This window comes from Mauremys mutica, chromosome 7 (assembly GCF_020497125.1).
Source record: "Mauremys mutica isolate MM-2020 ecotype Southern chromosome 7, ASM2049712v1, whole genome shotgun sequence".
Taxonomy (NCBI): Eukaryota; Metazoa; Chordata; order Testudines; family Geoemydidae; genus Mauremys; species Mauremys mutica.
Genome location: NC_059078.1, coordinates 81129251 through 81251146, shown reverse-complemented (window position 1 = coordinate 81251146; position 121896 = coordinate 81129251). Strand labels below are relative to the sequence as shown.

General features: G+C 40.3%; 1 protein-coding gene across 8 annotated transcripts; it reads right to left on the bottom strand.

Annotated features, from left to right (window-relative positions):
- Positions 1-11821: 11821 nt before the first annotated feature.
- Positions 11822-103276, bottom strand: CABCOCO1 (ciliary associated calcium binding coiled-coil 1). Of its 8 annotated transcripts, XM_045025856.1 has the most exons (9): positions 103200-103276; positions 92391-92465; positions 69965-70074; positions 65135-65304; positions 60729-60873; positions 54562-54634; positions 16255-16380; positions 15677-15817; positions 11822-12931 (listed from the first exon to the last, which is right to left on the bottom strand). In XM_045025856.1, the coding sequence occupies exons 1-9, from the start codon at positions 103236-103238 to the stop codon at positions 12857-12859; spliced, it is 954 nt and encodes a 317-aa protein (XP_044881791.1). In that variant the 5' UTR covers positions 103239-103276; the 3' UTR covers positions 11822-12856. The 8 variants fall into 8 exon arrangements, with proteins under 8 accessions (XP_044881791.1, XP_044881796.1, XP_044881795.1 ...); XM_045025861.1 differs by lacking the exons at positions 92391-92465; positions 103200-103276 and adding an exon at positions 86985-87090 and having other exon boundaries at positions 11824-12931; XM_045025860.1 differs by lacking the exons at positions 92391-92465; positions 103200-103276 and adding an exon at positions 86950-86996 and having other exon boundaries at positions 11824-12931.
- Positions 103277-121896: the final 18620 nt, after the last annotated feature.

Genomic DNA, 121896 nt, shown 5'->3' with positions numbered 1-121896 from the left:
AGCTATGCTTACTACCTGGATTTTATTTTTCTATTCCAAAAAGATTTCCTATTTTTCACAGCAAGAGAGAAGAATTCAGATACATATTTTAATGTTAAAATTTTTATTTGAAGTAAAAGTATTTGCATGTTACACACACAGTATTAAATGAAAAGTGCCAGATGCTGGCGTCGTGCCCCTATGCAAATGACGACTGACTACACAAAGGTCAATAGTTACTGCAGATCCACATGATTCAGAATGGAGTTTGACCCACCCTTATCACAGAAAGTGTTTCCTCCACCGATAAACGTACAACTGTGTTGCTTCATGAAAAGTTCTGTGTTGAGTTTTAATAGAGGCTTTCACCATCAATAGTGTTGAGCTCAAGATAATAATAAAAGCAAAGGATAGACAGAAAGTAGATAATCTACTCTCTAATAATCTATTTATATTTATTGAAAACAGCAATTCTGATATTTAATACTTACTGCCTTCATCTTGCAAACAATGAGCCAACAAAAGTCCCATTGAAATCAGTGGCAGTTTTGAGTGGGCAGCAATTGAATAATTAGGCCTTTACTTAGCAGTGAAAAAAAATGGCCAAATTTTCCTGTCATCCGCATTACTCAAACTCTAAAATGGATTTGAAAAGTAAAGTTAATCTCATCAGCAGAATGGGAAGCAGAATTGTCAGTCTAAAGTGCAGAGAACACCATTACAATTTTTAATTGATTTTCATACAAGTGTTCCTTTCGGTATAAAATTAGCCCCTCTTCCCTCCAGGAATGGTCAATGGAAAGCATTAAACTAAGCTATCACTTCTACCAGTAGAAAAATATTTACAGTCAAAAAGCCAGAAATCAAGCTGACATCCCACCCCTGGACTCAACCAAATGCTAAATCAAATAAATGCACCTTGCACCATGCTCTGATACACACAGTGCTGAATCTGGAAAAGAGAACGTTTAGCAGAGCTGTAAAATCAGTAGAGATGGGCAATCAGGGATTTTTTTCAATGATGTTTGTAATTTAGTCGTTTCACAAAGACAGGTTCAGGTGGGCTGACTTAAAACTGCTTATCCGGTCTGGGCTTGGAGAGACATTTGCTCTCTGTGATCTGCTAAGTATTGAATTTGAAGGGATTTAATAATTCTTTATGAGTTTCTCTCCAACCTTTCCCCTCTTTTCTCTGGAAGCCTGATTAAATGAATATTATTTCTTCTTAAGTAATTTTACAGGTCATTTATCTTAGATTTATGGGTATCAATCTACTTTAGAAGGTATTAGATAGCTTTAATGTTTGACATATTCTCTAAATCATTTACTGTGCTCTCCATTTGCACTAGATGATCAGTACTCTTTTCAATATTAGATTTTATTGACAATGCACCATACAGAGTTCTATTTCATTATATTATAATGATGTAAGATAGGTGAAAGATTAGGAATTAATAAATCCAAAGGTTCACTCCTGATTGTTGACACAAAGCACAGGAATAACGTAAGTTCTTTCATATCAAAATGTTTCTCACTGATACAAAAACATGTACAGTTCTAATCCTGAGTGTATAATAGAAACTTGGAAATAGTATACTAGAATTTCTGATTTAAGATTGATGGACCAAATCCTGAAGTTCTGTTTTTACTCAGATGAAACTCATTGAATTCAATGGAAATTTTGCTTGAGTAGAGATTTTTTTTAAAACCAACACCCACCAATCAACAAAAAAAACCCTTTTCAGAATCTGGCCCCTTAATTTAAACGTCATTGACAGTCAACAAAAACGTATATAAAACATGACCATGTCTTCATATAACATTATCCAAAGGACCAGATCCTCAGTTAGGGTAAATCAGTGTTATCCATTGACTTCAATGGAAAATCTGGCCCTATATTTATATTATACATGGAAAACTGGAGTTGACTGAAAGACTGAAATTATACAGGGCCAGGTCCTGTTAATGTGAAATGGCGTATGTCCATTGAGTTTTGTAGAACTATGACTCTTTATACCAGCTGAGGCTTTTCTCCTCACAAGATATATTTTTAATACTCTTTGCTTTTGTAATGTTTTGCTGCAAATTGAAACAACCTATTGCCATTAGAGCTGCTTGAAATGTTTCAGAATATAGATTTTTGGCAATATATTTTGTTGAAACCTCAACTAAAAAAAATAACAGGGTGAATTTTTGTTTTTAATATCAAGTCAAAAAAATGTTGATGAAATGATCTTTGTGTGTGTAAGAAAAATATTCTTATTTTTCCAACCAGCTGTAGCTGATGTTACAAAATGTAGGAATTGGCATACATTTGTGTAATTGTGAGTAGTAACAACATTACAGTGGACTCACTGTTTCTCACTTTGCTAATTCAAAGAATCACTAGTTGTGACAAATGCCATGGCAGGCTCATTCAGCTATCGACCCTGATTTAGTAGCAGAGGCTCTGGTCTTGCAAGATGCCTCGTACTCTCGACTCCCACTGAAATCAATATTGGGCCCCGGGTGAGGTAGTAAAGCAATGCTGCTAGGTTGCATTATTTCAGTAAAACATTGTGCAGACAATTAGCTAACATACTATGAAATATTACAAACATCCCAAGTCCCATTTTTTCCTAGTAAATGAACAAAATGCTTCTTTTAATGCAGTACCTAGGTTATTTTGGTTTTGTTCACTCACTTGCCAAATCTGGAAAATGTACTAATTCTCTACGGGTCTCCCAATCAATAGTACAAATTCATTAACTACTGGGGGAGGGGTCAAAAGGCTTGGGAAAATTTGTTAGCATGATCCACAACGTTTATCTGTCAGAGAAAGGAATTGAGGACATTTCTTTGGAAAGCAATCAAAGGGCAAAGTTCTCTTCTCAGAGCTGCCTGGTAATTCTTGATTTAATGCTGTGCTCTCGGGAAGGCTGCAACTCTGAACAGTAGGGAGAGCGGAATAGCTGGGCTGAGGTCTGCCTAATGGATCAGATAGTAGAATTTTTTCCCATTGACGGTAGAAATGTATTATTGTTTACACAGTACCACAGGTATGTATGGCAGTTCAGAGGTGATTACAAAATAACAACCTTTGCCCCAAAGATTATAATTTAAATTAGATATAGAACAACAAGGGATGACAACAGATAAGGATAGGGCTGGGGGGAGGGGTATAATGCTGGTAAAAAAGACAAAAAAACCCCCAAAAAACAGATTCAATTTACCAGAGATGCCTAAGAAAGGATTTGTCTTACCTGCATGTTGGTATGTATCTCATGCAGAAGGTAGGTCTATAACGTGATGGATTTTTTCCTTCACCATACTTGAACAGGCATAGAAAATATCATAATGCCATATGTATTATATATGGTATTATGATATAATATATATATATATCCATGGTACATCCACATCTTGAATACTGTGTGCACTTCTGGTGCCCCATCTCAAAAAATGTATTTTAGAATTGGAAAAGGTACAGAGAAGAGCAACAAAAATGATTGGGGGAAGGCAGAGCTTCCATATGAGGGGAAATTAAAAAGATTGGGCCTGTTCAGAGGGGATATGATAGAGGCCTATAAAATTGTTAATGGTGTGGAGAAAAAGTGATATTTACCCCTTCCCATAACACAAGAACTAAGGGTCACCCAATGAAATTAATAGGCAGCAGATTTAAAACAAACACAAGGAAGTATTTCATCCAATGCAGTCAACCTGTGGAACTCGTTGCCAGGGGATGTTGTGAAGGCCAAAAATATAACTGGGTTCAAAAAAGAAATGGATAAGTTCATGGAGGATAGGTCCATCAATGGCTATTAACCAAGATGGTCAGGGATGCAACTCCATGCTCTGGGGGTCTAGTCTACACCACAGACCTAGATGGGTATAAGGACATCACTCAGGTGTGTGAAAAATCCAGTCCCCTGAGTGACAGTTATACCAACCTAACCCATGTAAACAACACTCTGTCAACAGCAGAGCTTCTGTCACTGATGTAGCTACCACCTTTTTGGGAGGTAGATTACTACGCTGATGGGAGAGCTCTCTCCAGTCAGTATAGAGCAGGGGTTCTTGAACTTTATTGCCCCATGATCCCCTTCTGACAACAAAAATTACTACATGACTCCAGGAGGGGGTGGGGGGACTGAAGCCTGAGCCCACCCAAGCCCCACCGCCCCGGGTGGGGGTGGGGTCTAAGCCAAAGCTCGAGCCCCACCACCCCCCGGGTGGGGAGGCCAAAATCGAAGCCCAAGGGCTCAGCCCCTGACAGGGGGCCTGCAGCCTGAGTCCAACTGCCGAGGGCTGAAGCCTTCGGGCTTTGGCTTCGGCCTCAGGCAATGGGGCTCGGGCTTCGGCTTCAGCCCCGGGTGGTGGGACTTGGGCTTCAGCCCCAAGCCCCAGCAAGTCTAAGCCAGCTCTGGCAACCCCATTAAAACGGGGTTGTGACCCACTTTGGGGTCCTGACCCAGTTTGAGAATCACTGGCATAAAGATTCCTCATTAAAGTGCTACAGTGGTGCAGCCGACACAGCGTTTTAGGTGCAGACCTGCCCTGGGTGTCCTAAGCCTTTAACTGCCAGATGCTGGGAGTGGACAACAGGAGATGGCTTAATTTAGGAGAAATTAAGCCTGCCAATGTTTAATTAAAGGTTCCAGAAAGGATGCATGGAAGCTCAGAATTCATGGGGTCTACTTTGTGTGCACAAGGCAGAGCAGGCTTGGATTGGTGCCCCACAACACTATAAGCGACCCAAACGAAAGCTCATTGAGTTAAAAGATAAACCTTCTCCACTCAAAGAAGAATTTAAAACTTGTAGGTTCTGTCTTGCTGGGAAAATAAAAACAGTACTCCTCAAGCCCAGAGGCTCCCGGGATAATGGAACTGGCATGGTTCTACTGCACAAAGTGTGTGCGCCTTTTGGAATTGACAGAATTCAAGGAGGCCTTACAGGGTAAGGGCATGTAAGGAGTCATGTAGCCTACTACAACCATTGAACTGTAGTAACTTATAAGGAGAAGCTCCATAGCTCCTCTGGGAGTCCTCCTTCCAACTCCTCTTCCTCCAATCTGCCCTACTACCTGGGCTGAGGGTTTGACCCTACATGTATTTTTAAGTCTTCCCCAGACTATACGTTACATATCAAGAAGTGGTTCAAAAGGAAATGTTATAGTAACTCTTGCTCTGAAGCCACCTCAGCATGGGTTTTAGATTTGTTCCTGCTTACATTAAATTCCACAATAAACAAGACATTGCCACACTCATGCCAGTATTATATGCACATTCCTTTCAGGGAGGAAAGACTTTACCTTCTAGTCTCCAACAATCTGACTGTTTACTATTCAGCACTCCGTTCACTCCACCTTGAAAGGATGTTTGTTACAACTGACATTTTTTAAATAGACTGTGTACATATGTAAAACAAATACAACTATCAGCTGGCATAGCCAACAGTGCAGGTGTAAAGCTTTACGTCAATACAAAAATATTCTTCATGGAGTTATTGTGCAAACTTTCAAACAACAGGCCACTGCTTTCAAACAACAGGCCACAGTGTGAAGAGCATACTACCCTCAAAGTTGTTTGCCCCCTGGAAATATTTCACATTCTGTTCTGAATTCAAGTGGGACTATATTAATTTATTGGGAAAATTAAATGATTCACTGAGACTATTGTTTGATTTTAACTGCCGTGTGTGTGTTGTCTGGTTACCCAGCTGCTATAATTTGAAGCTTGCTATATACAATGAATACCTGAAGAGATATCACCAAATAATCAGAAGCTAAATAACTTTCATTTTTGACTTTGCTCATTTACAAACATCAAGTGTTTCATTTGCATGTTTCATGTTCTTTGTTAGAGCTCCACTCGTTCCTCAAAAACAGGGCAAATTTGGGCATTTAGTCAAAGCAAGGAGTAGGGCAGAGCTGCTCTGCCCCAAGGGAAGTTTTAGACAGGGATTTTACTTCAAAGAGAATCGCTGCCTGAGCTGCCCCATGTACAAGGGGACTGTGCAGGTTGCAGCAGGGCTGCCCAGAGGGAGGGGCAAAGGGGGCAATTTGCCCCGGGCCCCGCAGGGGCCCCCAAGAGAACAGCAGAGGCTCCCGCCTCCGCCCCTCTCCTGGAGCCTCAGCGAATCAAGCGCCGAGTCTCCGCCGGGGCCCCTGAGCCCCGCCCCGCTCAGAGCCGCGTGGTGAGGGGGCGGGGCTGGGAGCTCCGGGCTGAGCTCAGCTCCCTCCGCTCGGCGTGGAGCTCCCAGCCCCGCCCCCTCACCACGCGGCTCTGAGCGGGACGGAGCTCAGGCCACGCCGGCCACACGCTGCGGCTGTTTCGGCGAGGCGCTGAGACTCCGGGTGAGGAGGGAGCCGAGGGTAAGAGGCTGGGGCTGGGGAGGGGGGGGGGAAGCGGGACCCGCCGCCGAAGCGCAGCCCGGTCTTCGCCGGCGGCGGGTCCTTCCGCTCCGGGGCGGAAGGACCCCCCGCTGGCGAATTACCGCTGAAGATGGAGCGGGACCCGCCGCCGAAGTTCAGCCCGGTCTTCGGCGGTAATTCGGCAGCGAGGGGCCCTTCCGTTCCGGGACCCGCCGCCGAAGTGCCCCGAAGACCTGCGGCGGGGACCCCCCCCCGCCGAATTACCACCGAAGACCGGGCTGCACTTCAGTGGCGGGTCCCGCTTCGGCGGTAATTCGGCGGCGGGAGGCTCCCGCCGCGGGTCTTCGGGGCACTTCGGCGGCGGGTCCCGGAACGGAAGGGTCCCCCGCCGCCGAAGACCCCGGGCCCCCGGAATCCTCTGGGCGGCCCTGGGTTGCAGTATCCTTTCTGGACTAATTGTGGACTCCTTGCTAATGTTGATGATCACTTAAGTGACATGAGAACCCTTCAGGTATCTCTAAATTTATGCCAGGGGACAGGCTGGGCACATAGCCAAACCAGGAACAGGGCAGTAACAAAGGTAATGCAAAGATGAGCCAAATCCATCTTTGCACCCTCACTCCTGAGCGGCCCTTTGTGTTTCTGGGCTCCAGCTAAGGATCACAGCCGTAGTGGGTAGAACAACAATAGTGGCATCAGGAGGACTTGGGTTCAGAAACAGTGGTTTCTGCAAATCGCACAGGAATGAAAGTGAAGGATCACACAGGCCACTCTGGGGTGTAATTCCAAACAACTTTTAAATGGAAACAGGCAGAAACAGAGACTCAAAGTTCTACATATCCTGCTGATTTTTCAGATTGAGAAAGTGTGACTAGACAGCTAAAAGAGCATAAATAATTTCTGAAAATCGCAACACAAATGGCTAATATATTTAGGAGTGTTTGTAGGCAACCTCAATACACAATTAGTACAACCTGTGACCAAAAAACCCCAAGGCCTTATGCAATGAAAAAAATATATTACACTTGGGGTAAAAGTCAGCAGTGTGGGTGCACTTGGAAAAACCTGCCATAGCACACACAACTTGGGGCTCAACTGTACAGCTGTGCTTATCTGTCTGCTCTGCATCAACATATGCTGATTATGTGGGCATAATGGGTGTGTGGATTTTTTGCAGGTACACTTACGTCCATTTGGGGAAATTTTAATTTCACATCTGTGAAAAGTGGCTTATAAGTAACTATTCTGAAAATGTAGCCAACAATTTTAAAGAGGAAACCTAATCATTTGATGCATTCCAAATTCAAGTGCAGTCTTGGTGCAGAGGGACAGAAGGATGATTCAATGAGAGAAGCTGATCAAGATATTAATAGATGAAAGAAACCATTCTCTGTCTCCTTCTCCCACTCTACCTTTTCTAAGCTCAGTCTTCCTTTCCTTCACATTGCTCCTTGCTTAACCTTCCATGTTTGCTTAACCTTCGGTGTCTTCCCACACTAAGGCTATGTCATCACTGCAAAACAGATGTTTTTTTAAACAGCAGGATAACTAATGCATATGAGCTATCCTACTGTAAAATCCTACTGGAGATAAGCACTTATTTTTGCCACAAGGCAGCCAGGCAAGGCACCTAGCTACCTTACAGTAAAACTCCAGGTGCCTTCTTGTTGCCAGTAGGATTTTATAGGGTAGCTAAGTATTAAACAAAGACTGTGAATGGCTAGCCAACAACAAAAGCAGTTTCCCTTCCCTTGGTGTTCACATCTCAACTGCTAGGAGAGGGCCACATCCTCCCTGATTGAACTAATCTCGTTATCTCTAGAATCCGACAAAGTGGGTATTCACCCACGAAAGCTCATGCTTCAATACGTCTGTTAGTCTATAAGGTGCCACAGGACTCTCTGCTGTTATATCTAGACTGATTCTTGCCTGCATATTTATACCTGCCTCTGGAAATTTCCACCACATTCATCTGAGGAAGTGGGTGTTCACCCACAAAAGCTTATGCTCCAATATGTGTGTTAGTCTATAAGATGCCACAGGACCCTTTGTCACTTTTTACAGATCCAGACTAACACGGCTGCCTCTCTGATATAAGGCACATTTGTTATCCTGCAGTAAAAACACACCCTTTTTTTTGGCAGTGAGTACAAAGTCAACCACTTTTTCCTTTCTTTATACTGAGTCTCTCCAACTTCTATCAAAAGCTCTTCAGGGCAAGGACCTGGTTAAACGATTTAAATTATGTCCATTGGAAAGTACTGTGTACATCTATAGTATAACAAAAGTAATAAAGACTAAATATACTGAAAGTTGAAAATAGTCTCATTTGTTTGCACAACAAATGACAATGTAAGCTACTTTTAGACAGACACTAAGGCCTGGTCTACACTGGGGGGGGCGGGGTCGATGTAAGATACGCAACTTCAGCTACGGGAATAGCGTAGCTGAAGTTGACATATCTTACTTCAACTTACCTCCCGTTCTCAAAGTGTGGGATCGATGGCCATGGCTCCCCCGTCGACTCCGCTTCCGCTGCTTGCCTTGGTGGAGTTCCGGAGTCGATGGGAGCGCGTTCGGGGATCGATATATCGCGTCTAGACGAGACGCAATATATCGATCCCCGATAGATCGATCGCTACCCGCCAATTTGGTGAGTAGTCTGGACGTACCCTAACACAGGAATGCAGCATGACAAGGGACTTTAAAAACAGTAAGTCTGATTTTAACCAATAAGAGCCAGGAATCCATAATTCATCATATTGTACCTACATATTGTATTAATACTAGTACATCCACATCCAAAGCATGACGTGTTGCATTTCATGTTAGCATTTTAAAACAAAATGATTTTCCATTTTTAAATTAGGGCTGTCAAGTGATTAAAAAAAGTAATCATGTGATTAATCGAACTGTTAAACAATAATAGAATATCATTTATTTAAATATTTTGGATGTTTTCTTCATTTTCAAATATATTGATTTCAATTACAACACAGAATACAAAGTGTACAGTACTCACTTTATATTTATTACAAATATTTTCACTGTAAAAACAAAAGAAATAGCATTTTTCAATTCCCCCATTACAAGTACTGTAGTGCAATCTCTTTATCATGAAAGTTGAACTTACAAATGTAGAATCGTGTACAAAAATAACTGCATTACAAAACAAAACAATGTAAAACTGTAGAGCCTAAAAGTCCACTCAGTCCTACTTCTTGTTCAGCCAATCGCTCAGACAAGCAAGTGTGTTCACATTTGCGGGAGATAATGCTGCCCGCTTCTTGTTTACAATGTCACCTGAAAGTCAGAACAGGTGTTCGAATGGTACTGTTGTAGCTGGCGTCACAAGATATTTGTGTGGCAGATGCGCTAAAGATTCATATGTCCCTTCATGTTTCAACCACCATTCCAGGAGACATGCATCCATGCTGATGACAGGTTCTGCTCGATAACAATCCAAAGCAGTACAGATTGATAAATTCATTTTCATCATCTGAGTCAGATGCCACAGCAGATGGTTGATTTTCTTTTTTGGTGGCTTGGGTTCTGTAGTTTCTGCATCAGACTGTTGCTCTTTTAAGACTTCTAAAAGCATTCTCCACACCTAATGCCTCTCAGATTTTGGAAGGCAGGTCAGACTCTTAAACCTTGGGTCGAGTGCTGTACCTTTAGAAATTTCACACTGGTAACTTATTTGCATTTTGTTAAATCTGCACTGAAAGTATTCTTAGGACAACATGTGCTGGGTCATTATCTGAGACTGCTATAACATGAAATATATGGCATAATGTGGGTAGGAGACATACTATTCTCCCCCAAGGAATTCAGTCACAAATTTAATTAACGCATTATTTTTTCAGCGAGTGTCGTCAACATGGAAGCACATCCTCTGGAATGGTGGCCGAAGCATGAAGGGGCATACGAATGTTTAGCGTATCTGGCATGTAAATACCTTGCAACACTGGCTACAAAAGTGCCATGTGAATGTCTGTTCTCACTTTTAGGTGACATTGTAAATACGAAGTGGGCAGCATTATCTCCCATAAAAGTAAACAAACTGGTTTGTCTTAGCAATTGAAGTTGGGCTGAATGGACTTGTATGCTCCAAGGTTTACATTGTTTTGTTTTTGAGTGCAGTTATGTAACAAAAAAAAAATCTGCATTTGTAAGTTGCACTGTCATGATAAAGAGAATGCACTGCAGTACTTTTATGAGGTGAATTGAACAACACTATTTCTTTTATCATTTTTACAGTGCAAACATTTGTAATAAAATAATATAAAGTGAGCACTATACACTTTGTATTCCGTGTTGTAATTAAAATCAATTTGAAAATTTAGAAAAATATCCAAAATAGTTAATAAATTTCAATTGGTATTCTATTGTTTAACATTGTGATTAAAGCTGTGATTAATCGCAATTAATTTTTTTAATCACAATTAATTTTTTTGAGTTAATCGCGTGAGTTAACTGCAATTAATCCACAGCCCTATTTTAAATCAGTTCTTACATTTTGAGAATCATATGGTATGTCAGATCACTCATCCTGGTGTCTCCTTACAGAACCCGTGGGTGAAAACCTGGCCCTACTTAAGTCAATGGGAATTTTGCTGTTGGCAGTGTTAATTTACTTCAATTGGACTGTTTGTACAAGTTTGGCCTGTAGGACTTGTTTTGGAATTTTAGTAGATTCCTCAGCTGTTCTATATATGTACTAAGTCTGCATGTTAAATCAGACTGAGTACTTTGCACTCAAATAGTACTATTCATATACCATGGGCTTTATAAATCTTCTAGAGTATGGCTACACAGCAATCAAACACTTGTGGCTGTGTCAGATGACTCGGGCTCACAAGACTATGGGCAGAAGCCTGATCTCAGGGACCCTCCCTCCTCACTGGATCCCAGAGTTCAGGCTCCAGCCTGAGCCTGAACGTCTACACTGCAATTTTATAGCCCTGCAGGCTGAGTCTCATGAGCTTGAGTCAGCTAACCTGGGCCAGCAGAAGGTATTATTTGGGGGGTAATTTTCATACACAACTCCTTGTGAGCTATTTGTGTGCTCAAACTAGGAACTGTTGGCTTTTATAGCTGGATGTGAGCCCTCAGGAGTTTGCTGACCAGTCCTATATGAGCAGAGACCAAAAGTGACAAAATCAGAAACATTAGCATAAATCAGCCATAATGAGTTGTCAGAAAGCTAACCTTTTCCTGACTAAAAATATTCTGCCCATGCAAAATTCTAAACAGTTGCTTTACAAGGTCATGATGTCCACATTTGAAATATGCTCTCAAGTACACATTCACAGCCCATTCCCACCCAGATGGTGCTACTGGATGTTATTTATTTTTTAAATTACTTTTGATGAATAATGTGCAGCCACTGCCCCCTTCTGGTTTTATTCTCATTTCCGTACACACCAAGTATATGCCCATACAAGTGAAAGAGTGACAAACAAGACTCTTTAGGTAACTCATTCTCTTGCTTAATCAGGTTTAGACAGGGTTTTCATTAATATTTATTTTCACCATCATAAATGTGGATGGAATGGAAATCATTTCTTTAACATGTTATGAGAAACAAATATGTAATTTTACTGCTTAAAATGTTGTTTTCCAATATTCCAGTTAATATTTAGCCTAACCTTAGAAGCATGATTCATATTTAACCAAGTGCTTTCAAAGGGTCAGAGCTGTGTAATGTAAAAATGAATGGGTTTCACAGTTCTAGAATATATTACACAATTAGGCTTCATTTTGGGCTAACCAACATTTATACAATATGTGACAAAATACAGAACAATGCTAATGTATATTGAAGTAACAAATACAGTCAGAATTAAAGTGTTACAAATTTTCAGACAAAACTCCTATTGAAGTCAGAAGCAGCTATGTCTGAGAAAGAACTGTAGGATCCAGTCCTATGTTTATGTAATTTCGATATGGTGGACATAAAAAAGTGTTATATGATATTAGCGTTTTTAACAAGTTCAGCAAAAAAATTAATATGAACTTAAGAAAATAATCGTAGATCAAAAGTGTATAATTACATGTTAATGACATTCTCTCCTTAATATATCTGCAATGTTTTCATATGGTGTTCTCTATTGTAAACCAACAATATGTAACTCCATCAGTGAAAATTTATGAAAATATTGTAGATTGGGGGGGGAGTGGGAGGTGGAATGCTAGAATCATATTTAAGAGTACTTTATAATAGGAGGAACACAAAGGAGTGGAATTACTGAGAAGTTTAAAATTTTATCAGAAATTGCTATTTAGCAGTAGACTTCACTTTTATATTTTTGAACTACATATCCTTCTAATCCTTTTATCTTACTAAGTATAGAGTAAATATAAATGCTAATGGGGACAGTAAAGTTGTTAAATTTGGATGAATATTTTCTCAAACATTAGCTCAATAGTTTCCTTTGTAAAAAAAAATTAAATGAATGCCAACTGTCTTCTTTTGTTTTCATAGATTTCTCTAAAGCTCGGCACCACTTCTCAGCTACTCAGGTATTTTTTAATTTGTCTATTCTCACAGTATAAGCCTCTTCCTGCATTTGCAGTTTTTCGTTTATCTCAGTCTGTGAAGACAATCAGAAAAAAAAGTGGTTACGATGGAGCTATTTTGTGCTGCACATTGTCTTTGTGGTTTTGACATATTATAGTGCCTTAAGACAGACATTATCCTGCACACACCTTCCTGTTTTTCAGACATTATGGTGTTCCAGCCTGTACTTATGCGATAACACTTTATCATATTACTGTGTACAATCCCAATGTAGTATGTCTGCCATGAACAGGAAGTGACATTGGGACAGCCATTTTTCATATAACCTTAAATTAGGAGATAGGCTAATTTGTCTGTATTCTCAGACAGATTTCACCACTAAACACCAAATCAGAAAAATTGATCTGGGGTTTGGTTATTGCAGTGTTTTCTTTCGCTGCAGATATTAGATCTCCAGTGTAATACATTTTACTGACCCACTACTGGAACTTAGAAAGCATATTGGAAATGAACAATAAAAAACAAGGTTTCTGAGATGTTGCTTGTCTGTCTTGATTATATACATAATAATGAATATATATATTATACATAGGAACTCCAGAATTCTGAAGCATTTCAGTTCTTAAATTTCAATGTAATATTTGCAATGAAGGTACATGGGATGTGACACATTTTAGCAACATTCGTTGGCAGTGATAATATGTAGCTGTCTGCAATTCTGTTGCCTGTAGAAATCTGGGCACACTGGATCTAATTCCATGAATATCAGAGGCCTTGGAATTTATGTAACCTTTTCAGTATGCATAGATGTATATGTCCATGGAAACAGATGGTGTTTCATAACAAAAATAGATCAGAAATGGAAAGAACACAAGATAAGGTCCTTCCAAGTGTTTTAAGTTAAGTTTGGAGAGGGTAAAAATATACTTTACTGACTCCATACAAAATAATCATAGATTTAGGGCCAAATTCTCTGTTAACTTCATATTAATTTCAAGAGAGCTATGTAATTTATACCAGTAGAAAAATTGGTCTTTAAAATCTAGTGCTGAATTCCATCCAAGAAAGTTTGTAGTAGGTTACCTTTTCAGTTAAACTTCAGGCCTTTAGCCTTAAAATCCCTATATTGCTATACTCCAACATACCAAACAGTGATGGGCAAATCTCAAAAAATTCTGCAAAGCTTGGATAAAGCACCAAAAAAATCTGAATTCTTATTTGAACTTTACCCAGATCTTATCTTATCTACCTTGTTCACTGTGTTTGGACCACTGTCAAGTATAAACAAACAAGTCCATATCCCATTGACCCATGTCTTCTAAGTACATACTTAATCACTTTCCTGAGGAGAACTGAATCTCCAAGTTAATTCTCTCACTCACAACCTAGCTGCCCTTCTGTTCCCATTCTTACATCCTTCTCTGATAAATGTCTTTAATGAAAATCAGCTGTCCCTGTGGCAGCTCCTGCTTCAGTCCACTACCGTTATCGTCACACCTACTTTGAGCCAGCACTGTGATCCGACTCTTAATGGTATTTCCTTGATTCAACAGCACCAGAGGATGTATTACATCCATTGGAGAAACAATGCAGAGTATAAGATTGTAGTTCAATGTCTAAGAATGTAGTGGAAGGATTTTGATCATGGATCCGACAGAATCTAATGATAAGAGCAACTGGGGGCGGGGGGGTGTCAAAGAGCAGAGGAATCAGTTGCAGGAGAAGAGTCTGTGGAGGACAGTTACTACAATAAAGAGGATATTATTCTCTGGGTAGGTAACCAGAGCTTGATAGATGGAAAAAAATACATCTCTCACTGGATCCTGCAGTTCTTTTTCATGCAAAACTCTCAATGACTTCACTGGGAGTTTTGCCAAGGTAAGGTCTGCAAGGTCAAGAGAAAAATGTATATTTAATTTCTTAGAAAAGATGCAGGTTCTATTTGCATGTATAAGCCCAGACTTTTTCACCTATTTCTAATGACAATTTGAATGGGAATATGGAGTCAAACCTGGAAGGCATTGCACTGGTGTCAATTTTCCAGCTGATGTTTCCCATTCATGCATAATCCATACAACTACAGATTCTCAATATCAAACTATTTTCAGATAATGTAATATCATTAGTAATAAAGTGTTTCTCATTCAAATATGTATATCACTGTGAGCGAATGTGCACCATATAAGATTATAATGGTATGTTCTGATTACAACAGCTAATACAGAGTGATAGGTGCAATGAAGACAATAATAATGGATACTGAACAAGGTTTTGGCTGTTTCTCTTCAGTATGTTCAGATGTTTGATGGAGCAGGATGCAATATGAGATGGTCAAATAGTCTATTCCACTGGGGCAACTCTTATGTAACTACATTCAAAGAAACTAAAGTATAGACTAGGCTTACATATGTTTGTAATACAGAACCTACATAATAATTGAGTGTGTGTATAAGTTTCAAAGGCTGCATGTTTCTGAAAATTCATATTGAGCATATTCAATATGGCACATGTTCTCTCACTGCATCAGATCCTACACTACTGAAAAGGAATTTTTCCATTGATATGAAAGAGAGCAGGATTTAGCCCATACTTTCTAAATAACACAACAGCAGTGAAGACGTGTTGTTATGTTATTGAATCTATTTCTGGCTCTTATTACATGTGAGATGACTAATTTGCAAGTTATGTATATCTGTTAAATCACATTCCTACAGCAGATGAATGTGTTGTTTGCCAGCATAGTGTGGGTACAGTTTACAGTCATTAATTAGCTAATTAACTACAGTTAGAATTAGTGAACATATTTCTAAAATAGTACCTGAAGGCTGCCAATAATTTCAGTTGTGACCTGACCCAATACTGACTTAACATCTTCAATGGTGAACCCAGCCATAGGATCTATGTCCAAGGATTCTGTTTCTGGTTGGAGCCCTTCTGGATGACATTCTTGATTGATTTCCTAATAAATTAAAAGTAAATGCCACAATAAATGTTTCAGTTTGAACATTCCACTATTATATACAATATCAATGTGTTGCCAGCCCAAAGGCAGAACAACAATGTGCTGTGCTGGCATGTGAGACTCTAATTTGGGAAGAGATCTTCAGAGTGTTTTTCACTGTCCAATACAGATAATGCACACTACTGAGGTATTGTGATTGTTTCCTAAGGAATGGTGGGAGAAGCTGACTGAATACATGACATACATGCTCCCTTCCTGACCAATTAATGCATCAATGACAACTTCATTCAGTCTTAAAACTGAGTGCACATTATACCCTGGTAGCATAAGATGGACAGAGGAATCCAACTGGTGACTTTCACTGTGCTCCTATGGGAAAAAGTGGGGAGGGTGAGGTGGTTCATAGTAGAACAGATGAAAAAAGAAACCCTTACCTCAGTTTCCACCTCGGATTCTGGGGGTAATGCAATAAATGATGAATACATATCGTAAGATATACCTTCTTCTAGCGGAGCAGGGAAAAGTGTATCCATTGGTTTGACAAGTTCAACCACATTCTGCTTGGATTAAAAAAACCCGCATTGTAATATTGGATTTAATTCTTGCTCACAGCTTTGTGAAGACTTTTTGAAAGGAAATAAAATGCTTGGCTCACAACAAACATAGTACCTTTTTGTTACCATCCAAGTGCTTGAAATTGGAAAGCCTACTGACAACTATTACAGGCCACTGTTTGCTTTCTGACATGGGCTTCCAGGGGCTCTCATTAAAACTGAACAATTTATCTGGAAAGAGGTCTTGATTTCCATAGGTTCCATAGCACTGCAGTTCCATACCCATCTGGATAATGAAATTTGGAAACTAAAGTGTTGGGCGTATCTTAAAGGTTATTATAAAATATAAAATTGTCACTCCTGAATAAGAATGTTTGTTGTATCTTAGAGTCAAAGGTCCCAGTTCATCACTGCATTATTTTATTAATTTCAAAGGACTTATACTGGGGTTCCACAGTGCCAAGTCAGGCCCCAAGATTATATGATGTACACCTCTACCTCGATATAACACTGTCCTCTGGAGACAAAAAATCTTACCGCATTATAGGTGAAACCGCGTTATATCGAACTTGCTTTGATCCACCGGAGTGCGCAGCCCCGCCCCTCCGGAGCACTGCTTTACGCGTTAAATCCGAATTCATGTTATATCGGGTCACGTTATATCGAGGTAGAGGTGTAATAATCTTCAAGTTTATTACTATAATTTAATACTGTTCATAAGTGATCATCTAGCTATTGCTTCTAAATCAAAGAGTAAAAGAAACCAGTATAAACAATAAAAACTAAATTAGATTTTTAAAATCAATTCAGATTTAATCACCGAATGTGTTTTTTGAAACATAGATAAGGTTTTGGGGGTTTTTTTTGTTCATTTGTTTGTTGGGTGCTCCTTGTCTTTGTGGTGCTGCCCCTGGCAATATCCCCTCAGTCTCAGGGTCTCCCCACCCAGGGGAACCCCCAACCCTCTATTCCCATCTTGCCTCAGTCGTGGGCTACTGCCAGTCACCATCTAGCAGATTGGGGCAGACTGCAGTATAAAAGCCACTCACCTAGCCTTTCCCCTGCCACAGCCCACTCCCATGGCTGTTTTAAGCCCTTCAGGGCAGAAGCGGGGTAATCACCCCGCTACACACCCTCCCCCTTAACAATGCATGGTGGGGGGATCCCTATCGCCCCAGCATCTCTCTTAGCTGGGCCCTGAGGATGTCTCTCTCCTGCCTCAGGCTCTCCAGCATCTGGAGCAGCCGGCTTCCTTCCTGAAGGGTTTGGGTCCCCACCATAGCCCTCCCAGCTCCCGTGTGGGTTCCTCCCCCACTTGGGTCCCCACCATAGCTCTCCTGGCTTCCATGTGGGTTCCCTGTTCTGTCTGAGGCCTCTCTGCCCCCGACAGTTCCTGGTCTGGGGCCCCAGCCTTGCCTGTCCCTCTCGCCTAGTCAGGCTCAGACTGGGCCACTTGTTCGGTGCTCCCCCTTATCCTAAAGGGGCAGTGCCTTTTTAAGTGGCCCTTGGTGTGGCAGTGGAAGCATCTCCAGCGCCTTCCCCTTGCCACGGCCCTCCCACAGTTCTTTGCAGGCTTAGCCCTTCCCCCAGGGCTAACCTGGGCCCTGCAAGTCTCCTGAGGGCACTCCCTCATTAGGTGCCCGGGGTCCATGCAGGCCCAACAACTTTGGAGTCCCCCCTGTTAACGTCACACTCTGGTCCTTCCCCCAGGGCTAACCTGGGCCCTGCGAGTCCCATAGGGGCACTCCCTCTTCATGTGCCCTGGTTCCCCACAGACCCAACAGTTCCTCTGCCTTGGCACCAGCCTCCTGCCCCAGGTGCCTGGCCCCCGATGAGGCCTATATGTTCTCCCCGCAACAGCTGTAGCAGCCTTGCTTGTTGCTTGGCGAGACGGGCCACACAGACTCTCCAATAATAGTCTCTCATTTCTCTCCACCTTCCGTTCCTCAATGCTTGGGTTTGGCCAACAGTCCCAGAGTCTGTGCCCTGCCCCTTATATTGGGGTGGACCGCTATGCCCACATTCTCCACCACGATGTAACAGTGCGACGACTCACTGCTGCGGCGCCTCCTGCTGGTCGTCCAGGGAATTAGCATTTCCAGCCTCCAGAGCGCCCTCTGCCAGCTGATGTCCCACTGCCACTGGCCCCTATGTCCCTCCCAGGACCCGATGCCCCTTGTCTTTTGAGTGCTGCCCCTGGCAATACCCCCGCAGTCTCAGGGTCTCCCCACCCAGGGGAACCCCCAACCCTCTATCCCCACCTTGTCTCAGTCGTGGGCTACTGCCAGTCACCATCTAGCCCCTGTTCGCTGGGGCAGACTGCAGTATAAAAGCCACACATCATAGGCAACGGGGGTTTGGACCTGCTGTCTCTGTCTACCCATGGGCTGCCCTCTGTAACCCCACTACCTAATTGGCCTTCCACTAGGCCACAGCCTGGGGGGTTTCCAGGCCAGAGCTCCCCAGCTCCCTTGGCCTTCCCCCAGCCCTACTCTACTCCAGGTACCTTCTTTCAGCTCCCTGCAGCCAGGTCCCTCCCTCTCAAAGCTAGAGAGAGTCTCTGTTGGCTGCTGGCCCCAGCCCTCTTATAAGGGCCAGCTGGGCCCTCATTAAGCCAGCCACAGCTGTGGCTGCTTTCCAATCAGCCTAGCCTTTCCCCTGCCACAGCCCGCTCCCAGGACTGTTTTAAGCCCTTTAGGGCAGGAGTGGGGTAACCACCCCGTTAGAGGGGGTTTTTACCTTACAGTTTCCTTTTAAATAGAGTCATATAGTTAAAGGCCAGGACGGACCACAAGTTCATGACCTCCTATATATCACAGGCCACCAACACCAACCAGCACCTGCCCATTTAAACCCAACAACCAAAATGAGACCAAAGTAAATGAGAGTCACAGGAGACTAAATTATTATGTGGTATAGACAAAGAATAGGAGGGGCCGAATTGCACCAGTGCAATGGCAGAGAAATGATTAAGAGAGATATACCCAGATAATCCTGGCAAATGACCTGCAACCACATGCTGCAGATAAAGGCAAAAAAAAACCCAAAGGTCACTGCCAGTCTGAGCTGGGGGAAAATTCCTTCCTGACTCCAGGGACTCTTCCTTCCTTTTCTGTTGAGTCTTATAACCACCCTTGACTTGTCAGATTATAACTAAATTACAACACAATTAGTTTCTTTTATAAGCCATAACAGTCACAAAATTCAAACAAAAGATATTAAAAGTGCCTGACATGGCAAGCAGACTATGAAATATCTTGTTTAGTAATAACAGGTTTATGAGCAGTACTATACTTCGAAGCAAAAATGCAGTGAAAGGGGCATTATGAATTGTCCCTTCCTATATGTTGCATTCTTAATAAGTCCAGGGGAAAATTAGAATGAATGAATTGTGGTGAAAGCCCAGAGCCAACAACTGTATTTAAATGAATCCTTCTAATGCAATACTTTCCTTTAAAAACTACAAGTAAGTCTTTGTATTTCCTTAGAACAAAATCTTATGTTTAACACCAGAAATGGTTCTATAGTAAAATCTATTTACAAACACAGAAGGAGACAGGGTCAGTATTATACTGCTGCTTATAAACAGTTACAATTTCCCTCAAATAAACTTATAACTTTCTGAAGTCTGTGAACAGATTTAAGACAAATTACACTGATCTATATTAAAATATTTGCGCTGCTTACTGAACAATTCTGAAGATTTTTAATTTTCAGAGAATTATTTACTCATGACAAAGTTGTGTTGTTCAAAATATCCTCTTAAATCACTATAATTCTTGAGCTGTGAGAAACAGTTTGATGGGGGGAAAAGCGGACAAAATGGATTATGCAATCTATTTGTGCTAATATGGTGTAGCACTTGCCACAGAAATGAGTCAGATCCTCACTGACTGCTATAGGCCCGTGGTGCAAAAAGGACCCTTAAACCACCCTTAAAGTGGCTGATGAGGATTCCCCCATATTGGAGGAATCCTGGGCTAGCCCCCACAGTGCAGAGGGTGTCATGATCAGCTGGGGACAAGGGGAAATGTGATAGAGACAGAGGTAGTGGAACTAAATCACAATATGCTTTGCCAGTCTCCAGGTGGTGCAATGCTCTCTGGGGAACCATGCTAACTGTGACAAGTTACAGCTGTCCAGCAGCTGCTCTAACTTGCACTGGAGGTCAGTTTGGTGAAGGTGGTTTAGAGCCGGCTTTGGATCCCCCTTCAGCTGCACCAAGTATGAGCTTGGTACAGCTGAGGATTGCACTTACTGTTTCAATGTTACTCTAAACCTATAACTGTATACAATTACTTTTCATTTAATTCTTTTCTAGTGGAGGTTTGCATAAAAATGGACAAGTCTTAAAAAGTAGTCATATTGTTCCCTGTGTATGTCATTTGTATTTTTTGTTGAGAACTAGCAGACTGCCTTTTTAGAAATGTGGGCATAGCAGACAATAAAATAGTATAAAGGAATATTTCTAAACAGAATAACAGCAGGATTAGTAAGAAATTCTAATAAATGAGTTCTACAGATGTGGTGGTGGTGGTGATAAAATTAACTTTGCATAAGTTATGAATATAGAATTACATTTCCCCCAGATGTTATCTGTTACTTAAATTAATGTTGCTTAAGTTACCATTATAATACATTTTATCCAACACTGTATTATATTATTTAAGTTTCTATTGCATAAAAACAAGCAATGACTGATGACATAACTTTTAATAGTGTATGTAAACAGTTTTTAATATTCTATAAATGACTGTTTGGTATATCTTAATAGTCATAGCACAAATGTCCACTCAAAATATTATGGAGATTAAAACCAGCTATTGACTTATGCAGAAATTCAAGTAATTGGAAAACTTTGCAGTATTTACATATGCAGTATGAAGTGAACCACTCTATTCATGGAATAAATGTCAGAGTTTGAAAATCAGCAAAAGCTAATATTAAGGTCAGTTTGGATTTACTAATATGTTTGCAGAAAATCAGAATCTACATTTGATACTTGTTTGTTTCTTCTTGAATGAGAAAATGTAATATTTTGGCCCAAAGCTCTATTTGCTTCAAGCTTTTCGTATCCTAAAGAAACTTTAAACTCTTTTCCCCATCTTACAAACCATCTACAGTTCTGTACTCAACTCCACATGGTTAAAACTTTATTTCTGTGTAGTAAATCTTACCAAAAAGGCAAAAGTGCATGTTATATAAAAGATGAAAAGTATTCCCAAATTTCTGCCTTATGGATCTGATCTAAAACCCAGTAATGTACCAGTGAATCTTTCCACTGACTTCAATATGCTTTGGATCAGGCCATATATGAATGATAGCCAAATTAGAAACTATTCCTTGTTGTTTCTTCTGTATAAATACACACGCCATACTTGCAGATTTTTACATGGTATGCCTTAGGGTCATATGATACCTGCAGAGCCACACAGGCTTATATCTAAAAAGTTACTTAAGTGAGATTTCTTGTGAGCCAAAACACTTAATGCAGGATTTGCAGGATTTTACCAGCTAGTCTAAATGTGCTTAATTCCAGATTTGCAAATCTTCTGAGTTTCAGACATTGGGATAAAAGCCTGTGGTTTATATGGTAGAATACTTGGAATAAATAAACTGATGACTAGAGCTCTAAACTCACACTTTTGGCCAAACCACCAGTTTAACCCCATCTTCAAGCACATATGCATACAATTTGCCTACTGTAGCTGGCTTAATAGGCATTAAGCGGAACACCAAAATTCTAAAAGAGCACCAATTTTATGGGGAGGCTGCTGTGGGTCGCTCCTCAAATACATTGCTTATATTACTTTGCTGCAATGTAGTGTCCACATTTGAGGACATAAGCAAGCCCAAAGAGTGAAGGCTGTTATCGGATCTATGCAGTCTGAATAGGATGTCAGAATTGAGTTCTACAGTAATCGGGGGCTACATTTTTCCTCAACTTTCTTTACTTGCATGAGAGTTGTGTATGCATATTCAAGAGCAGAATTTGGACCACTTGAAGACAATTACATAAAAGAAACAGAACAATAAATCACATTTCTCCTTTATGTTCCTTTTATTTATCTTAGAATTTATGTTAATCCATTTTAGAAATGGGTTTCTCAGCTATAGGAACTGAGCAATAAGCAAATACTTGAACTGTGAAACTCAACTTCACCAGGAATGAATCTGGCCCAAAACTGCTATTTTAAATACTTTGGTGCTATAACTAAATTCACAAAACAGGATATCTCCCTCCCCCACCCCCAAGCCATAAATCAGTCAGTGACATCTGGCCTCAAGGACATCAGTGTCATCTGAAATGTGGTAATTTATATTAATGAACATCAATATTAATTTTTAAATAAAAAGAATTTGCTGTAGCCCTTATGTTTACATATGGGATATTATTTATCGGTTGTGTTCCTCCTACATTTTGCCCATAAATTATTGTAAGGAGAAACAGAGTCATGGTTATAAATATTTTCCCTCTGAGTTTAATCTTCTAAATTTCGTCTTACTGTTTCAGTAGCTACACAAGACACTCCCCTGTTAGCCAACAGGCAGGATTTTCTTGCTACTCCAGCAACTGCTGCCAATTTAAATGCTTGGACAACTAGAAAGGGGTGTTCCTACAGGAAGCAACCAAACCCTTCCTTTCTAGAGGCCCCTCTGTGGAAAACACCTCTTAATGTCACATTCAGGGGCTGCCACAGTTTCAGGGACCAAAGAAAAGGAATAATGCCTCCACTTTACTGAATTGCAACATGCTTTCTTTGTTTTTAACCAGGCTTTCAATTAATACTGTACAATTCTGAGATGTTAATACATTACAGACATCAAGGAGGGGACAATGAAAATATGACCAGTGTGCTTCCACACAGAGGGCATCAATGCAGTACTGATTCACCTTGGAATAGTAGCTGTAAATTCATATTGTGTTCACAGTAATGCTAACCTTCATGGAGTCATGGGATTACATGAGAATCTCAGCTTTCATTTAAAAAAATAAAGTTAGTGTCTAGCCCTTGTGGTTGCTAAGAAAAGATTGCAAATATAAATCCTTGCAGCTCAAAAACTAGAAGGCAAATAAAAGAAACCCAGAATTTATTATTTTTAAGTCAATACCATGATTTCTTGGGGCTTGACTCATGATTTTCAAATGCTTGGAGTTAGCAACACTGAGGTACAGTATTACCTCTTTAACTCACGTACAGTATTGTAGGAGTTGGGGTGGTTTTTTTTTTTAAACACCAGAAAGCATGGCTCCTGTGTGTTTGAACCCTGAAAACTACTTACTGCCATCCTCCCCTTCTCTCTCATGGAAGTTCTGCCAGCAAACAATGCACAGAAGCTGGCGCCAATGAAAGTTGCAGGATTTTGTTAATATAGAAACACATGCTCCCTAAAGATGAAGGCTCATGGAGCATGCGTGGTTGGCACAACTTTTACAAAGTTGCAGGCCAGCCCTGACATTCTTGGTTTGAAATCAGAGTTGTTATTATATATAGAGATAGAGAGATCTGAAATAAAAATCCAGGGACATTTGGACACCAACTGTTCATCTTAGTCATCCAAACATTGTGGAACTTAGATGTTTTACCAGTCATATGATACAACTTTGAAGATATTAAATTTGTACTCGGCATGTATAGCTACATCTAGGTGATGGAAAATAACCTTTCAGAAGAAGTGTTGCCTATAAAGCCTCCAGGTGAGCCACAAAGCAAGCAGTCGGAAAGGTGAAAAAAACAGCCTTAGATGAGTTGTATGAATTGAACAACAGCCTTCAGCTTGCTAAAAAGAAAATATAGGCAATCGCCTGGACAAGAAACAAAAGCAAGGAATATGGAAGGAACACACCATTTGTAAAGACGTAGAGGGCAGACTGCTTGTGATGAAAGACACAATATGTAACTGTGAGAATCTAATTAATGCAAACCCTTTATACGTTACACTAAACTGGTGTGAATTGATAATTATGGATATTGATGATCTCTCAGAGGCAGTGGTCAAAGATGCACTGCCGAAGATGGCACCTGGAAAAGCAGCAGGTCCAGACAAAATCATGGTGTAAATTACCAAAGCCTTGAGAGAGGTTGGTCACACTGCATGTAACTCTTAGAGCAGTAGTTCTCAAACTTTTTTTTTCAGGGACCACTTGAAAATTGCTGAGGGTCTCGGCGGACCACTTAATGATCTTTCCAAATGTTGTTTGTACCATTAGCTAACTATCATAAAGTGCTTTGGATAGAAGCGCTATATAAAAAAACCCCTTAATAATAATAAAAGTTTTTTTGTTCTACAAATAAAAGCACACAACTCATATTTTAATATCAGTAGTTCTACCTTTCTAGTGTGATGGATGTGCTCTCTCCCCCCACCATGGCAGCCCCCGAGCTGGGGCTGGGAAGGAGGGTGGTCTCTCACCGGCAGCCGCAGCCCTGCTACGGAGGAAAGTCACCTCTTTCTCTGGCTGCTGCAGCCCTGCATGTCCCAAATTCCCCCCAATCCCTCTTCTCACCCCAATGCCTCCCTCCCACCTCCCTCCCTCCCACCTACCTCCTATTCCCCCCAAGGCCACCACCTCACCTTACCTGCGCGGCTCCACTAATTAGGTGGGTGACTATTCATTCTCTTGTGTGCGGCCGCCCAGGCCCGCACCTTAGTGGGAACTATCCATGGACCACCTGAATGGAGCTTGTGGATCACTGGTGGTCCATGGACCACAGTTTGACAACTTCTGTCTGAGAGGGAATCTCTCAGATGTGATTGTCACATCTGCAGAATAGTGGAGCCCATTTGAAGATAGGAACAGTTTGGTTGTAGAAAAGAAAAAAAGAAGACAAATGTTATGTTCACTGTTAGACAGTTGGTAGAAAAGAAGCTGGAAAGGAAAAGAGCATGGTTGGGCTTTCCTTGAATTGGAGAAAGCATTCAACAAACTACCATGCTGACGGCTGGTGCCTTTGCTATGATTTTATGAGGTACTGGAGGATCTTGTCCAGACAGCAATGGGTTTGTATGATGGTTCTAAGACAAAAGTGCAGATGCCTTTGGCCTTCAGTATAGTAGAAGATTTCAAGGTGAAGGCTGGATTCCACCAGGAATCAGCATTTAGTTTATTACTATTCATAACTGGTGGATTTCATAAGTAAGCAAAGTCAAAGAGAAGGTGGGACAAAGTTGATTTATGCAAACAATATTGCACTTATGGCTAATAGTGAGGAAGATTTCATCCAGGTGACTGATGCCTGGAACATGGAACTAACACATTTTGTCTCAAAATGAGTAAAAAAAAAAAAGGCTGAAGTCCTGTGAGTGACTCATAAGGAACCAAGACAGATGAATACCATCATTGAGGGCCTGCTCCTACATCAGGTTTCTGAGTTTAAGTACCTTAGGGGATGGGTTAATAGCAAATGGAGAAAACAACAGAGAACTGCAAGCAAGGTGCCTGAGCGCACGGCAGTCTGGTGCAAGATAAGTGCAGGATTTATGATATATGGATGCTCAGACTACTTAAGGGACAACTATACAAAACCATGGTAAGATCAGAGCTTCTATATGGGTCAGAGACACCGGTTTAGTGTAACATATAATGGGTTTGCATTAACTAGATTCTCATAGTTACATATTATATGGATCAGTGACAGAGTGACCAAAGAGAGGCATTTCAAAAGACTTGAAATGAGATGTTTGAGGGCAGTGAGAGGGGTGACACTACTGGATCCCATGTGGAATGATGCCATCAGGAGTGAGACCAAAGTTTGCAGTATTAGAGAGAAGCTGCCAGAGAGGAGGCTGATATTGTATGGGTATGTATAAAGGATGGTTGAAGGAAATCCTATTAGGGAGGCATTTGAGACTAGAGTTTGTGGATGGAGAACAAGAGGAGAGCCAAGAAAATGGCGGATAGACTGTGTCTGGTAGGGATGAGTGGATATGGAGTGAGCACTGGGCCAGCAAGCCTGGAAAAGACTGATCCAGTGAGCTCACCCTAGCTAGGGAGGAAAAAGGGGAATAAGAATAAGAATGTGTAGCTACATCTTAATATCTCGTAGCATATCCTAATTTGGGCTGTAGTTTTAGATTCCCACCCACGTCTCATTCTCAGAATTGTTAAACCAGTAGGGAATAACATAAACATAAAAATGTTAAGCTATACCTAGCCAATTACCTTTGATTATATCTTACAAATTAGTCAGTGAGGTAAGAGGAGGGATTTACACATTTAGTGAAGATTCCTTTCATGTCTATCTTCTTGCAATGAAAGATGGCAAACAGATTTGCATGAGTACCTGCTGAGTTTAGCTGCATAATGGTCTACAATGTTTTGAATACTTAGATGTAAAAAATGTGGTGGCACTACATTTGTCTCCTGTGGGCCCACCATAGCAGCAGATACTAGAACCCTGCACAGAGCTGCAGGTTAATTACTATTGGTTCGCTGGGGCAGTTACAGCTTCTCAGACTTCATCTGAATATAAGGGAGGTGTTAGCGACCCTCACCCAGAGCTAACATGCTGCAAGTGTGAGGGAAGGACCCTGAGTGGCACAGAATGGATTTCACGTAGAGTTATTTTGGAATTGCTTTTCTGCTAATAAAACCAAATTGTAGAAGGGGGACTTTTTGATTCTGTGATTAGTGGCTAGCTATTGCCTGGAGCTAGATAGAGATTCCACCAGCTCACCTATTCTGTGAAACGTCAAGGCTTTGTTATACAAATTTATTGTACATCCTTCTTTTCTTATCTTATCCCTCTAATTAGAGCACCCTCTGCATGCAAGAGTGGTCATACACAACTCCCCCAGCCCCAAAACTAAACAAAACAAAACCACCACCCAAACCAAACAAACTATGCATTGTGTGCAGCCTCCAACTGTCAAATGTCCAGGAAACAAATTGTCTAAATTCCTCTCAGCCCATGGGTGGATCCAGTATCATTAATTAATTCTCAGCTGATATATAAGTAAAATAGTTTAATTTTTAAAAGGTTGGCATTAAAAAAACCCAACCCTAAACATAATATTGATTCTAAGCTAGTAGGATGTACAAATTGCTCATATGATTTAAAAAGGGCAATATGGTGTTTCTTTTTAATATGTTGCACTATAAAAATGTTCTGATGTAGGGTGATATAAAGACAGTAATGTTGCATCCTGTGCTATTAGACATAAAATACAAAGAGCATTGGCTTAAATCTTTGCCTCCGAATGCGTATGTTTCTGTTAAAACAACAATTTGTCCTGTGGACTATAAATTCAGTTTCTGTTTTTATTGGAATCACATTTTGCTTTGGAAATAAGCATGCAGAAAAACAACCAGTAACTTAAATATTTTAAAAACATCTCAAAACAGGCATGGTCGTGAGATCAGTTGCTATTATTCTTCCTCTGTGAACTGTAATGTGTTTTAAATCTATTTCCATATTTTTAATTAACACCTAGTTCAAACAAAATCTTACTGTGGGTCATTTTAATCACAAATGGAAAAACAAGTTTATTTTATCAGAAAATTGACTAGAGACTGTTTTAGTAACTTATTTTCATGTGTGTATCATTAAAATTAAGTTATTAACATGCATTTCTGGATTCATGGATGTATACCCTGAAAGTTTTCCTCTAAAATTTCTAAGTTATAGATTTAAAATTGCACCTCTGCATGTGACACTAATTTGAGGTATTACCAGTTTCCATCTTCTTACTACAATATTTGATCGGCACTCATCAATTTAACAAAAGAAAATACATAGCTTAAAAATACTAATGTTAAAATGATTTTAAAGGTATCAGTATCGCATGACAGTTGTGCTGCTGTATAAATTCGAACTCAAGAACTCCAGTCATATCTTTTTTTGATCTGAAAGAGACAGTATACTTCAGTATTGCTTCAGTATACCATATAAAAAGTTGACCTACTTTACATCCCACTATAAACAAGCCAATACTAACTGGTTCTCTCTTTTTATAGTATATGTTCATCAGTTTATTTATGTTGGGTCAGAAAGTAAGTTGAGTGTTTGGGGGTTAGTTAAGCTGTATTGTATGTTCCTACAATTTATGCTGAATAGAACTGCAGTTGTGGACCAGGTTATGTTTTTGTAGTATGACCACTGTACCAACATAAAAACTAATTTAAATTTGGCTTAAACCTGTCCTGGTGGATGACTGGAAATAAACTTCCTCTTGGTTAGCTGCCAAAGCCAGCTGCACCTTGGATGCTGAGAGTCTGGCTGGATCAGAGGTTGTTATTGAGGTGGTATGAATCTCCTAAGAGAAGGTTTTTCTTCCCTTCAGCAAGGGCTGGAAAGTTTTGGAGAAGACATTTTCCAGTTGTTGGGTTGTAATGGTTTCTGATGGAAGAAACCATTTCCAACAGAATAATTTTTCACTGAACTGAGTTTAAACATAACACTCACTTAAGTCTGTATCCCTCACCAACTGTAATTTAATCTTCATTCTTTAAAAAACAGCTGAATTTGTTTGCACAAGAACTCCACAATCATGTAGAATTTTACCTCAAGCTGGGACTCACGGCAAAGATGTTGAGCTTTAAAATTATACTAAGTTTAATCCTTTGAAGCTGCAGAGAATGTGGAATTTAAAATGGCTGTGTTTGTAGATACTTGCTTTTGTTGGCCTCTTTGGATTTCTAAGTGACTATCGGTGAAAGATTTTGTTATTGACATCCTTGTTTGTAACTAAATGTTCAAATTATTTGATTTATCACTGTAGGCCTGTTACATGTAATCTCAAGCATTAACATTTCAGTTTCAGTTCGATGTAAAAAATTATGAAGATTTAAGGTTCAACCAAGCATCACCATAGCACTGAGGCAGAAGCCTTGACTCTTGAGATTAGTGACTGGATAGAGTAAATGTTGTACTCTAAAAGGAAAAAAAGCCCTTGATATATACAAATTGTACCTTGTTCTAGATGCATATTTTACTACTCCATGTTTAACACTTTAAAAGGACTTTGTATTTTTTAGATTTATAAATTAATATACCCAGTAACCATATAAAGGTGAGAAATATTTTCATAAGATCATGAAAGTGGATACGGTTACAAGATTAAATCTGAATCTTGATATTCCTCCGCACCCCCCATAATCAGGGGTGGCTCCAGGCACCAGCGCAGCAAGCACGCGCCTGGGTGGCAAGCCGCGGGGGGCGGCATGCTGGTCTCTGTGAGGGCGGCAGTCAGGCAGCCTTCGGCAGCATGCCTGCAGGAGGTCCGCCGGTCCCATGGCAATTCGGCAGCAGCAGCTGCCTGACTGACGTGCTTGGGGTGGCAAAAAACATAGAACCGCCCCTGCCTATAATCAAATGCACATCAGTATTCCTTGGGGGTACCCATGAAGGGTGTGAAGACAGTTGTGTCTACAGTTAGGGCAGTATCTCCGTCATGGTCAGTTTTGGAGGAAAAATGTCAAAAGAATTTATTATTTACTCATTCTGAGAGCACCTGTTACCATGGCAGCTATGCTCTTCAGTTCCAGATAAATGAAACATAAAACAAAAACAGTTAATCAAATGTAAATCAAAAGAAATGCACCGCATCATTACCTGAATGATACTAGGCTATGGCTATGATGGACAGCCAAGGGGACTGAATGCTAAAACCAGGTCTCTCAACCTAGAATGTCCTGCTACAGGATGTGTTGAAATGTAGGTCTCAGAACCACTCCCTACAGCTGCAAATCCTCCCTTTATCAGAGCTCTGTATCCCTGACAAAGCCTAGCACTAGAGCTGCTGGGTTTCAACCTGACCATCAAAATGGGAACCACAACAGGAACACTAGTCATGTCAAGCCTGCAGGCCAGAGAAGTTGGGGAGAGAACATATGTGGAGCTAGAGGCAGGCAAAAGGGGGGTGGGGGGCTGACAGCAAAGGAAAGATGGGAAAAGCACAATAGTAAGTCAGCCTTGTGGAGGGAAAAGGGCTTGTGTGGTGGCTCGGTGAGAAGAATGAGCGAGAAACGGGAAGCAGCTAAGAAGAGGTGGGATGGCTACTGGAGTGGTCAGGGGGGTAAATGAAAGTGAATAGATTCCTCTTTACAGCTCCGCCAATATACTTTATTCTTGAGCTGAAGCACCCTGCTATTGGAGTCCTGCATTTGTCTTAAGCATTATCTACCAAGAGTGCCAATTTGTGTCAGGTGGATAAGTGTCTTGAACGAAACCATCAACATTCATTTCAGTTGTGACCCAAGTCAAAATTTAAACTAAATTCTCCAGAGGCAAAATGATAGACCCGTAACCCTATGTCAATGACTCCAATCAAAAAAGTGTTTTGAGAAGCATCATATTCCTCTTGGTTACCCAACCACCCTTTTACATAATCCTCTATCAACCGAGACAGGCCAGCATACATTTTATTTACATAAAATAATAATTTTATGAAGAACTCTGTCAATGCCTTCCCTTATGTGGTTTTCCTCCTCTAACCCTTTCCCTATCTAACATTGGCAGAGTATGAAATTATTTATATATTTGTATTATTCTAGCACCACGGGATATGTCCGCACTGCAATTAGACACCCACAGCTGGCCCGTGCCTGCTGACTCAGGCTCATGGGGCTTAGCCTACACTACAAACATATGTCAGTATAACTATATCATTCAGGGATTTGGAAACTCCCGGTGTAGACAGTGCTATGCTGATGGGAGGGCTTCTCCCATCAGCATAGCTTCCGCCTCTCAGGGAGGTGGTGTACCTACATTGATGGGAGAAGCTCTCCTGTTGGCATAGGTAGCATCTTGAACAGGTGTGACAGTGGCACAGCTGCACCTGTGCAGCTGCAGAACTGTAAGTGTAGACAAGCCCTAAGGGGCTGGTTAATTGTGGTGTAGACATTCGGGTTTGGGTTGCAGCCTGAGCTCTGGGACATTCCCGCCACACAGGGTTCAAGAGCCTGGGCTCCAGCCCAAGCCTGAACATCTACACCACAATTAAACAGTCTCTTAGCCTGACTCCATGAACCTAAGTCAGCTGGCATGGGTCAGGTGTGGATTTCTAATTGCTATGTGAACATAATCCAAGAGCCCAACCACGGGCCAGGATTCCACTGTGCTAACTCCCATCATTGACATTGGGCTTGTCTTTTACATCAGCTAGAAATATTCATTCCTGCACCAACAGACATACTCTTTCTCCAACTCACAGAATATATCCATCCCAGGGTGCACCTATGCAGCTGCTATTTATCACATTAGACTAAGGCATTTTTAAGCTTGACTAAATAACACAAGCTAAGAAACAACTATGCCAAATATAAAGGCCAAACTTTTAGGTCATGGCTTCTAATTTTACACATAGTATCATCTGCAGCTTTTATACATGCAAGTATTGCTTCCAGGAGCTCATTATATCATTTATACATGCTAATAAATTATATCTCCTGCAGAACACCATATGGAAACTACAGATTGACAAGAGGCCCCATTTAGGAAATAAGGCTCCAAAACCACAAATAAATTAGTTGTTGATGATGTGAAATATCCTAGGTGCATGTTTTTGTCCATCTACAGTAAATTAGTCTCAAGACTCCACCCTAGTAGAAGCTCTTCCCATGGAAGGAGGTTACATATATCATAAGAACATCATATGCAGCTTCTCAGCTCATATTGGAATGAAATCAGCAGCTGATTTAAAAGTTTTAACAATTTTTTTTTGCAACTAAACTCATTCTTTAAATTATTAAAGTGTTTGTCTTCTTTAAATACATATGTCAACTGGTGTTTTACTAGCTCCCATCCTCATACCCCCACCCCCCCTTTTTAATTTTCTCATTTACAGCATTTCCTGGCAAAGAGAGAAGAGAAAGCACAAACCTTTGCTGATTACTTTCCAGACAATCTGATTTTTTATAAAGTAGAAGTTGCTGATGGGGAAGCAGACAGAAGCATGCTTTGATCATGATGCACATCTTGATCTCTTTTATCATTTTTAAAAAACAATAATATTACAACAAAAAAATCATCATACAAGTTTTTCGATCAAAGTGTGTCACTGTTTGCTTCCCAGTCAACATACTGCCAGAAAGTTGGCAAGCTGCCCAGAAAGAGCAGGCAGCAGCTGGTGGATTTGATGATCATCTATGAACTCTCTAATGTACAGGATAAACTGTTATGTCTCCATCTAGCGGTCTAATGCATTTGGCAGGAAATTTGAAGTCAAGGAGATTTTTGCCATTGACATCCTGTGAGCAGGATTTAGCACACAATTTTTACCATTTTGGAAATCTGTAGGTAACAAGAAAGGCAGACAGATAGATACTTAGGCCCCATGTACCATACATAAGTGTGTTAAGTAACCATATTATAGGTTGACCTTTAGGCCAGAAGGTGTGTACTGAGAAAGACCATATTTAAAGAGTGGTTCTTCTCTGAAAAGTGGCTTTGCAGCGTTTTATGTTTATTGTCTCAATGATTTCCAGGTCAAATTTACTCCATTTACAAGTAACAAGTTCCCCCCCTCACCCCCTGACCCCCAACTTCAAGGTAAGCTTGGGATCTGAAAAGCAACCTGTGTTTTTAATGGCTTGCACATCCTCACCAGTTACCCAGATGCAACTGAGATGTGTTAACAGAGGTAGTTAATGACCAATTGTGGTATACACCTCTGCACACTCTGTGGATGATGTGTGTGTGTCTCACAGATACAGCAGTTTCCTGCAATATCCTTGAAAATCTTATTGAATTAAGTATCTCCGGGTCCATTTACTATATGCAAAGTTTATATATTACTGTGGGCCAGAATCGTATGCAACCTCTGTAGGGGGGAGATGTGGCGTAAGGCCTAGATCAGGGGTTGGCAACTGGTGGCTCGCGGCTCGCCAGGGTAAGCACCCTGGCGGGCCGGCCCGGTTTGTTTATCTGCCGCGTCGGCAAGTTCGGCCGATCGCGGCTCCCACTGGCCGCGGTTCGCGGTCCCAGGCCAATGCGGGAGGCAGGAAGCGGCGCGAGCCGAGGGATGTTCTCGCCGCGGCTTCCTGCCTCCCGCATTGGCCTGGGACCGCGAACCGCGGCCAGTGGGAGCCGCGATCGGCCGAACTTGCCGACGCGGCAGATAAACAAACCGGGCCAGCCCGCCAGGGTGCTTACCCTGGCGAGCCGCGAGCCACCGGTTGCCGACCCCTGGCCTAGATGATCGAAGGACTACACTGAACAACGTGCCACACAAGAATGGACTTTTTGGGACAATATATGTGAAGTGGATTTCCTGGAAAATATCTAGAGGGATGTGAGTGCAAATTCCAAAGCTCTGGTTATGCAAAACCCCAACCTTTTGAAGCTATGACCTGAGGAGTGGGCCTTTTTCTGGCTGATCACCTGTTACCTGAGGCCAAGATCAAAGGCTAAGCTGCATAAGGGGAAAAAATGAACTAGTCATGGTTGGTCTGGCTTTGAATCTGAGACAGTTATGAACTTGTAACCCTGAGGAAAACCCATTTGTGTGTTTTGAAGGACTGACACCTATTAGTCCCAAGACTGGAGCTAGGGTGACCTCTGGGAAGCTTTTTAGCATATGTGTATGTTCTTTTATTGTTTTTAAATGTCTTCTCTCCAATTCTTTCACTTTAAGAATAAATGTGCTTGCTCAGAAAGAGTTGTGTTGCAACCTACAACTGCTGGTACCTACAGTTATTTATAGCCTCTGGAGAGAAAGCACTGCAGGTCAGTGATGGAGCCAGAACTCTAACCCCAGTCTTGGGTGCTATATTCATCAGATCACACTGCCTCTCTAATTTTTAGTCCCCTCTAAAAGCAGCACAGTGACCACTAGCACAACATTTGGACATGTGTTCATGCTAGCAATTCAGAGGAAAGCGGCACAATGAAAAATCACCAACACCAAAGAAAATTCAGGCTGCTGTAGAATCTGGACTTCTCCCATCCAAATACAGACCAGGTCCAATTCTCATTACCTTGAGAAACCTGTTGAGGTCACAACACAACAGGGTTCAGTTGCACTTAATGTAAGGACTGCAGGTGATCTTTTATTTTGCTATGTATTCTTTTTAATAAGGTCTGTGCTCCAAGACCAGTGTTTTGATTTGGCACATATAAAATACATTAATGTAACTGATGTGTACTTTTATGAGATCAGTTTTCTATTGTGTTCTACCATTTTGTGCACTGAAAGTAAGTTTATTACTCTATAAGGAATTAACCTAACAGGACTCCAATATAATAGCAACTGATACATATGCAGTATGACCTAAACCAGCACACTAGCAAATGTCAAATGTAATCAGATATCTTCCATTGTTGTTTGCAATGTGGTTGTAGCTGTGTTGGTCCCAGGATATTAGAGAAACAAGGCAGATGAGGTAATATATCTTTTATTGGACCAACATCTGTTGGTAAAGGAGATAAGCTTTTGAGCTCTTCTTCAGCTCTTGAAGGTGCAACAGACCTTTTCTCTTTCACCAACAGAAGTTGGTCCAACAATAGATTTACCTCATCCACCTTGTCTCTCTAAATTTAATCAGAAGCAGATCTACCTTATAAAGATCACTTATGAGAAAAAGTGTCATCCTGCAAGAAGTTAGCTGTGTGAACTAAAATAAATCTGATATCTACCACAACTGTTGTGCTAATTTATTATTGTTTTTATTTGTGCAGGTTGGAGAAGAGTTATTTTGACCTAAATTTAATTCTCTCTATTTTAACAAGAAATAGGAACCCAGGATATTCCATAAACTTTTTGTTGTGATAGAGGTTTTATTTTTCTACTAGGTAAGCACTCACTATTTTTGATTTCTCAGTGTGCAGCATTTGTGAACATAACAAAGACTAAACAAGTATGCATTAGAATGTTAGGAAACAGAAACTGCTGACTGCATGGTGAAGAAGTAATAATTTATAATATATGGATAGAGGCAATAACTGGATAGCAAGCTGTACTCAAAAAAGCCTTAACTCACAGATCTGACATCAGAAAGTCATAACCCATCGATCTGAAATCAGAATGATGGATTATGACTAAGAATATGTAGGCATGTCAGTTTCATGAGCATTCCGGGAATTGTAGTCCAAATTGTTTTACTGAGCTCATTTGAACAATTTCAGCCTTTTCCAATATAGCTGATGCACTAATATTTTTAAAAGTAAAAGTTTTGTTGGACCCATATATTTTTTAAAAAACCTAGAAAACACAAATACTGTAGGCCACTGTGAGTTGCATTGAATTTTTGTAAATTAAAGTTGGCCATCTATTGTTCTCTCTTCATAACAACACTAAAAATCTAGTCAATTTTCAACACGTACCTTTTATGTCAACAAGAATTTTTGTATTATTAAAATTTGGAGGTGAAAAAATTCATGCTGCAAAGTGAAGGATTAATTGTAGTGATTTGAGCCAGGCATAATGTGGTGCTGTGCAAGCACGCTATTGCCAATGCATCTCAAGGCTTGTCTCCAAGGAACAGCAATGCACACTACAGGGGTATTATTTCTAAAGCGCACTAATGTGTTGCGCTAACTGGCGCTGTGTAGACACTGCTAGTAGTATCCATTAAAAGCTCCTTAATGTGTTTTAGTGTAGTACTGTTTGAAACAATACTTCATTAAAGCGCATGCAGCAACTTTTAATGCATACCTGCAGGGTCTATACAGAGCAATTAATGCACAACCCATTAGGGTTCCTCAATCACGCCTCTATAAGTGTTCATTACCCCACCGTGTAGACAAGCCCTTAGTTTTGATCCCTAGCACTTCCACAGCTTCAGCCCAGGGCATGTCTTAAGCAGAGAATGCCATAAAGAAAGCATTTGAGAGGTACTGACATGTTCACAAAATAGGGTTGGGGTCTTATATAGACCAAACTCATTTTCTTTTTGTGACAGACAATAGCTAGACCGGGAACTCTACTCTCATGTAGTAATAGGTTAATATATTAACCCCAAATGCCATCTAGTCTCCTCAAAAGAAGGCGTTTGAACTATACCTTCTTAATGAAAACAAGCATGGATAGGGCCATTACACCAAAATTCAGAAAGTTCAACAGATACTTATATTGGGCTTAGTGTACTTAGCTACATGTCTTTGATAGCAAGATCTGCTAAAAATTTCCCCATTATAAATCAATGCAATTATCTATAAGTGATCTAATGCTTCAGGGGTATTCAATAGCTCCAGACAGCTATTTGTCACAAAGTTTGTTCTTCCCTCAATAATTACCAAAAGCCAAAGGAAAACCCCACTTTAAATATGACTATATGGCCAAATATTTTCAGTTTGTGGATACATTAAAATGTAATTATTTATCTTCTAATAAACATTATCTTGCAGAAGTATTTCATCTGGTCACAAGAACTGTACTCAGGAGTTACAGGGCCCGGGACATAAAACAAGCCCCCTGCCTCTCCTCCATTTCTGTATTTTTGCACAAATCCCCCCACCCCCACATTGCTTTTCTCCCCATCCATTTTCTCCTCACCTAACCCCATTTCCTTCAATGTTTTTAAAAACTTAATAGCTCTCTAACCAGTATAATTGTGCTAATTTTCTTTTGCATTCATATTTATCTTACTAAATGTTCCCAAGTGAGGTCACTCAGGAAGGGGCCACACTACAGTCAGGAAACTGAGCTAGCGGATCTTTATAATGGGTAAAATCCTGGTTCTATCAACGTCAACATACATTTTACCATTGACATCACTAGGGACAAGATTTCACCCAAGGAGCCCTGGGTCCCATGCTCAACCTAGTTTAAGGACAGTATACAGCCTTTGGGGCCATAGCTATTTTCATATAAATCATTCATAGTTAGAAGGGCAAAAACAAGATATTGTTAATAAATTGTACAGAAAAAAATTATTTTGGACAGCTAAATATAAAGCGGCTAATAATAATAACTGAAGTGTTACATAGTGCCTTTCATCCAGAGATCCTAAATCTTTCACAAGCTTTACAAAAAGAAATCACATCACTAGAATGCAGTCACCTCTTGAAAGGATGCCTTTAAACACCAATCACAGTTAGCACTACACAGCAGATTCATATTTATAGATTCCAAGGTGATCATCTAGTCTGACCTCCTATATAACACAGGCCATAGAACTTCCACAAAAATAATTCCTAGAGCATATCTTTTTAGAAAAATATTCAACCTTGATTTATAAATGGTCAGTGATGGAGAATCCACTATGACCTTGGTAATTTGTTCCAATGATTAATTACCCTCACTGTTAAAAAATTACTTGATTTCCAGTCTGAATTTGTCTAGTTTCAATTAAAGAACATAAGAATGGCCATACTGTATCAAACCAATGATCCTTATAACCCAGTAGCGAGTCTCTGACTGTAGCCAGTGCCAGATGTGTCAGAGGGAATGAACAGAACAGGGCAATTTCGAGTGATTTTCTACTCTGACTTCAAACTCTTGTGTATGAATCCAAGGATTGCATTAACTCTGTTAGCCACAGCATCACACCAAGAGTTCAGCTGATAATTCATCAGACACCAAAACCCCTTTTCAGAGTCACTGCTTCCCAGGAGTCACATACTTCCCAATTCTGTAATTATGGCCTATATTTAAGGTTAAGATTTTGTCACGGATATTTTTAGTAAAAGTCACTGATAGGTCATGGCCAATAAAAAAAATTCATGGGGTCCCTACACAGCCTGCAGAGGTTGGGCAGCTGTGGGGGCTGCTATGAGCTCTGGGGGCCCCCACCGCCTGTGGGGACTTGGAGCTCCAGGGTCCCCTGGCTCGGAGCTCCATGGTGCCCCCGCCACCCACGGCAATTCTCAAAAACCCCTGGTGCCCACAGCAACTCGGAATTCTGGGGGCCCCGCTGCCTGCGTCAGCACGGAGCACCCAGGTCCCGGGCTGCCACATTGGCCGGGAGTTGTGGGGGCCCCCCGCCGCCTGTGGTGGCCAGGAAGTTTGCCCCTGCCACCTGTGGCGGCTTGGAGCTGTGGGGAGCCCCTGCCGCCCAAAGCAACCAGGAGCTGTGGCGCCGCCACCCACGGCAGCCAGGAGCTGCGGCAGCTGAGAACTCCAGGAGGCCCCCAGTACCTGTGGCCAAGGGGAGCTGTAGGGTCCCCCTGGTGGCAGGGTACCCTACCGCTCCCGGCCTACAGGGCTGAATTCACAGAGGTTGCTAGAAGTCATGAATTCCGTGACTTCCGTGAAAAAATCATAGCCTTACCTATAGTCTTTGTTCCTAGATGTATGTATTTACCCATATTAAAACGCATATTTGTTTGCTGGAGCCTAGTTTACCAAATGATCCAAATCACTGTATCAGTGACCTGTCCTCTTCATTATTTACCACTCTTCCAAATTTTTGTACCATCTTCAAACTATCAGTGATGATTTTTTCTTTCTTCATTGGTAAAAATGTTGAAATAGGGTAGGGTCAAGAACCAATCTCTGCAGGACCTGACTAGAAGCACACCTGCTCAATGAGGATTCCCTGTTTAATTACATTTTGAGACCTATCAGTTAGCCAGTTTTTAATCCATTTAATATGAGCCATGTTAATTTTATTAAAAGAGATGAAGAGAGAGTGAATACCTACCTCAACCAGTTGTATTTACAGAGGAATTACTATAGGAAGGCTGGAATTACTCATTTGGAATATAGCAGGATGACATTGTGGTTAACACTTACTTTTGTGATTTATGTCCTTGAGCTAATGATAGGTGGTCAGGACATCAGTTTTATATCTTCTCGGACAGATCCTGCCATGCAATGCCTACCACCACCAAATCACAATATTGGTTCAGTATTTATTTTGTCACCAATCATTTACTACAACACCCAAGGGTTTTTTTTGGAAAATTTCCAATCAAGCATCAACTCAACTCAATCTTACCTAGCTATGAAATCTAATGAGACCATATCTAAAAAGAGTATAGCCGCTTAGGATTCCAAGGTGAGGGGAGAGAGACAAAGATATTAGGCTTCCATCTCTCTGTTCCACCTCTTCTCAATCCCTTGCAGAACCCACCTTCTTTTCTGCTACTAGACTGGTTGTATCTTTTTTCTATCTTGACTGACACCACACATTCATTTTGCATAGGTTACCAAACAGCTTCAGACTTCAATAACTTTCAATCACTACTCATCTGGGCTTGAACCAGTGACTTGAGATGAAAGGCTCTAACCCTTGAGTAATCTAGTCCCCTATGCTGGTCCAGTTTTATATACATCTCATGTATTATATAAGCACTTATGCAAAAATACTGTTCCCTTTATTTTGTCATGGCACCACATTGCAGTGATAAAAGTTGAATTATAAAAATTGTGTGTGTTAGTGAAATATAAATCAAGCAAATGTTAAACCATTTCATCTATTTCAAAAGTTTTGACATATTTAGTACAAAGGATTTAAATTGCACTTCTAGCCCTAAGGCTTGCAATGCGGAAGCCTGCCCGATTAATGTAATTAAAAGGACCACTTAGCTCACAATTCATTAAAAAAATTAAATAAATTTGGCCTTATTGTTTGCTTCCAACTGGCAGTGTGGTTTGTATCTAAAAATGTCTGCTGCTTTATACATAACAAATTGTTTTAGCACATCCCTTTCCCCTGCTGTGCATATGATTAAAGGAACAGAGGTTAAACACAGCCATAAAGAATTTGGTGAATTCTATTTTTGTTAACACTGGCATCCAGCTCTCCTGTCTCAGTTTTACAACACTCTGGAAATATAGTAACTTCACTCTGAAATTAGTTAAAAAGCCTACTTCTATTGCAGAAGTTATTTAAACATCTCAAAGTTTCCTGCTGTACTAATTTTGCACTGTCCTTGATCCAATGCACCAATCAGCAGTCCCTCCCAGAATATAAGGAGTGGTGGGGGCGGAAAAGAATAAAAACAAGTTGGCAAATGTACACAGACAAATATTTCATTCTGGCACTGTTCTCTTTTAGAAAATATTGCAATAGCAGTATACTTCTGCTTCCTTGATCATGGATAATTAAAGCCAGTAAAAATCAGGGAGCAGGGAAAGAAAAAATCAGGGCTAAAATATTTTCAAAGGCATGAAAGTCTTTAATTATGGCTCTGTTATTTAAATTTACTTGCCATTACTTGAAATTTACTTTAGTCTATCCAAGAAGAATTTAAATGCTACACATGTATACTAACAAATATAATTTATACTGCAACATTCTTTTAATGTTAAAACTAAACATCACAGTTACCTTAATTTAATGCTGATCTAATGGGGTTACTGTTACTGAGCACCCCCTCATGGCCAGAGGTCACTCAGCGGCATCTTGCCTCTGTTTCTCCCCCCTTCAGGTTTCCTTAAGAACTGCAGAAAGGCTTGTCTCTGGGTTACTACCACACCCGCCAGTGGCTGGCTTAATAACAGAAACAGAACTTAATCTTCACGGTCCCACAAGAAAATCCGTAACAACCAAAAAGTCAATATTTAGTTCCGGTGTCTTCTTCTGTGCCAGTGTGTTCTCACAGCCCATCCTCCCAGCTCTTCCTAGCTGGAGCTCAGCCTTCTAGCACTGGCCTCCAGGCCCAAACCCAGTCAGGGTTTCTCACAGCAGTCTCCTGCTCACTGAGCTCTGGCCCCCAAATCCCCTTGGTTGTCAGGGTTTTCCTGTAGGAGCCTCTCTCACTCCCCACAGTATCCTATGCTTTCCCCTCTCCATGCAGCTTCCTGATGATATTTATGGGGAAATGGTCTCCTCTCTCCCAGATATGTCTCCTTAGTAATCAGAGCTCGCTGGCCCCAGGCCTCCAAAACTTAAGGGGCAAGCCACTCTGTTACAGCTGGAAATAAACAATACAAATTAATAAAAAAATGTTTGGAATATGAGGTCTTCTTCAGGACTGATCTATAAAGAAACTACTACATCACTTTCTCCTATCCTGAGCAAAAAGCTGCACTGAGAGACTATAAACTAGGGATCTTTGCATTCTTGTGAGATCATCCTTGTGTTTAAATTATCTGTAAGGATTCTAACGTGGGGCCTGATTTTGCTACCTTTACTCACAATGTTAGTACAGTAATTTACTCTGCAAACAGCCACTGACATTGTTGGGACCAGGGGCGGCTCTATGTTTTTTGCTGCCCCAAGCATGGAAGTCGGGTGGCCTTCGGCGGCGTTTCTGCGGTAGCTCCGCCCCGGTCACATGGATTCGGCATACCCGCCACCGAATTGCCACTGAAGCCGCGGGACTGGTGGGCCTCCCACAGGCATGCCGCAGAAGGCCACCTGACTGCCACCCTCACAGCAACTGGCAGGCCGCCCCCCGCAGCTTGCTGCCCCAAGCAAGCACTTGCTGCGCTGGTGCCTGGAGCTGCCCCTGGTTGGGACTACTCATGGGGTAAGATACTAGTCAACGTGAATGATGGTGGCACAGTTGGATCCTTGTTGAATACTCAGTTTTCCCAAACAGGTGCAACAGTGGGTGAAATTCATCCCTCCCCATACAAATCCTGTGTAATCTGGGCTTTGTGCAGCATGCTAAACCAGACAAAGGAAGATAAAATTCACGCAACCCACAGACAAGCTGCGAGGCTGCAACCCAAACCCTGCACAGCCACTCTTCCTTCCAGTCTATGAGGAACAGCATGCAAGGGTTTGGGCCCACTGGGTCTCCAAGAGACCCTCCAGAGTCTGGTTCCTCCCCACCGCCATAAACTGTGTGACCCTTACTGGAGCTGCCTCAGAGACACCCTTAACTGGTGTCCAGGAAGTGCAGCAGTTCTTTCCCCCTCCGCCCCGCACAGTCTTATGTGGGTCCTGTGCACCTGGGTAAATGTCACACCGTATGATGTGTTTTGTTAATATTCACACTAATCCTTCTGTGCTCACACCCACAACATGTGGGAAGAGTACAGGGGGAATTAGGGGAAAAAAATTCACTTGTCCTGTACAGAATGATCTTGGAGGCACCATCATGGTCAAGCAATTCCCGTGTTTCCAAATTTCATTGTTTGTTAGCAAATTGGTGAGAGCAGGTTTTTTTTTAAAAAAATGACCTTTGTTTATTAGAAAGTAGGTGGAAAGCAGCTCATTTCACATAGTCTGCTGAACAATTACTCCATATTCAAAATGGTGACTAAGAAGAGAAAGACCCTATAATCTCATTATTAATTCCCTGAGCAATCCAGTTTCCCCCATTTTATTATATTTGATAAACTATGTCTTAGGGGCTGTATTTCTTGTACGATCCTTCTGAAATCTTTTCTCCAAATAAGTTGCATCATTCCAGACTTAAAATTTATTCTAATGTGTACGTTTCATATGTATTAGTTTATTTAATGTACACTGTACTATGAAGGAGAAAAATAATCTACAAAAAGACAAATTCTCATTTTCTCTTGCACTAGTCAAACACCAAAACTCAGTCTGTCAGACTTCTAAGCTTGTCTAATGTCTGTCATCTGCGTCTGAAATTAATAAAGTCTACCCATGGTGTATGATTTTTCTATTGCTCTGATATTCAATATATACAATAATCTGTCATTTAAATTCACAGAAAAATATGCTAAAGTAGCTATGTGTTTTCATTGTCAGTTTTAAAGGCTATGAACTTTATGACTGACACCAAAGCCCTGTTTTGTCCCCCCAACTCACTACATAGCTCTAGCAATGCTTGGGCTGACCAATTACTTCTAGTACTTTGATGGTGTACCCTTTTTCCTTTATTACTTACTATTTAATTTAGGTTTGATAAGAACAAGGAGAGCCTATTAAATATAGGGCAATAAAAATACTATTAATAATAGTAGGAATATGAGTTACACCAGCAGAAGCTAGGAAATGCAGAGATAAGACTAAGATTCTGTTTTTAACCTCCCTCATTGGATTTTGCTATTTTAGGACTCCAATGAAAAGGGGATTATTTTACATTTTAGTAGTAATTCAGACAGTTTTGTTTGCAAATGCAGCAGAAAAGGACAAAAGGTAAAACCCTTTTGGGAACTATTCTCATGAGTAGTGTGAACAGGATTTGCCTCAGAGCTCCCATTCTCAGAGAGACTGGAATGTAATTATGTTTTTAGAATTCCCACATGAGGGCACTATAGTGCACCTCTGGTAAGAGAGTTAAAAAAAAAAGGCAACCTTGCCTCCAGCCATCAGTTCCTTTTAATCTGGGTCAGCAGGGACAATAGTAATACTAAAAAAATACATATATATAATCTCCAATGACAAGAATGGGTCAGAGGAGAACTACATTAAATACTTCCTTTGAAGTTACATCATTACAGGTAATTTAGCATTTTTCCAAAGGTAAACCTTCAACTAATTCCTAACTCGTGGAGAATACAAAAGCTAGCAAAATTTCTTTGTTAGAACAAAGAAGGATCATTAAGGGGCCTGAATGTATAACATAAAAATTAAAATGATAAATGGACATCATGAATACTAAAGGAATTCTATGTGAGAAAATATCAGTGAGAGTATTCAGCAGATATTCAAAGAACTATAAGAAGAATTAAGAAGTGACCCTTTCACCCCAGCTCCCCCTTTTTTTAATGAAACAAGAGGCAAAGCTTAATTAATATGGAGCCTAAGTACACTTTCAATGTTGCACATGTCAACATCCCCCAAGCCTGTAAAATGCATTAAATGGCTTAAAGTCTGAGTCTATGAGACACAGTCATGAATTCCAACTGCCCAGTGTCCAAAACTGCTGGAAGTTTTGCCAATCCAAAACTCAGCATAAAATGCTTTCAAAAGCCTAAAACCACATTTGGATTGTCTTACCTCAGTGGAAGTAGAATACTGTGTAATCTATACATCTATTGCTTAAGAATTATGCTATTACCTTATACTGTGTAGTTCAAAAAGAAATTCCCATGCTGTATTTGCAACCCGCACTCAAATACACCACTGACCCACTACCATGGTATACAGCAGGCACTGCTCTTTGGGCAGAATAGAAAGACAATGAAAGTCGTGACACCTACAGGATATCTGAAGTGGTGGAAATAGGACTCTTGTATAAATAAATAGTGTAAAAAATGTGGGCCCTAAAATGTGTGTTGTAAAAGTGTCAACATCATCTCCTACGGCATATTTTCTCAGTATTATATGCGGGGGTTAGTGCAGAATCTGCCACAAAGGTCAGCAGGACCAGCATGCAACACAATACTGAATATTACAGGATAAATGTTACTAGAATTTAAATGGGCACATTCAGAACAGGATGTGGTCCAATCTTTGGCCCAACACCATCCATGGCATGAAACCTCCAGAAGCTGTGCAGGCTATCTAGGCTCTGCAGTCACAAATAAAGCAGATCTTGAGTGCAAAAGCAGCTTCAAGGAGGCCATATAATGCTTATACAGCCACTCAACACCTCCCCATCCCAGGGTCACAGTAAAAGATTCTACCCATTCCTGTATACAAGGGCATCAAGCACCAGGTGTATGGGGAGACACTGAATGACGTTCCAGTGGGTAAGAAGATTCCTACCTAGTGAGTTATAAGTCAGTTGAGGACAGACTGAACAGGATTACTCAGCTGAACAACTGTATATGCCCAGAGCACTATAGGAAACTGAAAAGGGGTAAATCAGGAAAATAATCTCTTTGCTACTTTAACTGTATTCTGACAACACTGGAGTTCAAGGATCCAAGAGCTGTCTTCTTTTCAGCCTGCCTTCAAAGACCCAACTTTCATCTTCCTTTAATCTATTACATGCCACTTTCATGAGTGCAGTAGTTGTGATCACACTACAAGCTCTGAGATTTTGCAGACAGTCCTGTAAACCTAAGAGAAATGCCCAAAGCCAGAAATTAGGCAGGTTTGCTGACAATTCTGAAATGGACTTCAGCTAAGACCAAGCCCGGCCCAATAACCCAACCTCCATGGCAATGATGGAGAGGTTGGGGGCAAGAATAGAGAGTCCAAAAGCCACAGTTACTATCACCACCTCCCTGAAAAATCAATTTTTTCTCAACAATGACAGAGTATAAGAATCTGGACCCAGTCCCTTCCCCTCCCATCAAAAGAGCTGCTCTTGGGTTACTACAGCTCTAAGGTTGGAACACTTCCCGGTGCATAGGGCAGAGAGCTCATGTATATGAAGTTTCCTCCTTGGGCAGACTGGCAGCTCCCTGTTGTATTAATGGTACAGGTTCCCTCCTCTTTGCACACCAGGTGCACAGTGCATTCAGACTGCCTATCTGGATTCATGTGCTTCCATCTTTTGATATATGGGGCCTGTGACTTAGCACTATTGGTGAAAGTCCCTCTCATGCAGACAGCCCATACAAAAAGTATGCACTATTTATGTCCCATTTTTAAACCATTTAGTTTAAATGGTTAAGTGGGACTCCAATGGTGTATAAACAACATTGCACAGGTATATTTTGGCAGGCTGATTAATTTAATTAACACAGAACGTGAAAATATTTGAAGTTCAAAGCTCCAGATAAAGTGGTTACTTTCTTAATTTTCCACAAACATAACTAGACCTTTAAAAAGTCTACATATCTATACATTGATTAAAAATGCAATCCAATACAAAGAACTGCCATTTTCAAGCTTAGCTAAAATATCAATTAAGTTGAAAGAAGCTACCCACGTTTTTTCCCTTTAAACAAAATTACATGAAATAATTTGAAAAGTTCACCATTAGAATATCGTCAAAAATGCCCTCTGCATAAACAGAATACATAAATTATAACAAAGATGGAAAAGTCGGTCCCTATTCAGAGCTCACTGCTCTATCTATAAAATTCATCTCCCCAGTGAGAGAGAGAATAATTTATCCCTCTAAAGCAACATTTTAAACATGGTTAGGTGAAGTGGATTTGAAATTTGTTCAGGATTCTTGCATTGTAAAAAAAGTTTCCTTTGTCTTTTTATGTTTTGATTAATGAGTTTAAAGACTTGCCAACAATCTAGATTGTTAACAGACCACAACTGTTTATCTTTGAAGGCTCTTATTTTTAAGATAATTTATATATATATATATATATATATATATATATATATATATATATATATATATATATATATATATATATATACATACACACACTCATTATATTTATTATCTTTTTATTGAAATATAAACTATTTTCATTACTAAGGTTTATGTATAAAATACAAGTTATTGCACATATCAGCTGAACATACTGTACAAAATTCAAGTATGATAACTATTTAAATCATGTTATGCGTTTTGATGAGGTTACAAACAAGAGATAGGCAATCAAAATAACATTATATCAATTAAATGCTTAAAGATTGTAGATCCAATGTTAGGTAGAGAAACTCTCCATTGTAACATATGACCACATTTAACCACATAAATATTGAGGTGAAATTTAGAGGACACACTGAACTTTCTGGAGCATTTTAAAAGGGTAGCAAAAACTATCTTTATTACTGAGATCTTATTATTATTTTAAATATGAAGAATCTGTTCACTCTTCTTAATAGCTAAATGGGTAAAGGTTGTTAGAGATGAAAATATATCCACAGGCTAAAAAACATTTATCGTTAAAAAAACAATATTGTCTTAGTAAAGACGGTCAAGCTCTCCATTCGCAACAAATTCACAATGAGATTTCAAGATGGCTGTGTAAACATGTCATATGGATATTCACATGTGAAGATGTATTTGCATGAGTAACCACAACACTTTCCAGTTCCAGAAACATTTTTGTGAACACTATTTTTGTTGCACAAATTCGCATGAAAAGCGAGTAAATGGGAGTCACAAAAGCAGTTACACAAATTCATGACTTCCATTACAACAAATGTTCATGATCTTTGTGTGCAGTAATTGCCTAGGTCTAATTGCCAATTAGCAACAATGTGGTGGTGATATCTGTAATGTGTACACTTGGCCTTGCAGACTGGACTGTAACCATCAAATGATATCACACTGGATGCCAAATAGCAAGCAGATGGTATCAACTGTCAATCACTAAACAACTTGGACTGAATTTGAACTGGTGACCTAAATGTGAAAGACTATATCCCCTTGAACAATTTGTACATCCACGCTGTCCTTGTTGAGGCATTTTAACTGAATACTGATGTCTTATTCTAGATTTAAATAAGATGTTTCAGGTCTTTTTGACAGATTCCTCACTATTTCCATTTTTTTTTTTAAGAGCTGGTTGGAAAAATTTTGACAAAACATTTTTGTCAGAATTTGCTGATTCATCCAAAGTGAAATGTTTCACAGAAATGATTCTATTTACATGACATTCTGCTCGAAACCAGGCAGATTTTGAAACCTGTCTGGTTTCCTCGTAGCTCATCTGCTTGCCTCTTCAGCAGGCAGGCTAGTGGGGAGCCAAGAACCTGGAAGCCACGTCTCCCACTGCCTCCTGAATGGGTTACTGTATTTTGGGGGCATTTTTGTTGTTTTACTTGACTAGTGTATGAAAAATAATTAGCGGTGGGTGGAGCACTTCCACAAAAGATCATTACTGTCCCCCGTGCAGCTCTATTTAATTATAGAACTAGTCAAGAAAGCCATTAAGAATGCCAAAGGACACAGACAAAGTAACCCATTCAGAAACACTAGAGAAGCAAACAAAATTCATACCCAATCACTTTACCCCGAGCTACTTAGCTTCACCATTAGAAAGGTCTCCTGGTCAATAAAGTACTGCCAAGCTTGTGAAGGGCTTACACTAAAACCAAAAGCACTTCTCTGTCAGTAACTCAATAACTTTTAAATGCTGCATTTAGTCAATTCCAAAAGTTCAGGGAATATTTTAGGCATCAATGGCCAGAACCCATACTGATTTGGAGAAAAATTAGAAAACTGGAAGAGTAACAGTGGACACATGAAACTCCTGCTAGCTCTTTAACACAGCCATAGCCTCAAGCACCTCTGCAATTATATACAGATCAATTAACTAGTTGATGTCAGCCATTAACACCTTCCAGCATAATACTACCCTTATAACAATCATTGCTTCTCCTTCCAATAGAGGTTAACATGCTGACATATTGAATGATTTCTCTCTCAGACAGAAAAAATAATAATCGGGGGGGAGGGGGAAATGGGACAGAGAAGAGGAAATGGTGAGAAGGGGAAAAGGAGTGTGTGCACACAGCCCCAGCATGGGGGTGAGGGAGAATGGGAAACCCTAGAATAGGAGGAAGGGGGCACAAAGAACCGTTGGTATGGGAGACAGAGAATGGGGACCACAGCAATGGAGGCAGGGGGGAACACAGAATCCCTGGCATGGCAGGGAAGGAGGGAATGTGGGGCACACAGTACCTCTGGTGGGGGAGAGATTGGGATATCCTGATATGGGAAGAAGGAGAGAAGGGTGGGAAAAATGGGAATGAGATGCATACAAATCCCCTGCCATGATGGAGAGGGAACATAGAATCTCCTGATGAGGAGAGATTGGAGAGATCTGACAACAGGAAAGGAGGGGGCACACAGAGTCTCTACCTGGGAGGGAAGAGGGGTAAAGGCGCACACACAGATCCTGCCATGGAAGGAAATGGAGGGCCTGGGGGAAGGTGGGATGAGTGTGTGTAAGGAGCTGCTGGTATGGGGGAGAAGGGGAGACTCTGATATGGGAGACCCTGGATGGGGGGCACACAGAGACCCTAGCAGAGAGGAGGTTAGCAGGAGTTGCAGGGCGTAGTTGAAAAACAGGGCGTGGCAAACAGGGTGTCTGAGGTGGAGAATGGAGGAATGCAAGGATACGCAGAACGTACAAGAAGCTCGCCTTACACAAGCTACAAAGTGTGCAACCTCCTAGCTTTAAACAATCATAGTAGTACAGTAAAACTACTGAATGTACTTTCTTCAATTTGCTTTGATGTTTTGGCTGAAGTGATATGTACAAAACAAAGCCAAGTGAAGACATGAACATTTAAAGAAAGACAGCAAGCTTTGAAAAGTGTGCATTTAACTAGCTAATCCCTGTGCCCCTAAGTGTGAACTTAAGGGCAGGTCAATGCTGTCTGGAAGGTTCAGACTACGGAGGTGTGAATAACAGTGTGCTTCCAAGTGCTGTGCTGTAACTCCCCTATGTGGATGCTGCTGGTGCAAACTTAAAGGTTCCTACTGCACACCGATGTCGTCCTGTTTGAAGGGGACTACGTTCATGCAAACTAGGAACCTTTTCATTCATGCCCACAGCATCCACGCACGGGAGTTACAGTGCAGCACTTTGGTGTGCACTGCTATTCAAACTCCAGTACTCCAAACTGTGGGGCAGTGCAGACATGTCCTATATGCTTAAGGAAATTTTCTAATATACATGTTTAGTGTGTAAATGAGTGCAAATGTTCAGTTCAAAATGTCAGAGTTCATTAATCAAAATCATTTCTCACCCCAATCAAAGGGCACTAGTTCTATGTCAATATCAAGTTTCAAACTTCAGCTCTTTTAGAGTAGCCTTGTCTAAAAAAGTTGTAGTAGAAGTTTTTACAATATAAAAAGCATATTATCCCCAAAATCAAACATAGAAAAGATACTGTTCAAACTTAAAAAAACAAACAAACAAAAAAAACATTTGGGTAGAGAGCAACCTTAGATAAATTCAGCCCCAAAAGCTTAATGTTTCTGAAAGCCAGGAGCACACAGAAAAAGGACATTATAATGGAAATCGTTCTGAAACTCTAACTGTACTGGGTGATATCTAGCAACTGCTATAATATTGAATGTGCACTGCCATTAAATTTAATCTTAAATATTGTTATTGCAACCTGACCCACTATGACATCTTTAAAGAAAATGATATCGTATAGTACTACTTCAAGAAGTGAAACTTAGCTAGTCATCTGGACCATAAAATAGCAGATTACTCCATCATGCTGGCTGGAGCAACTAGGAATAAAACTAGATTTACCAACCACATTATTTTTATTAGGAAATGTTTCAAAGCAGACATCATCCCAAAAGACTTTAGACTCATTCCATCCAAATATACACTACGGAGAGCAGCAAAAACATGTACTGTGTAAAGTACAATTTGTAAATGTTGTAGAAAAATATTACAAGACATGCTATAATATATCATCCTATCGAAGTAAAATAAATTAACTGAAGACAGAAATAGAAAATAATAAAAACTTCTACGCAATTCATGTGTTAACAATTTAAATCTTTATGAGATCTGACGTGTGTTAATGGGAACTGCTCCACTGAATCCCTGTACATCAAGATTTAGTCTGGTACCCCACTTGCTCTCTCTGAATTTGCAGGCTAATATAAGTACATTAAATCACAAACTAGACAGCGAAATCTCTGGACTTGGTACGGGGAAAACAACACCTTAACGAAAATCTTGAAGTTAAAGGTGGTAGGTTAGTGTAAGTTTTGTATTTGCACACCTAGACTCTGAGACTGCAATGAGCTCTAAAGGGCACAACAATCTGCCCCATAAGTTTTCACTGCAGAATTGGGAAACTACTTTGTAAATAATTTATACAGCAATTGCATGTACAAATCCAGTATCTGCATGAACAAATGTCATTTTGTGTATACAACTGTACATCCAAATTAAACTCATATTTACATGCCAAAATCTTTTAAATATTAAGTCCAGAAAATTCATAGTGCTACAATTTTGACATTGAGTTCATTGACATCAATGGAGCTATGCTGATTTGCCTCAGCCAAGGATTTGATCCATTTTCTTATTAGAACATCTTTCTATACTCAAAGGGGGAAGCTACCATATAACAACAACACTGTTTATAAGGGGAACATCCATATACTGGTTAAAAACAAAAACTGAAGGCATTTACACAACTATCCTCTAAATTTACTCCCCTCTGTCATTCTCTGTCATTCAAAAGACATACATGTATATCCAATTTTTCAGTCTTTGTAGACCTGGAGTGAAGAAGTAATAATGGGGTTGACAATTGGACAGGCAAGTCTAAAGTCACCAAAGTTGGTAATATGCATGCTGTGTGTTTTATCACCTTACCAGTCATACCATTCATCTCTCTTTCAGTTTTGACCTTTTATTCCTAATCAACATAATCACCTCAGCCAATATTATTCAAAATACTTTAGCTGAAGTGAAAATATAGAACAAAAACATATAATGATCAATGTTTTTTAAATAAACCACCAAATGCAGTGTTCCCTTTAAAGAGTTAAAGTGTTGGTTCTATTATGCTTTTTCATAAAAATATAGTATATTATAATATTAGTCGGACCATGCAGGACCACTAATTATGAGTTGTATTTATGTAACTGAAATTTTGTTAATTGGCATGACCAGTGATAATGTATGAATAATTTAACCTCCTTGATTCATTTTCCATTTCTAGCCTGATTGGTTCTACACAAGAAGTAACATGGTCACTTAGCAATAACTGCAGTTGAAAGATCAGAAATGAAATCTGACTAAGAATACTGTACAATTGTTTGCATTAGAGAAAAATAAACTTTAGTAGTCCTATAATCCATTGCTCCAAGTTTCTTCTGGGAATTACATGTTCCAATTTCCCTAAAAGGATCTCTGTTATAAAATTCTCTCAGTTCTGATTTGTTGTAATGATGTCTCTTTTGAGGAAGCATGTGTTGGGGTTAGAACTCTAGACTTTTAGTCAGGTGATAAGGGTACTGTTCCCAACTCTGACATGTTGTGTAACCTGAAGCAAGTCACTTATCTGATTTATCTCAGTTTCTACATTTGTAAAATGGGGATCTGATTTATCTCAGTTTCTACATTTGTAAAATGGGGTTAACATTAATCCATATCCCCCTAGCCGTGTCATAGTTATGAGCATTGTGCACACCATCACCATTCAGAATCTCGCAGCAGCTCTAAGGACAGAACTAGATCCTCTAGCTCGAAAATAAGAGGCCCTTCCCACTTGAGCTAATAGAGGATTTCCATCAGCTGCTAGCAGCAGAGGGCTTATAAAACAAAACTGAGACCACCTGATTCTATCCAGTTGAGGGTAGTGGTGCATATGTTTTAGTGATTCCCCCATTTTGGAGAGAACACTTATGTGGATGGGAGAGCTTTAGACCGCTTGCCCTTTTCCGCATCTGTCACAACTGTTCAGTAAGGAAATTGTTTTAGCCCCAAATACCAAACTCAAGCACAGACTGGCCACTAAAGAGATCTAGGGCAGATATCAGTATTAGCATTGCTGGAAACAAAGCTCATTACTGAGCACAGGTATGGGGCACCTCCACCAGGAGGGCTTATACACCTTCTATGGGCAATGAGCTTTGAGTTGGGCTCTTGTTGTTAGAGGTACCACAGCCCAATAGGCTTGAAGCATGACTGTGCCTGTAGGCAATATTAATGGAGGCAGACAGCCTACTTGGTTGTCTAAGGGACTGCAGGAACATGGGGCACTAAGTAATGTATTGCTTTCCAGATAAAATCTGGAAATGAAATCATGTTGAAAGCAGAGCCCTTCAGTCATATAATGGGCCTGATTCCCATCACAGGACATGTTTGCGCAAATACTTGCATTTATTTGCATTTAGAGAAAATTACTTTATTGAATAGCTGGAAAGCTTTAAATTATAGCTTATTAGAGTGAGTGTAAGAAAGCAAAGAAAACAATATATAACTATCAATATTTATTAAGCACTGAAGTGTGGTCGGAGCTGTACAATACAATCACATAAGTGTTGCCACAGGACCTTACAGTCTAAAAGAGACAGACAGGCAGGCATATAATACACCAGATGATCGGAGGAAGTTCCAAGTTCAAAACTGGTGCAAATTTTTGTTGTGGTGAAATTTTTGTAAATTAGATTTGTTGCTGTGGAGGATCATCACTGGAATGCTTCACACCATAAGTTTATTTTAAGGAGGGATTTTAATATCACAGGATAATTGTGTCCTGATGCTAGATAAATGCCAAGGCAAATTGGGTGACATTCATTCATGACAGTGCTCTTTTCCAGTGTTTTTATCCCTACTGCACCAAATGATTAATAAGGAAGATGGTGTCATTTTGGCTAGCAGACATTGGTTTAGTTGACATTTATTCACTGTTCCATTACTGAAAAGCTGCATTCTGACTCAGATAATTGATTTTAGCCATTCAGAAATGAGCTTTACATAAAAACAATTTTAAAAGATTTTCAATTAATTTATAATATACTAAAAATGTAATATACCTCATAAATTACAAAATGTATGGGTGAAACAATTTCTTAACTGAAGCTTCACTTTTTAAAAATAATTTTGCCAGTATGCAAGTGTTAGCTAATCAGGTGAATGGTTGGCTAACACTGGAAAATAAAACAACATAAAGACAAAGGGAAATCCTGATTCCATTGAAGTTAATGGGAGTTTTGCTAGTGACTTCAGGGGAGCCAGGATTCAGCTTAATCAATGAATGATAACATGCCCTGTTGCACTGTTACAGGTAAAATGTAGTTTCTCTAAAATGCTAATGACTGCTTCAAGAAACAAACCTTTCATATGTTTTATTAAGCCAGTCAGAAGAAACATGGAAGAAATTGGGTAGTACCATTTGTAAACACAAACTGCCAGCTTCAAGCATAAAGGAAAAATACTGAACATTTCTTTCCCTTTATTTCCATTAATATTTATAAGCTAAAATTCAACCTTTTTTAGCAAAACAACTGATTGCCTCCTCTCATAAAATAAAAGCATAAAACCTTTTCAATCTATTGTGAAATATATCCTCAATTAGTAGAGTCAAGCAGAAATAAATAGATGAACCTGAACATTTGATTAAAGGCTAAATCTTGAGTCAATGCATTTTTGATAAATGTGTCCATGCACATGCATAAAAATTAAGATATATGTGACAAAGTTTATCAGCACAATTACCTGTTGTTTCCTGAGTGCCTCAGAAGTTTTGCATGTCTAATTAAAATGTTCCTATACAATCAATATAATTATCTGTTGATAGCTGCCATTAAAAATAATGGGCCTAGGTATACTAGAACTGTTATCATCATGGAGTTACTGTACGTAATCTTTTCTGATTTGAGTACTAATTTTAAAGTGGAGTCATGCATTATCTAATTAAAATCCTGAAGATCATTATTATAAATATTGTACATGAAAATATTTTTAACTCAACAGACTTAACATTATAACCAAGAAAACCACATTTTTCTAAGCCCATAACTCATTTTGGAGACCTATATCACCGTATCTAACTTTTATTCTTTAATCAGCTATTCTGTATTGTTAGCACCTGAGCAATTTTGACAAAGTTGCTTTGAGCTTTATAAAACAGATGTCACAGGGCATGCATTAAATAATTCTGCTTAATCAGTTCTATTCATATAAATTACTTACCTCATCGCCTATTACAAGTTCTTCCCTGGGTTTGTGGAAAAGATATTCATATAGTTTATAGTGTTGAAATAAACTGAAAAAGAAAAGAAAATGTAGCTCCAGCACAACCACAAATCTTTGGAAAGGAAGTATTCTAAACACATTTGTTACCCTAGGAGTTATTCTCTAGGTCAAGGTGACAGATACCTGAGCACTAATAAGAAGAGACACTTGTTGAGCTCTAATTCTAGCTACAATATGTAAACCATTTCAGGTATTACACGATTCATATCAGTTATAATAAACTCAATATGACACTTGAGATATCAGCCCTACCATTGTGAAATTGAATTTTGGGGCTTAATATTCTGCTCTGAAAAATGACTCAAAAGTTAATTGTTACAAGGGCATAATTTGACCTGCAGGATCTTTATTATTCGTGATGGTATGGGAATAGAAATGAAGCCAACTGGACTTTCACTTTGTGTAGAACACAAATTACTGCCCAGCATCTCAACCTCCCACTCCATTTCCAAGCCAGGAATGAAGAAGTTAGCAAAGACAGTCTCTTAAGGCTACCTTTCAATTGTTAATACCTTAGTTTTCTCTCATTCAGGCTTTAGGCCAAGGCAATGGTATTGAGAGAGCATTTGTGCTGATGGATAGCCACCCTCCTGTCCATAGACAAGGGGTGTACACCCAGACTCATCCTGTTGGATCACACCTGCAGCATTTGGTACCACTGATCACCAAACACTCCTGTCCTGGCTCCATGAAACTGCAGTTGTAAACAGAAACACCTTGAAATGTCTGGGTCTTTATTCACAGAAGGCACGTCACCTCCTAAACACTCACCTGCTGAGACCCACAGGGCTCAATCTTCTCCCCTATGTTATACAAGATATACATGTATCGTATAGTAAGTGTCTGAAAAAATACATTGATTTCAATAATACAGTTCTCTTGACCAGATTGTTAAAGCCCCCCACCCCCTCAAAAAAAAATCACCAGAAGCAATCCTCTCTCTCAATATAGAAACGGCTGACAGAGGTGAAAAGCAGTAATTCCTAGTGTTAACACCACAAAAATTTTATAAACAATTCTTAACAATATGGAAGAATTTAGAGTAACTAGTTTGGAAGGAAAAATGTTTAACCTTGCTTAAGTATTCTTTCACAGAATTCTAGAGAGCAGACAATTCTTGTTCCTCTACACAGGCATGCAATAGTAAGGCATTGGAAATGCCAGAAACACAGTTACCATTCAATCTGCAATATTCCGCCACTGCAGGAATTGAGCAAGACAGCCATAAAAGCTGCCTCCCCAGGACCCACTCATGAGTCCAGGCATACAGGAAGGTCAGGAGTGGAGCCATAGCACTGAGGATCACAAGATTCTAAGCAGTGCTGCAGCCCAGAGAGCAGCCCCGGTCACCTGCTGTAATTAGATAAGACCTCAGAGCAGTCCACGTTATGCTGGTGGCCTCTCCAGACCTGGGAGCAGCCCAGAATCAGGGGGATACAGAGGTGGTTTTGCCTGTGCCTTTTGGATAATAATAATAATAATAATAATAATAGTTTTCCAACAGACTTCCACAAATGCATTTGCAAAACTTTCAAATGTATGTTTATGTGTGCGCAAACAGTTTTGTGCATGTAAGTAGATGAATTCTCAAATGTGGGCAACTTTATGGTGCCTCCTTTGAAAGTTTGGCCACTTAACTGTATCTACTGAGCAGGCCCTACAAAACGTAACTGTAGAATATAACTATTTCAGCCACTCAGTTTAATTTCTTAACAAAACAAACTGGGATTACAAAACAAAAATATAAACAAGAAATTCTGCTGCATCAAACTACAAATTCTCTTCACCAGGCACAGATTACACACACAACTAATTTGATCTACAGTATCTGCCATTCCATTTACAGTACATTTTGTCTGCAATACTTCAGTTCTCATTCCTGCCATGTTCTGGTAGTGAGATATACGCCTGTGTTTACACAGGCCTCATAATTTATCTGGAGCTAATTCAGAAAATTTTGACTTTCAGATGACTCTGACTCTCCCCACCTCTTTTGCCATTTTTGGTAACGTTTTGGTGTGGATCATTTGTAAATGCCAAAAGCAGAGGTGAAAGTAAGCGGGTACGTCCCGGTACGCCATACCGGGGTAGATCGGCTTCCCCTGGCAACAATTTAAAGGGCCTGGGGCTCCCAGCAGCAGTGGCTGGAGCCCTGGGCCCTTTAAATTGATGCTAGAGCCCTGCTGCTAGAGCCCTGGGGAAAAGGCAGCGGGGCTCAAGCGGCGATTTAAAGGGCCTGGAGCGCCTGCCGCAGTTACCGCCCCAGGCTCTTTAAACCATCCCCAGAGCCCTGGGGTAGCGGCGGCGGGGCTCTGGTGGCTATTTAAAGGGTCTGGGGCTCCAGTAGCCGCTACCGCCCCGGGTGCTTTAAATCGTCCCCGGAGCCTGCCAGAGCCCTGGGGTGGCGGGGCTTGGGCGGCAATTTAAAGGGCCAGGGGCTCGGCCACTGCTACCGCCCCAGGCCCTTTAACTTACCGCCGGAGCCCCGCCACCGCTACCCCAGGGCTCTGGCAGCAGGGTTCCGGGGACGATTTAAAGGGCCCAGGGAAGTAGCGGCAGCCGGAGCCCCGGGTCCTTTAAATCACCACCCGAGCCCCCGGCTGCCGCTGCCACCCCAGGGCTCCAGCAGTGGGACTCAGGTGGCGATTTAAAGGGCTTGGGGCTCCCAATGCTGCTACCCTTCGGGGCCATTTAAATCGTCACCTGAGCCCTGCTGCTGGAGCCCTGGGGTAGAGGCGGCGGGACTCTGGCAGTGATTTAAAGGGCCGGGGGTTCCTGGCTGCTGCTACTGCAGTGGAGCCCCAGTCCCATTAAAGCTCCAACAGAGGCCGGGGCCCCGGGTAGTGGGGGCAGCCAGGAGCCTCCTCCGATGGTGATTTAAAGTGCCCGGGACCCTGCTGCGGTAGCAGCAGCTGGAGCCCCGGGCCCTTTAAATCACCCCCAGTGCTCCCAGCCCCGTCTGTAGCTGGTAGCTCAGGGGGGTGATTTAAAGGGCCCAGGGTTCCCAGCTGCTGCTACCACAGCCCCAGCTCTGGGCCCTTTAAATCCTGATTTAAAGCACCTGGGGATTTAAAGGCCTCGCCTCTTCCGGCAGAGGCCACACCTCTTCCAGATGAGACCCCGCCCCCTCCTAAAGACTCCAGAGTACCAGTAAGTCCTTTAAGTTACTTTCACCCTGGCGAAAAGACATGTGACTAATAAGTCAAATACCTTGTTTGTCTTATTAGCCATTAGTTTTACACCTTTTTATTTTATGTATTTACTGAAAGTGCCCAGAAAGGAGCCAGAATGACAGTGCTGAACAATCAAATCCTCTCTTTTTACCCACAAAATATTTAATGGTATATTATAGTGGATTGTCTCTTATGTATAATAAATAAAATGTCATAATCATGATGATGATTTTGGAAGTTCTGAATTCATTCCTATTTTTAACCTAGCACCCATAATCCTATGTTGAGGACAAAAATTCCCTAAGAGATATAAATTTAATGTACTTGTCTTTGTTTCTGTTGTTACCAATGGTGCTTTTTTGGGGGGGGACCAATGCTACTAACAATTACACACATGATTAATTTTACTCATGTAACTATTTAAAGGATATGAGCTTTTATGATGTCATGTAAGCAGGTGAAGGTGATTAAGACTGACATATTTTCCTAGATCAACTGTTTCCTGAAAGAAACTGGCAAGAGATAAGTTGATGTGTATTTGCAAAGGGAAACAAAATGAAAAAGAGGATAACAGTCATCTTTCACCAAACCTGAAAGCTGCTGAACAGTTTGTGCCAATATAGCTAAGCATTCATCCCTATTTCCTTTATACATTTCAGGGGTTCATAAATCAACTGTAAAAATTTGATCTGAATTGAAACATAACATATTCACTTTGAGGAGAAAAGAGCTACAGACCTATATTTAAAAATTAAACAAGTAAAAGAAAGCTATGAAAATATACATTAAGTAAAAACGTAACAAAAATTAGTTATTTTTGTGTTTGTATAATTTGAAAACGACTTCAAAGCTTAAATTTACCAATTTATTTTTTAAAAAATATGTAAGCGGCTGAAATAATGGTGTACTTTAGTGTATGTATATATATTTTGCCCAGAAATTTGGGAAGGATTTTTAATATTCATGCACACCCTTGATTAACACCCAGATTAGCTGTTAGCCGGATTAATATTCCACTGGTAAAGGTAAAGGGCCTGATCCTACACTCACTGAAGTTAAGATTTCAGTGGAAGTAAGACTAGTTCTATGGTCTCGTAGGTCAAAACACTACAAACTACATGGACCTGATCAGTCTAAATACATAGTTACCCAAGAGCCATTGTGGTCTTTCAATGAAAGAACCTTTGTTCCATAAAAACATATGAAAGTTTTAGAAGGAAAAAAAAAGGTAAAAAGTTAAGATGACATTCCTAAATACCAAGACATCTTTTATTTTAGGGCTAGATCATGACATTTTGGTCTAGTCCAAAGCAAGGGGCCATTCATTTTTGCACTTTGCCTGGAGTACTCTGGGAGTGAGATTTTCAGAATCCCCCACCTCGTCTCCCCACTGCTCAAGACAGGGAGCGTGCTGCACAGGTGTATACCTAGTACGGTGTATGCTCCTCAGTGTGCTGGAGGTATTACTCTCCACTACCTCTCATCCCTTTTTGCCCACTTGCAAAAGCAGGGGATACAGTGGCTCTGTGGCGCATGCCACCTGCCATGTGCTGGAAACAAATGGTATGGAATATTGGGGTAAAGGGTGTCTTACGTCCCCTTACTCCCTTGCACTGGTATGCAGGATAAGCCACTATCCGGCCTTTCATTTGTTACATTTAAAAAATACATATTACTGTTTGTTTGCAGCCACATCTCTTCTTGTGCTTACAACGGCAGTAGTTTACAAGCTGGTGATGGACCTCTTTTGTACTGTTGTACAGGCTGCCTAGGAAAAGCAACACACTAATGATTTTTAGAACAGCATTGTACATAAAATGCTACTGGATTTCCTAATCCATTAATGAGACCATCCCAGCTTGGCTTTGAACATAGTCAAATAATTGTCATGTTTGCAGTGTTGTTATAGTCGTGCTGGTCCAAGGATACTGAGACACAAGATGGGTGAGGCAATATTTTGTACTGGACAAACTTCTGCTGGTGAGATAGAGAAGCTTTCAAGTTACACAGAACTCTTCTTAAGGTCATACAGATGAAAGTCACCTGAAGGAGAGCTCTTTGTAGCTTGAAGCTTGTCTTTCACCAACAGAAGTTGCTCCAATAAAAGATATTACCTCGCCCACCTTGTCTCTCAAATAACGTTCATGATTAGTATTTATTCATTATGGCCGTGAGCCAGTACAGTACTTAAGTAAGTACATAACTTTAACCATGTGAGTAATCCCACTGAAATCAATTGGACTACTCACTGGTTTGAAGTTACATGCATGATCTAGTGCTTTGCTGGACTGAGGCCTAAAACTATTCCATTTATAACTGAATCATTAAGATAACACTCTATCCTTTCCCTCCCCTCTCCATTGCTCACCAAAAAAAAAAAAGGTAATAACTTGCTGCTGCCCACTTGAAGAACAGAGAATCTTCACCATCAAGACCATGAAATAGGATAGAGTGTTAGTTTAAACTTTGAAGTCGTTGGGTTGTATCATTTGAGGTCAGAGACTTGCTACTTAAGTAAATGGTTTTGGGTCGTTGGGGTTTTGTTTTGTTTTTGGGGGGGTGTTAGTGTAGTGTTCAGGAGTTTTTGGCAAAGTTTGATCATGTTAAACTAAATAACTCTCTCTTTTTATTGGCAGATACTTTACAGTGCTGAACTATTAGAACAGGGGTTCTCAAACTGGGGGTCAAGACCCCCTCAGGGGGTCGCAAGGTTATTACATGGGGGGGGGATCGCAAGCTGTCAACCTCCACCCCAACCCCTCTTTGCCTCCAGCATTTATAAAATGGTGTTAAATATATTAAAAAGTGTTTTTAATTTATAAGGGGGCGTCGCACTCAGAGCCTTGCTTTGTGAAAGGCGTCACCAGCACAAAAGTTTGAGAACCCCTGTATTCGAATATAAACGTAACTGATATTGAGAAAAAAGAATACCTGATCTTCAAGTAACTGATTATAGCCTTGGCTTGATCAACACTGAAGAAATCCAAGCCACCACTTTTTTCTGAATGAGACTCCCCTATTCCGGCCATTGCTCTCCCAAGCTCTTTTATGTTGTCTTCTAGCGTAATATGTTTGGCTGCAATTCAATCCAGAAGAACAAAAACTAAACATAGATGTGACAGATGTTTTCTTGGCACAGTACTGAGAGACTTTTTTAATGTTTGAATAGTTGCATTTGAAGACATGTAGAATATTTTTTTAAAAACTGGACAAATTTTATTGCTTATTTCCATTATTCTTATAAATAATAGTAGTCTTAACATTCCTTCACAACATCATTGATGGTCACTTTGTCCTGTAGGGACAAAAGTAGATGACACACAAACTTCTTAGTTGATAGTTTATTTACTCAGATATTGTCACCATAATTACATTAACAGAGAATCAGGGACAGATTCTATTTCAGATGCATGGTTTGTACAGTTATGAATCTTTTTAAAAATATATCTGGTACTGCTCATGCTTTGATGCTGTCCACTGCAACATGAAGAAGAAATAGAAGAATCAGATGCCACTTGGGGTATTCAGTATTTTTTGAAAAATTTAATCCAGTCACACAGGATTGATTAAATTTGTAAATAAATTAACTTTTTATTAGAATTAAAAGTTTTCATATCAAATTGGGGAGACAGGTTTTCAAAGGCATAAAGGACAGTCAAACAGCCAACTCTCATAAAAAGTCAATGGGAGTTGGGCACCTAACTCCCATTTGTGCTTTCGAAAAATCTCTCTCTCAACCATTTAAGACAGTCCAAAATGTGAGGTTTTCATGGCTTCCATTTATACTACTTCTTTCTCCTTGGTGTCAAAACTCAATGTGCATTTCCTAATGGGAATAAATGTTACAACAAAAAAGTCTTCGGTCAGAGGAGTCAAGTTAAGTCTTTCCAGTTTAAATATCTGGTAGTATTTGTTTGTTTTGGTTATAATTGAAAAGAAAGAAATGCAATAATGTGAAAAAGCAAATCTTTGTCCACTAAACTCTGTATAACAAGATATGCCTATCCGGGATAAAGGCATATCTCTTTTCAGTTTGGATAGATATTAGTAAAAGATTAGATGCAATTCTCACGACAATGGAAAGGAGATTTGAAAGCACTGGTTGAAGATTAGTATAGCAAATGAAAACATGGGGCATTACATAATTTCTTTATGCAATTTTAAATTGTTGATGATGTTTAGTATAGGCTGCATATAGAAGACTAAGTTTCCTCAATGGAATTAGATAGATAAGCTATTTACTAATATGGGGCTACCTAGTTAATAAAGGATATGAGTATAGAAAAAAGTGTTTCATATGACCTGCTCTTCAAAATAATCCTTGCCATGATCAGTTTTGGGGTCTAATTTTCTTCTCACTCATATCAGCATAAATTCAGAGCAACTCTGTTGAGGACATGGATTTTGATGACTAAAACTGGTGTGACATTAGAACTAGGTGCTGAGTGTACTTTCTAAAAAAGTAGTCTGTAGACCTCTACCTTGATATAAGGCTGTCCTCGGGAGCCAAAACATCTTACCGCGTTATAGGTGAAACCCGCGTTATATCGAACTTGATTTGATCTGCCGGAGCATGCAGCCCCGCCTCCCCGGAACACTGCTTTACCGTGTTATATCCGAATTCGTGTTATATCGGGTGGCATTATATCGGGGTAGAGGTGTATTTCCACAACGGTTTTTTTCTTAACTGAAGACATTACACTAAATTGCCATTACTCTCAGACTACAATTATACCTATCGTATTGGGCACTAAAACTATGAAAGATACAGCTACCAAAACATCCGCTGTTCTGTCACCATATAAAGTACTTAACTAGATGGTTACTTTATGTTCCTACCATTGACTTTGAAAAAGTCCTACCAACATGAGACTAAAATTCAAAAGGTTGTGATGATACCATTGTTTTTATAAACTAGATTGACAGAGGAAAATTTGCAAATGTTTCATAATTTCTTATAGCAGTCACTGAAACTTTGGTTTGATGAGAAAGAGGCTTTAACATTATTGTGTGTCATCACCAGGACTACTGTGGACTTGAAGCTTTTTAGCAGTTTACTTGTTCCTTTATGCTATCATGAATCCAGACTTCAAAGTGGATAAGGACACAACACTGGTGTAATGGCAGGTTTATTTACCATACTACTTTAATTCCCTATGGATCTACTCCTTTGGTTCTTTGTACAGGAAACAAATTAAAAAAAAACTTACAAGAAGCTTATGGTGTTTCAGAAATCAAAACCTTGTAAAGTTCACCTCCTGCGCTGAACACAGAGGTATCAGAGAATAGCCATGGGGGGAAAAGAGGAGAGTAATCTAGATACGCAAAATGGGGTGTGAACAGGGGAGAAGCCACAGGAAGTGGAAAGACTAAATGAGAGAATTGGGAATGCCAACAAATGGGGAGTCCCCTAGAAGTAAAGCAAGAAAGAGTGAAGTTGTGGGGTTACAACAACACATGAAGAAGGGACAGAAGTCACACCTGAAAGGGAACTGGAGGCCCTGAGCACTCCTGTGAGGTGCTGGGCACCATAAACTCCCACTGACTTCAGTAGCAGTTGAAGGTGCTCAGGGATCTGAAGGGATCAGATCTGGGCACCAAATACTGTCCATGGTCATATTTTCTACAGCCTTCAATCTTCAAGCTAGATTGCAGTCTGAGACTATTTTGAATTAGCACTCTTCCAACTGAGGCACAACTAACAGATCACCAATCCAAAATAGTATTACTTATGCTGCCTCAGGCCCTGTTTCAGCATTGTATTTAAGCATGTGCTTAACTTTAAGCACTTGCATAAGTCTAACCACATGTAGCAAACCATGTTAGCACAAGATGAACATTAAAGACATGACAAAGTGCTCATTGACTTAAATGGGAATTCAGCACATGCTTAAACTTAAACCCACATGCCAATCTGCCTCCTCCAGCTTCTCATTCAGTCTTACTGTTCACCTTTCCACTCACCTCTTTGCCCCGGTCTCTTTCTCCAATCAATCACAGTTCTCTCCTCCCACCTCCCTACACTGGTTCTCAGTCCCAGTCTCCTTGCACAGTGAGTCCCAGTCTTCCCCCTAGCTTCCAACCCCTGTCTCCTTGCTAACCAGTCTCAATGTCACCCTGCACCCCAACTTCCGGTTCTAGTCTCCCTACCCCTCCAATCAGTTTCCAGTTCCAGTCTTCCAATCCCAATCTCCTCTCCCAGGTCCAGCTCATGTCCCCATTGCATTTGAAAAGGCAGCTTTCTTCTCCATACTCATTCCAAGGGCGGACATGGAGGGTCACTGAGATAACAGGAGACAGACTCCCTTGTTCTCAGATGAGGTGTCTGAACCCGGCATAGCTCATAGCAGAACAGCAACTGCAGGGAAAATCCTGCTCAGCACCAGGATGGAACACTCCCAGTAGAGACAAAATCTTCATTGAGTTAGCTGCTAAAATCTAAAAAAAAAAATCTCACTGAGCATGTGTAAATAGTGATTTTTTCCCCAAAAAGTTTATAACTTGGCCAAATTTGGGTAGATTTTCACAAAGACAGAGAAAAACACATCCCTGATACACAAGCCACCCTCCTCCTAATTTCAAGTCCCTGCTCCAAAGCATGAGATGCTACATCGCTTAAAAGAGGAAAAAAAGGTCTCCAGGATATTTTAGCATGAGCAAAACAATGTATTCTTCCACATCCTCACTGAAACAACTGAAGTGTTTCCAAAAAAATTCGCCCTGAGGAAGACACCTGGCATGGAAAATTTCAGCCCAAATGCCTAAAGTTTGACAAAGTTTTAAGCAACTGAAAATAGGGTTTTATAATGGGAAATGTCAGGAAACCCTAACAACAGGCAGCACTACCAGTCCTTCCTACAGTATTATATATACACACACATACACCCGGGAAAACTCATTTCTGACATGCTTCCATTCTTCTCCATAGTTTCATTAGTACAGTTAATTCATATTAAGGTATTTGTGTAGTGAACACTCTGCAGCAAGACAATTGAAATTCCTAACAATAATTTTCCTAACCGTGAAGCATATGTACATTCTGGCAAAATTCCTAATTAATTTTATTCAAGGACCTTTTGCAAGGTAATAATATGGCAAAAAGTTATGTGCTTAATTTTAAAAAAAATTCACCTATTCTGTTCTGAAGGAATCAAAGTTTAACTGCAGCCAAGAGTTATATCCAAAATACAATGTACACAGCATGCTGATACCCAGAGAAAAAATAAATCATTTAATATTTATTTCTAATAAAAAATATTACCACTTACATTAAAAACAATTAATTTGAGAACATGCTAAGTTTCTGTTCAAGTGAATATTTTAAGAATTATACTTACTGCTGAGGTTCTCCAACAGAAAGTTTAAGATGGCCATGAACCCTGAGAGCTGTAGATGAGTGAAGTCCATCTCTTTAGCCCACCAAAATCCCGACACATAATAATCTAGTAAAACAGCTTCCTTCAAAGATGTCTTAATTTGTCTGAAATTCAGAAACTCTTCCAGTTTTCTGTGGTAGAAAGGTGAAGTATAAAATCAAGTGAGAGGTTCCACAAGTTTGATTTAGTCTTCCAGCAATCATGTGTGTACTCCTGGCATCTGATTCAGCTATATCATTCAATATATCAGGGATCCCCAACGTGGCGCCCGCGGGGGCATCTAAATGTGCCCGTGTCCTGTCCGGCACCGAGCACCCGCCGAAATGCTGCCGAAATTCGGCGGCATTTCGGCGGCAACGCCTCTGGATTACGCCGCTTGCCACCGACAAGTGACGTCATCCAGAGGCTTCGGCGGCATTTCAGCGGGTGCTCGACCGCCGCCACGGTCCTTCGATGGCGCCCGCTAGACGAAAAAGGTTGGGGACCACTGCAATACATTAATGCTGTTCACAGGACAAATCAGTAAATAGCAACACGAACCCAATTCTTCATAAGCAGCAAAGAGTCCTGTGGCACCTTATAGACTAACAGATGTATTGGAGCATGAACTTTCGTGGGTGAATACCCACTTCATCGGATAAATGAATGGATGAATTCTTCATGTTTCCCGAAGAAATGTTTAAGTATATTAAAATACAAGTTATGATGATACCACATTTAAGTGTAAGTTATGAAGAAAAAAATGGTATGATGACTGCATCTGTATATCAATGGGTGCACTTGGCATGTTTTTACTGATCAAGGGTATCCTGTCTTGTATGTTTAGGGTGAGATGTGGAACCACAAAGCCAAAAGTCTTTTATGTAACAAACATGTAACAGATATAAAGATCTAAAATTCACAAATCACTGAGTGAAATGAAGCTGAAAATCAGCTTTTATTTTCTTGGGAAGTTTTAGGGTGAAATGAGACTAGAAAGGACAAATACCATGAACCCTGTCTTCACATACACTTATAAAAGTAAGCTTCATTGCAACTCCACTTTCTACAAAAAGGTCCTAGCTGCAGCTCCATCTGGGAGCAAAGTTGAGGTTGCTGTCACAACACTATGACTCAAACAGCATGATAACGTGACACTTGCTTTTATAATAACGATAATGAACATAATACTCACTGGTGACGATAATTGATTTTACTATGTTGTACTAAGAAATCTGTCTGGAATACTCAAACACAAATGGGTCATGTACACAGTGTTAAGATGTAAATTAGGTTTAGGCTAGAGGATTGGGTTTGAGGCTAAATCAGGGCTAGGGTTTAGGCTCAGAATGGATGGTGACAAAATCCCACAAGTCATTTTTGTGCAATTTCAGCATCAAATGGCAGAATTCTCATACCACCATTTATTGTTGCAATATTTCCTAGGGTATCTGTGGTAAGCCACGGCCATTCATGCACAGGCCCATACTCTAAACACTGACCCCTACCATGTCCCAACAATGCAATATCAATGGCGTCTGCTCATAGGGCCTCCCCTTGACTGCAACAGCCCCCACGGCCCATCAGATGACATAGAACAGAGAAAACATTCTAGGCTGTATTTTTGGTCAATATAATGTAATTTTCGGTATTCTTTTTCTTAGTATGTTTAATATAACCAAGCATCCTATTTGCCTTTTAACTGGAGCTGTACTGAGTAGGCATCGTCACTGAATTAACTCTTCTTAAGTCTCTTTTCTCAGTGGTTCCTGCAAATTCATCAGCACAAAATTTCTTCACCTATGCTTACATTTTTTCAAAATTTAGTTTAATCTGCAATGAAGTTGTCTAATATTCAACAAGTTTAAATCCATCTGGGGTTTGCCACAATCCTCCAAATCTTTACTAGTCAACTGCATAGTGCCATAAGCAACTTTCATCAACTCACTGTACACTTCCTCAGTCATCCTATTATTGATTCCTGGGGACCTCCTTACCATTTATCTCTCTCATTATGACTCTATTTCTCACTGCTACACAATTTTTTAATTGATAATAAGACTTTGCTCCTTATCTCAGGCTCTTCATGTTATTTAAAGTTCCCTTATGAACAAACCTTACATTAGATCTGAAAATCCAATTAAATAATATTGGGTAAAATTATCAAAAGTGCCTAAGTGATTTAGTAGCATAAGTTTCATTTTCAAAAGTGATTTGGGCACTTAGGGGGCCCAAGTCTCCTTGAAAGTCAATAGGGCTCAGACTCCTAAGTCACTTAGGTGCTTTTGAAAAATTTTCATAATCTTAATTCTTTTCTAAATAACTATGTTTAGAAAGGAGCAATTTCTCCTTAGAAAAGCCATGGTTTTTTTGACCATATTCATTTATGCCTATTGTATTCAAATGCAGAATTAGTACTATCCTTTTTTCTTTTCTTTATTTTTCTACATTATGTAATGGATTAGAAGGGGACAGGGTTGGGGACTTCAGTTTGCAATTCACGCCAATGTACCTCAACTGTGTTTTAGAGAAAATACGTTAGCTTCCATGTTCTCTCAGTCCTTGGCCTCTCAATTAAGATGGCTAGTAATGGTGCCAACTGTGATAATTGTTTTTACTTCCCTAAAAAAATCTGAATATTTTTCTCTGCTTCTTATTCCCTTCTAAAAAACAAAGTACTATCAGATATACGAATAGGCAACTAACAGTTTGTTCACGGTGTTCACAAAGCCGAAAAGTTAAATTGTTGACGGATACAAAAAAAAAAAGATGTGTTTTATTAATCAAAGGCTCACTAGTGAACAATATAAAGAACATAATTCATTAAGTTTTGTTTAAAGCATTACTTCTGGTCTACATGATGAATTTGTGTAGCTGCACATATACTAGTCAGTTAAAAACACTTAGTCATGAACTGAAATGGAAGTGGAGTGTGGCCAACTATGAACTTTCCAAAGTTTGAAACAGTCCATAACCTCTGTCTTGTAAGCTTTTGCCAACATTATGCTTTCACAATCAGTATTTCAAGGGAATTACGTTTTTTCTGATATTCATTTTTTCAGTGTTCTGCAATGTATGTGATTGACACAATGATAGATTCTTTATATATCTTCTATTATTACTATTGCTATTTTTTCATGGAAGATGCTCAGGTACTATGGTGGTGGGCAGCAGTATAAAATCTTTAGCTCAATAGATAAAACAAGGAAATTGCTATAACACACCAGACACACAGTCCATCTAGCACAACGGTGGCCAGGAAACTTTACAGTATATAAAAATGATGCCCTACGGTGAGACACAGATGTTTCAATACTGGTACTAAATTGTTTGTGCTACCTAAAATGCCATTGAAGCATCCTCTTTTCAGTCAAATGCAGTACGTCATAATTAAAGATCCATCTGTGAATGTGTGTGGTCTCTCAGTATTTTCCTTTCTAATCTTGGATGAGAGATTTTGACAAGAAATTGTGTTACAGGGTGATAATGAAATTTGGTCTCAATTGACGTGAATGTTTCATTCTCTAATGCTACAAGTAGAAGATCTATTGTGCAGGGTAAAAGAGTAAATGGGAAAAGAAATCTTTTTAATATTAGATGGGGAAAAAATGTCTTTCCAGTTTCTCTATGGAATCCCACTAAGTCATCAATAAGTGATCTTTTTTCTAACAAAGAGAGAGTATTTCAAGGTAATGAATCATATCTTTTTAATCTTACCTAAAACATTTGTATTTATCCACTAACAGCAGAATTTTCAAAAGTACCTAAGTAACTTTAGAGCATAAGTTCCATTGACTTCAGCGTGCTAAGAACTTACTAGTAGGTGACTTTTCAGTGGGACGTGTGTTCCTCAGTCACATAGGCACTTTTGAAAATGTCACCCCTGAAACTTAAGGCCAACACATTCAATTGTGGATGCCTAAAGTTTGACTCCTAAATCCTTAAGAACGTTGATACCTTCATATGAAGCTTTTTGCCACTTTCCTAAGGGTCAGTTTTCATTATATCCAAATTCCTTTATTTTTTCAGCTTTAGACATTAATCTGAAACCTAAAATTGTTGTCTAAGACACAGGAGGAGGCAGTTTAAAGTGCACAGTTTTGCCCTACTCTACTCATGTTGAAGTCAATGGGAGCTTTACTATTATCTACAATGGGAGTAGTTAGCCCAACACACTAACACTTTTGAAACAAATCACACCTGGTATATATTTAAAAATCTCAAATATCCAAAAACATATCAACTTGCAATATCCATACAAAGGAAGTGAGCAAAGGAGAAAGAAAAATGAAAAGATGGAGAGAATATAGGAGGAGAGTACATTCTGAGACCAACATATTTTCTTATTTACTCTATTATTTCCATTGTCCACAAGTGTCCCAAAAATTGGATTAAATCATCATTCACTTAGCATACAAGTCTTCCAAAAATGCCATTTGCCCATATAAATAAATAAATATTGCAGTGCTGGTGGAGTTAATTTAATCAGCTATATTGAAATAATTTTCTTGCACAGAATACTAGTATTATTCATTTCTTTTGCAAATGAGATTTTTAATTTCAATAAAGTCATGAATTAGTATCATAGTGAAAGATCGAGGTAGTAACAAGTTCACTACTTTCCACCACCTCCAGAATTTGACTTAACATAAGTCTTTTATAAAGGCAAGACAACACCAAACGATCAATATCACAGTTAACACTCCTGATATCTTCAACAAAAACAGTTGACTGATAAATCACACAAATCCTCTTTCACCAAGACACAAGCACCAGCATTATCTATATTTGTTATATATTATAGTTACTTACTTTTGAACCCCCTCTATATTTTGTTCTGACAAAGAACCGATTTGGGGAAGAGAAAGAAACGTCCATGCCGTAATCTCTCTAGCTACAGGATCTTGTTCTTGGCCTTCTTCCTATACAAAAACAGTAGATTATATTTAAAAAAATCATCTAATTTATATAACACTTTTGATCTCAAAGACCTTTACAGAATGTATATACAAAGATAATTCACCAACACCAAAACAGAAATGCAGCAGTAATTTTCTGCCAGGAACACAAGACAGTAACAGTGTTTAGGGATGAGGTGAAGTTAGGTGGATACATGAAAAATAACTTATTCACCCACCTTAAACTAAAGGGGAACTTATACTTCTACAGAGAGACACGGCTCTACCATTCTATTTGCTCTGTACCCAGAAAAACAAATGCTTGACTTTTCCCTATTCATCTCAGTGGGGTGTTAACCACTAAACCCATTTTTGACAATTTAATTCTGTACAATTAAAAATAAATACATGATTTTCTAATAATCTAACAATAAAAAAACTAGAAAATGTATACTGTGATCTAAATTATATAACTACTTTCCCAGGAAAATGAATACTCATAATGCTGAGAGTAATTGTTCCCCTGTAGTGCAAATAAGAAATACTCATTCAGAAATATTATAAATATTACAAGGGAAATACTTGACTGGATTATATAATTGACTTCAGTGGGAAAATTTAGGAAGTCAATCAGTAGGCAAATAAAAATTTGTTATTAGAATAGTTAGGTAATGAAACAAGATGTCAAGAAAAGTTGAAATCACTGTCAGTGACTGACACTTATCTATTGGCTAGTCTACACTACTAAAATGTCCTGTTGCTGATGAATGCCAGCAATTGGTGCAGATGAACTTGTGATGAACAGTTCATACACAAGCTTAGACAAGATCAAACTATGTTCAGCACCATTTCACTAACTGTGATTCAGCCTTGCTGTGAGGATTCAAAGCACTTTAAAATGGAAGCTATATCATTACAAAGTTTTAAAATGGAATTGCTGTGCAAAAATGAATATCTATCAACTAATAGTTTTTGGATATTTCTTTACTGAAGCAAAAGAAAGTGTTAGTAGCACTAAGATATCATGAATTGTATACGTATTTATACTCCTAGGATTCAATCATATACCACTGAAGTCTATAATAACTTTTTCATTGACTTGAATGAGGTGGGACTAAGCTCTTGGAATAAGGTTCGTGCTCGGTTACACACAGAGAGAAATGGAAGAAAGCCTCCAAAGGTGGCTCAGCTTTAGCATTACTGACATTCACACTTCAAGGCCGTGAGAGTACCGGTAAGGTGGGAGTACAATTTTGGACTGGTGCTCTGCTAATTCTACTTGTAGCCAAAGAGAGAGAGAGAGAGAGACACTGCAGAGTACCCCCTTTGCTGCAGCAGAGTTGTAGCATGACTTCCACAACCTTGAAGATGGCGTAACTGGGCAGCTGATTATGGCTGCAGAAAAGAGGACTGCAAGAAGCAATGAGTATCAAAGATCTACTGGACACGCTAATATTTGCTGGTTAAGGATTAGTCTATTTTCGTATGTACTATAGTTGATAATACTCACTCTTCTTAGCTTTTCATTTTATAGTCTCCAACTATTAACAATATTGACCTAAAGTACAGTGTTTCAAGACAGTTCAACAGTATGGAAGCAATGAAGAAAATAAAAACTTCTCTCAGACACAAGTAATATGTTTTTGCTTCTATTTTTAATGGTAATAAAGCATTTATTATGAAAAAAACTATGTTAGTAACGTTATTATACAGAGTACAATATATTGCGAGACTATTTTCCTATCATGCAGCCACAAACAAGTAGCTCAATATACTAACATTTTACAAATACTGAAAATAACCTCTTGCTTCATTAGAAACAATACTAGAGTTCATAAAGGTACTACCAGTGTCACAGGCCAGCATAAACCTTCAATTCATTTGCAACAATGATAGCAAGGCTGAAAGAATGGCTGCTACCCACATTTCTGAAATGTAGTTTAATATAGGACCATTTATCTCTCTCAGAGAAACAAACACGTAGGATACTCTAATATGTTAATTTACACAATTTTTATAAAGTAAACATTTAAATATGATTTTACATCTTTAATATTTAAATCATATAATATACTATAACTGACATCTGTGGCCTAAACCTAATGTGAACCTAAAATAAATTAACTAAACATGGCAACTAGGTTCCAAAGTCTGAAAATGGCTCTTCAAATTCTGTGTGCACACATGTAAAGGGTGCAAGCTACATTTGTAACCAGGGCTTTGGAGCGGAGCCCGGAGCTGGAGCGCAGAGCAATGGAGCTGCAGGTTTTTGCCCAGCGCTGGAGCGGAGCCGGAGAGAAAATCTTGATTGCTCCACTGCTCCGTTTTTTTCATTTTCAATCCAAAATGAATGATATTTAGCAAGAAAGTCCTAAAAGTGCCAAAAAGTTTCAGATTGTATAACAATTGATATTAACATCTACTTTACCACTTTACGTAATATGTCACAGTTATTCTCACTTCGGCTGAAATCAAGATTTAATGTACAGATACAAAATTACAACGTTTTTTGGAGATATGTTTTATTAAAGAATAAGATAATTGACATCCGGCAACATTGCAGACTGCTTCCACCCTTCTGCCAAGGCTAGGCGAGTACATACTCACGTAGATTAGTTAGATAGATTAGTATGTGTTGATACTTCTTTTGTAGGGGTTGATCAACAAGATGCGTTGAGTGCTGCGATTATGGAAAAGTGTGACATTATTTAAGATATAACAAACAGCTATATTGCAAAAAAATATTGTTTATATTTATTGATATATTAAGATATTGCAAGAGATATTAACCACTTAAGCTCATTTCTCACACGAGCTCCCATTACCGGTACATTTGTTCATTTGTACATGCTCCCGTATCACTCTGGCGGACTTATTCTATATGTCATCTGTTCAACGGTCTTTTGGCAGCATTGTTTGTAATTTTAAATTTACTGAAAAAGTCACATGCAGTAAGCATATAAATATACAATAAACATTTTTGCATAAATTAGGAGTGATTTCTGTGATATATCCAGAGTGATTGGAAAATGTCCAACACAACTTTGGGGGTTAATCCTTAGGTCATTTTAAGAAAAAACATTTCTGTGAACACGTGTCCTAAAATTCTTCCTAAGGGAGCTACAGTCTCTTCAAGGAGGTGATGAAAAGTTAATTTCTGATTAATATCTCAAAAACGCTTTAATATAGAGTAATTAAGTTATGTCTGTGTCTTAGCATTAGTATGTTCTACCATATTACATTATCCAAAATTATTTAAACCATAGGCGTCCCAAACTGGCGGTTGGTCATTTTTATTTCATATTTCAAGAAAGGCTTGTCGTTGACTGCCCCTGGCAAGGAGGGGTAATATTATGTTCCATAATAAGTTAATCATTTTTGCTTATTATTTATTATTACGTTTAAAATTTATGGTTCCAAATTTGAAAAATAAGTAATAAGTAAAATTGTTTATATAATTCTAAACAGATTAAAATTTTTAAACAGTTTTCTCAGAAACAGTTAATTATACAAAATAAATTAAGAGTAGCATTTTAATGCATGTATTAGCATTAAATGATATTCCAGGGTTATATCTGTTAAATAGTTGAAGATTTTAAAAATATTAAATAAAATTGGCCCAGTCCCCCCAGTTTGCGATGCCTGTAGTTTAAATAATTTTATTTGAATGATGTTGTATGATAGAACGTTGGAAATAAACTTTAACGGGAAAGCGGATTCAAATTACAAGCACAGTCCTTTTAGTAAAGAGAGCAAATTTTTGGAAATATGTATAGTAAGATGAGGCCCTGAAACAAACTCTTGTGTCAGAGGCCCAGTCTGAGGCCTGAAGCCTGAACCAAAGTACTTCAAGGCATTGCTAAGCAAAAGGTGGGCTGTAAGACAGAGGCAGGCCTCACTTACAGAAGTTGGCGAGAAGAGGGTTGTTAGAAGCAGGTGCATTCACATATAAGAGCTTATAAGAGGAACTTGTGCCAAGATGGCACCTGGATAGCCCGATACAAGGACACTCCATAGACATAACAAGGAACAGGCAAGTACATCTTAAAGACAGGACAGCATGATGGATAGATCTGTTTGTCTGGAACAACATGATCAAAGGGGAGACAGCACCCTAATGAGCCAAGGGGCTGTACCTCAATACATCAGTAGGGATGAGTAATCTGTCCTGTAACTGTATAAAAGTAGGTACCGGAGTGCGCATCTTTGTCCAGCCTAGGGAGCAGTGGAGTGTCCCGCCACTGACTGAGCTGTGTCTATTGCCAGGGGGCACATATTCATAGTATGTCCTGTAGAGTCTATAGGAAACTATTACTGTGATTCGTTTGACAATAAACCTGGCTCGGGTTCCTTCATACCTTACTAGAGTCTGTGGTCATTGGGGGTTCTCTCGGGGTCTGCTGTGTCAGCTATCTGCATAGAGACGGGGCAGCACACAGAGGGAACATGCACGCAGCCGACTGTTATCATCATCGAACAAGAGCAGAGCACCACATCGGTAGCTACTGACAATAATATGTTTTTCTTTCATCATGCTGGAAACATTATACAAGATAGAGCAAATAACAAGTTCTATCTTGTATAATCTATTCAGGCTGATGAAACAAAACATATTTCCGAAAATTTGCTCTCTTTACTAAAAGGATTGTGCTTACAATTTGAATCCGCTTTCCTGTTAAAGTTTATTTTCAACCTTGTAACGTGTAGCCTCATTACTTCCCAACAATTAATGTTGTAGAACAGCGATAGCACGTACTAATGTTATGGCACATATCATATTTAATTGATATATCTACATTAAAGCATTTTTGAGATATTAATTAAAAACTTGGAAAATATTTTGAATATTTTTACCACAAAATTTCATAAGAAAAACTAACTTGCAATTTATAAATGAAAATTTATGTTAATTATGTATATTAAAAATACTTCTTACTTCATTAAAACTGCAAGAAACATGTTAACATATTAAAAAATACTTTGATAATAATTTTGTGTAAAAAGAAAATGCAATTATTTTTGTCCAGAAAATCCAAAATAAATTCGAAGTACCTTAAGTGGTTAAGATATCACAAGCAGGTACATTATTAAAAAAAAGTAATGCTTTCGTTAATTGCTTTTCGAAGATCAAAACAAGAAACATTTGGATGCAGTAGCAGCACAAGATTTGGCCATGGCTTCAACAACAACAAAAAAAAATCAAATCTGCCCCCCATGATTGACAGACGATTTATGGAAAAGGATCTCAAGGACGTCTTTACTTTTGAATTTGAAAAGCCCAAATTTGGGTTTTGGGGAAAAGCAAAGAAGAAATCGGCAATGTGCAAGGTGGAAAAGGAAGTGAATGGTGAGCTCAAACCATGTAGCTTCAAGACAAGTGAAGCAAGTGCTGTGAAAAGTTTCAACCTTTGGTGGCATGTAAAATGTAACCATCCTGAAAACTATGCGGCTCTAGTTACAAAAAAGGATCAGGAAGATAAGCAAAACAGAAAGCTGATGCGGCTAAACAACATTCATCTGGCTCTTTGAAAACTCCTGGAGAAAAGACTTTTTGCGGAGCTTTATCTGAAAAGAAACCCAAAATTGAGCAAACAAAACTTGACTCATACTTGAAGTCTTCAAAGGTTACAGTCACCATGGATGCCAATACTTTCCGTGAAGGGCTGATGGAAATGGTTTGCTTGAGTTCAACACCACTCACTACCTTCAGGCTAAAGAACAAAGGATTCCAAAAAATTGCAGGTGAAATGGGTCGGCAGCTTGGCGTTTTGACAGGGCACGATGCAGTTTGTCATTTAGTTGTCAGCACAGCTGAGTCTGGTCGCGAAGAGCTCAAGAAAGCTTTGAAGCAAAAATTGTGCTATCTGAAAATGGATGCGGCAACCCAGGGAAACAGAAATTTCCTTGCAATCAATGCTCAGTACTACAAAGAAGGAAAAGATAAAGCTGTGGTAAAAACCTTGGACATAATCGACACTGAAGGGCATCACAATTCTTTGTATGTGAAAAGTCAAGTAAAAGCTATGTGAAAAGTCAAGTAAAAGCTAGAAAAATTTGGGATCAGTGAAATGCAAGTGCTGAGCATCTGCACTGACAATGCAGCAAGCATCATGTGTGCCATCAAAAATTTCAGCAAAGACAATGAAACCATTTCTACCTCTGAGAACAGGGATGTGGACAGAACTGAAGCTACTTTGCCTGATGAAGGAACTAAAGGAATGGATCAAAATCAAACTCAACATGGATGCTGCTGCGCAATAGGTTAATTACCCTAGCCTGATACTTCCAACATGGCTTCATGAGGACAACTCAAAAGTCCAACTGATGAGGTGTATTCACACTCTTCAGTTGGCAAACTGGGATGGACTGAACAAAGAACATGCGAAGAAATTACTGGCAAAAATTCAACAAGTCATTGTCAAACTACGAACCCCACGTATTTGAAGTGTTCTGCTTGATCTACATGGGGTAACTCAATCATTGGATATTGTGACTCGCTGGGGTTCAACATTTGCGATGATTAATCGGCTTCTCGTTTTTCAATCTTACTGTGAACAAGTGGCTGCTGCTGGAACAAGAGAACTCAAGTTAACAAAGCTGAATGGGATGAAGTGAAGAACCTGCGAGACCTCTTGGCAAAACCAAACCAAACCACCATGAATCTTCAAGCTGTCGATGTAACCCCAGGAGTTTTAATGAAGGAATGGCGAAAACTGTCAAAATTCTTGCAAGAAAACGGTGGACAAATTGCAGAAGGAATTCTATCCTCCATGCAGAAACGTGAAGAGAAGCTTTTTGACAATATTCATTTCCTTGCTGGAGTTTATGTTGACCCACGGTATCAGATTCTTCTTACCTCAAGGGAAATACCAAAGGCAAAGGAAGGGCTCCTTGATATTTCTCAATGACTCAAAAAACAAAGTCTATTACTACATTTGAACTCTGCGAAAGAGGTTGAAGAAAACGAAATACAACAAAAGGAGTAATCAACAATTGAATTTGCGGTTTCGGAATGTTCACATCCTTCAGAAACAGCAGGCTTTTCTGAAACTTCCGTCTCCACTCTGAACTTGTTCGAGCATCCATCCCTGAGATGTCTTCAACCATCATGGGGAAATGGAGATAATTCAAGCATCAATTCTTCAGAAGATGATGTCTTTGAAAAGGAATTGGATAGACAAGTAAGACGCTGGCGAATTTCTGCAATTCATAATTGTAAAGAAGCATTACTTAAGAGAAACTTTCGGGAAGATTGTGAGGCGATGGAGTCTATTGGTAGGCTAAAAGTAAGTCTGTTTTTGAGGCTATTCACAGCTACCCACACCGCATTCAGGCTGCCTGTAGAATTGCTTGGAGCATGCCAACAACTCAAGTTAGTGTAGAGCGACTATTTTCGGCTTTAAAGTTCATTTTAAATTATTTGCAGCAGCCTATGAAAGACAAATTGATTGCTGCAATAATTTTTTACAGAATTAATTATGACTGATTCTAGTTTGTATCATTGTTGGTGACATTTAAATTGTTTTAAAAGTCTGAATAAAAATAATGTTTTTTCAAAATTACAGTGTGCACTTTTTTATTTAGTTAAAAATTAATTTGAGTCGAGTGCAGAGCAGAGTCGGAGCAGAGCTGGAGCACTCACTATTGGTGCCAGAGCGGTGATAGAGCAGAGCAATTCAAAAAATTTGATTGCTTCAAATCCCTCTTTGTAACAGATTTCACGCCACCACTTAGTGTGTTCTAGCTGTAATTTCAGCAGCAGTACAAGTTTGTAGCCTGAAACTAGTCAAGATACGCAACAAATTGCAACAGGTCAGTATTCCTGATAAAGAAGAATACCTGGCACCATCTACTGCCCATTTCAAGTGAAGAGCATTGGTGAATAACTAGTAAGACTACAACTGACTGTCAGTATTTAATTATGGAGAATAGAGCAAATTATTTAGAATACTAAATTTTTTAAGATAAACATTTGCATAATTTAAAACATTACTATTGTATTTGTAATGTAATGTTTTGTCTTCCTTGAAAAAAATTATCTAGCTTTGTTGAATATATATTACATCTTTCTGCCTACTGAATACAGCATTCTGAAACACTTAGTGTATTTTGTCATTAGAGCATCAGATGGAAACACCAATCAGACTGCACAAAAGATGCAGGAATCCTATATTTCTGGAATTCCTCAAGCAAAGCTTCCAAAGTACTCAAAGAAAAATGTTTGCAGGACAGTCATAAGGTCAAACATCAAATATTGAAAAGCTCCAACTCCTAAGTGAAAAACAAATAAGCTAATGGTGGCTTAAAAAGTATACTATCAGTAATACCAGAGAGGGTCTCTCAACAGACTGGTGTATCCATGAGGCACATCTGAAAATTACTGCTGCTATGATATCTTAGAAGAAAACTGAACTATGTCCCTCAAAGGAGACAGAGAAAAGTGAATGTAAAAGTCTCTGTACTTCTCAAAGATATTTATTTATTCATATTTATATGAAATTACAATATAAAGTACTCATCTAGTGCTTTGGGCACCCATACAAATCTTTAAAAAAAATACACTAATAAATAAACAGACCCATCAAATACCTCAGATCAAATCAAGTAACTCAAGTGTGTAGAAACCTGAGCTCCTCCTCCAAAACAGTGCCACAGAAAGGCTGGGGGCTATGACTGTGGACAAAATGGAGGCCAAACCACTGTCATATAAAAGGTTGCAGCCCACTTATTACTACCTTATAAGGCATTTTATTATTAAATTAACTATCAAATATTTTAAATCTAAAATCTGTCTACATGAAACGATTAAGATAAATAAATTGTTATTTAGAATCAGGAATTGTAAGAGAGCCTCCATTGTCCCTTCCATCACTGGAAAATTAAAATCAACAGCCACTATTTTTAACCACTGTACTTTTCTTGCTGTCACATAAATAAGGAAGAAAACAAAATAGCCATGTTAATTTCAATTCCATTCAAAAGAGAGAAATAGATGTGTCACATACAAAGGACAAAGCCTATAAGCTAAGAAATGGAGGATTGTTCTCATATGTTGGTGTCCATTTAAAACAATAAAAAGTAGAAATAAACAAAACAAAAAAACATCAGAAGCACTTGTGTCCTTTTAATAACAAAATACTGTATTTTTCTGAGATGCCACAATTCAGATTTCAAGATGATTTTGTATCAGCATATATTTGTTCTGAAATTAAACTTTTACTATTACTAGACAATCAGCAGCTCTGAAAACAATTAATGATATCTCAGTAATAAAAATACCCAATGAAGAAATAAGACCCTAACTGTTTATACTGTATGCTGCATTGTTTATGATTCAGATGTTGTGTTTTCTGCTAACAGTAATCTATAATTGTATGTTTCTCATAAGCTCAAACAATTAAGACAGTTTAATCAATCTAAAACAAAACTGTGTATTGAGATCCTGCAGATGATAAAAGAGCAAAAATAATAGCAGTGTACCCTGTTTTATGTAGTGCACGTGAATAACAACATTAGATTCTGCCAAAACCTGAAACTTATGTAATTTAATGCAGAATACATGACTTCACCACATTTGTAATCAAACAAATTCTTGAGACAATAGTATACACTATAAACTTAATCTAAAATACATTAAATGAACTAAGAAATTTGAGTAAAAGATTATAAAACCTAACAAAAAATAGACTATGTGAATACATTTACTCTAAACTCTTTATAAGAATTGTTATAAAGTTGTATAAAAAGAAAATACTTCTGTGGTATATTTCAAATACAATATATTTTCTACAACTTGCTTTCTTCTGTACAGTATACTTATTTTAAACCACAATTTGATTGAACCCTACCAATTTTTTGCTGTTTTCCTGACCAAGCTGTTTACAGCTACTAATATAAATAAAAGTAATATTTTGGAAAGTATGTAAATCTCTCATAAAACACTATAATATTTAGTAATAAATTTTACAGAAGAAGATTTCCTTCAACAAGGGCTTTTTAAATTCCCACTATCAAAGAGAGAAATAATCTTAGAGTTTTGTATAACAACCCGTCACCACAGTGTCTGAGTGCCTAAAGATGTAGATATGTTGCACTCGCTGAAAGTTAACCCAGATCAACTGCTTGAAAGACAGCCATGATAACCACTACACCACCAATACTCCTGAAAGTGCAGATGACTGGAGCAACAACTCAGTGAAATAGGTCAAGCTGACACATTGTAAACTACCGTATTGTCAGCACTTATGTTTTTACAGGCCAGATCTTCTGTCTGCTCCACTTCACAAATTTGAGGAATTTAACTTTATTCATGCATTTAAACATCTGAAACCAGCACCTCTGACTGAAATGAAGGTCAGGTTTATTTTCTAATGCTCTAAAGAGAAGAACATGGAATGTGCATATTTAGGCATTTGGGGTTAAATAAGCCCCCCAGAATGGACAGAATTAGCAAAATAACACTATCTCGTGATACCATCTGAAATACATGTATTTGGAGGTAGAAAATTTGAACTTAAGCTAACATTGACCTAAAGAGGAATAACTTGTACTCTTGAGCTTCCTCTGAAATGCAGTCCATAGAGAGTTGTGTGGCTACCCGTGAAATCACAAATCTATCAGCCAAATCAGAGATCCTAGAAAAAAAGAGCATTCAGGAGGAATGTTGTGAGGATTTGTGAAACTCCCTAAAAGGCTTTGGGTGCATTAAACAATGAAGGGATTACATGGAGACCAAAATATATCATCTCTGATCAATCTAATCTTGTTCCCATACTTTCCATGTCACTTAAAGTAATACTGCATGCAGACCAACAGTAAAATTTAAAAAATGAAGATGCATCTCTCAGCATGAATAAATGAAGAAAAATCTGTATATTGAAAAGTGTCTATAAATGACACAGCAGATCCTGGGTACAATACATATATATTACAAAAACTTTGTTTAAAAACAAATGATAGCTGAGCAACAATAATAGACTTACCAATCACATAACTTACAAATTCACAAGCACTTAAAAGCAACTATAGTTAAGGACATCATAAATGTTACAGTCCACATAATATGAACTAATTATTCCTACTAAGTATGAAGTAAAGTTACTTTATCACAGCACAACTTTAACGCTGATAACCTTAGCTAGTCGTTTCCTTGCTTTTAATGAGGCAATCGGTAAATTAACAGAGTTCTCAGTAACACCAACTGATTTTAGAAAAGTTTTTGGTATGGGAATTTCTCAACTTGTGTATGTGTGCGTGTTCTTCTTAAACTCTCTTTATTTTAAATATTACAAGACTGTACCATGCATAATACTTTCCTTTATCATAGAATATGAGGGTTGGAAGAGACCTCAGGAGGTTACCTAGTCCAACCCCCTGCTCAAAGCAGGGCCAATCCCCAGATAGATTTTTGCCCCCATCCCTAATTGGCCCCCTCAAGGACTGAACTCACAGCCTGGGTTTAGGAGGCCAATGCTCAAACCACTGAGCTCTCCCATTTCATTTTCACCAATGCTTTTAATACGTACACTCTCCTTTTTCCCGTTTGTGCAGCTAGCTGGAGAACTAGTAACATCTCAACGGTTTAAATAAACAGGATGTGACTTGTCAACAAATTATTAAACAAAAGGCGTGAGCGCTGCTGGCCAACCTCATAACAAGAGGCCTGCCTCTTGCAAAGCACAGCTGGGCCAAGCTCCTCACATGCAGGAGGCGGCTGAGCTAGCCAGGCCTGGCTGCACCCCTTCCCCTCCACCCGAACGCGGGGCTAAGCCCTCGCACATTCAATGTCAGCCCCAAGCCTGGAACCGCCTCCCGTCCCAGCCCCGGCCCCCAGCCCCGGCCCCCGCGCGGTGCTCTCTGCGCCTCGGGCAAACTTGCCGCTGCAAACCCGCCCTGTGAGCCGGGTGTGGGGGCAGCAGCGCGGAGCTGGGGCCGGTGGGCGGGAGGCTGCCGTGACGCCGCCGTCCCGGCCAGGCGCTACCTCCAGGCGGGGTAACGGGGCCAGCCCTCGCCCCGACACATGCCGCCCGCGAGCGCGGGGCCCCTGGGCAGGCGGAGGGAGCTGGGGACAGGGGACGCTCGCTAAGGGGCGGGGAGCGGGCGCGGGGCCGGTACCTGCCGGCTCTCCTTCCCCTTCGTCTTGGCTGCCATGCCGGGCGGGCCCGCGTCTCTGCGTTGCCCTGGGAGGCGGCGTTAGCGCCGGGGAGGAGCGGCCCCCTCTCCAAACCGTGCGCTTCTCGGGAGTGCGATCCGACTTAGCACCTATGTGTGACCCTCTGACATCACAGCACCCACCCCCTGTGTGACCTCCCCACAGCACCCATCCCCTGTGTGACCCTCTGACATCACAGCACCCATCCCCTGTGTGACCCCCTCACCCATACAGCACCCGTCCCCTGTGTGACCCTCTGACATCACAGCACCCATCCCCTGTGTGACCCTCTGACATCACAGCACCCACCCCCTGTGTGACTCCCTCACCCATACAGCACCCATCCCCTGTGTGACCCTCTGACATCACAGCACCCACTCCCTGTGTGACCCCCCCACAGCACCAATCCCTGTGTGACCCCCGCCCCCACAGCACCCATCCCCTGTGTGACCCTCTGACATCACAGCACCCACCCCCTGTGTGACCCCCTCACCCATACAGCACCCGTCCCCTGTGTGACCCTCTGACATCACAGCACCCACCCCCTGTGTGACCCCCCCACAGCACCAATCCCAGTGTGACCCCCCGCCCCCACAGCACCCATCCCCTGTGTGACCCCCTGCCCCCACAGCACCCATCCTCTGTGTGACCCTCTGACATCACAGCACCCAACCCCTGTGTGACCCCCTCACCCATACAGCACCCATCCCCTGTGTAACTCCCCCACAGCACCCACCCCCGTGTGACCCTCTGACATCACAGCACCCATCCCCTGTGTGACCCCCTCACCCATACAGAACCCATCCCCCACCCCATAACACCCATCCCTTGTGTGAACATCGCTCCCACAGCACCCATCCCCTGAGTGACCCTCTCACCCTCACAGCACCCATCCCCTGTGTTAGCCCTGCCCCATAACACCTATTCCTTGTGTGACCCCCTCACCCATAACACCCACCCCTTGTGTGACCCCCACCCCCACAGCACCCATCCCGTGTGACATCCCCCCACCCCCACAACACCCATCCCCTGTGTGATCCCCTCACCCCCACAGTACCCATCCCCTGTGTGACCCCCTCACCCATAACACCCACCCCTTGTGTGACCCCCACCCCCACAGCACCCATCCCCTGTATGACCCTCTCACTCCCACAGCACCCATCCTTGTGTGACTCCCTCACCCCCACAGCACCCATCCTCTGTGTGAATCCCTCGGCCTCCATAACACCTATTCCTTGTGTGAGCCCCACACAGCACCCATCCCCTGTGTGACACTCCCCACCCCCATAACACCCATCCCGTGTGAGCCCCACACAGCATCCATCCCATGTGACCCCCCCCCAGCACTCATCCCCTGTGTGACCACCATAGCACCCATCCCAGGAGTGTGATCCTCCCCATAGCACCCACCCCCACAGCACCCATCCCCTTGGTAACCCTCCCCCCACTCCCATAGCACCCAGTCTCTGTGTGACCCTTCTCACACTCTCACAGCACCCATCCTGGGAGTGTGACAGCATCCATCTCCTGTGTGACCCACCCACCTCCATTGGACCGGTCCTGGGAGTCTGACCTCCAGCCACCCCCATAGTGCCCATCCCCTGTGTGAACCCCCACCCCCACCCCCACAGCACCATCAGGTTGCCAACTTTCTAATTGCACAAAACTGAACACCCTTGCCCCGCTCCTGCCCCACCCCTTTCCCAAGGCCAGCTCTGAGGCCCCACCCGTGGCTCAATCCATCCCCCCTCCCTCTGTTGCTTGCTCACCCCCCCACTCTCACTCACTCATTTTCACCAGACTGAGGCAGGAGGTTGGGGTGTGGGAGGGGGTGAGGGCTTCAGCTGGGGGTGCAGGCTCTGGGATAGGGCCAGGGATGAAGGATATGGGGTGCAGGAGGGGGCTCAGAGTGTGGGAGGGAGCTCAGGGCTGAGGCAGGGGATTGAGGCACAGGAGGGGATGTGCGGTGCGGGCTTCAGGAGGGACTGGGAGTTTGGGTGCGGGACGGGGCTCAGGGCTGGGGCAGGGGGTTGGAGTGTGGGAGGGAGTTTTGGGTGCAGGCTCTGGGCAACACTTACCTCGGGTAGCTCCCCAGAAGCAGTGACGTGTCCCTCTGGCTCCTAGATGGAGGCATGGCCAGGTAGCTCTGCACACTGCCTCTGCCTGCAGGAGCTGCCCCTGCAGCTCCAATTGGCCACGGTTTCTGGCCAATGGGAGCTGTGGAGCCGGCGCTCAGGGCAGAGGCAGCGCACAGAGCCCCCATGGCCATCTCTCTGCCTAGGAGTCAAGAGACATGTCAACGCTTCCCAGGAGCCGTGTGGAGCCAGGTAGGGAGTCTACCACCCCCACGCCAACTGGACTTTTAACAGCCCAGTCCGCAGTGCTTTCCAGAGTCGCCAGGGTCCCTTTCGACCGGGTGTTCTGATAAAAAAACAGACACCTGGGAACCCTAACAGCACCCATCCCCTGTGTGACCCCCACCCACCCCCATATCACCCATCCAGGAATGTGTGACCCCATACACCCATAGCTCCCCATCCACAAGGGTGTGACATCCCCAAACACCCATCGCTCCCATCCAGGAATGTGTGACTCCCCCCTCATGCACCCATAGCACCCCATCTCTGAGTGTGTGACAACCCCCACACCCAAAAAACCCCATCCACTAATATGTAACACACCCCTTCCCCTCACACCATAACACTTCCCTGTTGCTAGAGTCTTTCCCTGTTGCGGGGAAAGACCCAGGCAGCTCCCTGCAATGGGGAAAGTCTCCACTAGCACAGGTATGAGTAGCAGTGTAAATAGACAGTGAGACACCACTTAGGCTAGTAAAGGCTCCCTGAACCTTGTGGATATATCCCCAACGTGGCTGGCTGCATGCCCAAGCAGTGCCTCCCATGTCTATACTGTTGTTTTTAGCAGTGCAGAGTCTCCAGCAGCTAGGAGGCAGCGAGACTCTGCACTGCTAAAAACAACAGTATAGACATGGGAGGCACTGCTTGGGCATGCAGCCAGCCACGTTGGGGATATATCCACAGGATTCAGGGAGCCTTTACTAGCCTAAGTGGTGTCTCACTGTCTATCTACACTGCTACTCATACCTGTGCTAGCTGTGGGGGGAGGCAAAGGGGTTCTAAACACCACTGAAAGAAGGTTGCAGTGTAGACATAGCTTCTATGACTCAGTCCCCAGGCTGTAAAATTAGGGTAATACTACTTCCCCAAATAGGAGAGATGGTGAGGATAAATTCATTAATATTTTGGCTATGGTCTCAATCCAGCAAACCACTTTAAGCACCCGTTGACTCACTGGCCCAGCATTTACTATTCCACAATAAAAAAATCAAGTAAATATCAAATAGCTTTGGAAGCAATTGGCACAGCAAACTACTTACAAATTTATACAAGCAAAGTAAATTTTAACATGTGTGTAACTTCAGGCACACGAGTAATGCATTGACTCCAATGGGCCTACTCACGTACTTGAAGTTACATATATGTGTAAGTGCTTTGTTTGATTGGGGCCTATAAGTACAGTAGAACCTCAGAATTACGAACACCAGAGTTACGAACTGACTAGTCAACCACACACCTCATTTGGAACCAGAAGTATGCAATCAGGCAGCAACAGAGATCAAAAACAAAAAACAAACAAACAAACAAAAAAACCAAGTACAGTACTGCATTAAACGTAAATTACAGAAAAAGTAAAGAGAAAGTTTAAAAAAAGAGATTTGACAAGTTTAGGAAACTGTTTCTGGACTTCTTTCATTTAAATTAAGATGGTTAAAAGCAGCATTTTTCTTCTGCATAGTAAAGTTTCAAAGCTGTATTAAGTCAGTGAAAGAACAACCAACATTTTGTTCAGAGTTACGAACATTTCAGAGTTACGGACAACCTCCATTCCCGAGGTGTTCATAACTCTGAGGTTCTACTGTACTTTTCTTAAGAAATGAGTTGGAAACCCCCCAATACCCAAACCACCTTCCATCTCAGGTAATTAGTCTCCCTACTGAAGATCCCCCTGTAATTTCAACTGGACCTATTCTTTTATTAACTTCCTGTTCTAAATTGTTCTATGTTGTTCTAAAAGCTGGTTAAGATCATATGGAGAAGGTGGCAAAAATCCATAGAGTTTCACAACAAAGACATGAAAGAGATAAAATATAAAGACTCTTATAAAAGTGGTGTACCTATTCAAGGGCAAAAGGGCAGAGACAGTGAATTTATATTTTTTCCCACAGACTTTACATGTTCTTAAGATATAATAATAGTTTCTTATCTTTGCTTTGTATAGCACTGCATTGCTATCTTCTTTGGTCTGCACACAAAATGAAACAATAATGTTAACTGAAAAGCTTAGTTTTGACTATTTAAATATACTTTTAAGATACTTTTTTCAAAGCAGAAATGTCTAACCTTCAGCATGAAGCATAATTATTATAGCATGTTCAAGGCTGTCAAAAATAAATGATAGCCCTTTCCCTAAAGAGTTTAAAATCTAAAAGATAGACATATAGAAGATGGGGTATTCAGACCAAAGGGTAAGGGGTTTTTTAATGTAATATTTTAAATACATATTTTTAAAACTATATTTATAACACTTTTAACATTTGTTTATCTCTAGCTTTGAGATTACAATACTACTTGTTGTACAGTTTGGGACACTGGCTCATTCTTCTCTATTGTATCAAATATAAGTCTTCACTTTCAAGGCCCTTCACAGTCAATCCCCACCCTACCTACCGTCTCTCATTCACTCTCCAGTTGTTGATGCTCACCTCTGATCAGCCCATGATATAAGCCTCCTCTGCTCACATGTTACATTTTCACTCAAACACCTTTGTGCTTTCTCAGATGCTGCCCTTCCAACTTGGGAGGCACTTCCTGTAAATATCACAAAGCTACCTCATTGTTTTCCTTCAGTCCCTCCTTACTTGAGAATGGTTAGGCTGCTGGTATGCTGTTATCAGTGCCTGTCACCACTATTGTCTCATTGTTTCCTTGTACTGTCCTGTCTGTCTGTATCTATCTGTTGTCTCTTGTCTCATGCTTAGCCTGTAAGCTCCTTAGGGTAGGGGCTGTGGTTTTGTTCTGTATTTTTACAGCTCCTAGCACAATGAGTCCATGACTGGGGCTCCTAGGTGCTACGGTAATACAAATAACAACAGCAGCACTCACCTTGGATGTAGGAGATCTAATTTCAAATCCCTGTTGCAATGACTATTCAAATATTTATACAAAGTCGAACAGTTTCAACAGGAGAGATTGAGAGCGACCCACCCCTGAATATCCCATAGTTCAGTGATTAGGGCACTCTTCTGATCCTCATCCAGCAGAGGGAATTGAACCTGCGTTATCTATATCCACACACTCCTAGCATTGATAGGCATCTACCTGGTCTTAACTCCTTTTGAGAAATGGTGCTTAGGCCATTGTCACATTCTGGGATGCAATCTATACCACTGAGGGGTTGTGTCACCACCTGCCCTTTAAACATGGGTACCTTAAATGCTCTGCTGCAGCTCAAAGCCTGGACACCAACAGCCAACAGACAAGCATGCATGGAGTGTCTGTGAGTTAAGCAGCTCTGACTCAGCATTCTGATTCCAGCAGCGTTCTAGTCACACCCCAGCCACACTCGGTTATCTACCAGCCTTGGTTACTACCAGCCAAGTGACTCCAACGCTCATCCAGTCCCGAATTTTCCCCAAACTGTGTGCTCTGCAATGTCCAGCCCCTTCCTGGACCATTCACAGGAATAATGATTTTTTTTTGCTCCTTTAAAGAGTCAATACCTAGCAGCTTGCCACATTAACTGGAGTTAACAATCACTTCAATTCAAATACAGCACTGGTTTGGTTTAGACTAAAACAGAACAAGTTTACTAACATAGATTAAGAAATGCCAAGTAAAAAATAAAGGTGGGAGATGGTTACAAGCTAATAACAGTGAAAAACAGTCTTCTAAAAGTCTAAAACTTGATCTAGCCGGGTACAGCCTTTGTTTAAGAAGGTTTCTCTCACCAATCACTTTTAGGTCAGTGTAGCTGACTGTCTGTTAGTCAGGACCTTCCCTAAAAGTATAGGAGTTGGTTCCCCTTTGTCTTCCTAGGTGAAAGATAACTCAGGGTTCTTTGCCCCCTCTTTTATAGCCCAGTGAAGAAGGATACCTCCCGTCCCCAAAATGAAGTTCATTCAAGCTGTGAGGAAGGAGACATGGAGTCTGGCGGTAAAACAAGTCCCATGCTGGTTTCTTCCCCTGCTGGTGTTTGCTAAAATGCAAATTGATTTGTTCCTCCCTCTCCAATGCAAATGAATGGCCTCTTGACACGTGGTTGCTAATCGATTCTGATAACACCTGGCTGGAGGCATTGGCTTGCCTGTTGCCTGGGAGAAACCTGTTTACCCAAACCCCAGACTTGTCTGGTAAACACATTTGTGTTCCACATTTCCTACATATTTGTATGGTCCCTTAGGTGTTTACCCTGCACACACCTCACAAGAATATTAATGATCAGTGCATTATTAATTTTCCAATTATACCTTACAAGACACATGTCAGATATAGTTTATGACATTAATGAATTGGGGTAGCTGAACTGGTCAGGCCTGATGAAACTCACTGCCAGGTACCAATGAGCCCCTGACTCTCTTTCACTGGGATGTTGTTAGGGTCACAGCCACACACACTTTTCTTGGCATTACCTACCAGCTAGCCTAAAAGTCTCCCTGCTCAGTTTGCTGGTTTTTGTGGATCTCATTCTTAGGTGCCTAACTCCCCTAGCATCGTACAGGAAGCCTGGATGCCTAATTCGGGACTGTGGATTCCATTAGGTGGCAGGGTGCCTAACAGTAGGCATTGCAATGATGACCCTAAGTCCCCTTGTGTATTTAATACCTTGGGTGAAATCCTGACCCCACAGGAGTTTTCCAATTGACTTCACTGGGGCCAAGAATTCACCTCTTGTTGCTAATATGCCCAAAGACATATAGTCAGCCCTTGTTAAATTATTATTCAGTGCCACCAATGTACTTAGTGCTGCACAGGACACAAAAAAGGCAACTCCTGTCCAGAGGAGCTTACGGCCTTATTTAACGCTTAACATTATTCTTGTTTTCCCCTGTATCAAATTTGTGAATCTTGACAGTGTATTCCTTCATAAAGGTTGTCCGGGAAATTCACTTAGAACTATTTTTATACAACTCTGCACTATCTAGTATGTAGATCTTCTGAGACACCTGTCAGCTAAATTATCCACATTTCTTTATTTTGTGCATCAGGTCTCCAGGTCTAGACTCTTAAAATCAATTATACTGAGTGATGACAGAACCCTAAGAACTCTTAGTTCATGTTGATGGCACACTGCAGTACTACATGCACATTTACATTACTCCTAAAATTTATTACATGGTCAGGGTCTAATATGAACTATTGATAATAAATAAATTCAGTGTTGGCAGGAAAAAGCACAGGTCCCAGGAGATGGATTACATGTTCTTAATGGTCTTTTCCATATAATTTCTAAAAATTCTATTATCCTAAATTCAATCCTTGGCACTAACTATTTAAATCTTTTGGCTGAGATCAAGAATAGTATCAATTTATTATTTGCTTCTATCTTCTTGAGGGACTACTCCTTGCAAGGACAAGATGATGGAATCACTGATACAACTCCTGTTTTCCTTCTTTCACTTCTGTGAACTATGTTATTTTAATACTTGGCAGTTTGTGAAATTAACACACATCATAGATAGAGCACTGGACTAGGGCTGAGTTCTCTCCCCAGCTCTGCCACAGGCCTGCGGGATGATGTTGGATGACTCACATTACCTATATGTGCCTCAGTTTCCCCATCTGTAATATGGGAATAATGATACAGATGTCCTATGTAAAGAACTTTGATATCTACTAATGAAAAGCACTATAACAGCTAGGTAATAAATTTTATTATATTTATTATTAATTAGGAATCCTGATATTCCTACTCCCAAAAAATCCCTACTGATATTAATGGAAGCTTTGCCTGAGTAAGTACTGAGTGAAAATTAAGGGGAAGATTCTGGGTTGCGCTTCTTGAAGACATGGCACAGAAGAGACAGCCAAGGGTTGGGTGTACAGCAGGGGCCGGCAAACTTTTTGGCCTGAGGGCTGCATCGAGTTTCCAAAATTGTATGGAGGGCCGGTTAGGGAAGGCTGTGCCTCCCCAAACAGCCAGGCGTGGCCTGGCCCCACACCCTATCCGGCCCCTCCTGCTTCTCGCCCCCTGACGGCCCCCCCGGGACTTCTGCCCCATCCAACCCCCCCGTTCCCTGTCCACTGACAGCCCCCTGCCACCCCATCCCACCCCTCCTCTCCTTCCTGACTGCCCCCCCAGGACTCCTGCCCCATCCAACCACTCCTTCTCCCTGTCCCCTGACTGCCGCCCGAACCACTGACCCTGACTGCCCCCTGCCACCCCATCCAACCCCCACTCTCCTTCCTGACTGCCCCCTGGGGACTCCTGCCCCCTTCAACTCCCCTGTTCCCTGCCCTTTGACCGCCCCGACCCCTATCTACACCCCCGCCCCCAACCACCACCCTGAACTCCCCTGCCCTCTATCCAGGGGCGGCTTCAGGCCCCAGCATGCCAAGCGCGTGCTTGGGGTGGCATGCCGCGGGGGGCGCTCTGCCAGTCGCCGGGAGGGCAGAGCGCCCCCCACGGCGTGCCGCCGTGCTTGGGGCGGCGAAATGGCTAGAGCCGCCCCTGCCTCTATCCACCCCTCCTCCCTGCTCCCTGCCCCCTTACTGCGCTGCCTGGAGCACTAGTGGCTGGTGGTGCTACAGCTGCGCTGCCCAGAGCACCAGGACAGGCAGTCGCACTGCCCGGCTGGAGCCAGCCATGCCACTGCGCAGCACAGAGCACCGGGTCAGGCCCCAGCTCTGCAGCTGCACTTCCCCAGGAGCTTGCAGCCCCACCATCCAGATCATGGTGCCAGCAACAGAGCGAGCTGAGGCCGCAGGGGAGGGGGAACAGCAGGGGAGGGGCCGGGGGCTAGCCTCCCAGGCCAGGAGCTCAGGAACCAAGCAGGAGGGTCCCGCAGGCCAGATGTGGCCTGCAGGCTGTAGTTTGCCTACCTCTGGTGTACAGGATTGGAGTGGAGGGGAAAAAATTGTGTGTGATTGATTGGCTCTCTCTAGAAGGTCAGACATCGCTTTGCATGTTGTAAAAACAATGACCACCTGGAGTTTGTGTTTCTTTTTCTTAAAAAATAACCATGCATTGACTCTGTGAAGCTTATAGAAGAGAAGGGAAATATAAAACTGGACCACTTAACTGAGGGGAAATAATTGTCTCTGGATAGAACAACTTACTGTGGTGTACATTAAAAAGGAGGAGTCAGGGGAGAATGATTAATTGCTATGTTAATACTCTTAAGTATGATGATACAAGATCTGCTATTAAAAGCCACATAGCACTGATGTAGTCCTGCTGTCACAAAGGGCAGATTTGTTATTGAGGGAATGAAACCTGCAGTGTTGTGCAAGTTACTAATCCTGATACAGGGTTTCCTGAAACCTAACCCACAGGGCCAGGATTTAATCAATTTGTTGTCGTGAGTGGACAGCAAAAGGGATCTGTGCATCATATTTGTTTGTAACAAGCAGAATTCCATTAAGAATTTCTACCTGCTTTTCATCCTGAGTTTACATACCTATGATTATAAACATGATTTATGATGCTTAACCAAAGGTGAATGGAAAAGCTTTTGTAAGTAAAAATCTGTTTAAGGACTCTATCAATAGTAGTTTGTGTGTGGATATACTTGAAGTGACAAATACATTTGCATTTTGTAATAAAACTTGTGAAAATCAGTCCCTCAATTTTTTAGTGCCAAGCTAAGAAATTATGGAGTGTTTAAGTTGGATCTGTCAAATTTGTTTCCACCTCTGTGGAACCTGCAAATCCTGCATTTACAAAAGTCAGTATGGTAATTACAGCATATTGTAAATGGCTCCATATATATACTTAAATGCTCATTTGTGTGAACAAATGTGGATTTTGGGAACATAAGAGGTCCATGCAACAATTATGAAAGAGCATCTTCGTTGCCTGCTTTTGAGAATCTATCCATTTATATCTACACATATATTTTGATACTGACTTACTATCTTGAATTAAAAATAACAGAGGCTATGGCGCTCACCATTGAAACTGCAGATTGAACTCCAGTCTTCCACCCAATAGGAGTTTTGCTTGAGGAAGAATCCAGTGTTGGGCCCTTAATATTAAATAAGAAAAATGTAATTACTTAACCTTAAAGAGCTTGAACCTCCATTTCTTGCACATTGAAAATGTTCACTGAAGCCAATGGGCATTTTTGTTGCAAAAGGAATGCAGGATCAGGCCCAAAATCTACTCATTACCTACCAAATTATCATAAGGAATATGGAGAATGTTATATTGCATCCAAAAGTCACATTTAATGCCATATATTTTCTTTACACATTATTTCATGCAGCATTTGTAATTCTGAATAACGTCTTTATGTGGTTGGATTAATATACAGAGTAAAAGAGGAAGCAATTGCAGCTATACTACTGTCAGATACAGAGCATTGCACAAATTGTAGGAATTCACAGTGTGTGCTCTACATGGAGCCAAACCAATTCTGTAAAATACTATGAATAATTTTACAAAACACCACGGGATCCACCTCCCTGAACCCAATTCAAACAGATTTCTGATTTTTTTTTGGACAGTGATTGGTATACATATGTCAGGGAAGGTCAGTTTCAGAGCAGCAAGAAACAATTATACACATGTTGCTTCTCGAACTATAAATCACAAGCTTAGTGGGTAATGGGAAGTTTCCAGTTTGTTGTGACCCAACTAAGGCCCATGTTTTGTACTGAGCATTTTTGTATATTATAGAACATATAATGACAACCTTCAAAAAGTGGCAAACTGCTCAGACATAATGGCAAGCCTTGAAACAGCTGCAAGACTCCCAGGAAGTCTAGCCAGCATGTGGGGCATGGCAAAGAAATAATTTTATCATACAAGGTCTCTGAACACATCAGTAAACTTTGCAAAATAAGTTAGTTTTCCTCCTTGCTCCCATTACTGTATTGTGAGTTGTTCTCCCTCAAATACTTGCAATGGTAGTGGATCCTACAGGTAATGCGATACAGACCTGACAGAATATGCAATACAGACCTGACAGAAAAAGTACTTTAGTCCATCTTATAGTTTATTAATTAAACTATAGGTAAACTATAGTAAATTAAGGTAAAAAAGAATGGGGGAAGGGAGTGGAGAAAAGGGGATCATAAATATATGCAAAACATTCTCTACCACTGTATATCCAAATGCAAAAATAGTTTAGGCTATACATTTTCTCCCACTTGTTACAATTTGTAAATTTTCACCAAATCCCAGGTCAGACAAATAGCTGTGACCAGACCCTCAGCTGGTGTAAACTGAATACACTGATTTGCACTAGATGAGACTGACCCATAGTTCCTTGGGTTGACACTCAGTATTTCAGTTACTTATTTCTAATATGCTCTCTTAAAAATCTGCAAAGGTTGAGAAATCTGAATGATTGTTACAGTAATTGCAGGAATGCTACAACCCATATTCACATGAATAATCCTTACTCACACAAGTAGTCCCACTGATGTTATTGGGACTACTCCTGGTACAATGAGTGCAATGGTTGGTTTTAATATCTAAACATAAAAGGTCATTCTGTGATCACCAGGCAATGTGATTAGAATTATGACAAGGCTGCATAGTCTCACCCTTCCCCTTTTCTTCCCTGATTCATCTGAGGTTAAGGACAGATCTTGGCAGAGTACATTAAAGTAAAAGGGTTTCTAACTCAGTAATCAGTCTTGGGAGCACTTTCCTTCTTGGATTCTGAGTTTGAAATATATGCCGTGCAAGCAGATGTTTATAAAGAGCTGCGAGGAGGAGTTAATGTCCATATTCACTCCAAAAAGATTATGTGCTTGCATGTAAAAAATGAATTTGCAGAGCTCTGGAGAGCTTAAGTATATCACTGCTAGTAAAAAATAAAACTAATTGAGCAGGGGACCTGAGGCCAGTACATATATTTATATAAAGAATATAAGCACTCCTTCTTTTAACTGTACAAACACTCGGCTGTGATGTTATAAGGAACATTCATAGATTTATTCTAAAAGCAGGTCAAATCTATTCTTTAGATCTGTATGTTGTAAAATCAAGATAGGGGTTGACATTAACCTCTTTGAGGAAACTACAGTCCATCCAAATTCTAGTATTCTCTGAAAAATACATGCCTCTATATCTACATCCATGTTCAAAATGGGGGAGGGAGAGGAGAGGGATGGCACCCCTTCCATCCACTGTTTTCCCTTTTGTATAATAGCACCAGTGAGAAGTGTGTGTACCCAGAGTCAGTTTGGGCACCAATTCACACATCATATATATCTAAATAACCAAAGGATATTCTGATCAGTAATGGGCAGAATTGCGAAAATGCTGGAGTTATTTTATGCTAATATATTTCATAAGAGGATTTACATACACCATGCAAGTTACAACATACTTTTGATGGAACACAAACTTTTGTTTTTTGAAAATCCTGAGATCTTTAATCAGGAGCACTCTCTGAATACAATGGGATCTGATTCTTCTCTCACTTAAACCATTGTAAATCTAGAGTAAATCCAAAATGTTGATGGAGTTACATTAGTGTAAATCAGCATGGTTTCAGTGTCTGATGTAACTTCCCTTCTTCTCTGCACCCAAAACATGTACTGTATATATGAGGATGGTATTTTGTCATGTCTTTGCATATAATGCCCATTAGGAACAGGTATTATTTATCACTTATTCTTATTATTAATAAGGCACTCAGTACTCTGGTACCTAGGTACACTTTACTTAGTTTAAATCATGAGCAAGCACTAATTTCTCCCCTAAAATAGGGAATATATATACTCTGTGATATTCAGTTTATGGTACACTGTAACAGCCAAAGTATAATTTAGTTACGTCTGATTGGATTACACTACTCCAATAATTTTGTAGTTTCATCTGAGAAAGACAACATATTGATTCTCTAGTCTTCCCTTCCCATCATTTTTTTTAAAACAGTCTGTGGAAAAAACATTTGTCGTCAGAAATTACTTATGGAGAAGGCATGTAAGGAAGCATGCTCAGAGGTAATACGGCAGATTAAGAAGTTTATCCTCATTTTGGCAATGTCATTTCCATGAAAAACCATGAATCTTTGTATTAAAGTGTTTTTTCCATCTGTGTAACTTGTGCAGGCTATGCCCTAATTTAGTCTTTGATGACCTTGCAGTAGAACATGTCCTTCCGATCAGGAGACTTTGTTACTGTAATTCCTCTTTAGTAGTAGTACTTCCAGCAGTTCTTCTCTGACGCTTTCAGTTTGTGCAAGCTCTTGTATTACATCTTGTCATTGGATTGAGTAGACATGATTATATTAGTTTTCTGCAAAGCTAGGTTAAATAGGGCAGCAGCATATCAGTTCACATAGAAGCATATAGGAGCTTTGTCTGTGTAAGGACTGAAGTATTGAGTCCTTAATTTTTTTTTTACATGAAACTTTTAGAGTTTGTAGAATGCACCAAAAATCACAAAGACTCTAAAGTTGCAGAATCTTACAGTTTTTTTACACTATAACTCTGTACCTATAGCTCTTTTCAGGCCCAATGCTGCTCCTGTTGTCAAATACAAAATTCCCTTTGATGCCAATGGGAACAGGATGAGGTTCTTAAAGAAGATTTTGCTTCATGAGATACTTATAGTGTCTCATATACAAAAAGTGAAACTGAGGGTAGCATCTCCTGCGCCTCTAAGGCAAAAAGAAATTGTAGTTCTTCCACCTTCTATGTTGGGGAAGGGCTCACTGAAAATGACCACTAATTATTTTTCTGTTATTATCCTCCCCTCGCCCATGCCTAACAAAGGCACTACTTCTAATTAAGGACAATTTAACCTTCCATCTTCAACAAATTTTTGCTAGAGCCATGCTTTAAAAGTATTGTTAGAATTTTTTTTATAATATAAGAGTTTTTGCCATCACCATAGGCTAAAATGGCATTAAAATGTCTCTAACGTCTCAACAGTGTCTGTAGTCTGGGGGTTATAATGGAAATAATTAAAAAAGTCATTGCAATAGCTTTTGCAACTATCAAAAGCTATGCGTTCATTTCCATTTGTATAATAAAGGTCAGTAGTCATATTTCTTTCTGTATTAGTTCAAACAAGTTCTAACTACTGTATCATTTTTAATAAAATGTAAAATATTATGTTAAGTTGATAATATTTGGCTATTTGGGAACGATGTAACCAATCTCCATCTCCTCTACACTATAATTAAAAAAATCTGAACAATATTTTGAGCCAAACTTTCATCACAGTGTGTACTTTTAATAGGTATTGTATATTTCATTTCACACATACACTATACTGAAATGTAATACCATACTACTACTCCTGGGAACAAGTGACATAATTAAAATTCTTTGTGAGTTTGATTTGCTCGTTACTTTTTGCCTTTAAAATAAGTAAATTGTAATTAAGAGCCACTTTCTTGAATTTTATCTACTGGTTGTACAGTTTATACTTTAGATTTAACATAGCGATTTAGACAATAATGCATAACAGCAGAGTCGTTATTTATAATAGCTGTGCACCTGTGGTTGATTGTCAGTTGTAAAGCAAAGCTTAATGCTTTCAATTCTCTTGTGTATTATAATAGGAGTGGTAGTGACCACTATACGTGCAATAGTTTAGGATGTAACGATACTTTCATTAGAGCCTTACTTTTCTGATTGCTTGTGACTTTTCAAATATATTTCTTTTGGATAGAAATTCTCCATAATTAGTACCAGCCCAGATGCATATGGATTTTTTGTTTGTTTTTGTAAGCTCAGGCAAAATCCATTTACTCGTTTGTTAGTTGAGTATGTGTAAATGAAATAAAATAAATGAAAAAAAATCACAATTGTCCCATAAATGCCAAATCAGATATTTTGCATATGAATAACTCAAAAAATGTCTGTCTGGATTTTGTTTAAATGTAATTTCTTCCAATGCTCTCACTTAGATCTGTAGTTTTAAAGCCATACACTGAATGTTTTTCTCACATAAATATACAGTAGGATCTTCCATTAGAGTTTTTTTGCTGTATCTATGACTTTGAAAGCTGAGGGTATACACATGCAGTGTACTTTGCTATTTAGTTTTTCTTTTGATTCTAACAGAGCTTTGAACTATCTGAAAGGTGACCACACAGGTCAATTCTGTAAGTGATGAAGCATAGATTTGCAGTGGGAGAACTATTGCAATGATTTGGTTACAGCAGAAGAGGGATGTGTCCACACTGCCACTACACGGATATAACTCCCATCAGTGTGAAGTTACTTTGGATGTGAACTGGAATTACTTCCACAGATAAATGTTTGAAGAACAAATTTGTATATGGATGCATGGAAGGTCATTTCTACAAATATAAGGACACTTCTTATCTGGCTGGAGTTTTCATGTGTAGACAGAACCTTAGTTTCCCTTGTCTGTGAAATAGGTGTAAAAATATTTACCTATCTTACACTGGTCTTATGAGGTATAATTAATTAAGGTTTGTAACGTGCTTTGAGATCTTTGAATGAAAGATGCTATATGATGAAAGTGCAGTGGGTTATTACTATTATATTGTTGTTAAAGCTATGCTAGTTTCTAGCACCATTAAAATATAAAGGGAAATGGAATTGTTTGCCAAACTGAAAAGGAAAAGTAATTTTCATAGGACCTGAGGATCTAAACAATGAAAAAAGAAAATATTTCAAAAAGGAAAGTACTGACCTTTGAAGAAAATAACTGTAAATGAGACAAGCAATCAGCTTACCCTGGACTGGGATGATGTCATTATCAATTAGTGAGAGTACTTTCTTTTATCACAGCCATCTATCTGGTCTATGTCCTGATTTAGTGTACTGCCACAGGGCCAAAGTCGACTGTGGAGTAACTCCACTGGGATCAATGGAGTTACACCAGGAATTAGCTTGACTAGTGATGCAATGTTCGTATGTGACAGAAATACTTAGAGAAACTTTGTCAGAAAAGAGCAATACGGAGAGATTCATTCCTGCCATAAATTTCTTCAACTTCATGTTAATGTTATTTATTCACTTGAGATAGAGAGGACGCCATATAATATATGTATATTGTGTAATATGGTGTAGTGGTTTTGTAATGTAAACTGTCCATTAGTAATGCAAAGCAACTTCTTTTCATCAGCTAGATCATTACTGCCAGTTTTTCTTCCAGGTTTCCACATGTAATAAATCCTGGTGAAGTCACCATTTGTTCTCCTTCCCTTATACTTCTGCTCAAATCATTCTGCCCTAAAATGTGTTTAAACTGGCCCTGACATCTTACAGAGCTGTTTAGTTTTAAGAAAGTCTGTCCTTCCCTCAAGTTCTGCACCTGAAATCCTGATCCCATGGAGGTCAATGGGAATTTTGCCATTGACTTCAACAGGAACATGGTTTCACCCTTTTAATGCTGCCTGGAGTGGCTCATGACCATGAGTGCCTACTTCACGGCAAACTGTCAAAAAGCCAGGCAGACATCCCAAACTGGTGGTATGGTCTATAATTAGATTTCATTAACCTAATAACAAATGTGAACTCCCGAAGTACTACAAGTACAATAGTCTTATGATGGAGTCACAGACACTTAGACACTCCAGTCTGTCTAGCTACCCAGGCAAGCTGGACTTATTGATAAATAGTCACTTATACCAAAAATCACAAATATTCCAGGTTACACCCAGTCCCAAGAGACCAGTCACTCACCCAGGCTGATTTGCATCCTAGATCTCATACCAAAGACAACACTGGTAGCCAATTGTATATAATTAACTAAACGTTTACTAGCTAAAAAAAAGAAATGAGAGCTGTTGAGAGTGCTACCAAATGGTAGCAGAGATGTAGCAATCAGTCAGTTTCCCAAAAGTCTCTCAGGGCTATCTATAACAACCCTGGAGCTCTCCGTCTTCTTGTTCAGTCATTCTGTCCTGTTAGAATCCAAACAGTCCAGAGATGAAGATTTTTTCCTTGTGTCCATACTTATAGCTTCTTTTCACAGCAAAACAATCTGACACCATCACTACCCACATGGGCTCTTTCTTTGAGGGTGGAGAGGAATGCATTTAGAGTCTTTGATCTCCGATCATCACACACAATGACCACTTGTTTTCAAATGTGCAAGAATTAGTACTTGCTACAGTGTAAGGTATAGAGCCCATGTAATGGCTCCAATGCCATACCCTCTCCCTGTGACCAGAGTATCGGGCATGGTTGGGGTTCCCCAGCATGCTACCAATCCCTAACTGCAGTATGAGTTCCTCTGGGCCATTGGCAATCCTATAAGGTAGAGTAGCCTTCAATTGCTTGCTGTGTGGCTGGTCCAGGATCTAGGGAGCACAGTGATGACTTTAAAACAGCTTTACATTCCCTTCTTGAGCTGTGCCATTATGAATATAAGGGTAGGCTATATGTATTGCTGTTTTCAGCTCTCTGCCAGCCAACGACACCACTACAAATCTAGTAGCTGCTACCACATAATTAAAATTGACACTTGTTAGTGTTTCACATATAAGCTTTTGTACGGATCAATACATAACATTTATTTTACATGGTGTCTTTTGGGTAGATGGGTAGTCTACAATGGAGGGCAGTAGCACCTAGTGGTCTGTCCACCCTGCCATGACACTTTAAGGCAGAGGTCCCCAAACTATAGGGTGCAGCCCCAAAGGGGGGCACAGAGGACACTTTGGGGGAGCGTGGCATGGCCTGGGCCAGCCCCCACAGGAGGCAGGGAGGGAGCACCACCTAGCCCCTCCCCATCCTCAGCTCTGCTCCGATCCTGCCCGCAGCCACATTCCCGGCTCCTGGCCCTGTGCCTGGCCCCGTCCACAGACTCAGTGCAGCTCTGCTCCCAGCCCTACCCCCTGCCTTGGCCCCTGGTTGCACCTTGATCCCTGGCTCCTCTCCTGGCCCCAGCCCTATCCCCAGCTGCGGCCCCAGCCCTGGCCCCCTTACCTCTGTCCAGGTCCTCCCCTACCCCTCAAGCCAGAGCCCCACTCTCAGCCCTGGCTTTCAGGGGGAGGGGGGTGGGAGTGCTGACAGGGGCTGGGGAGGCGTGACCCTCAAAAGTTTGGGGACCACTGTTTTAGGGCATCTTTTCTAGTCCTCTTCCCATTCAGGATCAACAGTGCAGTCCAGAAAAGTCAAAAAGGCCAGTTTAGCCAAAGACTCTACCAAACTATAGACAGACTTAAAAAATATTCTATCTAGTTACTTATATGGTCCCCCTGACTGTAGTATCTGAATACCTCCTAAGTACTGAATAACCAATGTCCAAGAGCACTTAAATGAAGTCTTGTGGTTATAGATATCAGTATCACCTCATCTAATACCATCACATGAAACTGAAAGTTGTCATTCTCAGTGTCCAGTCTGCATTGTCAGATTTTCTGGAAACACTTGAGTTGAACACACAGCTTAATTTGCAGCTCACAATTTTGATTGGTCAGACTGATTTGAACAACTCCAAAAGTGTAACATATACACCTCTGTTTTGCAGCTCTGAACTGAACTCAGGTAATAGTGTGTTCCCAGGAAACAGGACAAAATTGCTTATGGCAAATATAGGTCAGCCATGGCAACACAATCTTAGAGCAAGGGCCTGGGAATGAAGGTTCCTATTCCCACTTCTGTCACTTACTTAATTTGTGGCTTTGGCCAAGTCATTTAGGGCCAGATTTGTAAAGATATTTAGGCACATAATCATGCAAAAAGAGGAATTTTCAAAAGCACCTATTTGTATGTTTTGGTTTCTAAATACCTTTGAAAATTTTGCCTTTTAGCTTCTGTAGGTCTCTGTTTCTCCAACTGTAAAATGGGTATAAGTAGTATGTACTTAGCTCCAGAAGGATCTGAGGACTGCTTCATTCATATTTATAAAGCACTATGAAGCTGTAAATCTCTATATAACTGTGAAGTATCACAATTTTATTGTTAAATATATTTATAGGTTGGAGGGTCAAAGTTTAATAATATATACTCAATAGGAAGCCAGAAAAGTAAATACAATACAGATTTAAGTACTGTACTAAATTATCTGGGAAGAAGTACCTTGGGTAATCTGAAATATTGGTTAATGAAGAATTATTTAGGAAATAATCAAACCTATGCAGATTTATCCTGGTGTAAAGAACAATCTCATCTGTGCCAAGGGCCCAGTTTTCACCTCATGGTAGAGTCAGACCTTGCAATTACAATTTTCTGATTCTTTCTCCATTACAAGTTTTCCTGCATGTCTTTGAGCCACTTTTCTATCCTTCAGGGAATATGACTAATTGACTAGAAAGGGCAGCACCTTCAATTTTAAACTGTACTATGCTTTTTTTAAGTGGCTTGACCAATGATATGCTAATAAAAATATTAATGCATTATACACCTTTCCTTTTTTGTCTTTCATCCCAAAGGATCCCCTAGCACTTCACAAACTACATACATGCAGTATTGGCAGAATTCAGCCACCTCTGGAGCAGTAGGAGGCATCAAAGAGTACGTCTAAACTAGACTGTTTTGCTTCTGTTTTAATTCAAGTATCCCACTTGCCAGGTAATATGATTTTTAATGTGTGTCTACACATGCCCAAAAGTTTGTGGCTTTCCTTGGAGTCCAGCCTAAAGCCCAATCCTGTCCCCACTTTACACTTCCAGAGAAGAGAGGTATAATGGGGCCTTAGGGTAAACTAACTAAACAAATCAAACACAAACTCCCCAAAACCACCTGCTGTACCACCATCTCCACCACATGGCCACACATTGTTCTTTGTGTTGTAATGGGTATCTGTACCACTTTTCCTTGGCAGTATTCAGAGACATACCACAGCTCGACAGCTAGTTAAACACGAACAATTCAAAGTTATCTGACAGGTTTTCTATTACCATGAGTTGCAGTTATGAATGATGTAGCTAACTAGCATGTAATTTCTACCTTGCCGCTATATGAGGTAATGGCCCAACACCTTGCAACTTCTCCGTGACTTTAGTTAGGTGGAAATCGTCTCCTTCTCTGCCAGATCTGTTGCTGGTGGTTTTTATGAGGCTGGACCATGTCTTATACATGTCTTAGTAGTTGCTGCAGCAGAATCTTGTTTGCTGAGCGGTTTTTTGGTGGCATTCCTCCCACCAAAGAGTCCATTTCCCACATACAATCGTGTGTCAGAAGTCACTGGCACTTTCCTGGTTTGACAGTGTGCAAGCTAACTCGTTGTTACATGGTGTTGTCACAGCCTTGTTAATTTTAACAGGCTGAACAATGTGAGCACAGGGGGTTACATCTCAGTATAGGAGATGAATATTTTGTGCATTGGGATCTATTATATTGCATATTTTGTAACAGGCATAGAAAGCCAAAAAAAGACTTCACAGTTGTAGAGCTGAAATCTTAGATCTGACTGATTCTTTTAACTATATATATTGTGACAAACTTCCTCCTCTGCCTTGGTGGGTCCTGCACTTATTGGCAGATTTGCTTGCCTCAGAGATTCATGGCAGCCCTCAGTTTGGCCACTTTTGCTAGTGGCTCAAACCTGCCATCCACTCAGCTAACCTCATCACTGGCCAGCATAGGGGAAACTGAGTACAATCCCCACAGTCTCTGTGTCCCACCTAGTGGGTCGGGAACAGCCCAGATCCCTTTCCAATTTAGACCTTCCCTTCTGATGTTTCTCACAGACCAGGTCAACTCCTCCTGTGTCCGATCAGGAGTTGGGGGGGATGGGGGGAACCTGGGCCCACCCTCTACACCGGGTTCCAGCCCAGGACCTTGTGGATAGCAGCTGTCTACAATGTTCCCTGTATCAGCTGCGTGACAACTCCCTGGGCTACTTCCCCATGGCCTTCCCCCAGCACCTTCTTTATCCTCAGTGCAGGATCTTCCTCCTGAAGCATGATCACACTTGAACTCTTCACTTCTCCAGCAGCATGCCTTCTCACTCCCTGCTCCTTGCACGCCCCCCCCCTTACTAACTGATGGGAGGTCCTTTTTAAACCAAGTGTCATGATTAGCCTGCCTGCCATAACTGATTCTAGAAAGTTCTTAATTGGCTCCAGGTGTCTTGATTAGCTTGCCTGTCTTAATTGGATCTACCAGGTTCTTGATTACTCTAGGGCAGTGCCTGCTCTGGTCACTCAGGGAACAGAAAACTGTTCATCCAATGGCCAGTATATTTGCCCTCTACCAGACTCCTGTACCCCACTGGTCTGGATATGTCTCTCTCTCTCTCTCTCTCTCTCTATAAAATTTTCTAGAGTCCCTGTGGGATCCAAAAGGTGTCTGAATTGAGAAGGCTGTTGGGAGTAGTACATTCATACCAACATTTATGGCTGTACCACCTAGTTCATTGTTTTTAGTTTAGTGACTGGATTTGTTCCTGATTTCTACAGCTGTATGATTCCCATGTAGAGATGGATGAGTGGGCAGAATGGGGTTGATTATAATTGGTTTAATAACCAAAAAGGAATTTTTTCCATTGTTTGTTCAGCATTTTACTAAACATGTGGCGTAATTACAGTTACATTGGCTTGTTGAAACAATGATCTTTTGTTTTATTTTCAATCTGATATTGCTTATTTTGTTGAGCTGCACTGATTTAAGCAAAATATTAATTGAAATAGAAAACAGATTTTCTTAGCATTCATGAAAACACCAGCAATTCACATTTGGTGTTCAATGCATTTAACTTCTCTTGGAAATCACTATTCACAGCTCAATTTGGTACCTCCAAACCCTCTCTTTTTTGTGACAGTAGTAGCACATGTGCCACATGCTGCAGTAATGGGTCAGACAAACTCTAGTTTTTCCACTAAAGGAATTCCTTTGAGTGCCACATTTGGTCTTAAAAATATGCTGAGGTAGCTGCTCAGTATCAGTGTGATTGCAATAATTGTATGCAACTGTCTCATTAAAAACAATTCAACTTTATATAGCCATAAATAAGCTACTGTGCAGTTGTAATTTCTTCCCAGGCCGTTAAGTAGTATAATACAGGTACTTTTGATAGGGTAGGTAATAAAAAAATCTACCAACTATATATGTAGGCATCCTGTTTTATTTTCAGAGTCATGTTTATATTTAATATCTGTAGTGAATTATTTAACCCAAATGTAAACTGAAAATAATGTGCATTCAGAGAAAATGTAACAATATATCCAGGACGAATGTCTATCTCATTTTCTCTTCATGATTTTAATTCAATGCATTGAATTTCAGTCATTCATAAACTAAATACATTGTACAATCAGCTTTATGACCAGATATACAGTATGCTGAATTAAATGATTTTGCACAGAAACACATAAAATTTGTCCACTATCTTTAGGAAACAGTAGGAAACTTGCAACCTTCACTACCCACTAATATGATTCAACGTCAACTGTGAAATAATCCAGATGTTTTCTGGGTAACAGCTTCTGCAGTTATCACAGCAAGGTTTTAAAAAGAATAATTGTATGTTAGAAACATTGTACAATGGGGTCTATTCTCTAAGGGACGCTTGGAGGTCTCCAGCCACTTAAATCTCAGAGGAAGGTTTGCAATAAAATGCAAAACTCCAGATTTCAGGTTTCCCTACAACCTTGAAACCAGATTCAAAAGTCTTGGTAAGGTTCTTCTAAGTGATCCTGAGCCAATTTATAACTTTGCATTGAAAGCATGTAGTTTCTTATGGCTTGACACAAAAGCAGGTCACAGAAGCCAAAGGAAAAACAGGATGTGAAGGAGGCAGAAGTGATCCACAGTATCAAATGAAGCAGAAATGGGAAGGAGGATAAGAATGGAGTACTGGCCTTGAGACACAGTGAGGAAGAAGTTGTTTAAGATTTGGTGAGAGCTGTTTCAGAGGAATGGAGAAAGCAGAAACTGGACTAAAGTGGGTCCAAGAGTGATCTTAAGGTGAGGGAGATGACACAATGATTGTGGACAACCCAATCAGTGAGCTAAGAGGAGGGAGATAGAGTGATAGACTGGTAGAGTCAGGAATAGAGGTCTGATTCTTATTGACTTCGCTTTGGTAGTAAAGTGGCCTTAAAATGGGTCCATGTAACTTTCACTTTGGTATAATGAAAACCAGGCCATAGATTTTTAAGGATGGGAGAAGGAAGGACATATTTGTATGCAGTAGGAAAGAAGCCAGAGGAGATGGACAGGTTCACAGTGAGGGAAAGGAAGGAGGGCTGTGGTTGGGACAAGAGAGGTTAATAGCTGAGAGGGAGTAGGGTTAAGGCCAGGTGGAAGGATCACAAGTGGGAAGTCAGTGAGAGATCTCACAGTCATTAACAGGTAAAAAGTATGGGAGGTGAGGTGAAGAAGAAAGAAACTGGGGGAAGGGGAAAGTTATGACAGATCTTGCTTGTCAGTCTTCTCCTTAAAGCTATCTAGTATGGGAAATAGTTGTGGAAATTGTATGCTTTTGTCAAATGTTCACTTTTTAATGATAATCACTACACATTTTCTGATACCCTAATTTAAAAATACTTTGGGAGAGAAAGCAAAGAATCCTGTGGCACCTTATAGACTAACAGACGTTTTGCAGCATGAGCTTTCGTGGGTGAATACCCACTTCTTCGGATGCAAGAAGTGGGTATTCACCCACGAAAGCTCATGCTGCAAAACGTCTGTTAGTCTATAAGGTGCCACAGGATTCTTTGCTGCTTCTACAGAACCAGACTAACACGGCTACCCCTCTGATACTTGGGAGAGAAAGGGGATGGAAGTAAATAAAAGTACAAGACTGTACTTCTCAATGCTTGATTATCTTCAGTGGTAATTTTAGTAGAAATCTGGAGGAAAGTGAATCCAGAATTGTAGGATGGATGAAAGAACCCTGGAGGCTAATTATGGGTTCTTCATCTATTTTGTAACCACTGAGCCTTATGGCTTGGGGTTTGAAGCTGCATTAAAAAAAAACAACAGACCTTGACATCTAAATGTGCTCCATGTTTTACTATACATCATGAGCTATATTTAAACTATTTTTGTTTATATCAAAATTTATAGTAATTAAAATGCAACTGTAGCCATGAATGCACTGTGCTGCTCTTTCTGAAATCATAAATGCAATTTTAAACAAATAGATAATTTCCTAGAGTTTAAAGTGAATGTTTATTTCCTTATAAACTTCTTAGTGGCAATACTCCTGCTGTGAAAACAGCAGCTGAAGGAGGGTAGATTAAATTCTTTTGGCCAGATACTATTCCTTGTTGTTTTTATTAGAAAAACTCCCACTGATTTTAATGGGAGATGGATCAGATTCTGACTTTAATTATATGTAAGTCTCAGATGTGTATATATAATATCACCTATATATGTATACACACTAATTTTAATGTCAGCATTCCCTCATCAAGATTTACCCACACAGAAAATGCTGATCGTGTGACATATACTCACTACTTTAAAATGAGTACAGTGTGAGATTTTCAAAATATCATTTGGGTTGGGGAAAAAGGCCAATGTACAGATTCTAATTATATTTAGACTCTAAGGTTTTCATATTTGGATGATATTGAGACTCCTGTATATTGAACTCTGGACCTGATTGAATTCAACTCCTCCTCCAGTAGACCTTAAAATGCATCTTAAGAGGGTTTATTTGGGAAGGTGTGTTGGTGGTTATTCAGTAGTCAGCAAACACTTCTTCCATACAGTCCCCATCATTTCAGAATTTTCAGAGGGTCCTGAGCAACCTAGTAAGCCAACTATCTTCTTCAAAAGTTATTCTGGAGGACAGGAGCGAAGAGGGGAAAATCATCCACTCACCTATCCTGCAGCAATGAAAACAAGAAACCTATTAGGACATATTAACAGACTAGAGTCACTGGCTTCACTAATGGGTTTACATCTGTAAATATTTGTGGGAATTATAAAATCAGAAAGGTATTTTTCCCCCTGAATATCTCTAAGGCGTTCAATGCTTCTGTGTTTGGACCTCTTCATGTGGACACTGTTTGATGTTCAGCTTCCTGACTGGATACAAATAGCTAGCTTTCATATTCAGAGACAATTTTTTAAAGGGGCCTCACCTGGGCAAATATATTTGCTTCTGAAAATTGAAACCAATAGGAGTTACAGATCCATAGTAGTGTTCAGAATTAGGCCCCAATTTTGCAAACTCCAAAAGCCTACATAGTAAAGCATGTGAACGTTGGGGTATTTATCCAAAACAAATCCTCCAGCTCCTTGAGGCTTCATCCATGGCTATTAATAATCCATCTTTGTTTCACCTTTTGGAAGAGAAATGTTGGACTAAAATGACAACTTACTTTCCTGTGCAGAGGCTGTTTCTCTGTGTGACTCATCTATGTATTGTATTCCAGAGCACAAGTATGAATCATAGACCACTGATAGAGGAATACAAATGTATCTATTAAGGTATATTTCCTTCCTCACTTTTGCTTTTTTTAGTTTAAAAAATGAACACTTTTTTCCATCTAGCTATGAAACTTTCCAGAATAAAATGCCTCTGGGATGAAAGCAAAGTGAGCTAGCTGGCAGTGTTAGGGAATACTGCAAGAGTTCTTAGTATTATAAAACAATGCAAGACCCAGTTTTTCTTGTGATTGAACCTAGCCAGAGACAGAGATTTAAGGCAAATTATTCAGCAGCATTTCTTCTGTGCTAACTTTCATATAGAAGGGAAAAAACTAATTTCTTGGGCTGGGATCATCACAATATTCAATATCTCTGCTATTAGGTATCACAGCAATAGTGTTATACCAATATAATAAAAACCAGCAGGATCTTATTAAGAGGGATAAGGCAAAGATGCCACATTTATTGTAAATACCATAACAAAACAAAAGACAGTAAAAGACAAAAGCAAACAACGTTGTTTTACTACTTATTTCTATCACTACTTATTCCTTATATATACAAACACACACACACACACACATATTCATTCACACAATCATTCATTCAGGTTCTGTATAGATGTTATAGTTACCAGCCTAGATGTTGCTCATGCCAAGTTACTGGCCAGGTATCTTGGTCATGAGGATGGAGCCGAGCCTGTGTCAGATGCATCTGATGCTCCTGGAGGCTGGCAGCAGAACCATAGACTCAAAGTCCTCAGTCTTTAGAGTCCAGTTTTATAGGAATTTATTCCTATGTCAGTTCATGAGAGTTGCTTCATTTTGCTGTTGCTAAATCAATCAGCAGGTGGCTGGCTCTATGTTGTCAGATGCTTGTTTTTCCTTCCTTTGAGGGGGTGGGGGTCATCTGGTTGATCCCACTTGACACCTTCTTCAGCCGACATTGAATTCTTCAGGCTGGTAACTCCCTAACCATTCATTCACATACATTCTCTATCTTAATCACATTTAGTTTACTGTCTCTTTACCTTTTGGGGTGTTACCAATTTGTCTTTTAACAAGCAAAGATAAAGTGAGATGAAAACTTACAGAGGTTGGGGGTCTCTATCTATACACTATAACAGCTACTGTTTTGGCTTACTTAGAGTTAATTAATGTTCAGCAAGTTTTATACAAAGTATTTCTTTGAGCTTAACAAGTTTTATACCAAGTATCTCTTTGAGCAGGCTTCACACAGACATAGCTGGTGGCTTGCAAGTTAGAGGCTAAATGTTGGGAATCACAAATTTACTTCTAACATAAACCTTAAGTTATAAAATATCAATTAACAATAAATCAATAAATCATTTCTCATATAAACCATGTTTAATATAATCCTTCTTTAATATCCCTACAATAGGCACTCTATAAGAACCTAGATAAATTAAACATTGTTCCCAAGATTAATAGCTGATGTGTAATAAATAAATACATCTTATGAGAGTTATTGCTGATAAATTTTTAAAGAGAATATCTGACATTCATTAAAGTTGGTATGAGCATGGCCATTGACTTTAATGGGTGCAGGATCAGGCTTGTGATTGTAATGAAAGGTGTCAGAGTAACAATACTGAATATAGAAACTCAAGCCTGGTCTACACTACGCGTTTAAACCGGTTTTAGGAGCGTAAAACCGATTTAACGCCACACCCGTCCACACTAAGAGGCCCTTTATATCGGTATAAAGGGCTCTTTAAACCGGTTTCTGTACTCCTCCCTAACGAGAGGAGTAGCGCTAATATCGGTATTAACATATCGGATTGGGGTTAGTGTGGCCGCAGATCGACGGTATTGGCCTCCGGGCGGTATCCCACAGTGCACCACTGACCACTCTGGACAGCAATCTGAACTCGGATGCAGTAGCCAGGTAGACAGGAAAAGCCCCGCGAACTTTTGAATATTTCCTGTTTGCCCAGCGTGGAGCTCTGATCAGCACGGGTGATGCAGTTAAAAATGAAAATAAAGAAAGAGCTCCTGCATGGACGATGCGGACGTGATCGCTGTAAGGGCAGGCAAATCTGTTCTATCAGCGCTCCGTTACAGAAGACGAAATTCAAAATCATTTTTTAAATATCTCCAGACAGATGCCATAGCAGGGACTCAGCGCACTGCTGCGTGACAAGTGTAACGGAAAGCCAAAGAATCAAATGGACGCTCATGGACTGGAGGACTCAAGCTATCCCACAGTTCCTGCAGTCTCTGAAAAGCATTTGCATTCTTGGCTGAGCTCCAAATGCTTCTAGGGTCAAAAACAGTGTCTGCAGTGGGTCAGGGCATAGCTCGGCAATTTACGCACCCCCCCACCCACCCCCAGAAGTGAAAGGGAAAACAATCCTCTCTTGACTCTTTTACATGTCACCCTATCTTTACTGAATGCTGCAGATAGACGCGATGGTGCAGCACTCAACACCAACATCCTTGCTCCCCCCCCCCGCTATGGCTGGCTGATGGTACAAAATGACTGGTATCTGTCCTCGTCATCAGCCTATTGGCATATGGGGCAGTGCAAAAGGACTGGTAACCATGCATACTAGCATCGGTGAGGTCAATCAAGGGTGCCTGGTCCTAATTTTTCCTGGTAGATGGTACAGTATGGCTGATATCCATCATCGTCATAGCAACAGGGGGCTGAGCTCCATCAGCCCCCACCCTTCATGTGTAAAGAAAAGATTCAAGTGCCCCTGAACTAGCAGAGGGATGCTGGGCTCCTCTCCTACACACTCTTTACTGTCCTGTCTGGACTATCATAGCAGCTGGAGGCTGCCTTCCACTCATATCTCACTAACAAGTCACTGTGTCTTATTCCTGCATTCTTTATTACTTCATCACACAAGTGGGGGGACAATGCTACGGTAGCCCAGGAAGGCTGGGGGAAGAATGGAATGAACAGGTGGGGTTGTTGCAGGAGCACCCCCTGTGAATAGCGTACAGCTCATAATTTCTACAGGATCTGACACAGAGCAGCTGTGCTCTCTGGTTCTCTGATACAGTGGTTCTCTAGTACACTTGCCCATATTCTAGGCAGGACTGATTCTATTTTTAGATACCAAAAAGGAGGGATTGACTCAGGGAATCATTCCCAATTTTGGCTTTTGCGCCCCTGGCTAAGAGCAGCCAGGGGCACTTATGACAGCAGCAAATGGAACAGTGCAAAAGGACTGGTAGCCATGATCATCTTATTACCAATTTATGGATTGGTAGATGGTACAGTATGGCTGATAACCATCTCTGCTGTTATGCAAAAGCAAAAGCATGCTGCTGTGTAGCGCTGCTGAATCGCCTCTGTCAGCGGCATCTAGTACACATACGGTGACAGTCACAAAAGGCAAAACAGGCTCCATGATTGCCATGCTATGGCATCTGCCAGGGCAATCCAGGGAAAAAAGCCGCGAAATGCTTGTCTGCCGTTGCTTTCCCAGAGGAAGGAGTGACTGACGACATTTACCCAGAACCACCAGCGACAATGATTATTGCCCCATCAGGCACTGGGATCTCAACCCGGAAATAAGGCTGCGGGAACTGTGGGATAGCTAGGGAATAGCTACCCACAGTGCAACGCTCCAGAAATCGACGCTAGCCTCGGACCGCGGACACACACCACCGAATTAATGTGCTTAGTGTGGCCGCGCGCACTCGATTTTATAAAATCTGTTTTACAAAACCGGTTTATGCAAATTCGGAATAGTCCCGTAGTGTAGACGTACCCTCAGGCTTCCTCATTTCCTTTATAGGAATAGTACCATAGTTTTACCTTGCTGCCCACAGTACATTAACCGATTGAAACAATGTGGATATTTAACTTTCTTATTTAGTCTTAATCCATTTTTAGTCTTCAGTCTCCTCTATTATGCGTGTGTGTCACCAGGGTGTTGTGTGTAAAGGGGGATTGCCCCCGTTTAGCATCACAATGTCGTACCAGACACTCCCCCTGAATCTGCTCTTTTTGCAGAGTTGTCAAATCTCATCGCAAAAAGTCCTCAGCCGCACCCTTGCTTGCTGGGTAGTACTACCCCTGGCTCTAGCCCTTTGTACAGAGCGGGGCAAACAAACAGCCCGTAGCCTTCTGGCTGGGGCAAACAATAGCAAACTGGGGCCCTGGTCTTCTGGGTGGGGCAGAGCAAAACAACACTCTAGCAGTGACTCCCAGTGGTAATGCCTAGTGGCAAGCATAGGGTCAGGGTAGGCAAGCCTGGGTTCTGACCCAGGACCATATGAAGTGGGTAATCTCCTTATTAAGGATTCAGGTGTCAGCTCCTAACACTTTCCCTGGGTTATGTCTTACCCTTGAGTCCCCTGTGGGCTTATCCTCCTTGGGCAGTGGCTTGGCGTCTCTGTCAGCCTCTGCAGTCAGGGGATACTCCATAGTGTAGTCTGGGGTACCCACCTGTGCAGTCTGGAGAGCTGATGTTTCTTCCACAGGAGCTGGCAGTGTCCATTCATCCTCCAACCCCAAGTGAACTGACTAGTTGCCTTTTATCTGTTCCCTCCCCCAGAAGCATGCGCAGCAGGGGTGAAGGAGTGTGGCCTCCTCTGCCAAAAGTGGGTGGTTAACCCCACCTGATCAGTGTGGGGTTTATTACACAATTTCAACATTTTTTTAACAGAAGGCCCTGAAGATAGTCATTCCTTTTGATTAAATTAAACTGACAAAGCCATTTTAATATTCACCTATAGATAGATATTAGGGTAGTTTGTATTTAACAGTATTGAGTTGAAGTGAATGTCTCCGCACCACACTATTTTTCTTCTGAGAAGAATATTTCATGTTATGTTTGATTCTTTACTAGTGGAAAGAGTTTTAAAAAGTAATTGCAAACTATAAGAGAACTTTAAAAATGCAAGGCTAGTGCTAATATTTACTTTATGCTGTTTCTTTGCTGCATAATTATGTATTCAAGACATGAAAAATAATACGTAAGCCTTCACAAACCTCAATCTATAATTAATATCTGACAAGATTATTTGTCCAGCTGACAAAAAATGTCACTTTTAAAGGCATAGTACGCAGATTGATAAAAACAGGCAAAGGGAACAAAAATTGTTCTGTGTGTTTTCACTGGTAGAATATGCACAGTTTTTTCCCCCTTTTTATAAATACTTATAGTGACTACATTGACTTGGCATGCAGATCAAAAGACTGACAGACGTTATTCGTGTTTCTGTGCTCTACAAACAGTGATATGTACAAGCCAATCTGTGCAGCTTTGAGCCAGTAATTGAAGGTAGTGCAAACAGAGACTTTAAAAATGAGTAGTGTACAACTCGATTGTTAGTAATAGATAGCTAACAGACGCTATTGCTATTTCATCGAGTTTCTTACACCTCTACCTCTCATTTTTAACAAGCATCTTTGACATCTTGCCAGTAGACAGGAACAGTCATTAACTGTACAAATATATCAATTCAGAGACTGTACAAGAATAATATGAAGTACTCTGATTTCTTGTAGTTAGCTTATGTAGAAATGGAAAGTTAATATCACTAGAGATCTTTTGCATTCTATCACAGATATTGGTCGCTAAGTGAAGCTGCATCTGCAAATGAATAAAAATGACCCTGTTCATTTACAGGCAACACATTTCTTCTGTATCTGGCTGAGTTGGAAATTAGCTATAGTATTTTTCTTTATTAATTTGTGTTGTTGGTGTATTATTCCAAACATCATAGTACAAGCAATTCTGCTTTTAAATACAATACTCTTTTGACTAGTACTGAAGCAAATGATTAAGAAATCACTAACATGGCAAATTATGCTAGGTCAACATATAATGCTTTCATTTTCCAGATGTCTGAATTCAAGGCATTTCCTCTAAAGATGTTCATAAGTATTCCAAGTTAATGCATTTTCCTGTTATGTCTATCAAACTGTCACTATATCCATGTTGAAGTCAAAGGCGATACATGGATTTAAAAACAGTATATCCAGAAACCTTCCTTTCCTCGGCATTTCTTTTAAAGATCTTACAGCAGATCAATTAGATTAGTACTTTATTCAGAATTGTTTGTCTTCCATTTATGGCTACAGATAGTCTCAAGAGTAAGATTAGTTATATCCTCATCCCCTTTATGATGCTATTCCAAATTTGTCCTAATTTTAAATTGTTTGAGTCAATTCTCCCCGTATAAGAACAGTGTGTTTGCCTATTTACTTGAAATTGAAGACCTCACTAACTGGGAATAATAAAAAATTACAGCTTCCTAGAATTTAAATCTACATCCCAGACTTAGAGTGAAAGCCATTGAAGAAACACAGATAGTAATGGTGGTCAATTTTTTGTCTATTCTGTTTTTGATGGCAAATTGGGGGGGTTGATTAAGCAAAATTTGGGGAGGGAAAGTGTCTCCTTTCCATAGAAAATGTAAACTTCGTTGAAAAACCAAACACCTGGAAACCCAAAGTGTTTTCACTTTTTGATCAAAATCTGAAATATTTTGATCTGGATATACTACCACATTGCCTCATATCACCATTCTTCACCAGTTGGATTTCTGCTCGCCCAGTGCACTTTTGCCATGCAAATCCCATGATGCAATTTTACAGTTCAGAGAGCGGAAACCAGGTGCATCATGGGGGACACACATGGCCTGAATAGGGAGCCCAACCTATAGAGGAGTATGGGAGCATGAGGCACCACAGGAGCATTTCTGAACTGAAACGTTGTTAGTTGGGCAAACTATTTCATTTTTCAGTCAAAATATTTTTGGTTTAGATTTTTTATTTTTACTGAAAAAGCACAATTTTCTATGGCAATTTTTTCCAAACAGTTGCCATGGAAATAAGATGAAATAAATTCCCTGGTTTGGAGACTGCCGAAATTTTAACGGGTGTAGAACTGAGTCAAATAGTCCATCCAGGAAGGCACTGCATTAATAGTTTGGAAGCAAATAAAGCATAAATCACCATGTTGGCATTTGACCAATACAGTAGGGGACAAAGTCTAGAAATATTATTGAAATGGCAGAATAGTCTAACCACATGCTGTTAAAAGACACAAAAGTGGGCTATTATTTAATTTTCTAATTCCTAGGTTATAAATTCTTTGTGGCAGGGACCATGACTCTCTCTGTTTCCGTACAGCATTTAACACAATGTGGCTCTGAGCAACGTTGGGGCTACTTGGTGCTGCCATAATATAAAAAATAAATAATGTAACAACTTTCCACTTGAAACGTGTGAATTGTCTCTATCTTCAATTGCTGTTCACTTCCGTGTCTATGTATTTGATTTTTGATTGTCCCTCTTATGTTTATGGTTTCAAATTCTTCCTAGTGTTACCTCTTAATTCTCTTTTGACTGGTTTGGTGTCATTGTGCAAAATTCAGAAATTTAATGTTCAATTTATTTTAAACATCAGCTGTTGATATTTCAGCTCTTCATAATTGGAATTTCTGGACCAAATTTACTCCTGCTATATACATCTCAGCCAGGCTCCTCATTATATTGAGAACCCTATCATCTGCAGATTTAAATCCAGATAAGTCTAAAAGTAACGCCCTACTATTGGTTACATGTTGTGCATCACTACATGTCTTGGAAAAAATGTGACATGCTCTGCTTGTGTGAACATATACAGAAGTTGATTTTCTGAAAGATGCTACATATGCTGCACATCAGATAGCAGAAGGCAGGATTGGAAGTGACTAAGTAGTTAAAGAATGATCCTGCAACACAATATTAACTCCCGAATTTTAGAAGGGTCATCTCAATAATTAAAAGCCTGATGAATGGAAGTGATAAGCAACAGGCTGTTGGGTGCAACTGCCATATCACCTCCATTGTGTGGGAATAATAACCAATTAGAAGTCTGTAAAAACAGACTGATGTAAAAAAACTCATTTATCCAAAATTAAGGGAGATTAAGCTTTGTTTCATGGCCATACTATTCAAAGTGCTCAAACCTACTTTGATTGTTTTAAGTTACTGAAAAAGACTTTTTATTATGAGATTATGTGCATTTTATTCTTTTGCCATACACAACCCACTCCAAACCAATTTCTCATTGGACAAGGGGCAGGTGACTCAGAAATAAATCAAAGCCAGAAAAGTTTAAGAAGTTCATGAGAAAAGGGTGAAAAAGGGCCTTATCAAGGAGACATTTTATTTCTACATTTGTCTGTTTAAAGGAATTACTGCAAGATGCAAGTACATACATTGGGCAAAGGAAACAAACAATTAAATATCTGATGTGAAAAAGGAGCAAAGAACTAATAGATTGCATCCCTTTTTATGTTAGCCAAAGGATGGCTGTGATAGACTAGTTTAATCTTGCATTTGGTAAGAGGTAAAATTCAGTGGAATTTATCTTGACTATTCCTGTCCCATCCCTTTGGGAATAGTTGGGCACTGAAGTTTCCTCCTTTTCCTTTTCTTTTTCTTCTCTGCATATAACTCTAAGCTGGCAAGAGAGCAAAGGATAGAGAAACTTCCTCTGTCAGCTTGAATAAATAATGTTGAACTCCCAGACTCTGGGTCAAAGGAAGTGTTTCTGACACAATTGAGTGATGGACAAAAACTAGGATTTTAAAAAAGGAAACTTGATCTTCTAGATTTCATACTATACAAGGGAACTGCGACTTTAAGATATTTTCATTGTTAACAGCATCTTAGAAATGTACAATGAAAAACTGTTTTCATTTTGAAACTGAATTTGTCTTTCATCATTTCTGTAGCACCTCTATCAATTTCCCCTTCCAGCCCATTGTCTTTATTAACCTGCCAAATCACACACAATTACTTCTAAATCTGTATCTTCTAGCTAGTACTCAACAATGATATGCTAGCTAACTGACCGTTTCTGGGATATGAGGATCGTGACTACCCTCCTTATTTTTATGGTCAATAGGAAGGGGATTGCTTTCTTCTGTTGCAAAATGGGATGACAGTACAGAGGAGGAGAAGAACCACAGCTCTAGGAATAATGAAAGTCACTCTGTTTGTTTTCATTGAAAAAATAAAGGTTGAGTTAAAAAAAATGTAACCAGCATCTTCTACTTTGATTCAATTATTTCAGTACATTATGAAGTTACAAGTATGGATTTGAGATTGAGGACAAAACTACTGTTTGGGTTTTTTTCCCCTTCTCTTTGGGCTCAGACCTCAGTTGCTCACACTTAACATGGTAGAAGAGCGGGGAGACTAACCACCTCCCCTGGTCATAAAGCTGCTGTATGCTGAGTCCATGAAGAGAGTTAAATCAACCTTGCACCAGCAGGACCTGTCAGCCAGCTGGGAATTCCACCAGGAGCCATACCACCAGCTGGGGAAGGCTGGAGCCAGCCAGCTTTGGCCATGCCCCTCCAACCATGCTCCAAAATGTCTCCTTTGTGGAGGGGGCAAATATATATATTGTAACATGTTCCAGAGGGAAGCTTGCCCATCTCCAACAGCTGCTTGTTTGCTATGTCTGTCTGACTTTTTTTTTTAAAAATGCCAATTTTTCCAAGTTTCTAATGCTAACCAGTGTAACATAACATGTTTTCCCTTTTGCAATCAGGTTTTAACAATCAAAGCCAGATGTTGTTTTCATTTACAACCTTGATCCTCATTCAATAAGATTTCAGTGTTTTACTATCAAAAGCCATCTTCACTTTCCTTTCAATGTGGCAGGCTCTTAATGCTTCCATAATCTATTTCACCTTGGCATTCTGTATTGTCACAAATACAGCATGCCTGATCAACCCTGAATGTTCGCCTTTGTGTTCTTTTCACTTTCTTTTCCTGTTTCTTCTATACAGCACCCTTTTTTAAAACCAGGTCAGCCCAATATACATCAGGGCATTTCTCTGTATTGAGATATTTAGAGATAATTAAGCACAGGGTGGGACTGGGGAAGGAGAGGTGGAAGCAGATGAAAAATTATCGATTTCAAGATCTGAACTTTAAAGAATTGCTTGATCCTTTTCTTTCAGAGATTTTGCTCATATTGAGGAAAGATTCAATTGATGTATTCTGTACTGTCTGTGGGGACTTTTTTCTTTGTTTCATTTTATGTGATAAAATACAGACGATTCTGCATTTAAGGAAATGTTTCTGCAGAGGATGTAAAATGAAATCTTGTAAACAACAAAGTCTCCACATCCTATGCTGCTCACGGACACACAGTGCAACTACATCCTTGTGTTAGTAAGATTAAAAATAATCTTATTCATGGGGGAAAGTAGGAACAGTGGGCCAGATCCTATTTCAGGTATCGTTTTCTACATATGTCTCAGGGCATAATTTGGATCAAAGTGAGCCCCAAACCAGTCATTGTCAAAGACCAAGCATAATAAAATTTATTCAAATGAGTCTTCAAAATATATGATAGTTTCTCTGTTTTGAATACATTCCATGTTTGATTTCACTTGTTCTGAAACAAGGAATGCTGAGGCAAACTAATAGCAATTGAACAACTATTTTTTTCCTGAGGGAATCTCCTGGGTCATTGTGGTTTAATATAAGTATTACATATAACATAATGGGGATTTCAAAGCCAACGCAGCATTCAGTGTAGTTTTCATAGATTCATAGATTCTAGGACTGGAAGGGACCTCTAGACGTCATCGAATCCAGTCCCCTGCCCTCATGGCAGGACCAAATACTGTCTAGACCATCCCTGATAGACATTTATCTAAACTACTCTTAAATATCTCCAGAGATGGAGATTCCACAACCTCCCTAGGCAATTTATTCCAGTGTTTAACCACCCTGACAGTTAGGAACTTTTTCCTAATGTCCAACCTAAATCTTCCTTGCTGCAGTTTAAGCCCATTGCTTCTTGTTCTATCTTTAGAGGCTAAGGTGAACAAGTTTTCTCCCTCCTCCTGATGACACCCTTTTAGATACCTGAAAACTGCTATCATGTCCCCTCTCAGTCTTCTCTTTTCCAAACTAAACAGACCCAATTCTTTCAGCCTTCCTTCATAGGTCATGTTCTCAAGACCTTTAATCATTCTTGTTGCTCTTCTCTGGACCCTCTCCAATTTCTCCACATCTTTCTTGAAATGTGGTGCCCAGAACTGGACACAATAGTCCAGTTTAGGCCTAACCAGCGCAGAGTAGAGCGGAAGAATGACTTCTCATGTCTTCCTCACAACACACCTGTTAATGCATCCCAAAATCACATTTGCTTTTTTTGCAACAGCATCACACTGTTGACTCATATTTAGCTTGTGGTCCACTATAATCCCTAGATCTCTTTCTGCCGTACTCCTTCCTAGACAGTCTCTTCCCATTCTGTATGTGTGAAACTGATTTTTTCCTTCCTAAGTGGAGCACTTTGCATTTGTCTTTGTTAAACTTCATCCTGTTTACCTCAGACCATTTCTCCAATTTGTCCAGATCATTTTGAATTATGACCCTGTCCTCCAAAGCAGTTGCAATCCCTCCCAGTTACTGGACTCCTTCCAGAATGGTGCTGTTGTATGGACAAATACACATTATTGATACATCCTCTTTGCTGTCTAGAGTCTTTATTATTTAGGCCCCAATCTTGCAATCTGATCCATGTGCACACTACTTTATGCCCAGTGAGATCCTTCCACAATCCCACTGAGTCAATGTTGCTTCACATCGGTGTAAGGGTCCATCTGTCAGTACCAGACAGCAGTATTGGGGCCCAACAGTCCAACTTATTTGGTAGAAGCCTTATATCATGAAATGTAATTTTAAAAGAAGGTTGTATAGTCAAACTAACAGTCAGTGATCAGCATTGACCTGAGCCAGTAGTGGTGTAAAGATCTGGCATGTGAATTGACAGGACATTTGACAATGATGAGACCTCATTTCTCATCAGGTATCATGCCAACTGCTGAAAGGAATACAGTACTGTACATCAGTTGTTAGACAAAACACAGGCTGTTGTGTGGATTATATTCTTTATGCCAGAGATTCCTTAGTTTATTTTTATTTTTTTAAAGTTATTTGCAAGTAAAAGATTATGAATGCATGTTAAAAAACACGACTCTGCATAGTTGAGTAATTTACCCAAGTCTCTGTCTCAAAATTGCATTCCATTTTAACATCTACAATTTCTTTGCTAAGAAGGCTGACATTTAACAAGATTCTTTAGATTGTTGCTGTAATGTGATATCTCTAATGAAAGTCAGCCCACCAACCACTTTATCTTTACAGGTAGCCTGCTAACTTTAATTTGATTTTCTTTTTAGTTGGCAAAGCTTTTAAGTTGGGGATATAGATAGAGGCAGGTTGGGAAATTACTTAAATAATCTATCTTTAAGCTGCCAAATGCTGTGTGTGTAGAAAAAAAATCTGTAGAAAAAAAGTGAATTAAATTGTTGTTAATACAATTGTTTAAATTGTATTAGCCATTTCTCATAGCTTTTGGGTGTCTGACTGGCACCACTGCAGAGCTGGGTACAGAGACTAACACTGTTATTTGGTGTTACTACTCATCACACCTCTTATTTAGAGAAGATATCATTGAAAGGGTGAAGGATCCAATGTCAAATTGTTCCAGTCCATTGGCAGCGAGGTGGAGCAAGCTACTGTTAGTGAGCCATATCTGGAATTGAGCTGCTTAGAATCAAAGTCTGCCAGCCAAACATTTCCCTGCTGAAGACAAAAGTAATGAAACCAAAAATTTCACTGGATTGCAGAACACATTATTTTTGCAGATGTGTCCTTGGGTGCAGTTCCCGTCTGCATTTTTGCTGAGAGCAATCAGAGTTTAGCACTTACCAATGTCTATTTGAGTATTTTGTGTAATTGCCATGCAGCCAGAATGCATGATACTTGATTGGTGGCTTTGAGAACTAAATCTTACCTATAGTGTCAGAAGTTCAGGATTCAAATGCCAGGAAAGACCTGATGGTGGATGTGAAAACTATAGCACCTTACATTTGAGGGGGAGAAAGACTGCCCTAGTTTAAAAGGCTCTTGCTGTGACTCAGGAGAGCTGGTTTAAATTTCCTGCTTAGCCACAGGCTTCCCGTAGAGCCTTGGACAAATCACCTGTACCCTCACTTCCCCATCTGTCCAGAAGGTTTAATAATTCCCTACCTCACAGTAGTATTGTGAGGATAAAATCTATTATTAATGTTTGTGAGGTGTTCGGGTACTAGATTGATGAACACACCTTAGGTACATAGCTTTGTAGTTTAAATCAAATAATCTCATATAGAGTCCAGACAACTACTTCAGCTAAGATAAAGACATAGTATAAGATAATTTCCCCAAGTCTAGTATCATAATTGTGAGTTACATTTAAAAAGTCAGGCAATGCTATACCACAGCTGACATGCAGTACACCATTTTCTACATAAACAGTTTCCATTCTCTTGTATCCATTCTCTCTCCTTTGCAGTAAATAGGAAACTTGTCTGAGAAAGAATTGCAGGACTTGGCTCCTCATAACAACAAGAAATGATTAAGCAGAACACAGAGTAGTTTTTAATCTACATGATGAACCTTCCCTACTCCCTGCTGGTCTAATTTAAATTAGAGGATGATCAGGCACTATATTAAAAATTGATATTAATTTCTAATGTAGTGAGACAATCTTGCATTGGAAGAGCAGTGGTGGATGAAGTAAATTGCAGTAGGAGGTCTTTTCCAACTCTAACTTCTATAATCCTGTGTTACTAGGTTTGAGTAGTAAATGAAGAACAACAGTGTAATCCAGTCATTAATTTATGGACCTAAAGATCTCCAGAAACTGTCACAAATCTACATGATGTCCATGCTCCTGAGTGATAGATTTTGTATTTATGTCTCCAGTGACATTAAAGATGCCGCCAGAAAGGTCCTATTGGCTACACATCTGAGGAGGGTCAAGAGTCTAAGTTATTCTAGCTAAACTTGGAAGTAATTTATGCTTAATAAATTGGCTCGAGCTCTGCTAATTCTAACAGTTGTTGGCTAAATCACTTTGCACAGTGTCAGAGGCCAAAAAAAAAAAAAGGTACATCTTTGGAATTTTTAAACAGAAGCTAGATCTACTACCATAGCTGACATGGTGGCTACATTTCCCAGCCTTCCAGAGAGAACTAGAGAGATTGAGACCGAGACTAACTGGAACCACCAAGATCTAGGTGGATAATTCACCATAGAAAAGAGAGGGGAGTTTGAGCCCTATTGACTCATAGGGCTCTTGCTTTTCACTCTAAAACTGCTCATCAGCATGGACTTCTTTATAAATCCTAGACCATGTCCTCTCCAGGGCCACACGGGGGTGGGAGGTGGGGGAGAGCAAGTGGA

What these genes read in the sequence shown, in the direction of transcription:
- CABCOCO1 (XM_045025856.1), bottom strand. Translation starts at nt 103,238, where the DNA reads ATGCTTCAGGAGGAAGATCCTGCACTGAGGATAAAGAAG. An exon ending in AATATAGAGGGGGTTCAAAA is followed by an intron (nt 65,305 to 69,964) that starts GTAAGTAACTAT and finishes TTTCTACCACAG; the next exon opens with AAAACTGGAAGAGTTTCTGA. An exon ending in TCTGTTGGAGAACCTCAGCA is followed by an intron (nt 60,874 to 65,134) that starts GTAAGTATAATT and finishes ATTGAATTGCAG; the next exon opens with CCAAACATATTACGCTAGAA.